This window comes from Canis lupus, chromosome 12 (assembly GCF_011100685.1).
Source record: "Canis lupus familiaris isolate Mischka breed German Shepherd chromosome 12, alternate assembly UU_Cfam_GSD_1.0, whole genome shotgun sequence".
NCBI lineage: Eukaryota > Metazoa > Chordata > Mammalia > Carnivora > Canidae > Canis > Canis lupus.
In genome coordinates this window covers 22,737,816-22,871,755 of record NC_049233.1, presented here as the reverse complement: position 1 = coordinate 22,871,755, position 133,940 = coordinate 22,737,816, and the positions used below count along the sequence as shown (strand labels likewise).

At 35.0% G+C, this 133,940-nt stretch overlaps 1 protein-coding gene across 1 annotated transcript; it reads right to left on the bottom strand.

Annotated features, from left to right (window-relative positions):
- Positions 1 to 18,293: 18,293 nt before the first annotated feature.
- Positions 18,294 to 123,758, bottom strand: HCRTR2 (hypocretin receptor 2). The gene is given in 7 exon segments (NM_001002933.1): positions 18,294 to 18,692; positions 20,778 to 20,899; positions 24,046 to 24,266; positions 37,938 to 38,053; positions 45,538 to 45,781; positions 52,864 to 53,042; positions 123,238 to 123,758. Coding segments are annotated over 7 exon segments (1,335 nt in total). The 5' UTR covers positions 123,461 to 123,758; the 3' UTR covers positions 18,294 to 18,462.
- Between the last annotated feature and the right edge of the window lie 10,182 nt (positions 123,759 to 133,940).

The window sequence follows — 133,940 nt, the reverse complement described above, 5'->3', positions numbered from 1 at the left end:
AAAAATGTTGAAAATATAAAAACATAATAAATCAGTGAAACATCTATATATTAGATATTTATTAGAAGATGCTATTTTTGGAACATAAGTCAACTACTTTCTGTTTAATGACATTTGACTTCACCCCCTCATCACTCTTGCATTTTTCCAATATTTGTCCACTTGATATTTTGTAAGATGTTCATATCTGGAAGAGAGAAATAAAATCTGATCAGCCTCACAGTTAGAGTCAACCTAGAATTGACAGCTCTGGAAAGAATATGTATATCTGGTGAGGAGTTCCTTGATATAAGGCCTATAAATAAGGCTTTAAGACAGTAATAAAGAAACACATTATACAGCATTTTTTTGGGGGGGGGGGGTATGGGGATAAGAGACTCACTGTCTTTTACCAGAAATCCTCACCAGAAAATAAGAATTAAGTCAATATGATGGTTTAGTTAATCACCTTGCCATGAACTGCTCACTGGTCTCCTCACTAACAAACTGATGGGAGATGGCCATGAGGCAGGGCACAGGGCAGCCAGGATGGGAAGAAGAAACTGAGAAACAACACGGAGACAACCCTGAGGTGTGTTTGGAGGACTACAAATAGGCTAATATCTTTGAAACTCACGGCAGGTAAAGAGGAAAAGAGAAATGACCAGATTTGGGCAGCCTTTTATGTCTTACCAAGGAGACTAGAATTTATCCAAAAAGAAAATGGAAGCCGTTGGTGAATTTTAAACAGGAAGCAACCATGCCAACGTGTTTAAAAATTGCTTGGGAAATGCAGTGGAGGATAGTTTGGAAACAAGGACAATTGCCAGTTATGAGGCTATTTCAGTTCCGGAGATACACGGTAAGGGATGAACTAAAGTGACAATGGAAAAGAGATGGTAGATGCAAAATATTGAATGACTTGAAATTTACAGGATCTGGTGAACCTTTGAGATGAAGGAGGGGGTGAGAAGGAAATGTCCAGGATGAGCCACTTACTGACGCACTCCTCTCAGTTAGATGCTCTGTATACAATGTAACTCTATTAATTGAAGAAGTTAAATATTGGGATGGAGCAAGGGTTCTTGTGGTCTATGTACCACTGGGGAAGATAGGCTGGGTATTTCCAAGAGGATCAAAACAACTCTTCCAGACAGCATTGCCTTGGGGGATTTCTGCTGTATATGATCGGTCTCTCAATCTAATAGGATCAAGATTGGATTCATCCTTTAGGAGTTTACTAACATTAGAAAAAAAGGATCATAGAAACATTAATCATACTATTTATCCATAAAAAGAAACCTAGCTCATAGCCAGTATATTTACTTCATGTAGGCATGCTAATAGGGGAAAGTTAGTAGATGAAAAATTTGGGTCAAGGGGATTAGTTCTGAAATGAATTCCATATTACGTAATTATTTAATGGCATCAGGTTAAGATAGTCCCCATATATTGCTCTTTGTAAAAATGAGGTATATGCCATATTCTTGTTTTCTTTGGATAAATTAATCCATTTAATCATAGCAGTGCAATCTGGACATGGTGCTACCTTTCTCAGCGAAATTGGACATCTCTTCATGGTTGTGTTTTGTTATTTTATAGTTTAAGTCTGGGTAGATAATCTCTTCAAGTTCTAAGAAAACATTGCAACTCTAATGTACTAATAATATCCTTTGCTTTGGCACAAATAATTTTAAAATGTTATACTAGAACATCACATATAATTGGGCTAATCATAAGGGTCAAATGTATGCCATGGAAGATTTTTGTCAACGAAGCAACTAATATTGCTAAGTGAAAACAGCAGTTCTATATCTGGCTTTACACTGTTCTATAACTTCTATTAGTGGCATCAGATTTTCAGGAATTTATGATACCTTTAAAAACATAATTAAGATCAACCATTGAAAAATATCTTTAATTTCTTTAAATTTTCTTTTCCTACCTTCATATCTGTTCTCTGCTTCCCATTTCATGTTAATATTAGCATCTATTGTACATTCTTATTATCATGATAGGAAGATGTTATGCAACTCCTGATTTGGCAAATTTATTATTAAATGGAGAGGGACCACTTGTTACCAGATCACCTCAAAGCACCATATATTATTTTTAAATTTAATACAGTTCTTCCTTTTATTATAGGATATAATAATTGAATTGAAATGGGGTCATCCACAGTGCAGTCATGGTCCTCTAGAGAGATAAATGATTGGGGGTAGTCGATGGATGCTTTCTGCTGAATTATAGACTGGATGATTTTTGTAAAAGTAATTCTCCCAGAAAAGTATTGAAGAAAGGCTCTGGACATCCCATGGGAGAGATGTCTGACAATAATATATAAGAACATATTATTTTCAGTATGGTATCAAGCCTACTGGAAACAGATTTATATTGTTTAAATTACCTTCTTTTTCTTCCAAAGGTAATTTTTTTCCATTGTAAAATATTTGGTACTTATGTATAGCGTTTGAAAAATAACAAATGAAAATATTTAAATTTAGGCCACCAAGAGATATCTACTGTTTACCTTTTGCTGTACTTTCTTTAAACTGTTTTACTTATATTTATTTATTATTTTTAAAACATCATTGTTGATTTGTATATATGTTTGTACAATAAAATGTTAATAGCATCTATTATTTTTTCTCATTGCAAATGTCAAGAAAAATCAATGATTTTACCACTTCTGGGTAACTAATGTAAATGTTTGATTATATATCTTAGGTCTTTTTATATATTTATACATCAATATGTACCCAATATATTATTTTCCAAAGCATAGATAGCACAAAATATTAATAACTTATAGGTAGAAATAATATGAAAAAAGCTGGTGAAAGCATCTATTTTAAATGTTCAGCTATTTCCATCAAAACTCTACATTCACTTCTTGTATTTAAAGTAATATTTTTTTAAAAAATCAAGCTTTTCCAGGTATCTGGGTGGTACAGTGGGTTGAGCCTCTCCAACTCTTGGTTTCAGTTCAGGTCGTAATTTCAGCATCATGGGTTTGAGCCATGCAGCAGGCTTGGAGCCCAGCACAGAGTCTGGTTAAAAGACTCTCTCTCTTCTGCCCCTCACACTCCAGTATGCACTCATTCTCGTTTTCTCTCCTCTCTAAAATAAATAAATATTTTTTTAAAACAATCAGGCTTTTCAAACTGTAAATTTTAAAGTAGAAATCCAAATAACTCAAGTTCCACGACTAGCACATTAAATAAATGCTTTGTTATTGTAACGCCTTTTTTTTTTTTTTTTTTTTTTTTTGCATATGGAAACTACTCAGTTGTTTTTGGTAATGATACAAGTAAACTTATAATCATTGGTAAAAATTCAGAAAAAAATTCTAAATAAGAAAATAAAATTAAAGTGTAATTTCATTTCCAGATATAAATTATGTTGAGATTTGATGTGCGACTTTCAAAAAATTGCCAAGCATAATTATAAATATTCACCATATATATTTTAAAATTATACACTATATAATGTTCTAGTTTGGTTTGTTCCATTAACAATGCACCACGAGTAACTTTCCATGTCCATATGTAAATATAAACATGGTTAATTTATGTCTGTGTAGTGTTCCATTAACTTTAGTCTAATATTTTTTTCATTTATTCAACAAATATTCATTTTACAGGTACTATATTCCAAGTACAGCTGTTTCACAGATAAGTAATTAAAGAAACATAGATCCTTCCTTTATGGAGTCTATATTCTAGTTGGGGAATATAAGTATAAACAAATAAATAAGTACCATTTACATCAGGTATTTGTAAGTATAAGAAGAAAACTAGGCAGCAAAAAGGAGATATAAAATGCCAAAGTTGTAGGGAAAGGAAGTACTACTTTATATAGGATAAGTAAGTGAAGGAACAAGACAGCAGAAAAAGTGGAGGGAGATTCCAGGAAGAGGGAGATAGATAATTGCTTGATATGTTCAGCTGTAAGGCCACTGTGGCTGGGGCAGAGTGAACACGGGGAAGAGTGAGAGGACATGGGGTCAGACAGGTTATGGGACTTTGTCGGCTTATGGTTTGGACTTTGATTTTTTTTTTTCACTTGAATAAAATAAGGAGCCATTGGAGAGTATTGAGCAGATTTGTTTGTTTTGTTTAAAAGGATCACAACTACTGCTATGTGGAGGATAGCATATGGGGAGTCAAGGTGAAAGCAGAAAGCTTACTTGGGAGGCTAGTTCTGTGCCCTGGGTGCACTGAACTGTGAGGATGGGAAGATAATGTGTAACTAGGAAGATATAATGAATTAAGTGAAAGGAAATCCATGAGAACAGGGCATCCTTGAAGCCAAGGTAGAAATGTTCCCAGAAGAAGGAAGTAATCCACTACTAATAGCTTCAGTAAAATTAAGACAGAATATTGATTTAGCAATGAGGATATTATTGGCGATGATAATGAGACAAGTATTTGTGGGCTTTAAGAAGCAAAAACCTAGACAGGGTGCATTCAGGATAAAATGGAAGCAGAAAAAATTCTGATAATCCTTTTCCAAGGAAATTTCCTGTAAAAAGAAGCAAAGAATCGGGGAAGTATTTGGAGATGGATGTGTGATCAAGGAAGGGATTGGAAATATTAGATTTTTCTACACCTTAAACACTTTTCCTGATGGCAAATAAAATCAAACGAGTGTTTGAGTCACACCTATAATACTGGTGGTTTCCTCCAGCTCTTCTGTCTCTCACCTGGAAGCACCCACCTGAAGTTTGCTTTCTCCTCCCCTGCTGTGGTATTATTGCTTGTTTTTCCCTTTCTGCATTCTACATCTGCCTGCCGCCTCACTGGAACTGTTAATAAGTTATATCATTTTAAGCAGATTATCATATGTTTACTTCCCTTTAATTCTTTCCTGGAAAGGACTTTGTCTACTTAATGGAATTATCATAAAATGGTTTCCAACAGCTTTTATTTGTTCCATCTCATTATAGATTTCTAAATAAATTCAACTTCTCTGTTGATGTAAAGCTCATTTCCAACTCATATTTTCCTAATAGGTGAATTACTACAAATAGAGCCTGAAAAATGGTATCTGAACCTGAAGCTTTCCATGTAATTTGAGTTTTTGTCCGCTGAGATGCTCAGAACAAACTTTCCTTTTGAGGATCATTCAATTGATGATGATATTATCTTTCCTGCAGAAATTTTATTTCCTACAGAATATTATTTTTCCTCCTTTATTTCTTCTCATTTTCTCTTACTTTGCATCTTTTTCTCCACATTTCCAATGCATCATGTTTTTTTTTTAAATATATGCAATGTAAAAATTACCCCACAATCAGTGTCTTAAAACAACAGTAATTATTTACCATCACTCACTGTTTCCATTGGTCTGAAATTTGGGTGAGGCTTGGCTGCAGAGCTTTGGCTCAGGACCCTCGTGAGTTATTTCAGAAGGAAGATCTTGAAAGCATCTTCATCACTTGTCTGGCACCTGAATTGGGAAGCTTTGAACAGCTGGGACTCCTTGGATATATCCTTATCTTTACGTAGTTTCTCTATGTGGTCACTCCACTATGGCACCTTTAGGATAGCCGAGCTTCCTACATGCCAATTCAGGGCTCCCACAGGGTATGTCTCCAGAGAAAGCAGATGGAAGCCATTAATGCATTTGGTGTATTAGCATCTCTATTTAACCAGCATCCCTTCCACTGCATGCTATTGGTTCAGGCAATTGCAAAGTTCTCCTTAGTCTCCTCCTAATGGGGAAATATCAAGCTAGGTGTTGTAAAAATAGCATGTGGAATAGGATATACACTGGTGCAGCCATCTTCGAAAGATTAGAATCTACACACCTCTCAAGCATACCAATCTCTTTCCTTTTCAAATCTTGTTTCTTTTCCAACACGATTATCTGACATAATCTCCAGTTTTACAGGCTTTATTTTTTTTATTCTCTCATTACTCTCCTGGCTTCACTTCCTTGCCTTCCCTCCTGAAGACTGTTAAGATATTTCTTCACATTCTTTAGTACCATCAGGTGCTTCTACTTATGATCCTTAAATACAACACAGCTGTCCATCCCCAAGTCAAATGAGCTCTGCGTCTGCGCCACTGAATCATACTGGAGAAAACTATATGGCCATGTTTGTTGGAGGCAACATCATAAATTATTATTATCATTACTTTCAGTCCTCAACTAGAATATCTGACAATTGCAGACAGCATTCAGTCAACTACTTAAAATCTTCCCCATTCTCAAAGATGGCTATTGCAAACATTTACTGCATTTATAAAATGTACCCTTTCATAACTTGCCTATCAGCAGAAATTTTTGTCTGCTTCTAACAAAAAATTCTCTTATTTTCTGTTTTAATTCCTCAACATTTACATTTCCCTAATAATTAGCAATGTTGAGCATCTTTTCATGTATCAGTTGGCTATCAGGATAACTCCTTTGGAAAAATTCCATTCACTTCTTCTGCCCCCACCCCTGTTTTTAAATCCAAGTGCTTGGGTTGTTTTGTTTTGTTTTGTTTGTTTGTTTTGAGTTGTAAGAGTTCCTTATATAGTTTGGATATTAACCCCTATCCAATATATGGTTGGCAAATATTTTTCTTCTATTTCATAGATTGCCTCTTCACATTTTTTCATTGTTTCTTTTGTTGCGCAGAAGCTTTTGAGAGTGATATAGTCCCATTGTTGATTTTTTTGGTTTTGTTTGTGCTTTGGTATCATATCCAAAAAATCATTGCCAAGAATAATGTCAAGGAACTTCTTTCCCAGTTTTCCTCTAGAAGTTTTGTAGTATCAAGTCGTATACTTAAGTCTTTAATTCATTTCAAGTTAATTTTTGTGAGTGATGTAATAAAAAAAAACTAATTTCATTTTTCTGCATTTGGTTATCCAATTTCCCAACACTACTTGTTGAAGAGACTATACATTTTCCATTGAGTATTCTTGGCTTCCTGGTTAAATATTAGTTGACCATATATGTGTGAGTTTATTTCTGGACCTCCTACTTTGTTTTGATGATGATCTATGTGTCTTTTTTTGTGCCAGAACCATACTGTTTTGATTACTACAACATTTTAATATAGTTTGACATCAGAAGTATGAGGCCTCCAGCTTTTTACTTCTTTCTCAGGATTTCCTTGCCTCTTCAGGGTCTTTTGTGGTTTTATACAAACTTTAGGGCTTTTTTTCTATTTCTGTGAAAAATGTCAACAGAACATTGATAGGGATTCCATTGAATGTATTAATGTCTTTGAGTAGGTATGGACATTTTAACAATAATTCCGTGAACATCATATCCCATTTATTTGTGTCTTCTTCAACGTTTTTCATTAAAGTCTCATGGTTTTCATGGCACAGAGCTTTCATTTTTTGGTTAAATTTGGTCTTAATATTTTAATTTTTGATGCTATTGTGAATGTGATGGTTTTCTATATTTTTTCCAGATGTTTCATTGTTACAACATAGGAATGCAACTGATTTCTGTATGTTGATTTTATTTCCTGCAACTTTACTGAATTCATTGATTAGTTTCAACATCTTTTTTGTTGATCTTTAAGATTTCCTATATGTAAGATTGTATTATCTGCAATGAACAACAATTGTACTTCTCCATTTTAATTTAGAATCTTTTTATTTATTTGTCTTTCCTTATAGCTCTACCTAGGACTTCCTGTACTATGTTAAATAAGAGGTGAGTGTGGACAGCCTTGTCTTAGTCTTTATCTTAGAGGAAAAGCTTTCAAACTTTTACCCTTGACTATGATGTTAGCTGATTTCTGCTTCTACCTAGGCAAAGAATTCAAGGAGTTCTGAGGGACACTGAAATGGGATTTTCATTTCACAGCAGGTGGCTCCTTGAGAAATAGCAGCCCAAGTATAAGCTGCACCATTAAATAGCCTCTAAGACTTGGACCTGGGACAGGTTTTGATGTGAAACACCCTTAGATATTAATAACACAAGAGGAGAAAATGTAGCTTGCTCTCTTCTGTTTGCAGTAGACACACCCATTCTCACAAACACACACTTACAAGCACACACTCAAAGATCGAGGAGGAGAAAAGAGAATCCTCCATATCTGTGCTTGTATACTAAGGCTGACATAAGGAGGGGAGTAGCTAGCAGAGCATGCTGTGGTGTTCAAGGTGGTGGCAGATTCTTGGCACTAAGATTAGCAAACTGGCTGCAGTGTTTGGGTGCCTAAGGCAACATATGCCGGAAGGAGAGGGTGAGTGTCATTGGTTTGGAGTAAAAGAGAAAGAGGACAGCTCACAGAATGAATGGCTACATAACTTTGCCTCTCCCATAAACACATACAGTCAGAAAAAAAGCTTGTTAACAAGAGGAAGACAAGTTCACAAATGTATTTAAGCACCTCAGCTACAGAACAGCACTCCCTCTGTTAAAGTGGATGGTGGCTTAGATCCATTGTAAATAGAATTAAACATTAATGTGACTTCACTTACTCCCCAAATCTTCATCTAGATATTAAATCTAATGTTTATTTTCCAGCCCTATTGCCACTGCCTTGGCTTAGATCCAGTCGTTATTCTTGAGGATGAATAGTTCTATAAAAACTTATCTGAGATCTAAACTTACAGTGTCCAAGTCTCAAATCCGTCAGCTACAGGGCCATTAATATACTCTCCAGAACCTCAGCCTAATCACATCACTCCTCTAGGTAGAATTCCTAAGTTGTTCTCCATTACATAACTCAAGTTTAAATTTCCATAAATATTATAAAAAAACATTTTACCATCTACCCTCTCCCACCCGTTAATGCCATTTTTGATTAACCACTGGCCCCCATTTTCCTTTAAATTGTGTGCAAATCCTGAAGGGGTCATGCTGTGGGACATGCCTATCACATTGTGGATCTGTCCCTCCTGCTCAGAATGCCTCCCTCATCTCTTCCCTCAAATTCCAGCAAAGCCTTTGGCTTCCAAAGCTACCTTTCTTTAGGCAGAACCAAAATATATCATTTTGTCTGATATCTAGCACCTAACAATTGATTTTTCTTCACTTTGTTTACATTCCTCCTTACAAAAAGTTTAGCTTCATGTGGGCAGGGATTGAGTCTTTTTCAACTGTATGACCATTCCTAGTAATAGTGTTCAAGTGAGTTGTAAACATTCAGTTTTGTTCTTCATGACCAATGGCTCATATTGTTCCTAACACTTTTCAGAATTGAGTGAAATAAAAGTACAACATTGAACCCCCAAGTACAATGGGGGTTCTTCATTGATCGATTTAGTCAACAAAGGTTTATTGAATGCTCATAACTGAGGCACTGTGAGGCACAAGGGCTTATAAATATAGCCTAGTTCACCCCTTTAAATTATTTATGTGCTACCAGGAAAGAAAATCTCTAAATCAAAAGATACAAATTCAATTTATTGAGAAATATTAATATCTTAATATAATGAACTTACTGAACTGGTACTGCAGGATTCTGAAAGGATTTCTAATACATTACTGAATTAATAATTTCTGAGAGGACAGTTGTTAAGACTTTTTAAAAAATGTTTACCTTTTCAGTCTTAAGAACACCAGAACTGAGTTATTCATCAGGATTTGAAACCTACCAGGTGGGAAAGTATTTAAGTGGATTTGACATTTTCAAACAAATATGATAAAATATAGCTGAAAGGGAGGATACATACTTAAAAGAGAAGGGATAGTTTTCTAATAAGAAATATTTAGTTAAGTCAATTCTTAAAAGCCAAAATGCTTGACAGAGAAAGAACCCTCCTCTTAGAGTAGGAAAAATGCAGTATGATTAACTTTATAATCCAAGGAAGGGAGCTCTGCTGCCTTTTCATGATGCCAGAGTGTGGTAAGTTCTACTATTACAGGAGATCTCAACAGAAGGAATAAAGCCATGGGATTTATAAAGTAAAAGGGCCTCATCTGCAGAGATATTCAAAGTGGCTAATTTAATATTTTTATAAGATGAATCAATAGGAAATTATTAATAGCCTGGCAAGAAAAGAAGTGGGATGACCTACTCCTGCCCTCAAACATACACAGTTAAAAGCAAAGACTGGACAGTAAGAAGAGCTGTAGAGGATTTACAAGGTCACATTAAGCAAATTTATATGGTTTTAAGGATAATTGGTAAGTAACGTAATTATTTTCAGAACAATTTCTGATGCAGGATCAAAAACACAAAGGGCCCCTGAAAGCTGAGAGAGTGTAAAGTAAGTCATGTGATTCATGCCAAGGCAGACTCTCCACTTGGAGATGTGAGTCTCTGGTATGCAATCCCAAATAAGGGAAGGGTGACTGGGGCTGATGGCCTGTCAGTCTAACTCAGTAAGTCTCTTATGCATTGCTTGAATTATTTATTTTCAACACTATAGCAGAGCAGGAACTCTTGCATGGAAAATGTCCTGATTTTCATTAAAGCAAACAGAATTTTTTTGAACCAAATAATGTCTAGTAATGAGTTCAGGACTCATTTTTCTTTAGATGGGGAAGAAGGTAAATCCAAGATGTGACTAATAAACTGAGGATAAAATAAAAGGGTAAAGAATCCAATAGTCCGTTTGGGTTTGAAGGAAGGTATGGGAACACAAGCATGAGATTAAAGGATAATAAATTGTCAGCTCGGAATAAACTATCAGAGTTTTGCATTTCAGAGGAGGATATGTTGCCATAGGGGATAATAAGGCACAAAGTGCAATTCATAGACTACGAACTGCACTATGCAAACCTATGAGTGGCTTGGTGAAGAACAGTGGAAATCAAAGTCGTATATATTAAGGTAACCAAGGGAGTGTACAGCTGGATGCTGGGTACATCATCTACATGGACCTGGGGCTGGAGAGTGTGACTTCGATCTAGGAGCTAATGTATGTGAATGAGGGGATGAGAGATAAAAAAAGGCTGACAATGCTGGCAAAGAAAGAGAGAGGTAAATAATGATAAAGCCCTCAGAAAGGCCAGGTTTTACTGATGAATAGAAGAGTAGTCATCTGGGCCTAGGATGAATGACAGGGAGAATGCTGGTGCTACTTCCCAAATCCATGGTGGTTGGAGAAGGGGAATTAGTGTTCCCAATATATGGTTTAATTTAGATTAAAAAAAAAAAGATCCAAACAGTGTAGACTCTGGGAATATAGGGCATTTTGTTCTCAATGCAAAAAGGGTTTCAGAGGGATCCCTGGGTGGCGCAGCGGTTTGGCGCCTGCCTTTGGCCCCAGGAGCGATCCTGGAGACCCGGGATCGAATCCCACATCGGGCTCCTGGTGCATGGAGTCTGCTTCTCCCTCTGCCTATGTCTCTGCCTCTCTCTCTCTCTCTCTCTCTTCTCTCTCTGTGACTAAATAAATAATAAATAAATAATAATAAATAATAAATAAATAAAAATTTAAAAAAAGGGTTTCAGAGAGCACATGGAAAGAATTGAGAAAAAATAAAACAAAAACATGAGTTGGGGAAAGAATTGCCATGTGATTATTATTAATTCATTAATTCAAGAGATACTTATCAAGTGACTTCTATATACCAGGCATCATTCTAGAACCCAGGGATATAGTAGTAAATAACACAGAGAAGGTCTGTGGCACCAAGAATCTTATATTTTTATTTATTATATGGAATTTTGGAGGAATTGGCAGTTATAGACTTTTTTTTTCACTGTCCCAAATTGTTATAACTATATGAATACCAGTCAAATAAACAAATACAGAAAGGAAGAAGAAGAAAGAAAGAAAGAAAGAAAGAAAGAAAGAAAGAAAGAAAGAAAGAAAGAAAGAAAGAAAGAAAGAAAGAAAGAAAGAAAGAAAGAAGAAAGAAAGAAAGAAGATAGGAAGAAGAGAAGAAAGAAAGAAGAAAGAAGAAGAAAGAAAGAAAGAAGAAGACAAGAAAGTGAAAGAAAGAAAGAAAGAAAGAAAGAAAGAAAAGAAAGAAAGAAAGAAAGAAAGAGAAAGATTATTTTTATGGAAAATGCTGTCTAGAATAGAAAAAATATGAAACCTAGATATTTGTATAAGAGAGTAAAACTAGCCACCAAACTAAGAAATATAATTGAAGAGAGGAGTAAACCAGATGAAGAAAGGAAATCTTTAAAAGGCTGAGGCATGAAATTAGCACACATTGGGTACTATTCTCAGACTAAATTATATATATATATATATATATATATATATATATATATATATATATATTCAGGGTTTTTTTTTAAGATTTATTTATTTTAGAGTGAAAGAGAGTGTGTGAGAAGTGGGAGAGTGGGAGGAGATAGAGAAGGAGAGAATCCTCAAGCAGATTCCCTGCAGAGCACAGAGCCCAGATTTAGGGCTCAATCCCAGGACCCTGAGATCATGACTTGAGCAGAAATCAAGAGCTGGCCTCTTAACCGACCTTGACACCCAGGCACCCCTAACTCAGATACACACACACACACACACACACACACACACCATACACATATATATAATCACTCAGACATACATATATATACATGTGTATATGTGTTGGTAATACTCTAAAATGACAATTTTCCCCATTCTTTAGTAAATACTCTTCATGATATAGACATGACTTCATAAGCAAGTTCTCTACTTCATCTATCTATACCATATAAGGAGAACTCTTCAATCTGTGTCCCAGTGAAAAGAGAACATAACTTCTTTCTGGGCATGATCTTTTATCACATCTACAACAAATTAAACTTCATGTTGCCATACAGATTTCCCAGTTCCACAAATACTTTGTCTGTATCCTTTTTTCTTTGGAAATTATCAGTCTAACTCAAACTTTGTGAAATTAATTGGAAATTGATTACATAATAAGCAATAGTTTTTTTTAATTGAATATTATCTTTCTGCTATTGCATTGGGGCTGAACCTGTGAAAAGCAATGGATGAAATAGATATTTTATTTTAAAAGATGAAACAAGTACCACTTTTTTGGCATAAATCCCTAGTGACCTGCCATGGCCTTGGCCTAAGAATCTCAAAGTTGAGATCCCTTCCAAGTTGAAGCAGCAAGCTTAGCTAGGGCTTGGAATGGAAACTGATACAGATCCAATAGACCACTGACCAATAGACCAATAGATATTCAGGAGAGAAAATAAATGGCCTGTTTGGAGAGGATGTAAAATTAAAATTTTTGGCTATAATAATGCAAATATTTTTTTTCCTTTTTCCTTGAGCTCTGCTTCATTTGTTCTTAAATTAACCATGTGTCATGGTTCATTTCAAGAGATAACAAGAGGCACTGAGTCATACCTATTGTTTGGGGCTGGTCTGAAAGGAGACAGGGAACTCCATAGGGAGGTGGGCTGTAGGGAGAGGTCTGCTCATGCTTAGCTTCCGGGGAGGCTGGGGTAAGGACTAAAGCTGGAGAGTAAGGAAATAGTAAAAACAGGGCAAGATCAAAGAGGTGCTTCAAGAAACTTACCTCATTACCCATTTCCCATTCATGGCCACTGGCCTAAATGAAAGCGGAGATGAGTTACATCTCTTCAGGGCTGACTCTGAGAGAAGTAGCCAAGTACCTAGTCTATGATAATAGATTACTCAAAGCAAAACACCTTCACCCCTGAAATAGCTAGTCTTGGGATTTTACTCTGTTTCACTTTGTCTCTAGAAACCATCCCATACTCAAGTCACATTTCCCTAGATGGAGTCAAGTATGTACCTTGCCCAGTTACTTTGACTCCATTTTTGATACAAGCTAGAATAAAGAGTAGTAAATAAAAATGAACTTTTAAATAAAAATCCTTGGCAGTTGATGCTGTCATTTATCAGAATCATTTAAGAAATGAGAAGCAGAAAATATACATTTTAAAATTTATAATTAACTTAAAAGAACCCTAAAAGTTTTATATATAATGACCAAGAAAAAAATTGCTTAATTTTGGAAATGCCATACTTATTAGTCTAATAATAAATTGAAAATCACAAGGTCATAATTTTCTTTAAATACAAATAATATTCAGTCTCTTGAATCTGATAAAAGTTCCAAAATTTAATGATATATGTCAGTGGCTTAACATAATTTTTATGAAATATTTCTGTATTAATCTTAACCATCCTTAGTTTAGTACCTGCTCTTAAAAACAACATTAAAAATCTTTTATATCATGATTATCCCTGGTTATATAAACTTATTGGGAAAAATATTTTTATCATTAAGTACCACACCAGAGGGCTTAATTTAATCCTTAACTGTGAAGATTTGACACTAGTTATGAGTAAATATCCAACGTATCTAATCAACAAAAACAAGATTTTTCATACAATAGAGAGGGCAGTGTAAATGTGATTATCGAATTCTCAATATGGTTTTTACTTAAAAAGTACATGACAAGCATCCTTCACAGTAGTTGGTGTGTAATCCCATTGGATTTGATAAGAAATTTCTTCATGAACACACAGTAAATCAGGCATAAAGAACTTTAAATGTATAACTATTAAACAAGTGACATGATGTTACATACATGGAATACAACAATTATAGAAATACATTTCAGGAACTTAAAAGACATTCTAACCCCAAAGCTTATAAAGAAATTGTAAGAGAATAGAAATACGTGGCAAATGGGAGGGAGTGTTTTGTTTTGCTCCCTCTTTGATTGCAGCAGTATTCTAGAATACAATCCTCTTTGAATCTGGGGAGATAACACTGTTTTCCATACCTTTGCACTTCATTTTCTGAGGTACATGAAGTAGTAGAATAGATATAAGTTAATAATATTTTTTGTTTACATATTATCACTAAAAAATCAATTATTTTACTTCATGACATTTGGAAACTAATTGTATATAACCTAATGGAATTTTCTTTTTCTGACCTGTAACTTGTAGAAAGTAGAAAAGTTGTCTATTGTAAAATTAACTGGAATTGAAAAACTTTCTAAGTTGCAGTAACTAACCAGATTTTTTTTTTTGAAATGCAGTTGATTACTATTATCAAGCATGAAAGATTCTATTATTATACTGGTAATAAAACAATAATAGCCCTCCTCACAATTTGTGTCCATAAGCATGTTTAGGTGTTTTCATTGTGATAGTTCAGGTTTATGTATATTCAGAACTCATTTTACAAGCATATTTACTTCTTTGATAAAAAAAAAAATGCACACTGGGAGTGAAATTCAGTATCACTATGCCTAATACTTTTGCAATTAACTCATCAATGATTTGTAATAGTTATTTGATATCTAAGAATCACTCCAAGTCTTGCAGCACTTAAAAGTCATTTTCCTCAGAAACTGGGAGTCATCTTTTGCCAAGAATGAATGAATTCAAATATCAAAGTGTTCATGGGTTTGTAGAAATTCAGAAATAATGAAGTTCAAATGTATTCTATATTCGATAAAATTATCTCATCCTTATTGATAACAAAATTTCAGTAACATTAATGACATCTTACATTAAATCTTTGAAATACAGCAAAAAAGACAGATGCATATTATATGTATAGCATAAAACCTTTGTAACATAGTCTTTACATAAGAAGTCTCTCTTTTGTGTTATTAGCGCATAATGAGGGGACTAGTTGACCCTTTGTTCCATAAGATTGGCAGGTTTTGGAAACAACACCTTCTCTACCCCTTGTCCTAGGAAGGTAACCATACTTCATCCAGACCTCTTAGTAGGGGGTTCCAGTATTAACATGTTGAAAGCAAGCAACACATACAGTCTGCTACTCCATTACCACTGTTTCTTATAAGTCCTGGTGTTTGTTTTCCTTCCAGGCAATGATCATTCTTAGAAACTGTCTACTTCCACAAGACCGTCTTTCATAAGTGTAAGTAAAACTGGAGATTTAAAAGTTTTAGTTAGAAACTCAAGTCATCCAGGTATCTGTAAAGTACACAAGGGCTTTAAAACCAGTCTTCATTCACATTGCGCTTGTCACTCCGGGGCAATTGGTTCATATCTGTCTCTTTGAGATGACACTGCGTGACATTTAACATTGATATTCAGCCTCTTTTTCCAGACATCCAACCAGGTTGACAGTAGTGATGACGATGGTCCCTGCACAGATACCTGTGCAATAAAATACTTAATTTTGCATGGGCTAATTAGCAGGTGCCAGGTGGTATTATTTGGAGCAGTGGTTCTCAAGTTTTCAGGTGCTTCAGGATAATCTGTAGGGTTTGTTAACAAACAGAGTCCTGGACGCCACCCCCAAAGTTTCTGATTCAGAAGATCCAAGATAGGATGGAAATTTGCATGTCTAATATGTCCTTAGATGAGGCTGATGTAGATGGTTCAGAACCACATTTTGAGAATCACTTATTTAGAGCAAAGGCATCTTAACTTATGAGTCTGTCCTTCACAGGCAATCATACGATGCTGCCTCCTGGATCCTCTCTCTCTCTCTTTCTCTCTCTCTCTCTCTCTCTCTCCTTCTCTCTTGCTCTCCCTCTTTCAATCTCACTCCTTCTTAAACAATAAAAAACAACTAGATATATTACAGTCTTAATAATTTAGCTCTTATTCTGAGATACCACTTAGACATTAAGGCATACTATCAATATTACTTGAAGGATACTCAAACTATTGAAAATGCTAGCTCTCATCACAATCTGAGTATTAAAACACTCCTTTCACACAGCATAAACAAGAAAGTTCCCAAATGTGCAAAGAGAAGGAAGGAGAGAGTTATAATACTTTGCTTTTGTTGTTATCTTTCTGTTAATTAGCAATATAATTTCAATAAACTTTATATGTGAGGGTGGTTTTTGTTTTGAGTAGGAAAAAACACAAGGTAGTCCCATACTCTAAAATAGGAAAACAACTTGTGGACAATTTGCTTGTATTACTTCTTTTGGAAAATGATGAGTTGGAAAATAGCATGCAAATGAATGAGATAATTTTTATCTTCTATAAAAATCTTTCTTAAATATTATTCTCTATATCTTTTGTTTCAATAAAAATAAGGATATCTGCTGCTGTAATATAAGAAGAGCAGAAAGTTTCATGAACATCTCTTTTACTTCAATTTTTAAAAAATATTTTATTTATTCATTCATGAGAGACAGAGAGAGAGAGAGAGAGAGAGGCAGAGACACAGGCAGAGGGAGAAGCAGGCTCCCTGCGGGGAGCTGGATGTGGGACTTGATCCCGCATCTCCAGGATCATACCCTGGGCCGAAGGCAGACGCTCAACCACTGAGCCACCCAGGTGTCCCTTAGTTCAATTTTAAAATGAATATTTGAATTAGAAAAATTTTGCAGAGGGACAAGTTTGAAATATTCAGTGCTTTGGATTGCAGATCTCACATTTGTACAAAACACTCTATGTGGCTACTCATTTGTGTGTGAGTTTGGAGCCAGTACTTCCAGCCTAATCACCTGTAGGCCTATTTGATGACATCAACCATGTCACTGTAAGAATCAGAAACAAAACAGGAAAGCTTTACTGTTCATGTCTCATGTTAGTTGCTTCACTGCCCCACCCACATTTGAATCTGTCCTCAAGAGTGGTTTGCTGTCTGGTGAACTCTATCAGCATGTCTCCCTCAGTAACCTAGAGCTCTTTTGAAGGCACATGTACATCTTCCCTAGATGTACCTCATTCTCCAGCACCTAGCACAGTGGGTGCTCATATTTAATAAATGTTTATGAAATTTAAATAAATGTAAGTATTTACCATCAAATCTCCATGGCAGTAGTAACTGTTCCATAGGGGACCCAGCTCTGACTCAGTAGTCCACTACTCTTTTTCTTTGTAAATTGCATTCTTAATTTAATCCAGCAAGGACGACTACATCATTTTTATTGGTTAGAAGAATCCTATCTTATTTTCAAATGTTGAAGTCTTTTCTTAGAGATGGAGATTGTTATGTATTTGTAGTTACTCCAAAATTATTATTTTAATACAGTCTTACTGGCCATATGTTGTGATGAGAAATGTTAGCAGTGGTAAGGTTACAAACCTGAGAAAATTGTGTAAATGGGTGATAAAATTCAGGGAAAATAAAAGTTTAATAGTATGTATTTTTAAATAGTTTTGAAAGATAGCTTTTGAGTTATCTCATGTAATATACTATTTTGTATATAAATATTCTCTCAGATGTCACATCATAATGACAGTCTTTTGTGATTTTTGAAACTACGAAGTCAACTAACATGTCTGTTGTAAATTCAGAGTTAGTAATTGCTACTTCTTTTAGTAGACAAAAGAAAATCATTGGATAACTCTTGGTAATTTTTTGCAAACAATCTGCAGGTAAGAGATTAAAATAACAATTAGAATTTAAAATATTCAAACATTTAATGGACATAAATCATAATACGTGAAGCTAAAAGTGAAATAGCCTAACGTAAATTCAGTTGAAAGTCAAACTTCTAACATGTTTAAATCCAAAGCTGAGAAATTATTTTAAACTGACTTTTTTTTTATTTCCAAAAAGCAATAGATTAAAAAACAAAAAAGGTCCACAACGTAATTTTAGCTTCAGATCATTAGGGTAATAAAGTTTGTGTACACAGAGATTTTTAGAAAAGAGTAGTTTTCCTCAGATATCCCTGTCATATGAATGAATGTTCTACCAGTTTTGAAGTGGCCCTGCTCCATTGGCTGCTGGGAGTGTGCTTATGCTGGTGAGCACAACTTGCTCTGAGAGTTTTGATACGTTGTCGAAATTGCTGATCTGGGTGGTCAGAGACTTCCGACTCTCTGTACTCGTCCGGCCCCGGGTGAGCCGGTCCTCCTGGCGATGGTGAACTCCAAGGCAACAGCAAGAAAATGCAGCTTTAAATTCCTCTCTAAACTTTCCTGGCAAACCAGGGAGAAAGAAAGGAAAAAGAATTATGTGTAAATATGATTCAACAAATTGTGCATAGGGTACCACCCAGTTGCTCCCTTGAGCCAAACTAGCAATGAGGTGCAGCATTTTGCAAAAAGGGGGAAATGGGAAGAGGAAATGGCATTACGGGAAGCTTGCTAGACTCTTGAAACAATAAGCTATTTCCATAAAGTAATCTGACTGCCTTTCATGTGGGATGTTTGCAGTTTGTTTCACTCTCTCTTAGAGTCCCATCTTCTATATTTGTGATTGGGGGCTATTATAGATAGCTATAATAAAAATGATCATCGGTAGGATGTTCAGAGATACTTAATAATTTCAAAAATGAGGAAACCTGTGTTGGATAGAGCCTGAATATTTTGAAATTACGCCTACATTAGACTCCGAAGAAACTGTTCTACTGGCACACTCAGTTCAACAAGGTTATCTAGAAAAAACATCTTAAAATATATAGAAAATTTCTAAAATTTCATAATCTCTATAAGGCAGTAGAAAAAACAAGGAAAAACTACAAATTTTAGAAGTTATTTCTTATCTTTACATTACTGATGTGAAATTGGAGAAGTATGAAAATAAAAGTCATTCTTTTAAGGATAAATGAACGGTTTTGGTGGTCATCATTTCTCCTCTCTGAGCTTCCATTACCAAACTGGGTGACTGAGTGATTACACAAGAAGAGAATGTTCAAGGGACTTGGACAATCACAGGCACATATCAAGTTCCCAGGGATTCTCAGCCACCTACCCTGCCTCACTCCACCCCACAATAGCACTTTGACTTGGTTCTGTTGCTTTGACTTCAAACACTTCTCTCTATAGACTTCTGTAGGTTTGATCTGCTTAGTGCAAGGCTTGGGGCTGTAGTCATCTCTAACCCCAGTGGCTTCTCCACTGCTTTCCAAGCCACAATTCCACATGGTCCCTTGACCCCTCAAAGGAAGCACATGAGCAGTAAGTGGAATTTGGTTATCTCAGATCTAATGATGTCTTTATTCTGGAGATGGGTTGGATGTGGCAGGGGAAGGCAAGAAAAGGGGCAATCCAAGCCAAAACAAACCCCACATATACACCACCCGAGTCTCTGAAAGATGAAATAAAGCAGCTATATTAAGGGTATATGTCATGATTGAGAAAAAAAAATTGTTAAAAAAAAAAAATCTCACTGACTGGGTAGTTGGTCCTTTTTTTTTTTTTTTTTTAAATAACCCATACAATCTACAAGGCCAAAGATGAAGTTGGAAAATACACATACTTTATTAAGTATGCAATAAAACGAATTGCCTTTTCTTCCATATCAAATTATCATATATTTGGAGATAGCAATGAAACAGAAATAGCCGAGCAGTGAGAGAAGACAGTGTCAAGATGTAGCTAATTAAAACACAACTATAAAGGTCAGTCAGGCAAAATGTTTGTAAATAAAACAACTAGATAAATGATTTTTTACAATTCTGTAGGTTCCATAAACAGAGAAAGATTAAATCGGTTACAGATGTGTGTCTGTGTGTGTCATTTAGCTTGTGTGTTATTTAGAAGTAATATCATTTTTTGTGGTCAGTGAGAAATCTTGAGATAACCCCACGAGATGTTACTCACAAGAGAAATGTAAATACAGAAAAATACCCCAAAGTGGAATGGTTCCAATTCAGTCTCAAGGAGGCAATCTCAATGTTGGCAAAGGAAATAATATAGCAAGCCTGTTCTTTTTTTTCAGACAAAATTATTTTACATTTTGGTAAATCATAAGTTTAATATATGACAAGCAAGATTCTGTGTTCTCCAGTTCCTACAATTTTCACTTTCCTCCTATTCAACATTTCTTTTAAATTTTACAGGCGAATAACTTAGATGATTTTCTCTGATGAGTTAGGTAACATGTGCTCCCTTTCATAAGGGAAAAACCTCAAGATGAATTAGTTCGAGGGAAAAAAATATCTCATTGTATAGCAATTAAGCTCTTCACATATTCCGAGAGCATTCAAAACCTTTTGGTCATCGATCCGTTGCGCTTAGCTGGGATTGTGGCTTATGTTGAAGGAACATTTGAAAACTCACCACTGAGAAAATTATAAATAATTGGGTTCGCAGCACTATTAGCATATACAAGCCAGTGTGAAAATGTAAACCAGGCATATACGGTCTCTCTGTCTTCCGTGTGGGTAAACATCCCAAATACTCTGTGGGAAAAACAAAACAAAACAAAAAACAATGATGGGAAATCCAGGGTGATTCTGAAAAGCATTTTTTAAATAAGAAAATTATGAGTGAACATAGCCCTTGATGGAAGCTGCCTAACCTGTGTCTTCCTCGGCAGCAGGCATTGGTGTATGGCACTGTACTGGGTTTAGAAAAATTTCAGTGCCTGAACAAAATCTCCATCGCACAATTAGTAAATCAAAGGCCAAATGAAGTCAGATAATGATCTTTCGCTCCTATAAACAACAAATGCAATAATACTATTTCTGGTGGGTAAGAGTATAGACGTTGAATACATATGTGTCCCTTCTTTCATTTTGTTTCTAAATACGACTGAACAATTTTTGTTACTATTCCATTTTGTGTGTCATTTATTTATTTTTTAAAAATATTTTATTTACTTATTCATGAGACACACACACACACACACATAGAGAGAGAGAGAGAGAGGCAGAGACACAGGCAGAGGGAGAAGCAGGCTCCATGCAGGGAGCCCGACGCAGGACTCGATCCCGGGTCTCCAGGATCACACCCCGGGCTGCAGGAGGCGCTGAACAGCTGAGCCACCAGGGCTGCCCTTGTGTGTCATTTAAAGAGCACTCCCAAACTGCAGTCTTTGAGAACTACTTCCTACCTGCCTTTGTGCATTGATCAAAGTATAATCTTCCCAGCCTTGTTGTAAGTTGCCTTCTGGGACTTCATTACAGCCAGAGAGAAACTAGTTTTCAGTAGGCAAAATTATGGTAACTTCCTAAAATTCCTGGGTTTTAGTATTTTCATTGATTACTTAAACTCTGAAAAATATTTCATTATTTTAAACTTAAATATCATTTTTAAGGGCAGCCCCAGTAGCTCAGCGGTTTAGCGCCACCTTCAGCCAAAGGCCTGATCCTGGAGACCTGGGATCCAGTCCCACATCAGGCTCCCTGCATGGAGCCTGCTTCTCCCTCTGCCTGTGTCTCTGCCTCTCTCTCTTTCTGTGTGTCTCTCATTAATAAATAAATAAAATCTTTAAGAAGTATATCATTTTAAAGATTTGTTCCATACTCAGAAATATTCCATCTATCAAATTCTATTCACTAGCCAACAGCAGGTCACTTGTAACTACCCAATAAATTTTATAGGCTGAAGATTATGATGCATTTCCTGCCAGAGGCTCCATCACTGATTGTGTAATTCGATTACATGTGATGGTGCCCATGATAGAAATGCATTTCTGGAATAAAGTGATGCTCTGTGGAGTACTGGAGTTTTACAAAAATACAATATGGAGGGAAATAACATGGACAAATGGAATTAATGGTATGTTATGACCCTCTGGCATAATATGTCTTTGAAATCCTAGACAAACTAGAACTGCTTTACAGAGGCTGGTTTTAAGGAGTCAGACAAAAAACTGTTTTAAGGAAAACAGTGTAGGAATGTATTGGTAAGAGACAGGAAACACAAGCATAAGGTACAAGGGCAAGCAAAGGGATAAGCATTTGAAGAAAATGTGTGTGGGAAAGAAAAACAATTTCCAAGGCTATTTAAAGTTTTTCTCAAATTTTGTGGAAAAGAGCAGAATGCTAAAAAAAAAAAAAAAAAAAAAAAAAAAGGAAATAATTTAACATAGACTTTCTTCTTAGCTGTTTATTTTCATTGGAAAGGGAGGTCTTTAAATTAGAAAAATAAGGAAAATATTATGGACAAATAAATATTTGGAACTAATTAAAGAGCAAGTACAAGTGCTGAGATGCAGGGAATCCAAATGAGCAGTGCAGAGAGCAGTGAATCTAACTTTCATTGAATTTAGACAGACTACCATAAAAGTACAAACATTTTTCTAAATGACTACTGAAAGTCATTCAGTAGTATAGCATGTTTACAAGATTCGTAAAAGTAGAAAACAGCATCTAGCCAAAGATCACAATAGATTTGTATGGGATTTCTGTGGTCCAGAAAAATCAGACAGAAACTAGGAAGAGATGTGGAAGGCAGAGGAGCTTTCAGTTTCTCGTGAGCCAGTATGTATCTCAAGGCTTCACGCTGCCGAAAATCTGACGCCTTTAAGGCTATGTCTGTACTAAATAATACTACCAAACAAAGATTCATTTTCCATCAAAAAAGTTATTAAGCAATCAAAAACAAGGGCCAAGAAGAATGAGAAATCTTTGCAGCTGGTTATACCACCTTTACTGTGTGTGACTCCAGCCAAAGCTGCGGCTCTCCAGAGCCTCCAGCTGTGAGGAATATGATATTGACTCTGAATCAGGGAAAAGTGAGAGGAGCAATCCTAGTTTAAGTTCGAAGCCTATTATAAACAAAATTACTATTACCTTGGGGCCAGTCTGTTTGCAACAGTTATGATAATTCCCAATAAAGTTGGCTGGCTGTGAAGTTCATGTGTACCGTGGCCCCTGCATCGCTGTTCGCTGTTCGGTTGGTCAGTTGTTTTAACTGAACAGTGTATCTGTAGCCTAACAAATAACACACTTTCTCACCGAAATGTTTTGTGCTAATTTTTATTAATAGTCACCCTGAGCCCTTGATTCAGTGCCTTCAGGAAATGGATTTTTTTTCCCCTATTTAAACATTCAAAACACAGTTTGAGCTGTGATTCCATTTTTTTGTATGTGCTTACAAATGCACTTTTAAGTATAATTAGAATGCTAACAAAACATCCCTATCTCTTTTTATCTTTCTGTCATAATTCCCTATGTATGAGGACAAAGTTTTGGAAAACCTGTTTGTTCTGATCAAAAAAGAGCCCCAAGCTGTAAATGAGGTTTGTTTTTTGGTTTTTGTTTTTTTTTTTTTTTTTTTTTTTGCATTAGAACTTTTTCTGCAACTAAGGCTCAGCAATTAGCTTGAAGAGGTCAGGGGAACATCTGTTTTTTGTCTGCCATTCAACACAGGAATTTCCAGGACAAGAGCCTATGGAGTCTGAGCATTCTAAAAGGCTCTCTGCCTTACCTGTTGGGAACAACAGCACTTTGAGTTATCTGGCCTAACAAACTATCTGGGCAAAGGGCTAGGGTTTTACTCTGGTTTAAGAAGAAGAAAAAGAAGAAGAACAAGAAAAAGGTATTCATTAAGAACCAAGAAATGACAGTCACTTTATTTTCAAAGAATACATGAACTTTACCTCTTTAGCACGTTGAGGATGCTAATTGGTAAGTAGCAAATTGCAAACACCAAAAGTACAACCATTAGCATCCGGGCTGTTTTCCGTCTGGCTCGGATCTGCTTTATTTCAGCGGCCACAGCGCTAATCCTGGACTTGGTCTGCTGTCCTGGCCCTCGAGGCTGTGAAGCAGGCTGCAGGGGCTTCCATTTTCTCTGAACTACAGATGATGTTCCAGGGATCTAAAAGGAACAGAGACTCTTTATTGCTATCTGACTCAGGGAAGTTCCACTTTGGAAAACTAACTAGAAAATACAGGAAGGAAGAGTGTTCTGGATACTTGTGGTCCAGAGAGCCGTGAGGGCCTGTTTCCCTAGAACGTTTGCTGAGCTGAATATGTTCTGGAGTAATACAGTTGAATATCAAATAGGAGTTTGGTTGGAAAAGAAGCTGAACATCCCATTTTTGTCAAGGTCTAAAGAGAGCTACAAATAGCTCTTTATAAACCGAAAACAAAGTTGTACATCCAGATGATGGAATATTATTCGGTGCCAAAAAGAAATGAAATGCGAAGCCAGGAAAAAACATGGGAAACTTAAATGCATATTACTAAGTAAAAGAAGCCAATCTGAAAAGGCTACAGATCTAAAGGCTACAACCATATGATATCTTAGGAAAAGTGAAATCAGAAAGACAATAAATAAGTCAGTGGTGGCCAGCGGGTGGTGGTGAGGGAGTGTTGGGGGGCAAATGGCAGAGCATAGAGGATTCTTGGGGCAGTGGCTAAATGTCATTATACATTATACAATGTATTTGGATACACTATCCAAACCCATGGAATGTACAACTTTAAGAGTGAACCCTTAGGTAAGCTATGGACTTTGGATGACTCTATGTCACTGTAGGTTCATCAGTTGTAACGAATGTATCACTTTGGGGAGGGATATGGATAATGGGGAGACACTGCATGAGTGGAGGTAGGAGGCATTTGGGAAACTTGCGTATCTTTCACTTGATTTTGCTGTGAACTTACAACTGCTCTTAAAAGGAAAACAAAGCAAGCAAACAACAACCAAGCACAACTCTTAATTAAAAGGAGAGAGAAGTAAAAACTGGCAAAGACCTGTAAAAGGACAACAATATCATCTTGTTAGGAATTCAGGCTCAGCTCAAATACCTCAGTTTAAAGAGAGGGGAAAACCCAACAGGTAATTGCAAAATAACCCGAATGGATTTTTTTTTCATGCATCAATACTGCCATCTGCTGCCAGATGGACAGATAGGACTCAAATACCTAGTGCTTTTTTTTTTTTTTTTTTTTTTTTTTTTTTTTTTTTTTTTTTTTTTTTTTTTTTTTTTCTTTTTTTTTTTTCCTAGTGCTTTTTATTAGATTTTATTTCTCAGGTTTGGCCAAGGCAAACCTTGAATGAGGGAATAAAAAATAAATAAATAAAATACTCTCTGTTGCTTACTATTTCTTGTTATGAAATTGCTTGAAACCAATTTTGTGTTCCAGCCTGGCCTTTAAAACGCATACAAATACAGTGAGAATCCCTTGTGGTCTTACATTAACATTTCAAATAGCTGGAATTTGTAATAACAGTTATACAACTTGTACTTTTCCATTTCTTTTCAAAGTTATTTGATAATAGCAGGGAGTCCTTCCAACTATAATATTTTCTTAATTGCAAGCTCACAAAGATTGATAGGGTTTAGTGAGCAAAACAATAAAATTCAGCACACGTAATTTTTTAAGAGGAAAATGTGCCAACAAGAACACCATAGCCCTGTGTTCATTCTAAGACTCCATGGTCCTCTTTGTTTTGTTAAGATTATTCAATTGTTGCTTTTATCTCTGTGCAGCTAGCCTGCACAGAGCCATGCGCTCCTGTATTCTCTAAGAATGCACATTGGATGGGCTCTGTTGCTTTATACATCACAAGAACCAGGTGTGTTAGATAATCTTTGCAAACAGAATTTTACTTTGATTTCTACACAGACAAATTAATATGGAGCTTCTTTTGACCATAACTATTCTCTCTCAAAAAGAAACAAAGTTAATGAAAATCTGCCCTTAAATAGAAAAACATTTGATAAATTATATCTCTTCTGGATCTATATGTTCTGTCATGTAGACTCATCTTTCCACATAATGGTGATCTTATACATTTTCTTATCTATCTTACTGGTGGCGTATGTGGGGAGGCACCGAGGATCCTTCTTCCTCTGTGAGTCTCTTTTTAAATAGTCATTTAAAAAATAACTAAGAAGAAGCTGCAATGGATGTTGAAAAGTTCCAGTAAAACTCTAACATGAGTAACCCTATAAATATCTGCTAAATGATCTTGAACTGTTTTCTAAATGAAACTTTGGCAAATCTATCACTGAGTGCTCCCCTGAAGGAAAGAAACAAAATTACGCATCTGGTAACTTCCTCAACCTTCAGAAACAGAATCCTCATGAAGGAAAACTGCCAGTGGGAGTATGGCTATGGTCCCTGCACTCAGAAGGAAAAACAAAGAAGCAAAATCAGTCATAATGTCCTCTTTTAGATGATGATGATCTAAATAAAGGATGGAAGATGTTTAATCCTGAACTCATCTTGAGTAGACCTACAAATGTCCCCATTGAGAAGTTGTATATGTCTACAGAAAGTCAGCATGATGATAATAGAAATCACTGATACTAATTGAGCTCCAGGAACACTGTATAGTCTTGAGTAATTACTAATGTGTTCCTAAATGTAGACTATTATAAATCCCACTTAGAGATGATCAAGCAGACAGTGAGAAAGCTTAAACAAAATGTCCATGTCTACGTCTAACAAGTCAGAATTGGCACTCAGGTCTGTCTGATTGCAAAGCTCTTCTTTTCCCATTCTCACTAAGGCTTCCATTTATCAACTTCAACACAATGTATTATGGAAGTCAGTAAATTTTTTAATATATGCTTAGTTACACGAAATAATAGTCATACAAAAGGGCACTGAGAAATCCAACCTGGAAAGCTGTCCATGTAGGAAGGCCTTTCCCTGTCACCTCAGGAAGAGCTCAACAATCCCACCATGGAAAGCATGTGCATGCATGCACGTGCGCACACAGTCACATGCATACATACACACACACTCTCTCTCTCCCCACTTTTATTCCTTCCACTATTATAAACTTTAAAATCATCTTTGATCATCCTGGAAGAGGTATGAATTCCATTCCAATTATGAATTGGAAATATCAAAGCCCATAAATAATGGATTTTGAAACCTGCTCTTTCATAAGAAGTATTTGGACCAGGATTAAGTTATAAGAAAAGGCAAACATGCTGCATTCATTAAAAGAATAGAGAATATTATGAATAATGAATAAATTTCCAAACTTAAGTGAGATGGATAAATATCTTGAAAAACAAAGATTACCGAAAATGACACTAAAGATGACCAAATTTGATGCTATCATACCAAACCTTGCTACATAAAACCTCCAGGCCCAGATAGATCCAGTGATGAATTCAATCAAACAGTACAAAATAAATAATATCCTTCTTATTCAGACTCTTTCTGAAATTCAAAGAAATAATACTTTCCAACTAATTTTATAGGATTACAGTTACCCCAATAATCAAGGACATGGACATGATAACAAAAGAAAGCAATTGACTATCTCTCATGAATGGTGATAAAAAAATTGCTTAAAATATATTATCAAATCATATTTAGAAACATACAGAAAGATTAATAAAATTCACTCAACAAACCGGATTTATTCTAGCAATTCAGTGTTCATTTAACATTCGAAAATTAATGCAATTTATCTTATTAACAGAATAAGAAAAAATATGACTATCTCAATATAAAGGAAAATCATTTGAAAAATTCAACACCTTTTCATGATAAAAATTTCAGTAAACTTGTAAACTTAGTGATAGCAGGAAACTTTATCAACTTGGTAAAAGTCATATATAAATAGCCTTTAGCTATCATCCTACCTAATGGGGAAAGATTAAGACTTTAAGACTGAGAAAAAAGCAATGAAATTTCTCACTGCTTCTACTCAACAATACACTGGAGATCCTAGCCAGGAAAAGAAGACAAGAAAAATAGATAAAAGGCATATAGATTGATTTTATTAAGGAGATACTATTGTTTACAAAGTAAATCCTAAGGAATTTCAAAGAGTCCACTAGAACTAATATGTAAATTGAGCCATAAGCAGAACCCCAGATCAATAAACAATCAGTTGTATTTTTGTGATATAATGATGTTATATATATATATATAACATCATTCAGATGACCAAAATATACTTCCCAGATAGATCTGATCTCCATCTACAATTCTTAAAAATGCTTCAGAGCTGTAAAGGTGTAATGGGTCTCTTGTTTAATGAAGGTAACATAAGGTCCCGAGCTAGTGGCCAGAAGGACCAACTATTAAAGAATGGTAACTTTTAGTCCGATCCTCTGACCCCTGAGGAGGAGAGAGAAGCTGGAGTTGTATCAGCCAATGGCCAATGACTTAGTCAATCATGACTACATAATGAAATCTCTATAAACATCCAAAAGGACAATGGGTTACAGAGAGCCTCCAGGTTGGTAAACATATGGAGATGTATGGCGAATGGCAAACCTGGAGAGGACATGGAAGCTCCTTGCCCTGTGTATCTCTTTATCTGGCTGTTGATTCATATCCTTTATCATATCCTTTAATAAGCTCATATCCTCTGATTTTGAGATTTACATTAAAATCATATACAAAAAAAAAAAAAAAAAACACACAAAAAAAAACACACACACAAAAAAAAACACAAAAAAAAAACAAAAAAAAAAACACAAAAAAAAAACAAAAAAAAAAACACACACAAAAAAATTAAAAAAAAAAATCATATACATAATGTATATGTATGTATATGGGATTGTGTGTATCTCAGAAAAAAAAAAAGAGAACCAGTCTGAGAAATAAAATTTGGGAAATCACCCCATTAAAAAGTGCCTAGAAAATACATCACCTAAAAAATGCTATACAGTTATGAAGGAACCTAGTAAAGAGTCACTTAACAGTCAGAGAAGGGTGTAGAAATATTCAAAACAAAGAGAAGCAGAAAGACAGGAGAGCTATGGGAAGGTAGTATATAATCAGTGAAACCATGAACAGCATTGTTCAATGCTGGTGAATGATCAAGCAAGAAATCCTTAGGGAAATGGGTCAGTTGGTTAAGCATCTGCTTTTGGCTGAGGTCATTATCCTGGAATCCTGAAATCAAGCTCCACATAGGGCTCCCTGCTCAGCAGGGAGTCTTCTCTTCTGCCCCTCCCCCTCCCCCTCCCCACTTCTCTCTCTCTCTCTCTCTCTCTCTCTCTCAAATAAATAAATAAATTTATATGCCATAAATTCACCTTGTATGGGGTAATTAAGTAGGCTTTAGTGTATTCACAGAACTGTGCATTTATCACACCATCACCTGGAAATGAAAATCCAAATCTATTATCAGTTACTTCCCATCACCCCATTCTACTACCCCTTGTAACTATAAATCTTTCTGGCTCTATAAATTTGCTTATTCTCTCCATTTCATGTAAACAGAATCATAAAATATGTAGTCTTTCGTGTCTAGTTTTCATTTAACAATAATTTTAAGATGCATTCATGTTGTAGTATGTATCAATATTTCATTATTTTTTACCACTAAATAATATTTAATTGTATGTATATACCACCTCCATTCATTCATTAATGGACATTTGGTTTATTTCCACTTTTTGGCTACTATGTATAATGCTGTGAACAGTAATGTATGAATTTTTATGTGGACACATTTTCAATTCTCTTGGGTATATACCTAAGTATTAAACTGTTAGGTCACACAGTAATCCTTTAAGATTTTGAGGAATGAAAAAAAAAAAAAAGATTTTGAGGAATGGCCAAACTATTTTCCAAAGTAGCTGCATCATCTTCTACTTTTATATTTTTCCATTTTCCAGCCATATAATGAGAGTACTAATTTCTCCACATTCTCACCAATACTTATCTTTTAAAAAAATATTTTAGTCATCCTATTCAGTATAAAAAAGTATCTCACTGTAGTTTTGATTTTCATTTTCCTAACAATTAATATTGCTGAGCATCTCTTCCTGTGCTTATTGGCCATTTGTATATCTTCTTTGGAGAAATGTTTATTCAAATTTTTACTTACTTTCAATGGGTGATTTCTTTTTATTGTTGAACAATAAGAGTCCTTTATACATTATACAAGTCTTTTATCATATGTGTGATTTGCAAATATTTACTCTCATTCTGTGAGTTGCTTTTTCACTTTCCTCATGGTATACTTTGAAGTACAAATGTTTTATTTCAATAGTATCCAATTTACCCATTTAAATTTTTTTTTTTTTTTTGCTTGTGGTGATGGTGTCATTTAAACCATTAGCCTAAACCAATGTCATAATGATGTTTGACTACCGACATACAATGAATGTGTTTTCTTCTAAGAGTTTCGTAGCACAGATGGTCCCTGATTTATAATGGTTTGACCTTTGATTTTTCAACTTTATGATGGTACAAAAGTAATATATATTCAGTATAAATTGCACTTTGAATTTTGATCTCTTCCTAGATAGTAACTGTAGTGTGATATTCTCTCATGATTCAGGGCAGTGCCAGTGAGTTACAGCTCCCTATCAGCCATGCACTCATGAAGGTAAACAACTGATACATTTACAAACATTATTGTTTACCTTTAGTAAGTATTTAATAGATTAAATGAGATACTCAACACTTTATTATAAAGTAGGCTTTGTGTTAGATGATTTTGCCCAAATGTAGGCTAATATATATGTGCTCTGAGCACATTTAAAGTAGGTTAGTCTAAGCTATGATGTTCTATACAGGTTAGGTACTTTAAATGAATTTTTGACTTAGGTTATTTTCAACTTATGATGGGTTTATTTGTATGTAACCCCACTGTAAGCTTAAGGAGAGCTGTATTAGTTCTTACATTTAAGTCTATAATCTATTCTGAGTTAAAGTTTATGTATGGTGTAAGGTGACATCCAGTTCCATTCTTTTGAGTTTATAGAATTGTCCCAGCATCATTTGCTGACAAGACTATGACTTTCCCCATTGAATTGTGATGACAGTCATGTCAAAAATCAATTAATCATAAATATAAGGGTTTATTTATAGACTTTGAATTCTATTTCATTGATCTATGTGACTGTTTGCAAATACTACACTATTTTGATTATTCTAGCTTTATAATAACATCTGACATTGAGAAGTGAGTTTTCCAACTTTGTTCATCTTTTTGAAGATTATTTTGTCCATTCCTGATTTCGTGCATTTCCGTAATGATTTTAGTAGTTTGCCAATTTGTGCAAAAACAAACAAGACAGCTGGGGGATGGATAGGGATTGTGATGAATCCATTGATCAATTTGAGGAATTTTTCTATTTTAACAATATTAAGTCTTAACAAAATTATGTCATTTCATTTACATAGTCCTTCTTTAATTTTTAAATGATACTGTGTAGTTGTATATGTTATATACTTCTCTTAGACTTATTAAGTGTTTTACTTTTTTGGTGCTCTTTTAAATGAAATTGTTAATTCCATTTTTGGATTGTTCTTTGCTAGTTTATAGAAATGTAATTAATTTTTGTTTACTGAACTATTTTTCTCAAAACTTACTAAACTTGTTTTCAATTTTTTGCATGTGGATTCTTTTTTTTTTTTTAAAGATTTTATTTATTTATTCATGAGAGACACAGAAAGAGGCAGAGACATAGGCAGAGGGAGAAGCAGGCTCCTTGCAGGGAGTGCGATGTGGGACTTGATCCCGGACCCTGGGATCATGCCCTGAGTGGAAGACAGATGCTCAACCACTGAGCCACCCAGGCGACCCTTGCATATGGTTTCTTCAGGATCTACTATATACAAGATCATGTAATCTACCAACAGAGATAGTTTACTTCTTTTCAAGCCTGATGCCTCTTGTTATTGTTCTTAATATTGTTTCTTGAATAATTGACCAGTATAGAATCTATCTCTATTCAATATTAAATAGAACTGATAAGATCAAACATCCTTGTCTTGTTCCTGATCCTCGCAGGGGAATATTAAGTCTGTCACTATTTTTTTAAAGATTTATTTATTTATTTATTTATTTATTTATTTATTTAAGAGAGAGAGACCGAGATCCTGACTGAGATAGTGAGAGAGAGCGTGAATGGAAAGGAGAGGGAGAAGCAGGCTCTCTGCTGAGCCGGGAGTCCAATGCAAGGCTGGATTCCAGGACCCTGGAATCATGACTTGAGCTGAGGGCAGATGCTTAACCGATTAAGCCACCCAGGTGCCCCAGTCTTTCACTATTAAATATGATGTTAGCCAAAGGGTCCTCCAGACCTTTTTATCAAATTGAAGAAGTCTCTGTTATTCCTTATTGGTTAAGTGCTTTAATTTTGAAAGGGTATTGTATTTTGGCAAATGCTTTTGCTGCACGACCACATCATGTGAGTTTTGTCTATTATCTGTTAATGTTGTATTATGCTGATTGATTTTCATATGTTAAACCCTCATTGCACTGCTGAGCTAAATCATACTTGATCATCATATATAACATTTTTTTTTTACATAATAGGTTTGGTTTGCTAGTATTTTGTTGCGTATTTTTATTTTTATTTTATATTTAACCTATTTGTGTCTTTGAATATGAGATGTGTCTTTTGTAGATAGCATAAAGTTGGATTATTTTATGTTTGTTTGTTTGATCTATTCTGCCAATCTGGAGTGTTTTATCCATTTACATTCAATTATTTAATTTAATTATTTAATTAATTAAATATTTGAAAAGGAATGATTTACATCTCTCATTTTGCTTTGTGTATATACATATACATATATAATGTCTATTTTGTTCCTCTATTCCTCTATTGCTGCTTTATTTTGTGTTAAATAGATATTTTCTAGTATACCATCTTTTTTTTTTCCCTTCACTATAGGTTCTTGAGTTATTTTCTTGGTGGTTGCCTTGAGAGTTGTAATTAACAACTTAAACAATATTTGGATTAATGGCAATTTAATTCCAATAGTGTATAAAAATTTTTCTCCAATCTTGCCTCAGTTCCAACTCCTGCTTTTGAATTACATATTTACATTATAAGCTGAATCTCTACAGTTTTATAATTATTGTTTTCTGCTGTTGTCTCTTAAGGCAAATAGGAGAATAAAGAATTACAAACAAAAATACATTTATACTCTCCTTGTTTACCTAAGTAGTTACTTTTATTAGTGCTCTTTATCTCTCTCTGTGGACTTGAGTTATCACCTTTTGATTCTGCCTTTGCAATTACAGTTTGCTATTTCCTCCCACTAGACTGACTTGTCATCACCTAACATTAATTATTTTAATTTTTCTTGGAATAATGTTGAAGAATAAAGAGCAGTAGAAAAGACTGAGAAAAATTGAAACAGGAAAAGTTTTTCAAAGTTATAATCCTTGGTAAATTGAAATTAAGTTCAGACTCAAATATCAATTATGGTTCATCGCCAGTTCCTCCCACAGTACGAGACACATAGTCAGTACTTAATAAATACTTTTGGAATGAGTTAGTATGAGTTCACATGATGATTGAAATTTAAATGTTGAATTATCTGAGGCCTAAACCTGGAAAGAATATTGATAGAGTCACATAAACTAATATTAAGTGGGTCTTAAAACGATTTTTTAGAAAAGAGTCTGTAGAATTTCTAGATTGACTGAGTTCCCTGAATCACATTCTCAAAAAGGAAATTAAGACATTGATTATAGCAAAGCACTGATTAATTCTTTTAACAAAGAATGAAAGCTTTTGAGAAAGTCAGACAAGGTCACACACTTTGCTCACTAATAATCTTACAAATTCCAAAGTATGTAACAGATTCCATGCATCTGTAATTTTAAGCAAATAGGATAGGCCCTCCATTTGATGGCTCACTTGATGTAGCCTATGGCACACAAAATGCCTTGGAACTCTGTTTATAGACATTAACAGTTGGAAATTGAGAGTTGCTCAAGCAGCATTCTACATAATCACCCATTTGGGGTTAATTTACTTTATTGTGGCTGCTAAAATGAGCTAAGCTGAACTTGTCATTTTCCATTCCAATCTGTTTTGTAAATGTTTTTAGTTTCACACCCTAAGCATTTTACTGCAAATCTTCTGGATCATATGGTTTGTGCTAGAACATTTCATCAAATGAATGTGAATTTCTAAACCTGTAATACAATTTTGAAGTTACTTTAGAGTTTGAGAAATTAAGAACTATAAGCTTAAATAAGGGAGAAATAAAGTAGCTGGAGTTTAGTAATTATCTATTCAATATTTTTTGGAATACTTTCTTAGTGCAAGATACCTTGTTATTTGTTGGGAATTCAATGATGAACAAGACAGATTTAGGTACCCACAGAAGTTTAAAGTTATGTCAATTTGTAAATAAGTGAATAAACAAATAAAAATATCTATTATATGTAATGCACACTTACTAGTGAAAGTATGGAAGTAGGGGATGCTTTTAACACTGAACATTTCTGGCCAAAATCTCAATCTCAGTCTAAAATATCTTCATTCCTACATGCTCATTAAATGCTTTTAATATTTCAAGAAATTTTTCAAATTCCAATTTTTCTATGAATTGTTCTCTGAGTAGTTAAGCAATGGATTCCTCAATATTTTCTTCTATTGAAATGTTCCAGAACTTTCTCTTATTCTTCTACTCATTTTTTTTTCTTATAAAGTACTTATTAAGCAACTGATATGCTCTAAGCATACACAAGTTGGAGGGATACAAGATAAAGGCTAGAGTAGACAGGCAAATACAAAAGATCATTGTAATGTTATTTTTAAAATCCTATGAAAATGGGGCGCTTGGGTGTCTCAGTTGGTTAAGCATTTGACTCTTGACTTCAGCTCAAGTCTTGATCTCAGGGTCGTGATATTGAGCCTGACATCAAACTCCATTCTCAGCATGGAGTCTGTTTGAGATTCTTTCTCTCTGTCTCCCTCTGCTCCTTCCCCCTTTTGCACTCTCTCTCTCTCAGTAAATAAATAAAATCTTTTTAAAAAAAAAGTACTATGGAAGAGATCTACTTAAGAAAGTAGTCACAGGGTGATGGGCACTGAGGGGGGCACTTGGCGGGATGAGCACTGGGTGTTATGCTATATGTTGGTAAATTGAACTCCGATAAAAAAATAAAAAAAAAAGAAAGTAGTCACATACATTGATTCAACATATACTTGTTATTTTTAATATATAAGCAGAATTAACTAAAAGGATGAATAATATGTTAGGGTATTTTTTTTTTTAATTTTTTTTTTTAAATTTATTTATGATAGTCACACAGAGAGAGAGAGAGGCAGAGACACAGGCAGAGGGAGAAGCAGGCTCCATGCACCGGGAGCCCGACATGGGATTCGATCCTGGGTCTCCAGGATCGCGCCCCTGGCCAAAGGCAGGCGCTAAACCGCTGCGCCACCCAGGGTTCCCTGTTAGGGTATTTTAATTGATAAGCACTTTCTGTGCTCTAGACATTGAATTAATTCATCAAATAAGTGTAATAATTCTTTGAGGTAGATGTTACACAACCCCACTTTAAAATAATGAAAGAGAGGCAGAGAAATTTAAAGAATTGACAAAATTTATGCATCTATTAAATTGCAGAGTCAGGATTTAAACTCATACAGTCTGGACCTTAAGTCTGTGTTTTTGACTTCTCTGTACTATATCATTTCCTCAGCTTGTAAGAAGATCCTATTGCCCTTTGACTTGTAATGTCTTTCTGTGAGAAAAGTATCCTTTCCTTCTCCATGATCAAGCTTAACCAAAATATACGTGTTTTCCCTAAAGTATTAAGAGACTTAACATATGCCAGTTCAAAGCAAATATCAAAGAGACATCACAAATTTCTTCCCACTTCCTTGCCCTTTCCCTCAGTCACAGAATGGCATGTCCCAAGAATTGCTGTTCCTTTAGACTGAGTTCTGAAATAAGATGATAAGCATCCACAGCCTGTCCTCACTACTGGCATGGAACATGAGTGAGATACACTGTTGTTGTAAGCCACCCACACTGGGGTTGTTTTTTACAGCAGAATAACCTAGCAAAAACTGACTAGTATAGTAATACTTAGCAAGAGGTGGGTGCAATGGTAACAGACACCCTAAAATATGTGATATCATGGCCAGAGTATTGAGAGTATTGAGATAATTATACTAGGATTGAAAAACATAACTCATGTTCTACAATGGTACACATTTGTTACTTTAGTTGAAAAGACTGGGGGTCAGAATGCTAGTAAGTATTGGTACTGGCTACAACTTTAAATAAAAGAAACTGTTTCTTTGCAAAAATAGAGGAAAAGAAAAAAAATTGGAATTATAAGATATACAGTGTTGAAAAATGAAACTGTGGCCTATATTCAACCAGTAAAAGATATCTTGAAAGATGCTTTGACTAACAAAGGTTGAAGGAGACCCAAATTAAGACTCATTCTCAAGGACCAAATACAAAGTTTGTGAAATACTTTTAATGAATTAAGTTAGCCCAATAAATTCTTTCAACTAGGTAAAATATATCAGAGCAAACAGACTAAGGGCACAACTTTTCATGTGCCTGATAAGCTCTAAAATACTTAGAGAAGTACATCTCCAAAAAATGTGGAATTTTATTTTTTTTTAAGATTTTATTTGTTTATTCATGAGAGACACAGGGTGGGGGGTAGAGATGTAGGCAGAGGGAGAAGCAGTCTCCCTGCGGGAAACCCGATGCAGGACTCTATCCCAGGACCCCGGGATCACATCCTGAGGCAAAGGCAGACGCTCAATTGCTGAGCCACCCAGGCATCCCAAAATGCGGAATTTTAAAATAAAATGTATAAATACAAGAGGATGAGCTGTATACTTTGCCTAAACTTTTATAAACCATTACACGGTGTTTGTTGGTGATTTACTTGGAATCATCAATGTTCAGCTTAAATGTTTCCTGCTTTGAATTAGATACCCTTCCAGCAGGTCTTCCTCTGATCCCCTGGCTTATACTTACTAAGATGATTTTCACTCTGCATCTGACTCTTCCTTTCCTCTAGTCTATGAATTCATCAATGAATTCGACAGGAGCTTTTAGCTTTTTATCAGATATATATGGAAAAAATATGATAAATAGTTGATGATTGAATAATAGAGAATGAATACACTCACTGACATAGAAAAAATATCTAACAAACTACAATACTCCCACATCAGCATTATAAACAGTTTCTAAAAGTCTAAATTCTACTGTGCTACAAAAAAATAATAAGATCTTTGATGTCAGAGACGTAACACATAAAATAAAAATGTATCACATAAATCTCATTGAAAAGACAACATTCTTTACATACAGTCCAGGAAACATTAAAGAAATTTTTGTTAGTTTTCATACAAAGTAAGATTTATATCAGTCCTAGCAAAAAAAGTCGATTAATCACAGAGCTTTAAAATTTAAAGTCATTAAGGCAGTTCAAAAAATACATTCCCTAAATACCACCCTAAAAAAATGTCTAGAACAAGAGATATTTCCACGGTTAGTGCCTTATTTTAGAATACACACTCCTTTGGTTACCATATTATATTGGTTCAATCTACTCTTAAATTTTATTATTTTTAAAAATATTTCATTATTTTACAGAAAGAGAAAGAGTACATATTGGGGGAGGAACAGAAGGAGAGAATTTTCAAGCAGATTCCCTTCTGAGCGCAGAGCAGATGAGATTCAGGACCCTGAGGTCATGACCTGAGCCAAAATCAAAAGCCTGCCACCCACCCAACTGAGCTACCTAAGCACTCCTCTTGAATTTTATTTCTGAGTACATCCTAAAGAAAACACAAGGAAATTATTTGAAATTACATACCTGGCGACACCAGAGTTTACGAAATATTTGCAGATAAGCCAATACCATAAGACACAGTGGTGCCATGTATGTCACCAGAAAGAAACAGATGTGATACATCTTGGGGTAAATTTCACCTGGAATGAAAGCCAAAATAATAAAATCTTGTTTTATAAATCACAGAATTTTTTAAAGGTATATCTGTCAATGCTTTGCCTTAAAAGTACACATTAACTTCTATATGATTTGACTGGCATATTATACACACACACACACACAGGACACACACACAAATATTGTAATATAGTATTAATTACTTACGCTTAGTATATACACACTAAATGTGAAATCTTAATTTAACTTAATGTACTCAGAGGAATAACAATTAGCCATTTCTTAATCTGTGTTAACATAGGCTATCCACAGTCAAGCCTTCATTTATCAAAAAGAACTTTTTTTGTCTGATTACCTCTGGCTAATTAATAAAAATTAATTTGGATTGTGCTGTACTTGAATTTGCAATAAGAAACAAGACAATCAAACCTAATTGCTAATCCTTTTGGGAAAAGAATGTAAACTGAGGTGATTCCTCCTCATTAGAATTAGAAGTTTCCTGAGAAATGAGAAGCTATTCCCAGTTGTACCTCCATATACAAACGTGGAATAACTTTGGAAAATTAAACACAGTGAATATTTAATGATTCTTTTTGTGGATTACTAGTACAATATAAAATTCCTCTTTCAGTAATGTTGTGTGTATATATATATATGTATGTATGCATGTACTTTTAATAAAAGTGATATTTTATGGTTTTTTAAAGTTAATTTTTAAACAAATATGGATTTTTTTATATTCATCTCATTTATTTAGTCATAAGCACTCTAGGATTTCAGTAATTTCTTATCATTCAGTCTATGCACACAGGTGATACCTACCACAGATTAGGCCTTTGTTAAAGAGTCAATTATTCAAATAATAAATAATATTGCAGTTTAACACAATTTTTTTGGCTTTTCTAAATGTGTTTATTACTGACTTTTAATTGTTTTTACTAGTCTTTTTAAATATTTTATTTTTAAGTAACCTTTATATCCACTGTGGGGCTCGAATTCACCCTAGGAAGACTGACATGCTCCACTGACTGAGCCAGCGAGTTCCCCTACTAACTTTTTAAATGCTTTCAAGGATATTTTTCCTATACTCAAATTTGAATATATCACAGTAATCCAGCTACTTTTACTTACATGCAAAACAGAAAACAATATATCCTACATGGATTCCATGGATATTAAATGCAACAATTAGATATAATTCTAATTGAATGCTAACAAAACAAAGTTTTTTTCCCCTCTTTTTTCCACTTCTAAAAATTAAGCAACTTAAATCAACTTTGATAGTGGCAAAGAGGTTATTTCCATACTATTTTTGAGGGATAACACTATCACCTCCATGCATTTTATTTTTTTCATTGCTTCAGAAAGGGCATATAAAAGCATGAAGACTCAGTTATGTGATCAAATGTGGTAAGGACGATTTATAGTCAGGATTAGCCAATAATAACTATGAATATGACCTCAATAATTGATAACATTTATCGAACATTCATTTAATAGTCGCAAATGTATTTTACATATATGTATGAGTTGAATATCCTCCACAATCTTGAGTCCATAGCCTTGTCTTCTAGAGTTTGTTGAGTTTGATATTCTCCTAATTCTTCCTTCTAAAACCCTGTCTTCTTTCTCAGGCAGATATTTTTCTTCACTGTTATCCCCAGAGAGGAAGCAGGGTGCCTGTGCTGGCTCAGAGGTCTAAGAGCCCAACTTGGAGCATCAGTTTAGCTCTCAGTTTCTAACTTCTTTCAAGCTTATCCTATAAAGTAGGCCAGTTACAGAAAAAGTGATAGAATCCAAGCAGCCTGGAGGAATGACAGCCTTTCTCTTTGAAATGCTACAGCTTGAGCAGCATTTGGTAAGCAAATTTCTGAGGAGCTAGAGGAGGACATTTAGCACTTCCCAGGCACCTGAGTGGCTCGAACTTTTGTTTTAAAGGTTTCACCTGATCTTCCCACATAAAAATCCACCTTTGAAACTGACACACCTGTGAAGTAAATTGAGTAAGATTTACTTCAGAGTAAATGCCTATTTGATATCCCTACCTCAGAGTAAATTGAGTGAGTTGAGGGTAGATTTGAGAGTTAGTATTCTTCTTTTTTAATTACAGCTATGGATACCATCACTGTGACAACAGTTTGGGTTTTTAACAGCTGGGAGAGAAAGATTATTCTCCAGTCACTATATTTATAAATAGTTGGTAAAATATATAATTGGCTGGTTAATGCATATTATGATAATGAACACCCACACAGAGAAAAGTTGATCAAGTGAAATTGCACATGCAGGCTGGGATTGAATGTTTTAATAAAGAGATTATTTTAGATAATTGGGGAAATATGATAGTTTTAACATTCTTCATTTCATGCTTACAATCTAAGCTAAATGAAAACCCAGAAATGCCATTGGAATTCTATGTTTTATGTGTTGAAATTATCTTTGCAGTCTCTCTCTGCACTTGATGAACAATGTCTTCAATATATTTAAGACATTTATAGAAACCTAAAGTGTAGTGACAGGAAATTTGTTCCACTTAGCAATCGCACTATAAAACTGCATCTTAAAGATTGGCAATCAGGGGATCCCTGGGTGGTTCAGCGGTTTAGCGCCTGCCTTTGGCCCAGGGTGTGATCCTGGAGTCCCAGGATTGAGACCCACGTCAGGCTCCCTGCATGGAGCCTGCTTCTCTCTCTGCCTGTGTCTCTCCCTCTCTCTGTGTCTTTCATGAATAAACAAAAATCTTTAAAAAAAAAAAAAAAGATTGGCAATCATTCAAAATTGGTGTCTTTATTCAATTGATGAATAGACACAATGTGAATCAATTCTTGCATATATATCAAACCAATAGGTAAGAAGAAAATGTGGATATTTAGTCTTTGAAATCAGAGACCAAAGAATAATATATTAATAAGACAAGACTTAGTCTCAGATGAGTTGTTACATTATTGAGCCAACATGTTAATCTCATTATCCAAAATACTACAAACACTTTCTCTTTCATGTTACAACTATCAGGAACTCAATGGGCAAGTAAATTAAATATAATTTCCCATATATTTGATATAGACTATCCTTTACAAAGTTTATAGATCCATTAAAGTTCACCAGAATCCCTAATATATCTTACTATCTTCTAATAAATGTTTTCCATAAGTATATGCATACATATACACATATGTATATATTTTTTCAAAATCTTTTTTTTTTTTTTAAAGATTTTATTTATTTATGATAGTCACAGAGAGAGAGAGAGAGAGAGAGAGAGAGGCAGAGACACAGGCAGAGGGAGAAGCAGGCTCCATGCACCGGGAGCCTGACGTGGGATTCGATCCCACGTCTCCAGGATCGCGCCCTGGGCCAAAGGCAGGCGCCAAACCGCTGCGCCACCCAGGGATCCCATTTTTTCAAAATCTTATAATAGGACAGATGCTATAATTAGTTTGATTGTAAAGAAGAGTTCCATTATTATTTCTTTCAGACCATCAAAGAACAATCCAGCAGTAAACTCTAAGGAAAGAGAGATTATGATTCCTCAGTGTCTAGAAAAATGTTTGACTAACAGTATATGCTTATTAAACATTGGATGACTGGTGAGACAATTGTATCTTTGAGTGCAGAAAATAAATTACTTTCCTTCCAATAGGAGCTATTCCGTGCAACTATCCATTTATGAAGCAAACAAGGACCTTTGGGTAAATTCTAGAATAATTTAAAAATTTTAGAAGCGTGAATTATTTTAACATCTAAAGACATGCTTTAAAGATCATTAAGATAAATATTAACACATATTATTTGTTTTTGAGTATCAAGTGTGTCTGCCAGAAGTTATGGTTTATGGTCATTTTTTTGAACAAGCCATAAGCAATAAAAAATACATGAGTTGCAGAAATAATTTATCCACAAAATATTAAATATTTCTGGTAATATTTTCAGTAAGACTAAGACAGCGTTCTTAGTTATTTTGTACCATGAGATAGCATTTGCAAGACTTTCCTAAAAGTGATTTGATATGAATCAAATGACCACATTGTTCACTGACTCCATCCATGCTAGAATATATTGGTTGTAAGACAATTATGATATCACCGTCTGCTTTTGTAACTACATTATTGATTTAACTTAGGATAAAAATTAGAAACATAATTCATGAATTAGGCTCAAATAGAAGATATTTCACAATAAATTTTTAAAAATTGGGTTAAATGGTTTTGGACTTGAAAGATGTTTGAACTTTAGAAAGCTAACATTGTAAAATATAATTTCCTATGGCCTTTTTAGGTTGTGACTATCACAACATGTCTTAGTTTTAACATTTTAATCTAAACATAGACTTTCAAATAGCCTACATCAACAAAGCTTATGCTATGCAAAAATCATTATAATAAGCAGTCTAATGATCAAAATGATAAGAACCTGCTATCGTTCTTTATATTGTTCTTGAAAGCATTAAGTGATTAACAATTTCATTTAATATTCAAAAAGTCAATTTCGTAAATTTTATTGTTTGATTATGTGGATGATAAATGCAATTTTGATTGCTTAGTTTAAGCCTTTATAATCATGTTAAGTAATTATAGGCTAATATAAAATCATCTCCAAATAGTTTTCTTAATATAAAATCATTTTAAAATAGTTTTCTTAAATTACTTCTGAAGGCTGAGTTTAGATTTTTAAATATTCAACAGTAGAGCCTCCTGGGTGACTCAATCAGTTACGTGACCCATTTTTGTTTTAGGCTCAGGTCATGATCCCTGGGTTCTGACACTGAGCCCAGGTAACAGGTTCTGTGCTCAATGTGAGGTGGGCTTCATATTCTCTCCCTCTCCGTCTGCCCCTGCCCCTGCTTGTGCTTTCTTACCCCCTCTCTCTTTCTCTAAAATAAATAAATAATAAATAAATAAATAAATAAATAAATAAATAAGCAATAGTAGTTGCTGGCTTTTTAAAGAAAATGTCCCTGCTACAGCTAGATTGCAAAATGCTAAAGGTTGAAATGAATTTTATTCATATTTTTTGCTCAAAGCAATTAGAAAATGATGTGGCTATTTATTTCATCAGAATAACTGATAGGATTCCTTAGCTCTGCAATCTTTCTGCTAATGAAGATGAATGCTACTTGATTATTCAGGGCAACATTAAAAAAAAGAAAAAGGAAGAAAGAAAGGAAGAAAAGCTTATAAAAGCAGTCCACAAACTTACAAACCAATTACCAAAATATTTTTGAGAACATACTAATGACACGTGTTAAATAATAGGTAGGTATTTTAATCTAATTAATGTTCATAAACTTAAAGGATCCAACTTTTGAGTTGGAGGCTTAGATCTAAATATACTTCTTTGCTTCATAACCTGCTCAATTCCATCATTAGTTAACTAAAGTATTCTGATCAAGAGATCTTTAGGGTTTTCCAGATAGAACTCATGGCATTAAGAATTGCATTAGGGACTCCTGGGTGGATTAGCTGTTAAATGTCTGCCTTCAGCTCAGCGTGTGATCCTGGAGACCCGGGATCAAGTCCCACATCAGCCTTCCTGCATGGAGCCTGCTTCTCCCTCTGCCTGTGTCTCTGCCTCTCTCTCTTTCTCTCTGTGCCTCTCATGAATAAGTAAATAAAATCTTAAAGAAAAAAAAAAAGAATTTCATTAGGGACAGGTCACAATTGGTCCCCAAACCACCTTCTTTCCAAACATACTTCTTTAGACTGCATATCTCTTTATTGTGGAGACTACAGGTTTGGACTGTCTTCTTTACTTCTTCAAGTGGTGCTGCTCATTGAGTGGATTTTCTTGCTTTCTGGACACCCTTTCCTCTCTTCCCTGTATGGAGAATTTCTCCTTATCTTTAATTCTTTGCTGAAATGTTAGCAGCTCCTTCACAAACTTTGGTCCAAATGGCCAGGAATGAGTTTGTTCTTTCATTTGTGTGCCTAGCACTTTGGATACCAGAATATTAAAATACTAAGCACACTATAAACATTTGTTTATTTACCTTGCAGTCTCACTACATGGAATGTGTTCCCCTAGGCAGAGTCCGTTTCTCTCTAGGTTGGCATCATTCCTGGTATATCCTAAGTACTCAAGATTTTGTTTGAACATTAAATAAATGAGACTTAAGACTCTTAAGGAGTATTCTTACCATTTGAGAATTTTCCATTACTTTTGTTTTTGTCTGCACTGTTACTGGGGAAAATTGGGGAAATATGAAGATAATCCAGAGAAAATATAGCAAGTGAATTATAATGTTAGAAAGGAAGGCGAAAGTCTAAATTTCAAAAAGGGCTAGCTAATTTTTGGGATTAGAGACACAGCAAATTGTGAAGTTTTAGTTAATATAGGTCTTTGGGTAATATATGAAAAATAATCCCAGGGTCTTTTCAATTTTATCCTGTTACAGTGAAAGCATATGCCTAATTTTTCAGTTCCTGACTTTTTCTTTTCAGTGTTGCAAATCAAAGTATCAAGGTAGGAGTTTCATATAAATGCAAAGATTCAAATACCTGAGAATACCAGATCCATAAGAAATCCATAGGATATACTGCTTTTGTTCATAATTTTCTAATAAGCATAAATGTACATCTGCCTAATAAACAAATTCTTTCCTAATGTTTAATTTCCCTAACTATGAGCTATTGTTACATACTTATCCAGAACAGGACAGATCAGTTTCCTCAAATTTAGTGTAATAATTTTGTAACTAGTACATGACATACTAAAATACAGGATTATTTAATTTCTTGTCATTCTTTGCTGTGTCCAGTTTTGTGTCCTGATCACACATTGATAGAAATGTTTACCTTGTTATAGAAAAACCTCAAAGGCTGTCACTGAGAGTTTTGAACCAAAGGAGCATAAGGCCTCCAAACTTCTACTCGTTTAAATTTAACTGTCATACCTATCAGATTGGAAACCAGAAAGGATTCATAATTAATATAATTCTTAAATCAGAAAATAATTATGCTAGTGATAGCTTATCAACTTAATATGTTATGAATAAACATAGCATATGGAGATCATTTGACTCAGAGAAGAGCATAGGTCCACATACTCAACTTCAGTCAGGTTTGCAGGCAGGACATGGGCTTAAAAATAAAATTTCCAGTTGTATCTAAGGAATTTACACTTGAGGCAATATAACCTTGTACTATTTTGTAAAATGTTAATTATTCCAGAATACATATCTGGATTGTAGAAAGGAGCCCTTTTTGTTTTGGAGAACTTAAGAAAAGCTGCCATAATCAATTCTGAATTCTAGAAAAAGCCTTTCCTTTTGTTCCTATCTGAAAAATATGAAAACCAGAAAACTGTGCATTATATTTCCAAAGGACTAAACAGGCAGAGCTATTCAGTGAAATGGTTTTGGGTTTTGACCTTGTTTTCATGCTTTTGCAAAACTGTACTAATAGATGTCAATAAAACAATAAAGTCAGCTTTATAATGGCTTTGCAAATCAAATTTTTAGTTTGCATCTGTAATATAAATGTCAGCTTATGGGCCATAATGTACTTACCACCCCAGCGTTCATCACACACTGTAAAGAGAGTGGTTTTATTGGCTAAGCCAGGGAGCATGGTGCTGCACTCCATGACGATGGCCTGAGGAATCATTATAATGCAGGAGACAATCCAGATGATGACAATGCTGTTCCTGGCCCTCTTGGCTGTGCTCTTAAACATCAAAGGGTGACAGATTGCATACCATCGATCCAAGGCAATGCAGCTCAGTGTGAGGACAGACACGGACACTGACACAGTCTAGGAAGAAAAAGAACATAGGATAAGAGAAGCACTCGGTGTTAAATGGATTGTTCTTAATATACTTACTATATTAAAGAAAGGGTTGCACAGATAATTGGATTCAAAGTTGTGAGAAAATGTTCCATGTAAGGTTTTTCTTACTATCTTACATATTTTTATAAAAATATAATATATAAATATAAAATATTAAAAATATATTATTGAAAAACCTATTTCCTATTAAACATGATAGAGGTGCCATGAAAACTTTGCCAGACTATGAAATAATTTTATGCTAAATCTGTTAATTTGTAATATGCTATTCTTTAAGTAATTATTGCTATCATTTTAACTTGCAACTTTGCATTGACGGGGAAAACAGTCTTCAAAAAATAGAAGATATATATTTATCTTGAACTGGAAAACTTTCACTTACAAAGATAATATGACATATCTTGCTTTTAAAATATCATATAGATATTTGACTGTGATGCATTTAATTAACATTTTTAAACATTTATGGATACCTCAGTCTATTTTCAAATAACAAACACTCTTTGGACATTGGTTTGTTTCCAGCATGTTGCACCCAAAAGCAGAAGTTACGTTAGAAGCGAATTCTGTATGGATTTCCTCACCAGAGTTTGCTCATTGCTGGTGTAAGCAACTTGCCTCTAAAACTCAAATAGATTCACGTAGTCCATATTTCCATAGTTAATGTCAGTTAATTACAATGTGGGGCTCGATTTCATGATTTAGGAGATCATGACCTGAGTCAAAATCACAAATTGGGTTTTATTTTTTTATTTTATTTTTTTTTACAAATTGGGTTTTAAACAGCCACCCAGGCACCCCACACATTTTACAGTTTTAAGCCAAATGTATATGTGTTGTTATCGTTTTCTGTTAAGTGAGTGAAACTGACTGGATACAATTATTGTTACTCTGATTCTTTTGGTTCTCTCTTGAAAACAGTACAGTTGAAATCAATTCTGCAACAAGGTTACCTGGGCATGAACCCCATCTCACTTGATAAATGTATGATCCTGGGTAAGTTCCTTAACCTCTGTATACCTCAGTTTTCTCATCTGTAAAACTGGATGATAATAGGACCCAATCATGGAATAACAGGGAGCGTCAACTGGGATGTGAAATACCTAGCCCTGGCCTGCTGCATAAATGTTGTGTAAGTGGTTGTTATTACTTACTATGATATGGCAATGATAATGATTGTACTTTAGTTTTCTCTTCCATTCTCAAGCTTGGCAGCCTATCTTTTAAGTGGAACAGATTGCTTTTTAGTGAGGAAAAAAGCATAGATTACAAGTAAAGGCCTAAACTATGCTAAATTCTTGGAGGTTAATTGCATTTTGAGGGTAATCTTAAAGGTTGAACTCTATCAGAGATGGTTTAGATTGGTTGGTGACTCTTGAGAATTACTTGGTCTTAGAGCTAATTCAAGTGTCCTTCTTAAACCAACCCCTTGCCTCCCAACTCTCATTCTTTCCCTGCAAATATGCCAAGCATTCAAGGCCCCTCAATGCTATTGGTAATTTAGGAATAGAACAGTGGTAGTCTAGATCTGCACAGCTGACCTTCATAGTTGCTGGGCTGGGGATATATTTATGCAATCTAGCTATCAGAAGTGTAAAATGCTCAACAAGGCTTAGTATTTATCATTCATGAATTGTAATCAACATGGGTGGGTGGGATAGAAGTAGCATGCCTCAAATTCAAAAGTCATTTCTAGCATTTTCCCTTACTATTAAGCAGTAATAATCAATTAAAAAGCAGTTCACTTGAAAGACCATCATCCAGTGTCAGCAGTGAGCCAAGGAGCAGTGGCTTCTCTGTTATGTGGCAATATGATAGAATATGCTGACATGGTTAACCTAACAGTAGAATCTATTTAATGGATGCTTGGCAACCAGTGATTTTACATCCACTGTTTGACTACTGTATTTGCTAGTGCATAATACACACTAGTATTCAATTAACAATATTGTCTTGGGGGTATATAAAATTGCATCTTAGATTAGGTGATTACAAATGACAATTTCTTGCTGCTTTTACTTCTAGGAGTGCACTTCTGGGTGCCTTTTTCATTTAGAGTTTGATATTAGCTTAAATCAACCTGATAGCAAATCATCTGTGAATGAATCCAGTGGAGATTATGAATTTTATAAATGAAGTGGGATAAGATGACGAGAACTTCTTTTGTTAGATGCTTGACCTTTCACCCATATTATGGGCACCCTGTGGTCAGGGCAATGCTGGAGACTTGCTTTGGTAGCCAATGAGTCTGTTCTATGCTAGCATATAGCTATGACAAAAAGACCTCAGAGATCTAAGGCAGGTAAAAATGGAAATTTGGGGGGGCACCTAGCTGGTTCAGTCAGTATAGCATGAGACTCTTGATCTCAGGGTTGTGAGTTTGAGCCCCATATTGGGTATAGAGATTACTTTAAAATTTTAAAAATAAAAAAAAAGAAAAAGAAATTTTGCCATACCACAGATTTGGATATGGGCAGTAATGGATTGGAAGGTGAGAAAGTGTGACTGAGGAGTGAGGGACCCTCCGCTCTCCCCCCACCCCCACCCACCACCTACCACTTCCATTTTATTCAGGTTTTGTTCTTTTCCTGACCTTTGTTGTGTGGAGCTTCTTCTGCAGTTGAAAAAAAAAGTCACCCTGAAACAGTACCTAACTGCTCCTCTAAGTGTGAGAAGAAAAATGAAATATGTTATAATTTTCTAAGAAATTCATGATAATTATTCAGTAAATAGCCCAGTAAATGTTAATGGTCTTGGATTTATAGAATTATTAAAGATACAAAAGGGTCATTTGAATTATTCAGCAAAGCTTTATTACCTTTGTGAGATTTTTATGATTTGGGGGCATTTTCTGAAGTGTTACTGTGTATCAGTCATAAACCTAAAGGTTGTATTTAGAAGAGAAAGGACCTATAAGTCATAGAAAATTAGTACATGTCCAAAGAATCTTAAATATAACCAAACAACCTTAAAATCGGGCTGGATAAATGTTTTTGTAATATGATTTTAAACATTTAATAGGACATGTTTCATATCAGGGACAAAAGCCATCAGTTTCAGAATATCACCAACTAAGGGAAAATATTCAAATTTGAATGAGTGGCTTATTGTCCATTGATACTGTTCATTCCATTTAAAGAAATTCTACGAAAAATGGGCAATCAATGCTGAGAACATTTAGAGATACTAGTTTTACCAGTGCACCAAGTTATTTGTGCCTTTATAACTTTTCATCAAGAAGTAGTGCAGATTGAGGTAATGAATGGATCTAGTCTTTTTCATTGGACTCCGATCTTGTGGCTACTCAGGAGTTTTTTTTTTTTTGGCCTATGGAGGAGAGAATCAATTGAGGTCTTGATTAGACAGGACACTATTTATAGAGAAGCAGACAAAACCTCTCAGGAAATGGAGATGTTTCATCACTGCAGGACTTGCTACTAAGTTGTGCTCAATGAAATAGTACTGTCAGTAACTTTAAGAGAGACCCATGCCCTGTATCACTCACTGGATACATACTATATCCAGTTTGTCTTTGAGTACTCACAGGACAGTCTGGAATACCTGGTCTAAAAAGTTAGAGCAGTTGTATTAGAGCAGGACTATACATATTATAGGATGATACACTCTTCCCTCATCATCCCACAGTTCACTGGAAAATCTTCTGGTTTGTAGAGATAGCATAAAATATTTTTGCTCAGCAAACAGAAGATTCTGGACAAGTGTAGCGAACTTGAAACTTAAGAGGATCTCTCAAATTTTCCCCTGGGTAGTTATTAGAACCAAGAGATGGTGAAATATTAGAATTCTGGGCTATTTGTCATTTTTCCAGTGTCTCCATGCAAAACCATAAGACTCATTTCTTACTGATTCTTTTTAAAGATTCTATCTATCTATCTATCATCTATCTATCTATCTATCTATCTATCTATCTATCTATCTATCTATCATCTATCACCTATCTATCTAATTTATTTATTTGACACAGAGAGAATACAGGAAGAGAGAATATAGGTAGGTGGAGTGGCAGAGGAAGAGGGAGAAGCAGACTCCCCACTGAGCAGAGAGCTGGACTTGGGGTCTTGATCCCAAGACCCGGAGTCATGACCTGAGCTGATGGCAGATGCTTAACCGACTGAGCCACTCAGGCACCCCACTGATTCTTTTTAATAAGGATCATTTTCTCTGTTGCTTAATGTACTATTTATCTCAAAACAAATAAAATTACTGAATTATGTAACACATTCATAATTTTCATCTGACTGATCAAACTAACCTTACAGCTAATATTTGCAATAAAGCTTATAATGTCCATGGCATTTTATACTTGCTATTCTATCAGTGATTTCTAATCTAATCTAAAAAAATCATCACTTCTCTTTATAAAAGGTTATTGAAGAACTTTTTAGCTAAAGATCTCTTCACAACACTTCAGAACAAAAAACTTTATCAGTATAATTTCTAGCAATGGGCTATTTGTGTCTCCCCAAACTTTTTGTTTTATTAAAACTTTATTTTTGGGGTACATGTAAGATCACAGCAAAATTGAGAAGAAGATACAGAGATTTGCCATATGCTTCTTGTCTCTCCCATTATCAACATCCCTCCTCCATCAAAGTGGTACATCTGTTATAATTGATGAACCTACCTTGACACGTAATAGTCACCTAAAGTCCATAACTTATATTGTGGTTCCCTCTTGGTGTTATACATCCTATGTGTTTGGAAAAATGTATAATGACATGTATTTACTATTATATTATCATAATCTATCTCATCCCTTCCCACCTCTGGCAGCCATTTATCTTTTTATTGTCTCTCTAGTTTTACTTTTTCCAGAACATCATATTATTGAAATCATACAATATGTAGCCTTCTCAGCTTGGTAATAAGCATTTAAGTTTTCTCCATGTCTTTTCATGGCTTGATAGTTCATTTCATTTTAGTTCTGAACAATATTCTACTGTCTGGATGTACCACAGTTTATTTATCCATTTGCCTACTGAAGGACATCTTGGTTGCATTCAAGATTTGGTGATTGTGAATAAAGATGCTATAAAACATTTGTATGAAAGGTTTTGTGTAGATGTAAGTTTTCAACTCCTTTGGGTAAATACCAAGGAATGCCACTGCTGGATCATATGAAGAGAGTATGTTTAGTTTTATAAGAAACTCCCAGAGTATGTTTCAAGGTAGCTGTACCATCAGAAATAAATCGGAGCTCCTGTTGCTCCACATCCTCACCCTCATTTGGTTCAGTGTTCAAGAATTTGGCCATACTAATAGGTATACAGTGGTATTTCATTATTGTTTTAATTTGCATTTGGCTGATGATATATGTTGAAGAGCATCTTTTCATATGCTTCTTTGTTATTTGTATATCTTATTTGGTGAAGTCCTGTTAAAGTTTTTTTGCCCCATTTTTAAATAGGGCTATTTGTCTCCTTATTGATGAGTTTTAAGAGTTCTTTGCATCTTTTGGATATCAGTCCTTTATTATATGCATCTTTTGAAAATATTTTTTCCTGGGTCTTTGTCTTCTCATTCTCTTATCTTTCATAGAGAAGTTTTTAATTTTAGTGAAGATGACTTATCAATTATTTCTTTCAAGGATCATGCCTTTGGTGTTATATCTAAAAAGTCATCAACATAATCAAGATTATTTAGGTTTTCTTCTTTGTTATCTTCTATGAGTTTTATAGTTTTACATTTTATACTCAAGTCTATGATCCATTCTGAGTTAATTTCTGTGAAGGGTGAAGGATCGGTGTCTAGATTTTTTTTTTTTTTTTTTGCATGTCCAATTGTTCTACCTGCACCAACTTTTCATTACTGGGAGCCTATTTTCATCCCTTCCAAAGATTGTAATCACCATCTGAGAAATGAGGGAGTAGGGAATGAGGGGAGGAGGATGGTTACAGGAAGACAAGCAGAGAGTGGGCACAATCTCATTCACTGTCCAATTGCTAAAGGGAATCCACCTCTTTGAGGGCTGTGGCTGTGGCCACTAGCTTGAAAATTTTCAAAGATTTTAGAACTATCAGAATATCCATCACAAAATTATTCTCTGAAAGTGTTTGTTCTCAATTTCTTATAGGACAATTCATTGTAGAAAAGCTACTTTCACATAGAATAAAATGTCTAATTATGATGATGACTGATATTTATTGAAAGTATGCTATATTTTCACAAGATTGCCATCTTCCAGAGGGTAATCACTATGACAAGTAATTTATAGAGAAATTAGCTAAGTAAAATGTCATAACAACTATAGGAGTTAGTTATAATTAAAATTATTACCGTTCTCTAATAAGTGAATCACAAAGAGCTTATGTATTTGGCTCAATAGCATATATTAAATAAATAGCAGAACAGAGATTCCAAGCCTGGTAGTCTGATTCAGAACCAACACTAATATCTGATCACTGTATTGCTTTGATGATATAGCTTTAATGTCTTAGTGTGAAACAAAACCACTTATAAAAATAGACAGACTTTGCTTAAAAAAAAAGACTGGAAAAGGCTCAATCATTAATTTGTTCAATTTCCTTATTTTACAATGGAAAAGTTAAAGATCAAAGAAATAATAGGTTTGTTTAGCATCTAATGATGAATTGAGTATCCTATTGCTTTACTTTTTACACAGAACTTATTTACGAAAAAGTATCAAGTGTTATTTTTCTTAAGTTTGCTAATTCCTTAAGCAAGTGTATTTTTCTCTTAACTCACTAATTTACCACATGATTATAACTGAAAATACTTTCAATACTTACTTGAACATACTTTTTCAGGGCAGCCCCCGTGGCGCAGCAGTTTAGCGCTGCCTGCAGCCAAGGGCGTGATCCTGGAGACTCAAGATCGAGTCCCACATCAGGCTCCCTGCATGGTGCCTGCTTCTCCCTCTGCTTGTGTGTCTGCCTCTCTCTCTAGCTGTGTCTCTGCCTCTCTCTCTAGCTGTGTCTCTATGAATAAATAAATTAAAAAAAAAAAGAAAATACTTTTTCAGTAGCTTCTGTGTTTAGATAAGAAGAAGTGTGAAAAACAATTACCTGTAAATAAGGAATAACTTTACAGAGGGATTGTCCAAAGAACCAGGTCTCAGTGATGTCCACAACCAACGTGGCTGGAAGGCAGGTAATGGTCACAAGCACATCAGCTAAAGAAAGGTTGACTATGAAGTAGTTGGTTACCGTCCTCATGTGGTGGTTCTTCCACACAGCCACACAAACTAATTTGGGGGGGGAAGAAAAAAATAGTAACTGTTAAGGATTAAATACTTGCATCCTCACAAAATTCATATGTTGAATTCCTAACACCCTGTGTAATGGTATTAAGAGGTGGGTCTTCATGAAGTGAATAGATTATGGTGCTAGAGCCCTCAAGAATGGGATTGTGCCTTTATAAAAGGGACCCTAGAGAAATCCTTTGACTCTCTCACCATGTGAGGACACAGTGAAAAAACTGCTGTCTATGAACCAGGAAATAAGGCCTTGCCAGACACTGAATCTGCCAGTCTTGATCTTGGACTTCTCAGATTCCTGAACTGTGGGAAATAAATTTATGTGGTTTATAAGCTACCTAATTTATGGTATTCTGTTATAGCAGCCCAAATAGATGAAGACAGTAACTATACAAAGAAAATAAGTAATGATGAGGAAACACAGACAAGCTAATCAATACTCCTACAAAGTCCACAATAAACATTGAAGAAGAAAGATTTTTTTAAGGCTGTACTGTTCTCGTTGAATCAGTTTGTGTAAATCCTGAATCCGTGCATAACATCAGTTCATTTACCTTACAAGACATTTCTCAATGGATCATAAGATTGCCTCCATTTCTACTTGATTTTGAATTGTGATTCCCAGCAGTTAAAGAACAATCTTTGATTCTTCTTTCTATTCTCTCAGTACTCAGCATGTAGTAGAGACTCAAGAAATATTTACTGAAGTGAGATGAATTAGGAGCTAGCTACTTCCAATGAACTGTGGTGTTTGCCTCAACCATGACATTGACTATCTGCTCCTAAACTCTGCATTTGAAACTTCTAATTGATGAAGAGTTTTAAAGCCAAAAGCCAAAAATTATTCAGCTCCTATCATTGGCAAACATTGAGCTATATAGTTCATATACTTAGGTCATTTAATCTTGACAATCCCAAGGGAAGACATTGTTACCATCATTTTATACATGCAGTATTTGAGACACAGGGAATTTGTAGAGCTTGGCTAGGGACAAATGGCTCATAAAGCACAGAATTACACCAACCACTGGGATTCAACACAAAGTAAGGAGCTGATCTTTTCACCATGCTTTTTTCTTTCTTTCTTTCTTTCTTTCTTTCTTTCTTTCTTTCTTTCTTTCTTTCTTTCTTTCTTTCTTTCTTCTTTCTTTCTTTCTTTCTTTCTTTCTTTCTTTCTTTCTTCTTTCTTTCTTTCTTTCTTTTTTTCTCTTTCTTTCTTTCTTCTTTCTTTCTTTCTTTCTTTCTTTCTTCTTTCTTTCTTTCTCTTTTTTTGAGGGGGAAATGAGCAAGTTATAACAAAGCACATATAAACTCTAGAGACTCAATCCTCTTTCCTCTCTATTACTCTTGATGGCCTCTACACATCACCTCAAATCAAACACATTTTTCAATACTTTCAGAGTTGAGCCTTCCTCGTTGCCTTTCAGTTTATCTTCATATTAAAAAGCTGTTCTATCTTATTCAGTTGCTCTTTATGGAAAGAACATCCAGTTCCTCAATTCTCTGTCCTCTGTGTGGTGTATCCAAAGATTACATAGTCAGTGGCTCAAGAATTATATAGGTGTGAGAACTGCTACCCACATCTATTGATGGGTTGCTTCACTGAAAATAACTGTATTTGCCTTGGGGATGATCAACCTGTCAGAGCTGTCACCTATGTACCCAAGTGATGCAGTAATTAGTAACCTTATAGAGTGAAGAAATAAAAGCACACTTTGTTAAATTTAAGTCACTAAATAAAGATTTCTTTTTGACAATCATGTATTATTTGAGAGTTTCATATGTTTAAAAATGCTTTCAGTAGCTTCTGGAACTGAAATTACCTTTCAGTCACCAACAGAGGCTAACTCAATACCTGAATTTCTGAGCATTTAATCTTTAAAAACTTTACATATTTTTCTAATTCCAGCACATTAGTACCCAAAAATTCAGATGAGCTTTATTAGGATAAACTGTAGTCTTTATTATTTGAAAGTAATACTGCTGAATGATTTGCTTCCCAGAAACACTTGAAGACACACACACAGACACACGCACAGGCACACTAGCAGTGACTAACACATTATCATGGCTTGTTATGGGAAAATTGATATAAGTGTCACACCACTGATGGTCAACGAATGGTCCAAATGGTGCAATTTTGGATTTAGGAAAGAAAAAAAGACTTAAAAAAATATAGTTAGTTCCAGAATGACTCCCAATTCTCCATAATTTGGAGGAAAAGCACTGATGGAAATACAGTGTTGATGTATTATGACTAGCCAATATGAGAAAAGTATAATTTCAGGCAACATTTCTATACAACTTACTATGTGTCATGCCCTGTTCTAAGCAATGTAAATTGTTAACTAGTTTAATTCTCATGATAACACTGTAAGTGATTATTATTACTATCCCCACTTAACAGGTGTGAAACAGGCTAGAAAGGTTAAGGAAACTACCTAAGGACAAATAATCTGTAAGTGCTAGAGCTTACATTAAATCTTATCCTCAATGCTATGCCATTTTAATATCTTTTTTGAGTATAGTTGACACACAATGTTACATTAGTTTCAGGTATATCACTTCATGATTCAGCAAATTTATACATTATTCTATATTCACCACAAGTGTGGTGATACCATCTGTCTTGTTACATTACTATTCCAATATCATTAATTGTATTCCTTAGGCTCTGCCTTTTATTCCCATGACTTACTCATTCCATAATTAGGCCTCTAGGGGTTAATATCCTTATAAGAAGTTAATATCCAAAATATATGAAGATCTTATACAACTCAACACCAAAATAATAAACAATCTGAGTAAAAAATGGGCAGAGGATCTGAATAGTCATTTTCCAAGGAAGACATATGATTGTCAACAGACACATGAAAATATACTCAACCTCACTAATTTTCAGGGATATACAAATCAAAACCACAATAAGATATCATCTCATACCTGTTAGAGTGCTAAAACAAAAGATATAAGAGAGGTTGGAAGATGGTGGCAGAGTAGGGTAATCCTAGGCTCAACTTGTCCCACAAATACAAGATAACTATCAAAACATCCTAAGTACCCCAGAATTTGACCTGAAGCCTGGCAGAACAAACTCCAAAATTAAAGTTAGAGAAGAAGCCACATCAAAGAGGGAAGGAAGAAAGAGCAGAGATGCAGTTTGTAGAGAAACAGATCATGGTGTTTGTAGGGAACCACAGTTGCATAGAAGAGCTAGAGACAGACTAGCACACAGGAGAGTGCACAGGAAAAACATATCCCCATGGCAGTTGGGTTGGAAAATAAGAGGGGCCGAATTTTGTGAGTTCTTTCAAATAGCAGGGCTCAAAGCCTGGAGTTTTAAAGGTCAGGGGGTTTGGCCAGGATAGAGCCTGGAGGACGTAGGGCTGCTCTTGGAGAAAAGGAAGGGCAAATAGCTGGCAGACATATAGCATGGACACAGCAATTTGAAGAGCATCTGGGGGACATTAATAAACATACAAAAATTAGAGAGAAAGTAATTCAAATGTATCACTGAAGAAAATAAGCAAACCATGAAAAAGAGAAAGATAAAGAATATCTTCAGAAACAACATGAAACAAGTAATAAAATGACAATAAATAATTGTCTATCAATAATTACTTTGGCTGTAAATGGACTAAATGCTCCAATCAAAAGACACGGGGGTGACAAATTGGATAAAAAAACAAGACCCATATGTATGCAGTCTACAAGAGACTCATTTTAGGCCTAAAGACACCTGCAGATTGAAAGTGAAAGAATGGAGAAATATCTATTGAGCAAATGGTTGTCAAAAGAAAGCCATAGTAGTAATACTTATATCAGACAAAATAGATTTTATAAAAAAGATTGTAATAAGAAACAAAGGACACCACATAATACTAAAGAGGACAACACAACAAGAAGCTACAACAATTGTAAATATGTACCCAACATAGGAGCACAAATACATTAAATAGTTCATAACAAACAAAAGGGAACTAATAAGTAATAATACAATAATAGTAGGGGACTTTAACATCCCACTTATATCAATGAGCAGGTCATCTAAATAGAACATCAACAGGGAAACAATGTCTTTGAATGACACTCTGGAATAGATGGATGCAACAGATATATTTAGAACATCCCATTCTAAAACAGCATAATATACATTCCTTTCAAATGCACATGGAACATCCTCCAGAATAGACCATTGGTTAGTCCACAAAAAACAAGCATCAACAAATTAAAAAAGATTGAAGTCATACCTTTCATCTTTTCTGACCACAATGCTATGAAACTAGGAGTCAATGACAAGAAAAAAGCTGAAAAGATCACAAATAGATGGTTGCTAAATAACATACTACTAAACACTGAATGAATCAACCAGGAAATAATCAACCAGGAAATAAAAAAGTACATGGAAACAAATGAAAATGAAAACACAGGTCCAAAACCTTTGAGATGCAGAAGTAGTTCTAAGAGGGAAGTTTATAGCTATACTGGCCTACCTCAAGAAGCAAGAAAAGAAAAATCTCAACTAAGCAACCTAATCTTATACCTAAAGGAGCTAGAGAAAGAACAACAAACAAAACCTAAAATCATCAGAAGGAAAAAAAAAATAAAGATTAGAACAGAAATAAATGATATACAAACTACAAAAAAAAAAAAAAACAGATTAATGTAATTAGGAGCTGGTTCTTTGAATAAAAAATCCTCAAAGAGTTAAAAATAGATCTGCCCTAGGACCCAGCAATTGCACTACTGAGGATTTACCCCAAAGATACAGATGCAATGAAATGCCTGGACACCTACACCCCGATGTTTGTAGCAGCAATGGCCACAATAGCCAAACTGTGGAAGGAGCCTCAGTGTCCATCGAAAGATGAATGGATAAAGATGTAGTATATGTATACAATGGGCTATTACTCAGCCATTAGAAACGACAAATACCCACCATTTGCTTCGACATGGATGGAACTGGAGGGTGTTATGCTGAGTGAAATAAGTCAATAGGAGAAGGACCAACATTATATGGTCTCATTCATTTGGGGAATATAAAAAATAGTGAAAGGGAATAAAGGGGAAAGGAGAAAAAATGAGTGGAAATATCAGAAAGGGAGACAGAACATGAAAGACTCTTAACTCTGGGAAATGAATGAGGGGTGGTGGAAGGGGAGGTGGCTGGGGGTTGGGGGTGACTGGGTGGCAGGCACTGAGGTGGGCACTTGACGGACTGAGAACTGGGTGTTATTCTATATGTTGGCAAATTGAACACCAATAAAAAATAAATTTATATATATATATATATAAAATTTTAAAAACAAAATGAATAAAGAAGAAATCCTATAGGCATTAAATATCATTTTCCTTCCTTTCAAAGAAGAATATACTCCTCAGCAGTGGCTTGGTAGCAGGGCTACACACAATGCCCCAGCTTTTGGAAGACCTCTAAAGTACAGTCCACTGAAATCTTCCAGAGCATTTCTCTTCTGAATTTGTAATTTGGAGATGTTTAAAAGATTAAGAAAAATTTATGATTCAAAACTCACATTTTTAAGCCAAAACATTAAAACACTTAGGTGATTTTTACATTATAAAAAAATCAATAAAATTGATAGACCTCTAGCCAGAATTACCAAGGGAAAAAAAGGGAAAGGATCAAAATAAACAAATCACAAATGAGAGAAGAGAAATAACAAACAACGCCATAAATACAATTACAAGAGAATATTATGAAAAACTATATGGCAACAAATTGCACAAGAAGAAATGGATAAATTCCTAGAAACATATAAACTACCAAAACTGAAACAGGAAGAAATAGAAAATTTGAACAGACAAATTATCAGCAAAGAAACTGAATAAGTAATCAAAAAACTTCCAAAACACAAAAGTCCAGGACCAGATGATTTGACAGGTGAATTCTATCAAACATTTCAAGAAGAATTATTACCTATTCTTCTCAAACTATTCCAAAAAATAGAAAAGAAAGGAATACTTCCAAATTCATTCTATGAAGGCAGCATTATCCTGATACCAAAACTGGATAAAGACATCACTAAAGAAGAGAACTACAGGCCAATATCCCTGATGTTGCAAAAATCCTCAACAACAAAAAATCCAAAACACTAGCAAACTGAATGCAACCATACATTTAAAAAGTCATTCACCACAATCAAGTGGGATTTATTCCTGGGCTGCTAGGATGATTCAATATTCACAAATCAATCAACATGATACACCGCATCAGTAAGAGAAAGAATAAGAACCATATGATCATTTTAGTAGATGTGGCAAAAGCATTCAACAAAGTACAGCATCCACCCATGAAAACAAACAAACAAACAAACAAAAAAAACTCAACAAAGTAGGTTTAGAGGGAACATATCTTAACATAATGAAGGCCACATATGAAAAACCCACACCTAACATCATCTTAAATGGGGAAAAATTGAGAACCTTTCCTGTATGGTCACTACAAGGATGTTCATTCTCATCAATCTTATTCAACATGTTACTGGAAGTCCTAGCCTCAGCAATCAGACAACAAAAAGAAATAAAAGGTATCCAGATTGGCAAAGAAGAAGTAAAACTTTCACTACTTGCAGATGATATAATACTATATATAGAAAACCCAAAAGACACCACCCAAAAACCTGCTAGAACTGATAAATGTACTCAGTAAAGTTGCCGGATACAAAATCAATGTGCAGAAATCTGTTACATTTCTGTACACTGATAACGAAGCAGCAGAAAGAGAAATTAAGAAAACAATTTCATTTAAAACTGCACACAAAATAATAAGATACCTAGGAATAAACCTAATCAAAGAGGTGAAAGACCTGTACTCTGAAAATATAAAACACTATGAAAGAAATGAAAAACAACACAAAGAAATGGAAAGATATTCCATAGACTGGAATAGCAAATATGATTAAAATGTTTACCCAAAGCAATCCACATATCTAATGCAACCCCCATCAAATGCCAAAAGTGTTTTTCACAAAAGTAGTTCTAAAATTTGTATGAAACCGCATAAGACCCTCAAAGCAACCTTGAAAAACAAAGCTGGAGGCATCGCAATTTCCTGTCCTTAAATTATATTACAAAGTTGTATTAATCAAAAGAGTATGATACTGGCACAAAAACAGACACATATATCAATGGAACAGAATAGAAAACACAGAAATGAGCCCACAACTATATGATCAATTAATCTTTAACAAAGCAGAAAAGAATATCCAATGGAGTTATGCCCATTTGAAGACAGTCTCTTCAACAAATGGTGTTGGGAAAACTGGATAGCTATATGCAAAAGAAAGAAACCGGACAATTTTCTTACACCACACACAAAAATAAATTCAAAATAGATTAAAGACCTAAATGTGAGACCTGAAACCTAAAAATTCTAGAAGAGAATACAGGCAGTAATTTCTTTGACATCAGCTATAACAACTTTTTTCTAAATATGCTCCTGAGGAAAGGAAAAGAAAAGCAAAAATAAACTATTGGGACTTTATCAAAATCAAAATCTTCTGCACAGTAAAGGAAACAATCAACAAAACTACAGGGAAAAAAAAAAAACGCCAACCTACAGAATGAGAGAAGATATATGCAAATGAATGTCTAACAAAGGATTAGTATCCAAAATCTATAAAGAGGTTCTTATAAAATTCAATACCCCAAAAAACAATGCAAGTAATAAATGGGCAGAAGACATGAACAGACATTTCTCCAAAGAAGATATACAGGTAACCAATGGACACATGAAAACATGCCTATTATCACTCATCATCAGGGAAATAGAAATCAAAACTACAATGTGATGTCATCTCACACCTGTCAGAAAGGCTAAAATCAACAACACAAGAAACAACGGGTGTTGGTGAGGATGTGGAGAAAATGATCACTTGGCACTATTGGTAAGCATGCAAACTGGTGCATCCACCGTGGAAAGGAATATAGAGGTTCCTCAAAAAGTTAAAAATAAAACAGCCCTATGATCCAGCAATAATGCTACTGGGTATTTCCCCAAAGAATACAAAAACACTAATTCAAAGGGATACATGTACCCTATGTTTATAGCAGTATTATTTACAATAGCTGAGTTATGGAAGCAGCCCAAGTGTCCACTGATTGATGAATGAGTAAAGAAGACGTAGTACATATATAGAATGGAATATTATTCAGCCATAGAAAGAATGAAATCTTGCCATTTGTAGTGATGTAGATGGAGCTAGAGAGTATAATGCTAACTGAAATAAGTCAGGAAGAGAAAGACAAATGCCATATGATTTCTCTCATCTGTGGAATTCAACGAACTAAACAAATGAGCAAAGGGAAAAATAAAGAGACAAATCAAGAAACAGACTCTTAATTATAGAGAACAGAGGTGATGGGGGGATGGGTGAAATAGGTGATGGAGACTAGAGTACACATGTTGTGATGAGCCCTGGATGTTGTATGGATTTGTTAAATCACTATATTGTACACTTGAATCTAATATAACACTGCATGTTAACTAACTGTAATTAAAGTAAAAACTTAAACAACCAAAAAAAAAAAACCCAAGAAATAAATATTGGGGCAAGGATGCAGAGAAAAAGGAACTCTCATGCACTGTTGGTTAAAATGTAAATTGGTACAGCCACAATTTTTAAAAGTATGCAGGTTCCTCAAAAAACTGAAAATAGAAATACCATATGATCAAATATAATCCCACTACTGGGTATTTCCCCAAATAAAATGAAAACACCAACTGAAAAAGATATACACACCCCATGTTTATTGTAGCATTATTCATAATAGTCAAGATATGGAAGGAACTATCTTAATATATCTTTGAAACAGAAGTTGAAAAGGAAGCTGTCACATCACTGTTTGACAGACCTTTAACACAGGTCCATAGAATTTTCAGTTGGAGATCATTTAGTCTAACTTGACATCTGATGTAGAAATCATCTCTGCAACATTCCTGATCCATTCCATTTGAACATTTTTACTCGTGGGCAATTCATGACTTGCTATAGCCCTTGATTTCTCTTTATGGTGGTTTTAGGTGTAAGGAAGTTCTTGCTCATATGGAGCTAATATCTGCTTTTGTTTAATTTTCATGGGTTCTTAATTCTTTCCTGGAACTCAAGGAATAAACGTTATCTATTTTTTTCTACATTGCACCTGTATTCATTTCCTAAGGCTGCAGTAACAAAGTACTACATATTGTGTCTTAACACAACAGAAATTGGCTGTTTAACAGTTCTGGATACCAAAAGTCCAAAATCAAGGAAGGTATTAGCAGGAGCATGCTCCCTCTGAAATATGAAGGGTAATCCTTCCTTGATGGTTGCCTGACTTGTGGTGTGCTGATAACCTTTGACACTCTGCTTGCAGTTGTATAACTCCAATCCCTGCCTTCATTATTATGTGGTGTTCTCCAGAGTCTGTCTAGCTGTCTTCTTATAAGGAGACCAGTCATGTTTGATTAGGGTCCCCTTATACAAATAATACATACAATTAATAAAAATTAAATATTCATAGAATTGATTTTTTCATAAACTTATAGTATGTTACTGCCATTGGTACAGTACATTTAACTATGAGCTCCCTTAAAAGGGGGGGAGGGACAATAGTAGAACAGAGTATTTATTTTCTTCATTCCTTTGGATTAAAGCCTAGGAGCTTACAGAGAACTTATCTGCTTATCAATTATTCTCTTGACTCTCAATTGTTGATTGACTTTAGTAGGTCCCAAGACATGAACTTGGTACTATTTTTGAATTCAGTTCCCTGAATGATCATGACACACCAATACTAAAGTCCATTATAGCTAGTCTGCACTTATAAGTTAGTCTCCATTACCCAGGATCAATAAGAAAGAGTTGAGCCTAGAGGTGATGAAAGGAATAGCAGAAGGCAAGAATGCAGATTCAGTGAAATCACTCCTAGATAAGAATCTGAGGATATACAACTCCCATTTATTCTCTGCAAGACTGACAGATGGAAAGTGGCTCAAGCTGTATGGGGACATCTGTAGCTTATGATGCAAGATGGAATTTTAAAATAATATATAGAAATAGTCTTTAGAAATAACCTTAGCTATTTGCCTGTTATTATATGGGTCAAAATTTAAACTTATTTTCAAAGGGGAAAATAAGGGATGCCTGGGTAGCTCAGTGGTTGAGCGGCTGCCTTCAGCTCAGGGCATGATCCCAGAGTCCCAGGATCGAGTCCCATATTGGGTTCCTCGTGGGGAGCCTGCTTCTCCCTCTGTCTGTGTCTCTGCCTCTCTCTCTCTGTGTCTCTCATGAATAAATAAAATCTTTAAGAAAAAAAAGGGGGGAAATAAAATATTAGTTTAAGTAAGGACTTTGCCATTTTAAACTGACTTTCAATATCTAGCAGGCCCATGGGAAAGTTACTTTCTCTCTCAATCAATATTTACGCTTGAAAAAATTTAAGCTGAGGTGATTTACTATTCATCTGTTGGTGGTATGACCTGATTAAGAATACATAAACCACGTAAGTGAGATTGTATCCCTTACTGAACATACAGTTGGGCCTTGAAATGCCAACTAAAAGTTAGTCTTATGATATTGACTGTGCATGATATATAATTAGTGTATTTCTGAGTACCTTGAAAAGATCTGTACGGCATATAGCAACTTCATTTTAAGCATTTTCAAATTTATTTAATTTTTGTAACATTAAAATAAGTTATAGAATAGGCACTATGCTAACTGAAATAAGCCAGACACAAAAGGCCAGTAATTGTATGATTCCACTTAATATGAAGTACTTAGAGTAGTCAAATTCATTGAAACAGAGAGTAGAATAGTGATTGCCAGATATTGGGAACAGGGGAGAATAAGGTGTTATTTTAAGGGGAACAGAGTTTCAGTTTTGCAAGATGGAAAAGTTCTGGAGATGATGGCAATGTTTGCAGAAAAAGGTGAATACATTTAATACCACTGAACTGTATACTTAAAAATGGTTAAAATGGTAAATTTTAAGTTGTGTATATTTTATGATAATTTAAATTTTTTTCATGATATAAAGGGCCATAAAATGGAAAATAAATTTTTGAACCATAATGATGTACCTCAAAAATCTTTATTTCTTTTTATACACAGGGCTTGAATTCACAACCCTGAGATACTGTGATCAAGACCAGAGCTGAGATCAAGAGTCAAACACTTAATCAACTGAGTTATCCACATGCCTCAAAAATCTTAAACACAGATCGAAAAGGCCAGGGAACAATCTTAATTACCCATTTTATAAGTTTTTAAAAATTAATATCTAGTGAAACACAATTATTCACAAATATTTTAGTTCTAATATATTAATGGCAGTTTTAAGACAACAATCACGATTTTATATACAATTTTTATTATTTGTAAAACAAAAGTATTATTTATTATTATTTTGTGATGTTATAATTTTGATAGTATCATAATGAAATGTTAATTTCTTGGTTATTTATTTACATATTATGTATATGGATTTGTAAGACGATAATTCCTCATGGGGAGGATTGTGGGGAGGATAATTCCTTGATTATATTACATACATATAAGAGGGCAAACTGGTCAGAAAACTTTTAAAAAATTGTGTAGTTCCACTCTTTGCCACAAAGTGTCAGTGAAAGCCTTTGAAACTGTTTACTCCGTTAATTTCAGGGTTGTTTTAAACATTAAATTATCTGCAAAAATTCTTTATGCAGTCAAATGCTCTGCCTCTGATCTGCAAAATTATTTATAATGTGGATATAAGTACACTTGTTTCATTGGGACTTTCTAGACCAAAAAGATTTTCTGAGAAAGGATAAAATGGCCAATATCTTTTAAACTACATACAAATAAATGAGTTAGGTAAAATAATTTTTTTTTTCTAAATGAAAACAACAATAAAAGGAATTGAATACATAAGGAAGATAGTATATATTTAGCTTCTGTAAGAAATCTATCATGAAAGCAGGTCATAGAACAGGGTCATCCAGAATCATTAAGAGTATAGACTTAAAAAGCAGGGAAGTTGATTATTGGTATAGTCCTAAAAGGGTAAAACTGCATGAAATCCTGAGGTATTTTCCTTTTTCTCACCTTCACTGCACTTCACAACTCAGGTATTGGCCCATCTTCCTTCTGTTAGTTTTGCCTTCTTCTCTTCCTGGGCCAATATACCAATATACCTGGCTCAATCTCCCACTCTCCACCTCCACACCTTGGCACCGTTACCTATAAATCTGTCTGTGCTCAGAAGAACAGTAAGCAAATGTGCTACTTTTTTTTTTCTACAAGTCTGACAGAGGGGACACTGCCAAGAGGCAGTGTATGTGAAATGTGCCACCCAAAAGGTTATCTGATATTAACAGAGAACAAACTTAAAAAATTACTATATATGCATACATAACAATATGTTTAAAATGTATTTCAGTTTTCGTTTCCTCAAGAAAATATAAAAGCCTATAATTTGACAAATGTGTTCTCATTGGCACCTGCTCGTTATGTTAATACAGGCAGGGGAATTCTCATGGAGACTAACGATGTCACTGTGGTGTTGATACCAGTGATGTAATGTGGAGAATAATTAAGGAACCACAGTCAGTAATTTGTCTGGGAAGAGATTTAGAAAGTCAGTATCTTCACAAACACAAATGTGCAGGGAATAACTGTGTATAGAAGAATGTTATAAAACAGAAATACAAAGAAGATAATAATTTACAGGAATCAATTCCAAAAGGAATTCCTCAGAGAGAAAAAATACAGTGAGAAAAGTGGAAAACTAGATTTGATTTTTTGGCTGTCTGTGAATTGCATGATTTCTTTCAGGGAGAGTCTCAACCACAAATTGAAACCAAGACTTTGTATGGGGGCTGCCAGATATCAAAACCCTGCTGCTATTATTAGATATTGCTAAGCCTTTATGGCTGACCTATAGGAAGGTTAGGAGGGTGAAAGACAATATGGTCTTAACATCTACAGTTTTATTAATGACTATATTTGGTAGCTATAACTTCAGTGAATTTCTGTGGAGAGATGTATCAACTTAATGGTTATCTATGTCTTTTTACTCTTTAGGTAAATCACTAAAAGTTGCTGTTCCCAGTACAAGCTTTCAGAATCGCATCTGGATCTCTACCCCATCCTCAAACCTTTTCCAAGACAAAGAGTCAGCTCTCGTCTTTCGTCTCTTTGCACTACTTAACACACAAGCGTTTGCTGATGTTTGACTTATGTTTATCTCAATGCCTACAGTGAACTTACCTTTTGCGTCTTCTTTGTAGAAATGTTTTCCTTCTTTTACATCATATATACCTTCAACCCTCTTGTCCTTTTGTTCTTTCCACTTTGTTATTATTTACTCTCACAAGCTTAATTCTCATTTCTAGGAGATCAATTCACAAAGTTTTAACACTAGTTCTTGGCTCTTTTAAAAAAAAATTTTCATACTAGAATTTGTAACGAGGTGTTTTGTTTTTTTTATCTTCTTGATTTCCATCTTCACACTCAACTCATGGATCAGGAAATATATGTATTTCATGTTAAAGCATTTAGGCATCATCCTGCAGATTATAAAGAATCACTGAAGGATATTAAGCAACAGATTGACCAGATCTGATCTATCTCAAAAATGATTTAGAGAGAATGTAAAAATTATATATGCCTTTAAACTGGAAGCAGAGGGACCAATTTTGAGACTGTTTTAGAATTCTAAGGAAATAAATTGGCAATGAAAGAATCGGGGAGAAATAAATGAATTCAAGAAATTATAATGAGGTTGAAATATAAGGTCTTGGTAAGGGATTAGATATGAGGATGAGGGAGTTGGAAAAACTGAGGATGATAAGCAGGTATTCTGCTTGGTAGGTAGGGATAAGATCACGGTGTTCACTGAGCTATGGAATAAGGGAAAATAAGGTGGACTTATCTGGAAGTAAAGGTAAAAGATGAGGAATTCCTTTTCTCGTGAGTTGGAAACACTTGTGAACTATCCCACTATCAATATCTCTTTTGCATTTGGATGTATGGGTTTATATTTCGGAGATATATTTCAGTTAGAGGTAAATATTTGGGATTGACCAGGATAGAGATAGCAATGAAAGCTAACTGAGTAAATAATATCAACCAAAGGACCTAAGTCATATTTAGAGAGCTGTGCAATTTTAGCCACATATTCTAGGATGGCAAATATCCAAGAAGTGTCCAATTTTCCTCTGAAGTACTAAATATAATACTGAAGGAAACACCAGTTTTATTATTACAAAACAGTTTCCATTTCTGGTAATGGCAAGTAACCTTGCTGCAGACCAAGCTTCCCATCTAAAACAACCAGTATCTTTTTTAAGACCTTGGAACACTACTTTTGCAATGAGTGGAAGGGACAATATCCTGGAAAAAAGAAAAGAAGACAGATGTTCACCTGATATTTAGCCCTTTTTTTTTTTTTTTCTCAAAGCTTTTGGCAATTTGCAAGCTCCAGTTAAGTACAGAAGAAAAAGCAGCAGCCTACAATGTGAGAAGCCGAGCAGGAACTTGACTAGCCTTACTAAACAGAGGGCAATATCGGAGTTCAAATTCCGCCATCGAGGTCAACAACTCTGGCTTTCAGCCACAACCCCAAAGAGCAAACTCTAGTAAGGATAAACTTGAAGAAAACAAGATCTCCTAAGGAATGAAGCCTCACTTCAAATGTCTTCATTTACTGACTGAATAGAAGTTTTCTGTTCCAGCACTAACAGCCTGCCAAAACAAAAGCAAATTCTCTATAGAATATATCATCTATAACCTCAAATAATTTTTACATTTTTCATATAATATGTTACTCATTCAATAAAAATAATCATCAGACATACAAGAAATCAATACCAAGTGATCAAAGTCTATAGAAAAAGAATGAAGTTTTCAGAAATTTGAAAATTAAATAATAAGTTGACAAAATTACATGATATTGTATAGAATGTTAATAAAGAATTGGAAAAATATTCAAAGGGAAACTGCAGAACTTAAAAATGTGTTAACTGGAAACTTGATAATGGATTTAACAGAAGATTAGACAGACAGAACTATCTAATAGGACTATCCAAACTAGATCTAATAGAAAAATATCCAAACTAAAAAATAGAGAAAAATGAAAATACAGGAAAGAATGTGAGCAATTCATGGTACAAATTCTAAAATACATGTAAATGCATTCTCAATATGTGAGAAAAGATGGAGAATGACATATTTTAAAAGAGAGTAGTAGGAAAAGATATTATCCAATAGTTTTGTTAAAACTAATGAAAAGCTGGGACACCCGACTGGCTCAGTTGGTTAAGCATCGATTCTTGATTTCATCTTAGGTTATGTTCTCAAGGTTGTGAGATTGAGCTCCATATCAGGACACCTACTTGACAGGGAACCTGTTTGGATTTCTCTCTCTTCCTCTCCCTCTGCCTCTCCTTCTCTCTCCCTTTCTCTCTCTTAATTAAATAAAGAAATCTTAAAACAAAACAAAACAAAACAAAAAAAAAACAATGAAAACGAATTAAAAGCCAAAGGTAGAGTCCTGGGACACATCACTAGAAATCTCATTCTAGATTAAATTAGTAATTAATTAATACTACATTAACTTATTGTTCAAATATTTTAGTAGTTACTTAAAAGATGTAATAAAAGAGCATATTTGTTAAACTTGAAGATGGAACAAAACTGGGAGAAATGATTAATGTTTTGGATTCCACATGACTCAAAAGCTTGTCAGGGTGGAGCAATGGGAGAAGCTTAATATGAACTATTATGAAATAAATGTAGTACTGCACTTATGTTCAAAAAGACATTTTAGATGTATTATATTTTACCTGAAAAAAAAAAGACTAACAACATCTATCCACAGATATCAAAAGTGCTACAAACTCAAGCAGGGGAAATATAAAACTACAGGAAATTATATTATAGCAAAACTGTTGAAAAACAGTTATAAAGGGGAAAAATCTTAATTCAAGGGAAAAAAATGTGTCATTATCAAAGCATTATAATGAGCTTGACAGCTAAATAAAATTTCAGAAGAAAAAAGATAAGCTAAAGGATAATTTCAGACAAACAAAAGCTGAAATAATTTGTCAACTGCATTCTCAAATGAAAAAAAAATTAAGGAAGTTAGAAAATCATCTAGAGTGTAGGTACAAAATATAGACAGTGATGAAAAATAATGGAAATGATAAATACGTGAATGAACATCAGTAACAATGGACTATATAAAAAATTAATTAATATTAAAATGTACTGCCATTGACACAGTTGTCATCAACAGGGAAATCTCTAAAAGAATAACAAGGTATGCCTGAGTAGCTCAGACAGTTAAGCATCTGACTCTTGAATTTGGCTCAGATCATGATCTCAGTGTTGTGAGAGTCTCTCTCTCCCTCTCCCTTTGCCCCTTCCCGACCTGTCTCTCAATAAATAAATAAATAAATAATAATAATTACAGGTGAATATATAAAAAGCTAAGGGGGAGAAAAATACCTTTTAAAAGGCAGAAGTCAAGAAAAGAAATTGAACATATGGGACAAAGAGAAAAAAAGAGTAGAATGATAAATTTAATCCCAAATAGGCTAGTAATTGCACTAAATATAAAGGGATCTGAAACTTTAATTAAAATACAAGGATTATCAAACAGGACAAAAAGAAAACTCAACCAGATGCTGCTTATAAGGAGCATACTTTTAATAAAGGGAAGCAATGAAACTAAAAATTCAATGGTGGGGAGCATTTACCTTGCAAATACTATTTTAAAGAAGGCTGATGTAACTAAATTAATTTTGAACAAACTATATTTTAAGACAAGAAGAATTACTCAATATAAGGAGGGAAGTTTTATAATAATGAAGGAATCAATCCACCAGAAAGATATAACAATTTCCAATATCATAGCCACAATGATATATATACAAAGCTAAAGATAATACAGCCAAAGTAGGACTCACAGAGAGACATTATAAAATATCTAAGTAAATGATAGCATAAACACAACATACATTTCAGTTTTATTTAAATAACAAAATTGGCTTATATTTGTAAATTTCAATCTCAATCTCAATTCTCTGGAACACTATATCCCAAAATTGAAGAATATACATTATTTTACTGTATGCATTGTATCTGAAACAAAATTCACCATATTTGGGACTATAAAGTGAGTGTCAACAGATTTCAAAGGATGAAAATCATAAATGATATCTTATTTGAATTTAGTAAAATTAACATTCAACAACAAAATATTTGAAAAAAACCATTGATATTTGAATTTTAGATAATGCACTTCTATAAAACTCATGAGACATAAGCTAAAACAAAATAAAAATTAAAATAGTTTGAACTGAATTATAAAGTACAAACTATCAAAATCCATGAAATGGATAAGCTAAAGTTATGCTCAAAAGTATATGAATAGACTTAAATCAATCTATTAAAAACCAAAAGCTGAAAGTCAATGATGTAAGTATCCATTTCGAAATGGTAAAAAATAACAGAAAATTAAACCAAAGACAGTAGAAAAAAAGGATTGAAATAATTATATAGTAAATATTTAAGAACTAGAATCAAAAAGCCAAAAGTTGAAAACAGTAAAATTATTAACTTCATAACAAGATGAATACAAAATGAGTCACAAATATTAAAATCAGAATTTTAAAAATATAATTTTACTATAAATCTTTTGTCTATGAAGTATAGAGAATATAAGAAAAATGTCATTAAATTTCAAATTTTAGATGAGATAATTTCCCTAAAACTATAGTTCATCACAACTGACAAAAGAAGAAATAGAAAATCTGAGATGTCATATCAATTTGAAAAACTGGAAAAAAAAAAAAAAGAAAAACTGGATCTATAATTGGAAAAAAAGAATCTTTCCATATGGAAAATTCCAAGTCTGGTCCAAGTCCCTGCTCCACTGTGTTGGGTATACTTGGACCTAAGCTCGAGCTTGTAAATAAACCCTTGTGTGTTTGCATCGGTGTCAGCTCCTTGGTGGTTTCTCGGATTCACAATCTTGGGCACAACATTTGGGGGCTTGTCTGGGATCCGAGAAACCCCCAGGACCCCATCCAGAGGGTTTCACGCATGGTGAGTGCACTCCACTTTTTCCACCTTTTGTGCACATATATTCTGAGAGCTCTAAATTGTACTTTTATCTGTAGAAATTCCAATCTGTATTGGGTCAACATTGGCTTAGGCGGACACGCTGGTGGACCGATGACCAGGGGTCTTGAGGAGACGTCCCTTGCCCCCGCCTGCAGGACAAGGTCCTCATCTGTAAGGAGGATGGAGGTCCTCGTCTGTAAGGAGGACGGGAGTCCTCCTCTGTAAGGAGGAGGGCCAGCTGCCAGCCCTTCGGGTTACTTTCTGTTTTGTCTCTGTGGCCGCATTGGAACATTTGTCTGTGTTACTATGTCCTTGTTAACTGTGCATTTGTCTGTGTTACTGTGTCTTTGTTAACTGTCATAGCTGTTTACACAAGGAGAGGGAGATTTCAAATTTATTGCATACTAGAATGGCCAACCTTTGACGTGAGATGGCCCCGAGAAGGAACTTTCCACCTACCTATTATCTTACAGGTTAAGGCCGTGATCTTCAGGGACAAACCGGATGGCCACCCTGACCAGGTGCCCTACATCCGGCAGGACACGATCGAGAATTCCCCTCCTTGGCTAAAACCATTTTTACTCCCCAAAGTGCACAACTCGGCTGAAGGTAAGGAGAGACTCTGGGTCCACCGCCAGACTCTAGGGGTAGGTCTCCAGGCTGCCGCGCGCAAGCCTACCAATCTGGCCGAGGTATGGTTATGTAAGACAGGGTAAGGATGAGAGTCCAGCAGCCTTCCTAGAGAGAATACTAGGAGACAAGAGCTTGCAGGACTTATAGTAGCAAAAAGAGTTTAGCAACAAACCAAACTAAGTGACCGGCAGACCTGAAACCTGGCCAAGATCCTGCTGGCCACAACCATGGACGACCCACAGGAAAGACGGAGGCACTTCAAGAAGCTGGCTTCAGGGACAGGTAAGGAGGATGGTCCTGGTCCCCATCAGGAGCACCCTGAGCTGAACAAAAACCAATGTGCTTATTGCAAAGAAGAGAGCCACTGGGTGAAAGACTGTCTTAACAAAAGACCTAAGGCCCCTGCCAAGATCTTGGAGATGGAGAACCTGGACAACTAGGGGAGTTGGGGTTCGGCACTCCTCCCCAAGCCCAGGGTAACTCTGAGTGGAGGGGCAACCTGTTGAATTCCTAGTGGACACTGGGGCACAACATTCAGTTTTATTACAACCGCAAGGGAAATTGGCAAACAAGACTTCATGGGTGCAAGGGGTCATGGGAACCAAATAGTACTCATGGACTACCCGAAGAACTGGGTATCTCGGCATGGGCCGGGTATCCCACTCCTTCATGATCATCCCTGAGTGTCCCTACCTGTTTTTAGTTTGGGATTTGCTCACCAAGATGAGAGCACAAATTTGTTTCCACCCCGAGGGGGCAAAAGTCCTTAAACAAGGAGGGGCACCCTATTCAGGTGCTTCTCCTGAGTTTAGAAGACAGATATTGTCTCCACCAAACGCCCTCAGCCCCAATGACTGACATTGACCGTTGGCTGTGGAATTTCCCCAAGCGTGGGCAGAAACTGGGGGAATTGGGCTGGCCCAGCACAGACTGGCCATATACATAGAACTAAAGCCGGGGGGACACCCTATCAGGGTCCGCCAATACCCCATGCTTCTCATAGCGCGTAGGGGAATCACACCCCACATACGGCGACTACTGGACTCGGGCATATTAAGGCCCTGCCAATCGGCCTGGAACACTCCCTTGCTGCCGGTTCGGAAACCGCACTCTAACGATTACAGGCCAGTCCAGGACTTAAGGGAAGTCAACTGGCGAGTAGAGAATATGCACCCTATGGTCCCAAACCCATACCCCCTCCTCTATTTAAAAGATGTCTTTTTCAGCCTGCCTTTAGCACCCAAGAGCCAAGACCTCTTCGCCTTTGAATGGACAGACCCTGAGAAAGGCATCAATGGTCAGCTCACTTGGACTCGACTACCACAAGGATTCAAAAATTCACCAACCATCTTCGATGAGACCTTACACGAAGACTTGGGTGAGTTCCGTTCTGAGCACCCTCATTTGATATCCTGTTGGTGGTGGAGGACCAGGACACATGCCTGTGAAGCACCAGGGACTTGCTCTGAACCATAGCAGCTCTAGGATACCGGACCTCAGCTAAAAAAGCCCAAATCTGCAGAGCAGATGTGAGCTACCTTGGGTACAAATTAAAGGATGGGCAAAGATGGTGGATGGATGCATGGAAGGAAACCGTCTCCTACAGCTGCAAACTGTCTGCCAGGATGGACAGAGGCATTTCCCACCAAACATGAAACAGCACAGACCATGACCAAGAAACTGTTGGAAGACATCTTACCGAGGTATGGTTTTCCTGTTAAGATTGGGTCAGACAATGGCCCAGGATTCATCTCTAAGGTAACACGGGGAGTGGCACTAGTACTTGGGGCAGATTGGAAATTACATTGTGCAATAGGCCCCAAAGCTCAGGACAGGTAGAGAGGATGAACAGAACATTAAAGGAGACCTTAACTAAATTAGCCCTGGAGACTGGCGGGGACTGGGTGACTCTCCTCCCCTTCGCCCTATATAGGGTGAGGAACTCCCCATATAAGATGGGACTGACTCCCTACGAGATCATGTACGGTTTTCCTCCACCTATTATCACCAATTTAAAACCCGAGGTGCTTGCTGAATTTGATCACCAACTCTTTTTCTCCCTCCAAATGTTAAAACGAACCCATGAGCAGGTGTGGCCTAAGCTGAGGGCCCTCTATGAGACTGGGCCACCCCCAAGCCCCCATCGATACCGGCCAGGTGACTGGGTGTACCTGCAGAGATACCAACACCAGACACTTCAACCTGGCTGGAAGGGACCTTACATCGGGATCCTGACCAGTCCCACCGCTCTCAAGGTCGACAGGATTACTCCCTGGGTCCCCTACACCCATGTCCGGCCAGCTGACCCACACGCTGTTCTCAAGGACTTTGTTCCAGAATGGAAAGGCTAACCAGACAAGGACAATCCCCTAAAGCTAAGACTGTGCCGTTCTCACTTACCCCACTAATGTTGCTTCCTCGTTAGCCATTTAAAAATGTGCACGCAATTCAGCCTTGCTTTTAAAGTCTTTTAAGGGTTAAAAAGATGGGAGCATCTTAACTGTAGAGAGGCTTTTGCAAGTGGGGGGGGGGGGGTATGTGTTGCCCCAAATGAGGAGTGTTGCTTCTTTACTGACCACTCAGGAATAGTCCAGAAATCTATGGCAAAAGTCAGAAAAGGTTTGGCTAGATGTAAACGGGAGCAAGAACAGCAACAAGGTTGGTTTGAATCATGATTTAATCATTCCCCCTGGCTCACTCTGAGACCAACCTGGACCCATGATTGAGTCCTTCCTTAGGTTCCTCTGAGAGGGAGAAATGTGGAGGCTGAGAAAAATCAAGGCCATTCCACCTCAAGTTTAGCATTAGCACAAGTACAGCCATCCCAGGCCCCTGAGAATAAGAGCTGAAATTTACCTTACTTCAGTTACAGGAAGAAAACAGCTTACAGCTTAACGTCCTAGAAAGCCCCATATTAGAATAAGCCAAGGCCAGGAAGCCCCTATTAGAATAAGAACGGAGCTCAATGCCCTTGAAAACCCCGTATCAAAATGTAAACAGAACTTGAGAAATTCCTCCACCCCTTCTGAAAATCCCCTAGACCAGCCTATAAAAAAACCAGCTGTAACCCACTTCCGGGTCCAAGTCCCTGCTCCGCTGTGTCGGGTAGGTATACTTGGACCCAATCTCGAGCTTGTAAATAAACCCTCGTGTGTTTGCACAAAAAAAAAAAAAAAAAAAAAAAAAAAAAAAAAAATTCCAAGTCCTTATGGCTTTATTTATTAATTATTCTAAACACTAAAGGCATAAATTAAATTTTTCAAAATTGAAGGAAAGAGCACATTATTTTCTTAAAGATTTTATTTATTCATGAGAGACAGAGAAAGGCAGAAACACTGGCAGAGAGAAAAGCAGACTCCATGCAGGGAGCCCAATGTGGGACTCAATCCCGGATTCCGGGATCACGCCCTGAGCCAAAGGCAGATGCTTAACTGCTGAGCCACCCAGGCTCCCCAAGAGCACATTTCCCAATCTTATATGAGGCCAATAAAAATCGTGGTACTAAAGACCTGGAAAAGATATTTCAAGAAAGGAAGTCATGATCTCATGAACTCTTTTGAAATAAATTTTAAAATTTTTAACAAAGTCAGCAAAACAAATCTAGTGATTCTTGTAAAGAGAATAATCCATTACTACCAATAAGGGGCTTACTTCAGGAATATAAATTTGAATTAATGCAAGAAAGGCACTCAATGTAATTCACAATATTAATAGAAAAAGTGTACAAGATTTATATGATCGTTCAATAAAGGCAGGACAACCATTTGTTATAGTTCATCATCCACTGATAAACAAATTCTTAGCACTGTAGGAATAGAAGGGCTCTTCCTCAATCTTAAAAATAATGTCAACAACAAAATTTGCTAATTCTCATAGTCTTTCTCCCAAAGATCAAGAATAAGTAAATGATTCCTCCCAATGGCCATATCAACTAAGCATTGTGCTGGAGCTAGCACAATAAAGTAATAAAAAGAAATAAAAGTTTAGAAAGGATGCAATAAAACCTACTATTATCCATAGAATACATAATTTTGCAAGTAAAATTATAGAAGAATCAGCAGGTGAACTATTAATTTTACTAAATGAATTTATCACATTAGGATATGAAGCAATACATAAAATATACTAAATCAATACAAAAATGTGTAATACAGAAACAAATTTTGTTTCTATAAACCATTCACAACTAGAAAATGCAATTTAAAAAGATGACATTACTAATAACATTAAAATACTAAATATCTAGGAAAGATTTAGTGAGAGATTCATACAACTTCTACACAGAAAATTATAAAATATCATGAGAATAACTGAAAAATAATAATAAAAATAATAAATGGGGGTAAAGCCATATTCATAGAGGAATAACTCCTATAAGGATATCATTTTCTCTAAACTTCTATAGATTCAATACACTTCCAATCAAATTTCAGCATTATTTTGGTGAAGACTGAAAAATCTCCTATCATTATGATCTTGGAATAGATAAGCATTTCTTCAAAAGATTCCCTTATAAATATTGAACATAAAGGAAAAGTTTGATCAGCTAAACAATCCTGAAGTTAAGGTGCATCCAAAGAGCATAAAAATATATGCCCCAAAGTGAGAGCAGATATTTCAAATGCATTTATTTGGAAAAGGTCAATCTGCATAATTATCTCTTGCTGTTAATGGGATTTGTTATTGCTTCTGTTTTTGTTGTTGCTTTTAATATATGTTTTACTGAAGAAAAGTGTGAAAATGAACATAACCACAAATATATCACTAGACAAAGCCTTGTAATTACTACCCAGACCAAGAAAGAGAATATGACTAAAATTCTAGCTCTATTCACATTTCCTCTCCACCAGTATGCCCCTGCAACCAAAAGAATCTGTACCTTATTTATAACACCAAAGACTATTTTCACCTATTTTAAGCTTCATTTAAATGGAGTCAAGATGCATGTGCTATATTTTGTCTGACTTTCACTCACCATTATGTTTGCAAGTTCATTCATTAATATGGGTAACTGCAGTTATATAATTTTCATTACTGCATAGTATTCCAATGCATAATTAAATTATCAGTTGTCTACTATTGATGGACATTTTGGTTGGTTCTAATTCAGGACTATTGTAAACAAGGTTTCTATTAATATTCTTGTACATTCCTTTGACAGACATATGTATAGGTTTCTGTCAGTTACATATCTAAGAGTGAAACTGCAATCATAGAGTATGCATATAACCACCATTTCTACATAATTGTCAAAGAGTTTTCCAAAACGCTTGTTGCAGTACCTGTTTTTACTCCCACCAGCAGGTGTGAATGTTCACTTGCTTTATATTTTCACCAGCACTTGGTATTGTGAGTCTTTTCTCATGTTAGGTATTCCATTGGATCAAGTTTAAACATTTTTATATGTTTATTGGCCATTTGAAAATGGAAGAGAAAATTTAAAAAAATAATTCAAAATCATACTACCTACTTATACTTTGGCACTATTTATCTCATTATGGTCACATAAATCCTTGGAAGAGTTAGTGTCTGAAAGTATCTTCGATAAAATCTGAAAACAATAGAATGACCTTTTGGATAATAAGATGGACCACATGAAATGCATTTTCACCTGAGCTAGAGACTGAAAGAAAACCTTTCTACTGGGACATAGGTACATTATAATTATAAAAAGTGCACTCTGCTACAAAGCATACTGTTTGTAATTTATAGTAATTTTTATTTAATGAACATAGTAGATCTGCTGCTTATTACTACATGCTTAACTTTACTAAATAATTAAAAACAATATTTCATTTGCCACCATTGAATATATTTTCAATAACTGAGTAAAGAAGTGGAAAAGGGGATAATAAAATTTGCATCTTTTCCAAGTATTACTAATTTTAGGCTTGTCCTGGATTCTGACATTCACATGAAGTTTGATAACATTGTGTAATAATGCTTTTAAAAACTGATTAATTAGTATCCAAAGATGTATCTTTGTCTCCCACTTGGCTATATAAAATGTGTCTTGCTTTTCTTGGATCATAAGACATTCAATTCTCCAAATCACTGCTAAGAGTTTGGCATGATATAATAATATTGTTTTCTGAATGAGAGTAGCCTAGTTTTTAAATCATCAATCTACTTATATTGAAATTTTTCTCTTCAAAAAAAAAAATAGATGCTGTGGAGGTAAAGGTCACACATTTTGGATTTTAAAAAACCCAATTCAAATCCCAGCTTCAATATCTTTTAACCTTTGGCAAGTTACTTAACTTCTCTCTGCTTCAGTTTTGACATATATAGGATCAAGATGCTTATATCTACCTCATAGAATTGTTTTAATGAACATAGAAGTTCTTAGCACAGAGTTGACAACATAAATGCAAAATAGATGTTCACAAAAATTATATGGTTTCAACAGAGTGAAGCTTAAAATTCTCCCTAAGTTATCTCTCTTATCCAAAAACAAAGACTTTTAGCATTGGATATTTTTTAAAATTTCACTGGAGGGGTGCCTGGGTGGCTCAGTCAGTTAAGCATCTGCCTTGGGCTCAGGTCACGATCTTAGCATCTTGGGATCTTGGGATGGAGCCCAGTGTTGGGCTCCATGCTCAGTGGGGAGTCTGCTCCCTTTCCCTCTGCCCCTCCTCCCTGGAGTGCTCTTTCTCTCTCTCCCTCAAATAAACAAATAAAATCTTTACAAAAATAAAATCAAATAAAATTTTACTGGAGATTCTAATCTTTACTGGATAGATAAAACCTGACCTGTAATCAGTGATCAATAAACATGTTCTAGTTTTAGAACTCGCACTGGGTAAGGTAAGATGACATGCTTTTAGACAGCATGTCAGAGAAAGTGATTTTTTATTTTAACTTAATGCAAGAGGAAAAAAAAAAGAATATCCACCTGGCTCCTCTAGACAAGAGCAATGGCTTAAATGGCTGCAGCTGTTCAAAGCTCACATCCCATAGATTCAGTGAGAATTCCCAAGAAAATAGGAATTGTGTAGTGCATTTTAATAAGTGAATATGTAAAGATTGTATTAATTAATTGTCCATTTGACTAAGTAATATCCATACCCCAGTGAATGGATATGAAAGTGAATTACATGCAAATTAATGTAAATAGTTGCACATTGACAAAGAGAGGATGCTCTTTGAAACAACTATTAGTATTGTTAAGTTTTTAATTATATGCTGACACTGAACGTTTCTGTCAGAATAGATCTTTGAAATTTAAAAAAGGGAAATGATTTGATACACAAAAATATGTTTAGGAAAATGAGTTAGGACACATCTGTTCTGTGGAAGATGGTGGACAATTAACAAAGATGGAGAAAGTAATCACAGTAGGAAAAGAAGGGTGGAGGTGAGAAGCTTATGAGTTTCATTTTGAAAATGTTAAATTTGGTGTGCTTAAGGAATATCCATCAAGAAATGTGTTGTGGTGTAGTTAAATTTAGAGCAACAACAAACAAAAGAATCTTCAATCTATGCTTGAAGAGTCATCTAAGGTGATATAGCATTTATTAAAGGGAAGCCTTGTCAAAATAAGCCCACAATATCTTGTCTCATAATTTTGCAAACCTTGGCAATCTTTTTCCTTTGATGGATAAGTTTATTGCATTTTCTTCTTTTCTTTTTCTCTCTTTTTTTTTCTTTCTTTTTTGGTCATATAATATTTAAAATAGCTGAACCTGTTATATTAGGGTCATACATTTCTAATTTGAAAGGACCTGAAGCAGACATTTGTTGGTACAAATTCTTGCTTCCTTTACTTAAAAAGTGTATGTGCCTTGGTTTCTATGATAAATCAAGAACCTTAACACTATTAGAAGTTAAAGTGGATGTTTCTTTTAATTCTATTCTCCATTAAAACAGAGAGAATGATTCACTGTGTAATTTCATATGGATACTTTGTTATTGTTTCTCTTCCTAATTTTATTACTATACATTTTAATTTTATAGAAAATGAAAAATTTTAAAGGTTAAAGATTAAAAAGTACTCTTTTCAAATATTTATTTATTTGAGAGACAGTGAGAGAGAGAGAGAGAACAAGCAGGGGCAGAAGGAGAGGGAGAAGCAGACTCCCTGCTAAGCAGGGAGCCCAAAGACACAGGGCTCTATCCCACAACCCTAGGATCATGACCTAACTGAAAGCAGATGTTTAACCCACTGAGCCACCTAGAGGCCCCTAAAAAGTACTCTTAATAGAACATGTAAGCGTATGCCTATTTATTAAAAGTGAGTGCTATTTATAATTTTCATAGATTTTTGCTTAGTTTCAAAATGTGTGTATGGATGCTAATGTATACTGATGGGATATGTTTTTCAACAAAATTGCGTCTTTTTCTCAGTGCTTACCGATACACATCTCTGAATGAGACTACAATGTGGAAGCGGTGGGAAAGAGCCTAGGGGGATAGTAGTTATGGGAGATATCAATTACCTGGGCTAACCATGGAAATATGAAATTATCTGATCTTTCTCATTGACTCACCACCCCCTAGCAGAGGGGTGTACAGAACTGCAGCAAATTCTCTGCCATTCCAGACACAAGTTGGGATTAGAGGGGAGTGACAGGTTCTGAATCAGGATATAGAGGCCAATATATGGTATGGGCCTTGGTCTTGTTGGTTAGAAATGAACTAGAAAGGAAGTCTTTGTACTGTTTCCCTGGATAGTAACATTCAGAAGACTGAGCTACACATTAGTTTTTGCCTGAATTCTTATTCATTAATTTGTTATTTCAACACATTTATTAAAGATATTTTGGTTTGAAAAATAACTTAGGCATGTTTTGCCACATGATTTTCATTTTATGCAAAATACAAAACCATTACTGTGCTTTGAGTTATTTTAATCTATTTTCAATATGTGTGTATCCACTTATATTAAGTGGAAATTCATATAATAACTAATATATGTCAGTCATTATGCTGGGTGATGGTGAAAAATGTTCTGATGTCATTCGTTCAATACTTCCCCCTGCACATACTGAAATAGATCAATTCAGGAGAAATAATATAATTTCCCTAACTCATCTCTAAACCATACTGTACATGTGAAATTCATTTTAGTTCATTTAAATGGATCCTCCTTAAACTAATGGATAAACTCTTCTTTAATCCATTTAATACATTTTGAAAAAATTCTTGAAATTTCTGAATTAGGTCATGACTGCTACTGGTCCATGAACTAGACTTTGAGTAATTAAGCTCTAAAGATCCTGTCATTTCAAACTTTTCTTGTTATTACTGTTGTTATTATTATTATTAGAGATACTTGTGCAAATACCATCCATATAAAGCATTTATGAAGTTTATGTTCATTGGTCAAATATGACTCATTTGTTATATTTAGATCTATACTACATAATTTAAAATGGGGTAAAGAGATCTTGAAAAAGATTCAGCTATTTTTTGTTAAAGATGTCATCTTAGAATAGAGATAAATTCAATTGTTTAAAAAGTTTGAGAATACAAGTGAACTTTGTGTGTAAGAAATTTGTTTTCATTTGATACAGCAAGTTGAATTGGACTTCAACAGATAAGGGGAATGTAGATGAGATCTCAGGGCCTTTTTGTTTGCTGCAAAACATTGGGACATGTTGGAAAAAATTTTGTTTTATTCGTAATGTCTATCAACATTATAACTAGTAGTTTACTGAAGAAATCAGTAAATCATTGTGGGTTCAATGAAAACTAATGGGTGTAATCAATATTATAATCTGACTTCTCAATAGTCACAGACTATACAGTGTGGGAAGTCCTACATTTCAATCTATATTTCAAGCTAGTGATGCTTTAAACAATATACCAAAATGAATTCACAAGCTAAGGGTGGTCAAACCCTAAAATATAACATAATAGGATTTTCATATTTTGATTGTTGCTAATTAAACCTTCTGTTTTCTTTCCAAATTGGATGTAAAAAAAAAAAAAAAAAAGTCTGTTTGCCAGGTTTTAACCTCTTTGAACTCATACATACAAATTTCAACCTTTGTCTTTACCCTCATTCTGCTTGTCTTATCTTCCCCTGCTCTATCATTATTCATATAATGCTATATGTCCACATGCTCTTTCTGCTATGATTCTGTTATTCATCACTGCCCTGGGCTCTCACTACTTCAACCATGACTTCTGCATTTGTTCTGAATCTTAACTGACTCCTCCCTCACTGTCTGTTTGTACCACAGTGCCTTAGGCCCAAACAAAACTAACCTATCAAAACATCTTTCTGACTCTAACCAGTGCCTAAATAATCTCTTATCTTCCAACTGTCAAATTATTACTAATTTAGATAGTATTAATTTTTATGTCCACCTTTATATATCTACCTTCTCTAAACTTTCTGTCCCAGGACGTTGATATCTTCATTATATAGTTTAATCCACACTCCTAAATCTCAATTTCATTTTAAGTTTAATTCTGTTTATCTTTCCTTTTTCTCCTTTCCTTCTTCCAATATAAATCGACTCTTCAGTTTTAATTCCTCCCATTTTGTCATCAAGTATACTAAGAGCATCTAATTTAAATCAGGTACTATGCATCATGGAGAAACTGGAGATGTATATGATGTAGTACTTGTCCTTAGGATAGTTTCCATAGGAATAGAAAACAATTATAGGAACATCCAAAGACAACCAATATTCAAATATTTAATTCTGTGTGACTGGCTAGCTATATTGTGCAAGGATAGCTTTCATGCTGTACCAAAGTCCCTGTCCAAACACACATTTTAGAACATTAGTGCTTTTTATATTACAGTAAATTAGGATGGGTTGGGGGGGGGGGCACCAGCACACGCGCGCGCGCGCACACACACACACACACACACACACATTCAAGAAATGAGGGAAAGAAACTGGAATCAGAACTGAATTCCAATTCACTTGCAAATACATAATAGCTCTGTGACTCTGGTCAGCATATTTCAATGATCTAAAACTAATGGGGACACTAATCCAAACCACATGGAATTAATGTAAAAATTAATAGAAATAACACATATTGACTTCTCTATGCCTGACTCCCAGTAAACAGCCGATAAATATTTGCCAACTGAGTAGGTGTCTACCACTTATTACAAGAGTATAACCTTAGAAGACACTTAAATCTCTTAAGCCCTAAAGGTAACCCTGCGATAAATATAGTACTGACCTCATAGATGCTGTCCATAAGGGCTAAGTGAAGAAATCCAAGTAACAGAACAATGCCTGACATATAGAAGAAATACTCAGTAAACATGATTCATAATTATTTTTAGATTATGATAATTTTTCTTTGTTTTACTTCACCCATATTTAAAATTTAAATTCTATCACTTTTATAAAGTAGATGCATTAAATTTGAATTAAGAATAGCTATTTTAATGAAAAAATGCTTCAGTAATATCTATGTCCTGTTTTCATCAGGTCTTTGATACTGCAAACAATTTTCTGGGGTTTGATATCACTCTACAAATTCAAAAAGCTCAGAGATTGGACACTTGTTAAATGAATTTAGGTGTCCTTAAACTTTCCTTATGCATATTGATCTCTCTTTTTTTTCTTTATGACTGCATCCTGAACAAATAGAAAGCACTTTAGAGCACTTTAATTCATCTTATATTTAAAAAGTAATTCATCTTATAATATGAACTTAAAGAAGCTTATAAAGTCACAGAAGAAAAAAAGGAGGAGAATAAGAAAGGAGAAAATTGAGAAGAATGGAGGAGGTGTAAGAATCAGCACACTCTTTAAAAACATATGCATGGTGAAATTTGCTAACTGCTGCTCTTATAGGTCTTCCAAGGATTCCATAACCCAATGTCCCTGAACTTAAAATCATCTTGTTTACCCCTCTCATTATACACTCATGCCCAGTGAAGTAAGGACAAAACAGTCTGGCCTGTCTCTCAATGTCCTAAGGACCGAATGAAAATGTTTTGTCAATGATAAGCATATGAAGTAGGGCTTACCAAGCATTTTAAGTACAAAGACTCTTATATAAGGCAAAGAATGCCAAAAGCATTTAATAGTAGTTATACTTAAAAGAAGTTATTATGCTTAATAGAAATTATATTTTAGTTTCTGTTAAGAAAATAGTTTCAATTTAATTATAATAAAATGTTTAAATGCACTTACAATTTATTAATTACAGCATCATTCTTCATTCATTGGAAAAATGTAAGTATATGTGGAATTATAACATACTGTTGGCATTACCAGGTACTTGAGCATTGTTGAATGAATAGATGTATGTATATGTCACATTTTCCTTATCCATTCATCCATCGATGGACACTTACATGATTTTCCACCTCTTGGCTACTGAGAATAACGCTGAGAATATTGAGAGTAATCCTGCAATAAGCATGGGAGTGCAAATATCTCTTCTAGATCTTGTGCTTTATTCATCATGGTCAGAAAGATACATGGCATGATTTCAGTCTCAAATTTATTAAGATCTGTTTTGCGGTCTTACATGTACTCTCTCCTGGAGAATGTTTCAAATTGCATTTAAGAAGTTTTCTGCTATGTTGAGTGAAATGTTTTGTATATGTCTGTTAGGTGCATTTGGTCTATAATGTTCAAGTTTTCTGTTTTATTATTTGATGTTCTGTACGGATGTTCTATTTGTTATTGAAAGTGAAGCACGGGGTTGCCTGAGTGTCAGTCAATTAAGCATCCAACTCTTGGTTTCAGCTCAGGTCATGATCTCAGAGTCATGGAATTGGGCCCCACATAGGGCTCTGCACTTGATGAGGTATCTGCTTGAGAATTCTCTCTCTCCCTCTCCATCTGCACCCCCCCCCACACATGTTCACACACTCTTTCAATTAAATAAAATCTTTGAAAAAAAGTGAGATACTTAAATACCCTATTGTCATGTTGCTATCTATTTCTCCTTTTATTTCTGTCAATGTTTGCTTCATATAGTTTTGTTTTTAATGTTGAGTGTATATATAATTGTTATATGTTCCTGGTGAGTTCACCCTTTTACCATTATGTAATGTCCTTTGTCTTTTGTGATAATTTTTGACTTAAAGTCTTCTGTCTGATATAAATACAGCCACACAGGCTCTCTTGGTTAATATTTGTGTGTAGTATCTTTTCCCATCCTTTCACTTTCAGCCCATGAGTGTCTGTGAATCTTTTGTACACATCATATAAATGGATCTTGTTTGTTTTTCTTTTCTTAATCCTTTCAGCTGTTTTTTAATTAGTTTAGTTCATTTATATTTAAAGTAATTGCTATAGGAAAGGACTTACTATTGCTATTTTGCAATATGATTATTCCTCTGTCTTATAGGGTTTGTTTGCTTTTGTCCTTTTTCTCTCTTGTTGATTTCCTTTTTGATTTGTTCATTTCTCTTTTTGTAGTGATATGCTTTGATTCCTTTGTTTTCCTTGGTGTATTTTCTTTAGGTATTTTCTTTGTAATGACTATGAGGCTTACATAACAGCTTAGGGTGATAAAAATCCATTTGAAGCCAATAACTTTAACTTCAATTGCATGCAAAAAACTCTACACTTTTAATTTTCCCCCAAACCCATATTTTATATTGTTGATATGACAGTTTCCATCTTTTTACATTATGTATCCATTAATATATCTTATACTTTTGTCTTTCAATTCATAATAGAATTAAAATTGTTTACAAACTACCATTGTAGTATTGTATTATTCATTTTTTGTCTATTAACCTTTACTAATGAGTTTGATATTTTCATATGCTTTTGTGTTATTTAGTCTTCTTCTTTTTTTTTTTTTTTTTAAGACTTTAATGATCTCCCTCAGTCTGTTATTCTAGGTAAGTCTTTATCTCTCTTTCATTTTTGAAGGACAGTTTTGCCAAGTATAGTATTCTTTCTTGATAGTTTCCTTCTGTCTATACTTTACAAACTCTTCTGTTCTGCAAGATTTCTCCTGAAAAATCCACTGATGGTCTTACAGGGCTTTCTTGTACATGATGAGTTACTTTTTTCTTGATCCTTTTGAAATTCTTTGTTTTTGTCTTTTGACAATTTAGTGTTTCTCAGTGTTGTCTCCTTTGGGTTCTTCTATTGAGAATCTTTTAGGCATCATGAATATGGATGTTCATTTTCCTCTGAGATTTGGGAAATGTTAGTCAATTCTTTAAATTAGCTTTCTGATCATTTCTCTCTCTACTCCCTCCGGGACTTCCATTTTCATTTATTGGTCATTTGATGGTACCGTATAAATCTCTCAGGCTTTCCTTATTCTTTTTCATTATTCATTCTTTTTGCTTTTCTGATTGTATAACTTCAAATGACCTGTCTTCAAGTTTACTGACTTTTTCTTTTCTTGATCAAGTTCATTATTGAACACCTCTAACAATTTTTAAAATTAAATTATTGTATTTTGGGGGATCCCTGGGTGGCTCAGTGGTTTAGGGCCTGCCTTCGGCCTAAAGGAGTGATCCTGGAGTCCTGGAATTGAGTCCCACATCAGGCTCCCTGCATGGAGCTTGCTTCTCCCTCTGCCTGTGTCTCTGCCTCTCTCTCTCTTTCTCTCTCTCTCTCTCTCTGTCTCTCATGAATACATAAATAAAATCTTTTTTAAAAATAAATAAATAAATTATTGTATTCTTCATTTCAGAATTTCTGTTTGGTTCTTTTAAAAATTTTATATTTTTAAAAAAAAAATAAATAAAAAAATAAAAATAAATAAAAATAAAAATTTTATATTTTTTTATATTCTCATTTTTTTTCATGCTTGGTTTTCCTGAGCTATTGAACATTTTTGTGATGGTTATTTTGAGTCTTTGATAAAATCATATACCTGTTTCTCTAGAGTCAGCTTCTGGATTAATTTAATATACTTGATTGGGCCAATGTTCCCTGTTCTTCATGTGTCTTGTAACTTTATGCTGGCATCTGCATGTTAAAACAAACCAACATACAAAACAAGACACACACAAAAACAAAAACAAGCAATCTCACTCAATCTTTACATACTGGCTCTGTTCAAGGAATGGCCTTCACCAATCAGTCCAGAGATTCTGGGGACTTCTCATACCTTGTCTATGGAAGATCTTCTAGACTTGTGTGTGTAAATACCTAATTGCTTCCTCCCCTTTTCCCCAGAATATTGTAATCTCTTATTCCTTCTAGCCCCTATGTATCAGACTGTGGGTCTTTTGGTATAAGCAGTACCAAGCTGCCAAGCTCTCTTTTGTTCTCAGTTTTCCTTAGGCATCTAGAACACATGGGGATTCTATCAGTGCTCTGGGACAGGTGAGGCAAAAACTAGTACCTCTAGCAGTCACCAAAGAAGCTGGGACTTTACATATATATTCCAATTTTTTCCTTCCTCAGAGAGAAACTGAGTGTTTGAATTTTCTCATGCCCCTTCCCTACCAAACCAGGGGGAGGGGCTCTAGTGAGTAAATGCATCCTAGTCTGAACATTGCCTCTTTTTTCAGTGGCCCCCAACCTGGTGTCATTCCCTATCAGTGCTTAGATTTAGGCAAGACAGAAACAAGTCCCATTGGCCGGCCCCTGAAGTCTGAATATTAGACATACAGTTCAGTCTTCTTTTCTTTCTGGGAAGATATTTGTTTCCAATTGGTCTGTGGCATGCTGTGAAGATGGGCTATGGTGAAGGAGTGCCACAAATTTTCCTACCAGTTTTGATATGGCTAATTTCATGTTTGCCTGGGATGTGGGAACCTCTTAACAGGTTTCTGAATTTGTCACAAAGGGAATTGGTCCATGTGTTGTCCAGTTGGTATGTCTGTTGGGTGAAGAAGGAAGATCTGGGGCTTTCTATTATACAATAGAAAGCTGATGTCACTGTGCAGTTACTTATTCATTTTAAATTCTCCCCAAATTTTTAATGTGGCAAAACCCATGGCAAATAATTTAAATAATTGTTGTATGTTTTATGTGTTAAAAATCTTAAGATACCATAACCTTGTTACCTTATTGAAACATGACTTTTAATAAACAGCAGCAAATTCTGTACCCACCAAGACTCTAAGGTTGCTATTTCATGTTCTTTCTTCTTTATTCTACTCTACCTTCCCAAGTTCTCTAATACCTCAGGGCTTTATGCTCTGTAATGACACTTTCTTGTTCCTACCAAGGCTTTGAACTTGTTCTGCTGTTCTTTTCTTGTCTGCCCTATATTCTCCTACCTCTCTTTCATTTCATGTTCTTTAATTTTCTTTTCTTCCCTGAGAGTCACCCAGACATAATCTGATCCACACTGGAATGAAAACCAAGATTCACAGTTACAATGTCAATGAAACATCATAGCAAGCTATCCACATTCAACAAATGAGCACTTTTGTAGTATCTCTTTGAGGCACTGACATTATTTAGAACGCCTAAATAGCTGGACTTTTAAACTAGGCAATCCCATATCAGGTACATTTTTATTAGACCAAGGAAATATTGCATCAATTATGATATGTTTGTTAGTAGAGAACAGCTTAAACCACAAGGACACTTATTATTTAACAAGAACCCAGACAAATTCTGTCTTGAGGTTGGGTCAACATTTTGTGAAATAAAAAGAACCCAATCTCTATTCTTCAAATCTGCCATTTCAGCATATGGCTTTTATCCTAAACTTAGTCATCAGATAATTATAAAATATCTACCTCAAATCTTCATATCATACTTTCTTATAACTGCATCCAAGTCAGGAAGAAAAGACCTTTTCTTTTTTATCGTTTCTTTAAGATATTTATTTATTTATTTATTTATTTGAGAGAGAGCAATAGAGTGCACAAGTAAGGGGGAGGGGCAGAGGGAATGAGAGAAGGAGAAGCAGACTTCCCACTGAACAGAGATCATGATCTGAGCCAAAGGCAGACACTTAACCAATGGAGCCACTCAGTGCCTGAGAAGAGTCTGAGGCTCTTCTCCTGGTGCTTTTGTTTTCTGTTACACAGCAAAACCTTTATTAGAATCTCCAAAATTTAAATCCAATTCGCCAAGTTATTGGCATGTCCATCTCCATAGCGATCATTGAGAAAGGGAAACAGGATTGATACGGTTGCTTTAGAGAAATCATAATTCATCACTGAAGCTGAGCGTATTGCTACTTGAAGAAACTTAGGATGATATACTAGGAAAAGTGAGGAATAACATTAGTAGTTATCTACCCATGTCCACCCTAGTATCATTTCCAAAGATGTATAGTCTTGAGGGGTCAAAATTCCTCCACTCGCACTAAAACAAACCTCATACTCAGAACTGTAGCCATCCAGGACTTCTTAGGACATATCATATTCATCTTGCATCTTCAATACTGGCATGGGAATTGCTGGACATTCAGCATACAGCTATCTGTAAAGACAGGTATTTCCTCTGTGTGTAGGGGAGGAATTTAACATTTGTTGTTGTTCAGCACTTATAGAGAGAGTGGGTGCTAAACAAGGATAATATAGCCATGGTTTCTACTCTCACAACACATCATGGGTCAGGTGATATCATTGAACAAATAACAATAAAATAAGGTAAGTGTTGTAAATATCCAGCACACTGTGAGAGTACTTGGAAATTATTAAAAGCTTCCCAGAGGAAGTGATAACTCAAGTTGAGACCTAAAGGAGAAGTAAGCATTGGCAAGCAGCTCCAAAGCAAGATCACTGTATGTTCAAAGGTCAGGGAAGAATGGTTTATTCAAGGAAATGAGGGAAATTCAATAAGGTTGGATGGCAGAGTTTGGAAAGAAAGTCATGAAAGATGGGACTAGATAATGAAGGCTTTTTAAAAAAAAACAACAAGGCATTTGTAATTCGTCCCCACCTACAACAGAAAGGGACAGGCAACACATAGAGCCTGAATTAAATGTAATACTGAGCAAAATGGAGATTGCAGGAATAGGAAAAAAAAGAGCCCATCTTTTCCTGTCAATATTTAGGCCATGTCTTTTCCAGAACCAAACAGAGTATTACTTGCAGGCATTTTAGTAGCAAGATGAATTATAATCATTTGCAAGATACTTATAAGATTGAATGAAGGTCCAGGACATTCATAGTTTGAAATTTACTGTACCTTTAAAATTTTTATTTTTTATGACCTCATGATCAAATTCTATAAAATACATTTGATCTCAGCCAAAAAGCAGAGAAGCAATAAAATTCTATAAAATAAAATAGACTTGATAATACTCTTAAGAAGTGAAAACAATGTCAATTGATGTCTGAAAGGGTTCTACAGTTCAGAAGAATGTGACAAAGTCAAGTTGTACTAGTCAAGATCTTTCTGTTGTAAGTTAAAGAAAACAACTCTTCTATGAAAAGAAGTAGAAATGTGCTTGTAAGGATACAAGCATGTCTTACACAGCCCAGAGACACGTTCATATCTGGCCACCAAAAGGGACTATAATCAGGAAATAGAAAGCTATCAAGGCCATTTGTGTGTGTGTGGTTTTTTTCTCTCTCCTTTCCTTGCTTAACTATTTTATTTTTCTCTTTGTTTTCTCTGTGACCTGGGTTTCTCAGATACCCTTGCAACAGTGGAATTTGAGTATTTGTCTCATTCTAATGTAAGTGATGTCAGAGATGAGCTACAACTTCTCAGTTCATATGTAAATTTTAAGAAGAAAACATCTGAGTGTCCCCAGGGCAGATGTCCACCCCTGGTCTATTCAGTGAAGATCAAAACTACAGGGCCACAGAGTTGGTATCTGCTGGCCACCCAGTCTTACAGTTTTGGAGAAAGGTCTCCCCAAAAAGATGTTCTTTTGAGCTAAGGAAAAACCCCAAAATTCTTTTACAGTACTAACAAACTAAAGACTTCTCCTATTCTAATAATTGTTATTAATTATATTAATTATTTAAATTATGTAGCCATACTTATATCTATGATTATGCTAGCTTAATAAATCATACATTTCTAATAATCCTCTGTGTCTATGTATTTTAGTAGTTAAAATAAAAGAAGCTATACTGAGTTAGATAGTTTTGAATGGTGCCATGCTGAAAATTAAACCAAAGGACATTTGCAGAACTGTTCCATTCGATGAAGTATTCTATAATCTCTCTCTAAGCCAATTTTCTCATTCAATAAACCTTTTTCACTGACACTTAAATAGCATGATTAAACCTTCTTTATTATCTGACTCATTAGTACATGAATTCAGGTGGCTTAGAGATTAAATCACTACCTCATGAAGCATGCCAATAACATATGGAAGGATATAATTGTCTAGAATTCCCTTAGGGGGCTCTACTTTAATGGATTTAGCAAACAGTCTGATTTGCATTATTATTCTGTTAATGTAGCACAAAACTTAATACCAAAGAGTTAACTTCGAAAATATATCTATAATAAAATAATCACAGTAAGTAAAATAAAAATAATTTTTCAATTTGCAAACTTTTTTCAGCACTTCACATCTTCCTGACAGATGCTTCAGCAGCAGTAAACATATTTGTGCCTTGAGTTAAGGCCCAAAAGACATGATTAAAATGACAATGTAATTCAACATAGTCCTTATATTCTAAGTACTCTGCTTAGCTCATTGAGAACTCTAGTAACTAATGCTTTTGCACAAATGACGATTTAATGCATGATTCTATCATTTACATAGTTCATCTAAGCCTAATGTTGATTAAAACATAGCTCATCATTGAGTCCATCTAAATATACCTATACATATTTATCATTACGGATTTCATCTGGAGGTTCTGAACTGCACATCCCAGCAGAAAATGGCAAGAATGATACCAGCTTAAAATGTGAGATGCAACTTGATCCATATGAATCAGAGTAGAAATCATTAGATGACATGGATAACACCCTGGAATAACCTCTTGCTCCCATCAGAATATATATCTCTTCAGGATTAGATCTAATCAGCAAGGAGGCAAATTTATGAATAATGCATTCTTAAGTGGTGGTTTCCAGATAGAATTAGAATTCTGCTTCTTTTGTTAAAAAAAAAACGCAGCTCTTGTTAAAAAGATTAAATGTTGTTTAAGGTAGCAATCTATAGTTGTTCACAGGTCTTACATATATAAATCTCAAGCCATATCCCATGATGATGACATTAAAGTTCAGCTAGATCCAAGGAAGATATATTAAAACAAGAAAGGTTGCATGATTTTAAAAGCTAAATTTGTTCTAGGATCACACAGATTACAAACCATTTCTTTTAATATCTGGACTTGTATCATATTTTTTAAATGACTACAGACAGATATCTAGCAACAGTTTATTGCATGACTTCTCTTGATATTAGATTATTTTCGAAGATAGAGAAAAAGCGAGTTGTGCTATTTTACTCTTAAAAGAAATTTTACAGGTCATCTGGTCTGAATTCCCATTCAAGGTAAAAATCTTTAGTACAATAACCCTATTACAGTGGATTGTTAAAACATTTAAAGTGTTTATGAGCTGATGTCATCATTCCTGTCCATTCTATCATTTAATTCTTATATGTTCTCTGTTGTAAGCTACAATTTTCTCCCTGCTGTTTCCACCCTTTTGCCCTAATGCAACTTCACAGAAAATGAATTTGGTTTTTGTTTCCTACATCTCATAATCAAATAGGACTTCTAGGTTTATTCCAAATGGTAAGTTTAAAAGAAATCACATGGATATTTTTCAGGCTTGATATGGGAACCATTGTAAAGAGAAGTAATCATTAAATTTATGGAAAATTAAAATCTTTAACTTATTAATTTCTATATTTAAATGAGCCCAAGGCAAAGAAAACATTCTGTTTTACATATTACATATTTCATTTGGAATGCCAACAAACATTTTGATAATTGAGTGTTTTAGTTTTATAAGATAGGAACACACACATCTATAAAATAAGCTGTCTTTATCTTATTAGTAAAATGTATTTATTGATGAATATAAATTGGAGAGAATTTAGAATTAATTTTTTACCCTGCGATAAAGTATGGTAAGAGGACTTAACCTCAGCAATCTACAAATTTCTGTATTTAAATACCAGGGTTATTTGACTTATGAGATATTTTGGAAGTTATCTTCAGTTCTCCCATTTTGTAGAAAAGCAGATCAGGGCGGCCCTGATGGCCCAACAGTTTGGTGCTGCCTTCAGCCTGGGGTATGATCCTGGAGACCCAGGCTCCACATCAGGCTCCCTGCATGGAGCCTGCTTCTCCCTCCGCCTGTGTCTCTTATTTTAAAATAAAACAAATACTTACTAAATTCTTAAGTCTTACACAGTTTCTACTACCTCCAGTTTCTGTGTGAAAATCTATCTTTTCAAAAAGGAAAATCGATATCTTTTCTCACACTTTACCTTAGCTCATCTTTTCAACACATAGCTAGTTTCATAAAAGAAATATAAATAGGAGATTAAATATTTTTCTTTCAAAGGCGACGAAGAAAATTTCCAAGTGTACCCTCAGTCATGAGATCATTTTTTGTGTATAGGTGTCTTTCAACTTCACATTTTTATAATTATTCACAGCAATTCTCTAATTTTCAAATTGTTTCAAATATGAACTCAAATAAAAGTTTTAATTTTTATAAGAATTAATTTGTAAACTACACCCACACGTATATTAAAATTGTTTTAGTCTTTCCTTTCTACTTTCAAAATACCTGAAATTTTCTTCAACCAATACTTGGCCTTCTTTTAGTCTTATTAAATACTTCTCAAAGTTTTAATAAATATTTATTTAGAAAAAAAATTATTTAGGCCCCAGTCTTCAAAAAAATGAGAGAATGCTTTCAATAAGTGAAAAGGTTAGTAAACATTAATTAATAAATGTAAAAAGTTCATAATTTAAAAAAAAAATGGAAGTGCAAATATAATAATAAGTGTATGAGAAAATTCAAGCTAAGTAAACTATAATAGATAAACAATAGAGATGTGTTATACCAGGCAACCAGAGTAAGGATAAAAACATGGATAAGAATACAATTGATGAGAGTGCCTGGGTGGTACAGTCAGTTAAGTGTCTGCCTTGGGTTCAGGTCATGATCCCAGGGTCCTGGGATTGAGCCCCACAATGGGCTCCCTGCTCAGTGGGGAGCCTGCTTCTCCCTCTGCCTGTTGTTTCCTCTGCTTGTGCTCTCTCTTTCTCTCTTCGTTAAATAAATAAGTAAATAGTTTTAAAAAAGAATACAAGTGATTATATGTCTCTACCTAAAAATAAAATATATGGGCCAACCAACAAACAAAAACCTCAAGAAATCATTCTTGAGGGTGTTCTGCCTTCCAAGTACTTCCTATTTCTTATTTTATTTTCTTTAATCGTAAAACTCATTGAAGGAATTTTCTATATCAATGTGTCTAATATCTCTTCTATTCTCTCTTGAATTCATTCTACCTGTCTTCTTCCTACCACATAATGCACCAAAACATTCTCCCAAAGATCATCAGTGATGCTCACAGTCCTAAATCTCATGGTGCTTTCTCCCCTCCCATCTCTATTGATTTTTTAGTAGCGCTTGACAGAGCTGATTACTCTCTCCTTAAAACAGTTAAATACCTAGGCTTCCTTAGATTTCTTCTTCACTAACCATTCTTCTCAGTCTCCTCTCATTTTTTATTGTTTTCCTAAGATTTTTTAGAGCACATCCCATCTTACTCCTTAGGTGTTTTCTTTTCTGCATATTCACCTACTTAGTGATTTCATCCAGGCTCACCACTTTAAATACCAAATACAGGGGCAGCACAGGTGGCTTAGCAGTTTAGTGCCTGCCTTCAGCCCAGAGTATGATCCTGGAGTCCCGGGATCGAGGCCCACATCAGGCTCTCTGCATGGAGCCTGCTTCTCCCTCTGCCTGTGTCTCTGCCCCTGTCTCACTCTGTGTCTCTCATGAATAAATAAATAAAATCTTTTTAAAAAATTATAAATAAATAAATAAATAAATAAATAAATAAATAAATAAATACCAAGTACATTCTAATATTTCCCTAAAGATATCTTCAAATTGTGCTTCTCTATCAAACTCTATTCCCATATATTTAGGTGCCTCTTTGGCTTCTCTACTTGGATAGCTAATAGACATATCCAACTCAAATATCTGAAAATAAAGTTTTTGTATTTTTAATTTGAACTTGACCAAATCCAAGCTTCTGCTTCCTTAGGACAGCAACTTTAGTAACATCCTTAAGTTCTTTCTCTTTCTTTCTTTTTAAATCATTTTCCACAATTCACTTGTCAACAAATATTGGTGGCTCTACTTTCAAAATATGATCAGAGTATGATAGTTCTCACTATCTCCACCTCCATTGCTTCCACTTTCACCTAAGCTAATATGTTCTTTCTGAAAGCATTGTAATAGCCTATGAAGTAATTCTCTGCTTCTAGTATTGGCTCTAGTCATAGCCCAGGTTCCCCTAGAAGAAGATTTTTTTTATATATATTGAAGAAGATTCTAAGAAAAGAATTCAAGTAAATGTTGTTTATTAGGGAAATGTTCCTCAGAAACACTGTTGAGAAATAGATAAGTGGGGTCAGAAGGAGGAAAACTAATAAAAATTATGTCATGGAGCAAGATACCAGTGACCTCAGCTTACCTAAGAGTATTACTCTCATGGTAATACTGTAGAACACACAACTCAGAGTTATCCCACCCAAGGAGTGAGAGAGAGCAGTGTTATTTACCTACTAACTGCCTTGACTTACAGGTTGAGAGTGCTTCTGGTCTGTGCTGTGTGGCACTTTCAGTTGGCTGGACATGTGGACAGATTAGGCTCTTTCAGCACTTATAAGAGAATACAGAAAAAACCTTAAGTTGCCAAATTAAGCATTGAGTGGATACAAGTAGAGTCAATATAGCATCTGATATGTTCTTACAGTATATTTTCAACCCAGCCACAGAGATCCTATGAAATGTGTTTTACTGCTCAAACCCTTCTAATGGAATCCCATTTCACCTGAAGAAACAAAAAAAAAAAAAAAAATCTTAGGTCTTTATAAATTCTTATCAGATATTCCATCTTTTCCCCAACTACATCTCTTTTCCCCACCACTAATTCCTTACTCTTCCTCATATAACCTAGATATGATTCTACATCAGAGCTTTTACACTAGCTGTTTCCCTTTTTGGGAATGTTCTTTCCTAGGATACCTTCATGAGTTCTCACCCCCCCCCCAAAAAAAATCTTTGTTCAAATGTTACTTTTCAGGGAGAACTTCTCTGACCATCCAATTTTAAGGTAAACCCATGCCTCCCTAGTCATTCCTTAACTCCTCTTCCATTTTATTTTTTTTCCATAGCACCTAACCTCATCTAAAATTTTAATGTACGTATTTTAGTTATCACTTTTGTTGACTGTCTCAACTCTCAGTAGAAATGAGCTCCATAAGGTCAGTCACTTTTTCTTTCTAGTTTATTTCTTTACTCCTGTACTTCTAACACAACTAAGCACATAATAGCTCCACCAGAGAATAAATAAAAACAAAAACAAAAAGCCTAAACCATGACTACAGTATTGAATTTCATTGAATATCATTATTTAATAAGAGAGATAACCAATAATCAAGAAAAATTAAATATTTTTCAAGCTTGAGCTTTGCAGGCTATCAAATAAGGTTTTATATATAGGTCAAATGAAAATAATCCATCCTTGAGAAAGATTTTATTTTATATACTCATATAGAGATAGTCTCTTTATAAAGGTTAGGGCACATAGTTTATCTCTTCATAGAGGCAATTTTAGAGGATAATTTAATTATGCTGTTCTCAGTTCTGATTTTGACATATCAATAAAATCTGGAGAACTCTAAATAATAAAAATTAACTATTCCTTCTCAAGCAGTTGTTTTCACATTTTAAATCAATTTAAATATATATTTAAACAACTCTTGATGTTCAACCAAATACTACATAGATAAAATGAGAACTGCCAAGGCTCAAGGGGCATGAGTGTGTGTGTGTGTGTGTGTGTGTGTGTGTGTGTATAAGGGTGTTGCCCCCCATACTGTTTGTCCTTTCCATGCTTTCAACAGGGCCATATCCAGAAAGAAGCCATGCTTATGAAGACAGATCTGCTCCTGAAGTTAGGCATTTATAAGGCAAAGATCACCAAGTCTAGGATTCAGATTGACTGTTCCTTTAATGAGGTCTATCACCTCCACAAAAAGGAGATATCTTGCTTATGAATATTCAGTACATATTTCCAGTGATATTAAATTTTATAAATGGGCAAAAAGGAATAAACAAGAATAAGTAGTAGAAAGAAAAGGAACAGATCTGTACATCTAGTAGTCATCATATCTTGCTTGAAAAACAAAGATAGAAATAAAAAAAATAAATTATCCTGATTATCAAAGCTTTTCCTTAAAATTTAATTAACATATTATTTGACTTGAAAAATTTTCTCACTCTTTTTCCCAGATTTTAGAGCCTATGGGCTTTCATATAACCTTGAACTTCTCCCTACTGTGAGTGCAGGGATAGTCTTTTTAATTTTTCTCAAGTTTTTTTCTAATATTAGATTCTTAAAATTGCTTCTTCAAAAAATGTATTATTTAAATCTATGGTCAAGAAACATTTTGAAACCAATAAAACCAGTAACCATATCATAAATTTGAACAAATATAAATAGGTGTTAGTAGACATTTTTATCCTAATTTTCTAATACTTGTTATAAAATTTGTGTGTGGTATGTGGATCTAAATAGTCTGGAAAAAAACTAGGTGCATCCAAATTTTCCTGAAGTATAGAATATTCAATTAATCTCTAGTTAGGTAGAAGGTGGAATACAACTCTTAGATTTATGTAAATTCTTCCTAAGCATTGTATGTGTCATATATGAGTTCATTTATTCTCTTGAAAAATTACTTTTCCATGGCTTTTTTGCTACTGATAAATCAGTGCAGCTAAAAAATAAAAAGGATAATTTATGCATTATGTCTAGAATTTAATAATATATTCATAAATGCACCAAAAATCACCAAAAATCTCATTTTTCCATAGTAAATTAGAATTGTATCATTGGAATTTACTTTTAAAATTTCACACAAATATATTTTGGAAATGAACATATGTGTATTTTTTTTAACATATGTGTATTTTGATGCAGTTTCTCTAAGCTTTTCCGTTCAGGATTTCCAGAATAATTAGCATGACCTAAACAGAAACAAAGAAAAATGAACAGCAAAGGTCTAAGTCTAAACACAATTTTACTAATTGCATTGTTGATACAGTTCGATGGAAATTCTTGGGCTAGTACTTCTCTCCCTAAAGCAGAATAGGACAAATGGCACCAAGGAAGAAAGTCTGATACATCTGCTCTGCCTATACCTAATTCCAAGATATGAGGTACTTCAGTGATCAAGAAAGAAAAAAAAAAAAAAAAGATGGTCATCTTCTAAAATTTGGGAAAATTTACCAACATCTATCTTAATTTCTACTCTCATCAGCTCAATTCTTTCTATATCCATGCAAGCATTCCACATGGAAGCAAGCAGAAGGAAGATAGGAGTCTTATTTATGCAAGCAAAAAGTTGCAAATAGGTAGAGAGCAAAGAGTAAGGTAGAATCAATGTTTGCTTGGTGATTTAATAATCTCTTTTATCTTTTAGGTTCAACTTTATTTCAAGAATTAAAAACTGCAGAATTAGTTGAGTTAGATTTTAACATACTTTTTACTATACAAATACTTTAATACTAGCTCCCCAAAGTCTGCCTTATGTATTTCACACCTTTAGATAGGTACTGGACCCATAAACTTGACCCTGTAGAATGAATCTGAGAAAGAAAAACTGCCAGCAACCAAGTGGACAGGAAGGGGGGTGGCACTTGGGGGACGTATTACTCCTCAAATTTAAAAATGAATGTTAATGGTAGGGTAAGGAAAAATATATGAGTAAAGAATAAAAGAATTTGGACTGAAGACTCAAAAACAGGGCATAATTTAAAATTATTCTAAAAGCAGGTGAAAATCTTGAGAAACATTTTGCTTGAGTTTTTCCAAAAATGGAAGAGTATGGTGGCCTCTTTGGAAGAAGAGTAAGGACTCATTAACAAAGCAGAGCTGAACAAAAAGTAGATAATTCAAAATAAAACTGTACAATGAGACTTGAAATTCAATGCAAGAATTTAAAAGCTACAGGTACTGGAAACTAGAACTGACACTGCAGAGAAACATCTCAGAATTCAGAAGAGAAAGAGAAAAAATACGTAAGAGAAGATAATAAATAGAACAAATATACAGTTTAAGAATTATATGTACTATTGAAGAAAATTCAAGAATAAGCAAATAGAATTTATGAAATAATACAAATGTTTTCTAGATATAAAATTCAAATCAAGTGATATATGTTCATATAACATCAGATATAAGTGATTCCCAAGGAGGGAGGAAAATATATCTCAAAAAGAAAAATGGCTAAAATTATTTCTTCACAGTCCTGACTTGCAAAAACCTTTGAAAAAATGTATATACAATTAGATTTTTAAACTTTATTACTGAAGAATTTTATGTCCAGTCAATCTTATGTTCATTTGCAAACTAGTGAAATTGTACTCTCGGTAGGGAAAGGAGAATTTGGATTCACAAAAACAATACATTTATCAAAATCAAGACATCAACACTGGAAAAAAAAAGGTATGAATAACTATAGGTGAATATTGAAAACCAATTATATCATAGAATAACAAAAAATAATTTGAAAAATGTATATAGAATTCAAAGTAAATAGCTATTGTATAAAATAAGCTTTATGGAATATATAATAATATTGTGTAAAATATAGTGAGCAGACAGGAGGAGTCAAATACTGCCCAGATAAGAAGAGTCAAAATTGTATGTAATGTCTTGTTATAAATGGCAAAAATCAGAAATTACTCTGTAGATTTTAATTTTGAGACTAGGATCAAGGAAATTGTAAAGAAGCATATGGAATCATAAAAAGTAAAAGCAGGGAAGAGGGAGAAAAGGCAGTTAATGCCTTTATTTATTAAGCAATTGGTAGACTTAAAAACAACCATTGTAAATCAAGCTTGTGAAACCCACTTTCAAAATCACTAAAAAAAAATTTAAAAAGCAGATAAGAAAATAAATAAGCACAAAAACATATATAGTAAAATTAAGGGGAAAAAAGACATTTTAATTATAGAGAAAATATATAGTAAAAGAACTCCTAAAAGTGCCTGGGTGGCTCAGAGGGTTAAGTTTCTGACTCTTGGTTTTGGCTCAGGTCATAATCTCAGGGCTGTGAGAGGGACCTAGTGCTCTGTGCTCAGTGGGGAGTCTGCTTGAGATTCTCTTCCTCTCCCTTTCTCTCTCTCTCTCTGCCCCCACATCCCCCACTGCATTTCTTACTCTCTCACAAATAAATAAATCTTTAAAAAAAACACCTAGATTAAGCTAAAATTCTTTATAAAAGTATCTTGAATTATCTGCATTTTCATCCTGATTGCTGTAATCAAGGGATCTTCCAGGTGGAAAAATCAGATGGAAATATTCACCTGGGGCAGTAAGTGGCAAAGCTCAGGTTTTTCAAGCACCAAAGACCAACCTTAACCACTATGCTCTGCTCATTCACATTCATGACACAGGATGTAGATTTTTAAAATGTATTCATTCAAGTCCTGAGCACATTCAGAGTATGCAGCAAATAATGTTTTGATGGTTTTAGATTTTTGATTGACTGATTAAATCCTTCCCTTATGAATTTTTCATTTCATTCACACAAATGGGAGAAACCTGGAATTCTAATATAATATTTTCTCTCATCATCAATTATAGTGAATGTTTTTTCCCCTAGCTTTAAATTATACCCAAATTACATGTTCTTGCTATTTTTTTCAAAATAAAACAAATTTAATTATTTTAAAGTACACATAAGAGGCATTTAACACTATTATCCTTAAATGTATAATTGCATTTTGTAGTATTCTGTCCATTGCCTTTTTTCTTGATAGATATATTACTAAAAAAATCAATAAAATACATTAATCTGCATATGTGTATCTGGAGTAGATACATTAGAAGGAGAAAGGAGATAATTTGACAGACAAAAACAACAACAACAACAAAAAAGCTAGTATTAAAGAATCGAAAGGAAACAGTCATGACTCAGTTTTTCCTAGAAGGAACCTACACTGCCCAAGAAAGAGGTCACTGTTCACATTCCTGAAAGTATTCAGTGCTTCTCTTTCTAAACATCTTTAGTTAGTAGTCTTTACTTTTTCAGAATGCTGACCTATCCCTAATTTTGTGACATGTTACATTTAAAAATGATAAAACACACAATATCCTCATTTTTAAGATTAGAAATTTAGAGGCACCTGGGTGGCTCAGTGGTTGAGAGTCTGCCTTCAGCTCAGGTCGGGATCCCCACAGAGAGCCTCCTTCTCCCTTCTGCCTATGTCTCTGCCTCTCTGTGTGTCTCATGAATAAATAAACAAAATATTGTTTTAAAAAATTAGATTTGGGCTGGATGATATTGAAGGGAAATTCTTTTTCAAAATTTGCAGTGGATATTTATGCTTTTTGCCATCCAGCATCCATTTCTCTCTCTCCTGTGAACATGACCTGATTTTTCTTTTGAGGGGACCCCTCAAGCATCTCACTCTTCAGATAAATGCATCCAGTGGCCTTGCTTTGCTCTGTTCCACTCTCTGGACACATGATGTAGAGCTGGCCAATTAGAGCCTCATTTCAAATTAGTATTCATAAGTTAAGGATGTTATGTTGGCCCAAGCAAAGTCAACTGGGTTCAATCTAAATCAATCCTAGAATTTAGGTATGAGCAACCAAAAGAAGGGGAAGATTTTTTTTCCACTGGGGTTGAATCTCGTGTGTTATAGGCCTGGAGTTCTTGGCAGCATCTTGTCACAGGGAACTAGAAAACGAAGCCAAAAGAGAAGAGAGGAGTCGGGAGTTGGAGACAGATTAGATCCTAATGGCAGCATTGGGACCTCTGAATCTAGCTATCTGTGAAATGCAGTGCTGGATTTTATGGTTCTTTGAGCCAATAAGTAACATTGGAATTTGAGTGATCAATGTTAAATTTGATGTTAGGATTGTGATTAGGATTAGGGCTTGTGTTAGGTATGTTTGGGGTTAATATAAGGGTTACAGTTAGTGGTAGGATTAGAGATAGATCTAGGGTTAGCTTTAGGATTTTGGTGAGAGGTATGGTTGGACCAGTTTTGTGAGTAGGTACAGAGACAGAATTGTGGTTCTTTTCAGGCTTGGTTTAGAGGTAAAGTTGGGTTTAGTTTTATAGGTGGTTTTTGGGTCACAGTTAGGATGGGGTTATGGCTATAGGCAAAATCAGAGTTAGTTTGTGGGTTAACATTAGGTTATGCTTAGAGGTAGGATTGTTGATGTTATGATACAGGTAGGTATATAGGAAGGATCAGGTTACTTGTTAGTGTTACATTATGGTTAGGCTTAAAGGTAGATTTGAGGTTCCTGAGGAAACAACACACTCCTTGACACATTCAGTCAGGGCTCCTTAGAAGACCACCCAGCTGTGAGTACATATATCATCTTTGTCCTTCTACAGAAACAGAGAAGGACAATCTCTGAGGCATAAACAATGTTAGAGAACAAAGATGATCATAGGGCTCACTTTCCTTCTTCATTTTTTCCTTTTTTTCTTCTCACTTGTATAATGCAGGTTGGTTGCTGTTTTAATTCATACTTTTCAGTACTGACTATCCAAATCTAATGAGTATAAACAAAATAAAGCTCAACTAACTGGAAAGGAGTAGTCTCACTGGATCTAGAAATTCCAGCATCATTAGGGTTCCCTCCATCTCTTGGTCTGTATCTCTGGAAGTGCGCCTAACTCTCCCACTATAGATGATTTTCTTCTACATGGCAAAAGGAAAGATCTTAGCATCTATAGATCTAATCATGCTAAGCAGCAAAATCTTAGGTAAAAAAAAAAAAGTTCATTTATCTCCCTTAAGTCACATGGAAAATCCAACAGACAAACTTTGATTGTTTCCATTTGGGTCAAATTATCATCCTTTTGCCAAGCACTATGGCTGAGGGATGGAAAATGATGAGCTCTTTCTGACTCTGATTTTGAGGGTGAGGTAGTACTTTGACGATTTCTTCTCCCTTCCACTACATTTACATGAAATGAGTTTCCAAAAGGAAGGGGTAATACTGATTTGCAAAAAAAGTCAAATGTGGTTACTGGAAAGACAAAAAGTAGGTATCTATTACAGATCTCTATGTAATAGTGATGTTTAAAATTGTTGCCATTTTAGGCATTTTTGAGATATATAGAAATTACTTTCTTTTTTATTCATTCATTCATTTACATTTTTAAAGATTTTATTTACTTATTTGTGAGAGACAGAGAAAGGCAGAGACATAGGCAGAAGGAGAGGCAGGCTGCTCACTGGGAGCCTGTTGTGGAACTCAATCCCAGGACCCCGGGATAATGACCTGAGCTGAAGGCAGATGCTCAATCACTGAGGGACCCAGGCATCTCTCTTTTTTAACTTCTATATTCTTTCTATGCTTGCTTCCACTACTCTTACTCTTTCTGATTTTAATTTAAGCCATTTCCTCTGGTTTCATATTCAGTGGGCACCTGGAAGAACTTGATACAACATTTTTCTCAAAATACCTCTATCTAAATACATTTTAAAAGTTTTAAGCTAGTCTTCAAATCATTTTGGTACATTTTCCCTTTCATTTTATTATTGTGTATATGTGTGTGTGTGCCCGTGTGTGTAATGTTTTCCTCCCTGAGGTGTTTTATATTGTGGTATTTCTGTATTTTTTTAAAATCAATATCGTATAGATTTTTTTGTTTCTTTCATTTACCCTTTCTCTTCTCTATTATTAGTGGGTATCTTCTTCATTCTTTTCCTGTCCTTTATTCTGAAAGTTAATGTCTTCAAAATTATCATTTTCACCATGTTTTGGTGATTGTTTTACTGGAAAACAAGACTAGTAGAAACAAAGTGTCTCTACATTATTAAATTTTTAAATATTTTATTTTGAATCACTCTATGTTTGCTTTTAATCTAATTTTGTCGTCCCAAATGATTGTATTTTCATTAAAAGCAATAAAATTTTTAGTTTTATAGAAACTCAAGAGGCCAAAATCTCTTTCTTTTAAAAAGTGCCAGAATCGATGATAAAGAACTATCATTAATATCTCATTGTTTTGGTGTCTCCATAGTCATATTTCCAGCCCACTCAGTGACAAAGACACAAAATTAAATACCAAACTTGCAGAAACTGAATATTAGGGAGCTGAACAGAATCTCCCATGGTAAATCTCAAATTTATTTCTGTGACTTTGTTCATCATGCTTATTATAAAATTAGGTTCTAATATTAGTATTTTAAGGTTTATAGTATCGATAGTAAAATTGGAATAACATAACTAGAGTTAGCATCTCAGGTATATTTTCTACGTTGAAACATGAAAATGAATATCTATATTTAATTATATATTGAATTGTTTTCAAAATTCCACTACATGAGGAGGTTCTCCATATGACATACTTATTTTTTAAACAGAATGGGCTAGCATATAAAAGTATATCTTTAAGATAAATTCTACTTCCTTTATTAGTGTTGTTTAAAAATAAAGCATTATTTTCTTACAGAGAGAAGTCATATAATGACTTAAAAATGCAAAATAAAATAATATTACAACTTTAATTAAATGAACTTGCAAATGACCAATGTCCCCAATAATATATGATTCCTAAAGTTACTGCAAATAAGGAAAACCCAATTGTCTAAACTAGCTATATAGACTTTATTTTAAGATATGCGAGATTTTATTCCACTTTCCTAATGTTAAGCTACTAATACAAATGTAAAAGATATTGTCCTTTTAATTCAATTCTCTATGGCCATGAAAATAAAGGGAATTTAAACAAGTGAATCAAAAACCTTGTTTAGGACACTATTTTAAAATGTGAGGGCAGCCCAGGTGGCACAGCAGTTTAGCGCCACCTTCTGCTCAGGTTGTGATCCTGGAGACCGAGGATCAAGTCCCACATCAGGCTCCCTGCATGGAGCTTGCTTCTCCCTCTGCCTGTGTCTCTGCCTCTCTCTCTCTCTTGTGCTCTGTGTCTCTCATGAATAAATAAATAAAATCTTTAAAAAAATAAAATAAAAGGTTGTGAAAAAAGTAAAACTTTACCTAGCATTACAGGGGCAGACAATGAATTTGAGATTTATTCATTTCTGTTCCATTGCTGAGGTGCTAACAAGCTGAGAACCAGTATTAAGACAGCAATAGAGAAAGAAAGGACATGCAAAAGTCAGAAAGCAAGTGGTATTAACATAGCCATTAAAGGAATTAATATTGTAGTATTGTAGTCCTACATTGATAAAATGAGCAATGCTAGCTCTAATAACTTTTTAAAAATCGATTTTAAAAAAGTAATAATAAAACAGCCAAACTATTAAATTTGATGATATTTCAGTCAAGTCTCATAGGTAAACAGGAAGATAGGATAAACTGGTTTGCCAGGGAGGTGATTAAACCCTAGGGGAGAAAAATATTCGGAGTGGAAGGGAGAAAAATATTCTAAAGGACAAGACATTTTATGAAAAACTAAAGATTGTGAAAGTTTAGCTTGTTTGGACTGTGTCTCTACAGCACTGTTTGCTCCATTTCTGTCCCTCCTGTCATTCACTTCCTGATGTCCCATCTTTTGTGTTACTGTTTCCTTCCCATCCATTAAGCTAATTTTGTACAGATGTTCAGATGTTCATATATTTCAGTATGCTGTTCATATCTGTTTAATAGGAGATAACACATTGTGGTTTTATGTAATATATTGCATTTTTGTCCTTTCCAGGAGATCATTAACTCTGAGGAAAATAATGATATCTCTTTGATCTTTGTTTGTTCTAGTATCAAGGAGAATGACTGGCAATAAAAAGATGTTCAATAATTATTTCGTGAATGAATGAATGAACGTTCTCTCATTATTCAGATTTAATTACACTCATTCAACAGTAGCATACCACCCAGATTAGATCTCTGGAGAACATCAGTATCCGGGCTGCAGGATACTGACATTTTCTCTTGAGAAAATGGTATTCCATGATCTTCTAAAGGAATCAATGCCTATGAATTTGCAATTATTACCCAAAAATCTTCAGTAAATCTCTTCACTTCTTAAATATGAGCACAGACCATGTTTTCTTATACTCACACTATTCTAAAAATAGAAATTTAAGCACTTAATTATAATGCTTAATAGAAAAATGAGCATAAAAACTATAACATATATACTGTTCCTGTGTTATATACAGAGTATATAGATTAATATATAATACTTAGAGATTGCCTGCAAAAGAGGAGGACAGCTAGATTTTGTATAGAATGAATTAAAACTGTGTTATTAATCTATACTTATCTTACTTATCAATACTCTAAGTAAACACAAAATCATACTTGGAATCCAGTTACAGGGAAGTTGAAGATAATGTTTTATTTCTTTTTTGTTCTTTTTTTCTTTCTTTTTTTGGATAATGCCTTTATTAATAAAAGCCAAGGTAGTTAAGAAACAAAAAGATGCTAAATATTTATCTAGAAATGAAAATAGAAGCTTTACATTTGAGTTGCTTGAGCTGAATATAAAAGAGAATCGAATTATCTGTAACTAATGACACTAATAACTTCTTAAAGTACATGTTAGTATACATAAGTTCTTATGTACAAGAGTATCAAACATCTACTAGTCTTATTGTGTGTGTATATATATATATAATTTACATGAAAAAATTTAGACTTACATGTTCCAAATCTGAGCGATTGTAGTCCAAAATAAAAATGTTTCTTCTCTAAGCTACTATAGCCAAATATGTCTCAAGCCTTATAAACTTTTTACAATACTCTTGTAACACCTACTCTTTGGAGGTGAAATATTTGTAAACTCCAATATATTGAAGAGAAAGGTAAGTAACCATTTGTCTGCAGTGGATTACATAGAGCATGCTAAAGAGTCTTATGTTTCCTCCTTGTCTCCATATAGGGGATTAAGGATATCTCAGTGAAAAATTGCATTTCTAAAGTCACAGATATAGACTTGTAGACAAGTCCTTGGAGGAGAGTTTTTATTCCTTGTCTTAATCCATATCTACCCACTATTTCCATATCTTCAATATCATTGCCAAAAAGTGTTTGATGTTTTTAGAATTTCATGTAATCCCACTATCTCTTCTGTGACCAGCAATTCCTAATATTTATTATAATATTTCTGCTTAAAATGTTACATAACTAAATATTACTTTGATGGGAAGCAGAATATGTGACCCCAAAATATACCACTTAGCATTTGGATTATTTTGAGCTGATGATAATCAAGATGTAGAGGACTCAAGAAAAACTTGAGAACTTGTATCTCTTCAGTAACTATTTAAAAGAATTTGGATAGGGGGCCTGGCCCAGAAAGAGATCTATCACTAGAGATAAATTTTTATTTGAAAGGCCTATCTCTGTGGAAGCACAAGCATCTAATTATCAGACATCTGCTCTTCTTATTGCCCTGTGAGTCACCCTTTTCCCCTTTGAAGTCCCAGGCTATTATCCCATTCCTTAGTTCAGGATAGCATGCAAGCCTCAATTGCCCAACTTGGCCTTGGGTTACATATCTTTGGAGCTCTCATACCTATGAAATTAAATTTGTTTTTCTCTTATAATCTGCTTTATGAGAATTTGATTATTAGACCAGCCAAAGAACTTGGAAAGGAAGAAGGGAAATTTTTTCCATCCCTACAACTTCAAAGTTATCACTGCAAGAATTGGGCATTTAGCCTTTCCTTTTTCTTCTCTAACTCCTCCTATTGGCCATCATGCTACATTTTCTTGTTTTCTCTGCCTAATCCCATTGCAAAGCATGTCTTTTAATCTTCTTTCCTCTGATATCTCTTTATTAACACAACTGAATTTGGGTCAGATGCACAAGCACCTGACTTTCAAGTTGGCTTCCAAAAATAGGAGGCCTCAAATAATAGGGGGTTTACCTTTACATTTTCCTATGGCAAGGATTTTCATATTCAGTGTATTAGAACCTTTTTTATTTACTATTTGATTTAAATTGTTTATTTAAATGCAATATTTAAATTTAATAAATTTTAAAATTTATTTAAATTTAATAAATTTAAATTTAATACATTGTATTTATTTAAATTTAGTTAAACTATTCGAGGGTAGAGTTTAGTGATTCATCAGTTGCATATAACACCTATGCTCATTACATCAAGTTCCCTCCTTCATGCCCTGGCTTGACTTTTTACTTAACCTCCTGATTTCACATTCAAATGCTCATCATACACTTAGCTTTACTATCTCAAATTTAGAATGTATAGCACCAAACTTTTGATTCTCCTTCCCTGATTCACATCTGCCCCATTCTCCAGGGTCCTATAGCTCAATAAACAGTACCACTATCCATCTTAAAATGAAAATTGACTCCTTTCTTTCTCTTACAACCATATGCAATCCCTCAACAATCCTGTTGGTTCTATTGTCAATATATGTCCTAAATATCACCATTAGAATATAAGTTTCCTAAGAGAAGAAGCTTTATCTATTTTGTTTGCTGCTGTAAGCACATAATAAATGTTTTTGAACAAATGAATTCAATTAGTGTTGCAACAAATGCCTTGCCCATCAAGAAATTTACATTCTGTGTAGCTTTAAATTATTCCAAAAGACATTGCCTTAGAAATTCTCACATAAACTGTATGCATTGCTTGCAAAGAAAGACATCACTCAGAGTAATTGTGAATGGCATGTGAGGGAGCAAGGCTACTGGACAGCTCTACATGTATATTCATCTAGCAATTCAAACTTAAACCTGCCTTGGCCAAATTCATAATGATTTCTCTACTAATGACACTTGATTTTCTTTCTATATGTTCTTATGTTACGAAAAAGACAAATAAGATAATCGATGTACTTGCTTTATCTAAAAATTTCTGTTAATCAGAAGATTTTCACTCTTCCTATCAATCTCTACATCTGATGAGTCGCTAATTTCTATATCCATAACGTCTTTCATATTTGTTTCCTTTTTTCCCCATATTCAATACTACTGCTTTGGTTTTGTCTTCAAAATCACTTTCTTGGATAGTCTCAACAGATTTACAACTATCTTCCCAGTATCTGTTCTCTCATAACTTCAATCCATTGTTACAATTGTCTCAGGTCAATTTTACTTTGGGAAGCTCTGATATATTAGAACTCATTTTCAAATAACTCCAAGATTTCAAACTTTAAAATCCAATCCACCATGATGTAACACTACTGGTAAGACTGGGGCAGATACCAACAAATAAAAAGACCATGGGAGTAAAGCAAAGCATCAAGGGAGATGATTTAAAGTCATTTTTTGAAACCACTCAGAAAAGTCCATGAAATGCTGTGTTTTAATGGAATTCCCTGGATGGTATTTCAACATAGCTGACATATATATATATGTATATTTTTTTTTCAGTCTTTAGAACTTTTCAAAATTATACTCTCATATCAAAAATACCTCAAATGGTAACTCCTCAGTGAAGAAGTACCTCCTACCCTAAGTAAGATCCAACTTTTATGCTTTTGATTTCTAACTAACATATGCCTCTTCAATAACCCTCATACTATAGTCTATTGTTTCCATGTTAGTCTCTCCTACAAGATTAGAAATTCCTTGTAGGTAAGGACCATGCCTCATTCACTTCTGTATTTCCTCCACACAATGTAATAGAACAGATTACACATTGTGAGTGTTCAATAAATATTTGCTGAATGAAATAAGAAAAGGAAATAGCTTCAAATTAGATAAGCCCTAGAAAACCAGTGTGTTGGTGCAGGCTGCTTTATTTTTTGGTGCATGTGCCTTTTGCTGCTACAGTTGGACTGAGACCACTGATTCTCTATGTTACTTTTACCTCCATTTGGATCATAAAAATATATTTGAATAACTTCAGACTAATAATCTGTAGATACTGCCATTGTAGCTGATGGTGACTCATCACTTAGAGAGGCTTAATGAATTCCTATTTACCAGGAGAGAAAATCTATGTCAGGCTTGACTTGCTACTGCTCTTCTCCTCTAATCTCTGTGGCCAGGTACCAACAATGACTTATAGATCACTAAGGCTCTGGTGATTAGAACCAGAAACTTCAGCTGAGTTTACCAAAAAATGTGCATGAGAAGTTGTATTTTCCTTACATTGTGGACATCATATTTTTCAACTTGCTATGCATACTAGCATAGCTGCCCTATCAAAAGAGGAATGGAAATGGAGAACAGAGATTATATTTACCTACTGTTCAGAAATGGGGAAGCTAAGTGATAATATGTAAAACTATTCAAACAACTAACATGATAAGAACTCTCTAATATTAAATTTCACTACGTGGGAAAAGGAGAAAATAACAGCCGTATCACACAGGTGGTTGTAGGATTAACTAAGACAACAGATGGTAAATGTTTTTGTTGAAGAGTTATATAATTAGGACAATGTAACAATTTTTTTAAAAACCTAACATGTAAATTCTAACCTAATTAAACCTAACATGTAATTCACTTGATTCATAATATGAGAAATATTAATACAGTTGGTTCAATAGGTCAATGGTTTGGTAGAATTACAATACTTTCCATCCCTGGTAAGAGTGTACATTTGTACAGTTTTTTTCTGAAGATTTATATATTTATTTGGGAGAGTGTACTCACATGCCTGTATGAGTGGTGGGAAGGGGCAGAGAAGAAAGAGAGAGAATCTCAATCAGACTCCACTGAGCATGGAACCCAATATGGGGCTCCATCTCATGATCCTGAGATCATGAACTGAGCCAAAATCCAGAGTCAGATGCCTAACCAACTGAGCCATCCAGATACCCCAAGACTGCATTTCAATTTTTTTTAAAGATTCTATTTATTTATTCATGAGAGACACACACACACACAGAGAAAGAGAGAGAGAGAGAGAGAGACAGGCAGAGAGACTGGCAGAGGGAGAAGCAGGCTCCATGCAAGGAACACAATGTGGGACTTGATCCCGGGTCTCCAGGATCACACCCCGGGCTGAAGGCAGTGCTAAACCACTGAGCCACTCGGGCTGCCCCTGCATTTCAATTTTTAAAAATTTATAATATGATGGATATTTCAGGAACCTGAAGATTGAAATTAGTCAAAAGGGCTTATTGTCCCCTTACCCTCCATTAAATGAAGTGTCTAGAATGATCCAGCTCTGACCAATATTACCTTTACATTTCACCTGAACTTAGAAATTTTTTTTCAATTGTCTGGACAGTCTAGTGTATCAGAGTTGGCATGTCACTGGCAATGGGAAAGAATGACAAAGAATTCCTAAATCTGAGATTCTGTGGGCACTTCTGAAACATCCTGGGTTAAGAGGGAGATATGCTTAGTCCTTTTAATTGCAGGAAGTAGGGAATCACCATAATATTCAGTCTCAGCTCTCTTACTTAATCTGAAACATCAAGGGTCAAAAGTTTCCTTAGACTTTTATTAAACATAAAAGACAACTAAAAGTTAATTTGAAACAAACACAGCTTAAGTAAGGATTTTGTATATTACACGTTCTTCTCAGTTATTGCAGAAATATGGCATGTTATTTGGAAGGATCTGGGTGTAACTTGCTTGAGAAAAAATGAAGAAACTTGCCACGGTTTACAAATCCCATTTACTTTTCACAGGGAGAGCAAAATAGTTTCATAGTAATATCAAGGGGATCTCAGTGCTGGAGAGGATTTTTACAGTTGGTCTTTCATAGTTATTAATCTCATAATCATATATTATTTTAATGCATGTGTTCCTTAAGATATTTGAAAACTCAAATTATTAAGGTTTTATTTTTAATTTTTATGTAAAAGAAATGTAAAGCCTGCAATGTTTGATTTTAATATACATAAAATAAATAAATATATTAAATATATATATATTTATATTATTATATTATTATATTATTATATTTATTATATTATTATATAATATATTAAATATATTTAAAATATATATATTTAAATTTACATATATAAATTTAAAAATTATATATAATATATATTATATAATATATATTAATATATGATATATTAATATATTTATATATATTTAAAATATATAAATTTAAATATTTAAATTTATTTATTTATTTATTCACACTTATTCCTAAGGAATTCCTCCTGGTAGAAAACCAGTATTTTATTTGGTAGTTACAAATTGTTGTATGCCTGGCATTGTTCTAGACACTGAGGATGCACCTGCAAAAAGAAAATAAAGAAACTGGTTTAACAGAAGCTACATATTACCTGAGGGAGACAATAGAAAAATTGACAAACCAACAATATAATTTCAAACAGTAATAAGTTCTATGACAAAAAAAGGGATGGTATCATAAGACATGAAGAGGGATTCAGAGTGATCCAGAGCAGGCCTTCTTAGAGACTTTCTTTGAGGATGTGACAAGTGAGCTAAGTAGGAGCTAGCTATAGGGGGTCAGAGGAGGTTAGACATTGTGAAGACTCTAAAGCTAGAATACATGCACTCAGTTCAAGGAAAATACATGTTGCTACAATGATAGATCGTCCAAAGGATACTCCTTATACAGATGCTTATCCAAGGACTTATCTCTGATGTATACATTCTTTTTGCTTCCCTAAAGGCTAGTTCATTTACTCAGGGAATAGTAGAAAGTATCTCTTAAGTTTATCAAAGTCAAGGGATATACAGAGTTTTTAGAATTTTTCAAATTTGGAAGGTAGCTTCTTAATCCTGCAAGAAAAAAACTAGTGTGCATTAAAATCATATTGTCATATAATGCAAATACCTGTGTGTGGATACACATGTTTTTATTTTTATGTTCTTATTTATGTTTTTATTTTTATGTGTTTTTAAGTTTTTAAATTCTTATTTTCCCCTTTCCCACTGAGACAGTTTTGCCTCCCAACAGTGACCAGTTGCAAAATTCACCATGCCTGGGGGAAAAACACATAGATTTATAAACTAGGTAATCTTATTGACTTTCAGGAATCTATGAGTCACCATCACCATCTCTGATGACTTCAAAGAACAAGGTCTTTCTAGGCTTTCCTGAGTCTAAAATATAAATCAAGTCCAAGCCCATAAATGTCCTAATAATTATGAAGACTTTTTCCTGCACCAGCTGGTGAAATTTGTTAATGAATTTCTTTTTGAGCTTTCTAGGATTGGGGAACTTTTATAGTAAATATTTTCATTGGCGAGATTAAGTTTTTAGCCATTCTTTTATAACCAAATTTGACTCAGTTTCACCTAATCACAGAATTGTTTCATAAGCACTTAACCATACCTCTCTACTTCTGTCTCTGAAAGACCAGTATAATCTGCACATTTTAAGAAAGACAAATTGGCTTCAAAATGGCATTTATCAGGAATATAGTCCTCTACCAAACTGGATGACTCATCAAATTCATTCTAAATTGATAAAATAAATTATTATAGACAATGGCTTTCTGACCCCATTTCTAGCAATGTAGTGATAACATCAAAGGCATGGTTGTAAACCATGTATCTTATAAATTCATTTTATAGTCACTGAGTAGGAATAAGAAGTCACTGAAAATCTAGAAAAGGATGCTGCAATTTTTAATAACTTGTATTCCCATTATGAGCTAGAATAGCAAATAAAGGGTTTTAAACTAACAACAGCTTTAGAAATTTTTAAGTGTTACCATGTCAATTTGTGAAGAAACGTTCCCTGTAATTCCCTAATGGTTGCCCTGGGGTCAATACAGTATCATCTTCGATTATTTGAATGATAAAATACCTACTTAAGATAAAATATCAAAGGAACATATTTAGAAAGTTACAAATAATTTGGAGTAAAAATTTTGGGGCTTTAGTTGGAAAATATGAAAAACTTTCATTAGATCTCAAATTTTTATCTTTGTATCTCAGTATGAGGTCAAAAATAATTTAAAGGCCAAAAAAATGGATAGTTAGGAATATAGTGACCCATCAAAACCTCAAAAATAAGTTATTACGAAAATCATTTCAGTGAAAAACTATACAGAATTTGGAAAATGTTAATAGAGCTATGGCATGTAAGAGTCTTCAGGAAAGATGTATGAAAATTATTTTAAAGATAAATTACTTCTTGAAGAACCTGTCTGGGTGGCAGAGTTGGTTGAGTGTCTGACCCTTGGTTGGGGCTTGGTCATGATCTCAGGATTGTGAGATTGAGCTCCACATTGGGCTCCATGCTCAGTGTGGCATCTGCTTTGATTCTTGCTCTCCCTCTGCCCCTCCCCCCTGCTCTCTTTCTTTATAAAATAAATAAATAAATATTTTTTAAAAAAAGCTTTAAAAAATGAGAAATTACTTCTCAAATTGAAATAGTCTACAAAGTAAACATAGCAATAGTTTTTGCTTTTAGTCATCTCCCTCTTCCCTTCCTTTGTTTCCTCTTCATTTCTCACTCTCTGCTTTTCTCTTTTCCTTCCTTATGCAACATAATCACTAGAAATCCAAGAGTAAGAACGAAAGTGGGAGCTTCAGGGCAAAGCTGTAACGTTTTGTAATGAGATCTGAAAAGTGATATTTCTAGTATCCTACAGGTGATTATCTAGAAAATATTGATTATGTCCTGTATTATCAATTTTTGTTTTCATTGAAGCAGGCTTGATTAAATGAGCCCCAAACAAAACACAAATCCCAGTGAAAACTTTTATAAATATCTTTTACAAATATTATTCACAAATAGGTTTATTCTTTACATTATACCTACAATGCTCTATGAAAAATGCAAACTAACGACAGCGCTATCTTTTAAGTCTTCAGAGCCTCCTCTAAACTGCAATGTCAAAGCTAGATGAGGTCTCCAGTATGATACACAAGGTCATTAATAACCCAGTCCTCAGATACTGCTCCAGCTTCATTCCTAGACTCTCCTCATCTGCACTTACTTACACTGGAGTTACCCAATTGCTTAGCATTCTCTTCATAGCCCATTCTATTTCACGCCTCTTTGATTTTGCTCATGTTGTTTCCTCTGCTTAGAACATCCTTACCCAATTTTTTTCACCTGTGTAACTTGAATTCATGCATTAATACGCAGCATGGGTGTCATTTCCTTCTGAATCTTTCTCTAATCCCCCAAATGGAACTAAGTGTCCTTCTTATATGCTTCCACTGCATCCTGTTACCCATCTATCAGAGCACTTGTCACAATTTACTGAGATTATCTGTTAACATGTATATCTCTTCAACCAAAGTACAGGCTCCTTGGTTTCTATTATCTTTTTACACCCTTGTTTCTTAGCACAATAACTGGCACAAAGTCTCCCAATATTTATGTTATTTCCATTGGCAGAGATCCAAAATGTGAAATGGATATATCTTATCAGCTTCTTTTAGGCTTATGCCATTAGGTACTTGATTCCTCTAACTCCCCTTGTTCAGATTCCATGCATGTTAAAAAGACTTTTAAAAATACTTTTAACTATTGCATAGTTAGACAGAGACAGTGTTCCCTCATGCTTTCTGTAACAGAGACAGTGTTCCCTTATACTTTCCAGTCCTGCTTGCAGTTAGGTTGGTAGAATATGATTGGTTTTGACCAAATGATTATGGGCATGACTGACATTGTCAACACTTGACAAAGGTAGTTTAGAGCCAGTATATTTTCCCAGTTTACTATTCTACTATGAGGCTGCTTGATACTTTATAGGCCTAATAACTCATCCCTGAATTTAAAAATTTAAAATAAGAAACTTTATTATCTAACAGTTTCTAAAGTGCCTATGAGAAATGTAGTGAGATAATTCGGTCTCAGAGTATGTTATTAAGTTTCAGTCAAGCTAGGGGTTGGCGACATGATGATGTTATGTTCTCTCAGACTGGCTGAAGGATTTGTCTCCAAGATATGGAGTTGTTTGCAGGCCACATTTCCTATATGGTTGTTGGCTGGATATTTCAATTCTTTACTCTGTGAGTTGCTTACAAAGCAGAGCAATTACTTTCTCCAGATCAAGAAATCCAAGAGCGAGAGAGAAAATGGGAACTCAAGGCAAAAGCTGTAACCTTTTATAATGTAATATTGAAAGTGACACACTATCACTTTTGACGTGCATTACTGGTCACTCAGACCAATTCTGGCACAGTGTGAAAGGGAACTACACAGGGTGTAACTATGAGTTGACGGGGGAACGTTGGTAGCCAGTTTGCAGGCTAGTTATGATGGAGGCCACATATTGAGGTGGTACATAAATCATGAAGGACTCTTCACCCATGAGTCATTGTATGAAACAGACTCTCCAACCCACATTAAATGTTAAGCGGACAAGAAATAAACTTCTGTGACATAAAGCCAATGAAAATTCAGGCTTACTTGCTACTGTGGCATAGTCTAGCAATTCCAACCATTAAAGCTCTTCATGTAGATATGACTATTATGGAAGAGACTATGATGATTGAAAGAACTTCAAATATTCTAAGATTTGTAAAAATAACTCCTTATTTTAAGTCAAAACACTGGAATTATTACCTTTTCTTTTTTGCCAGGTTTGTGAATTTGGTTAATGTGCACCTATACTCAGAACATTAACAAAATCAGGTATTAAAGACATAGCTAAAGGCCAAACAAAAGTGGTTAGCATCCCTTACCATAGTTTCCTGGAATACAAGAAACTGACAACCTTTTCTCAAGCTGACACACAACGCTTTGATATTTCCAGTTGCTCAAACTTTTAAAATAATTTTTAAATCATTTCAAGTATTTGATTCATGAAATAAGACCTACTTCATAATATTGTTGTGAAGAGTAAGTGATACAATATAAATGTACTAATGTCTTCTGAAGGATAAGATGCTATGTAATCATTAAACATTGTTCATATATATTTGATATTGAAATAAAAATACTGGAGAGAAAAATACTCAGTGATGATAATCCCAAAATATTTTTAAAGAATTAAGTACATATTTATTCTGAGCAGTTTGCTTTGTTTAGGATAAAATAGTTCTGTTGGAAACAAATTTAATGCTATTCAAAATATATATCCTATATTCATTTACTTGGTTAAAAGATAATCCTTCATTGAGAACAAAAGTATAATGAATAAATTCAGCCCAAAGAGTCAGCAATTCAAAAGACTGATCATATATGTCATGTACTTCATCCAATAGCATCTCAAAGTGTTCCACTGTCTGCATTTAAAGGTCATTTCATGTCTGGTGTGATGGGCAATGCTCTTTGGACATACATAACACCATTATGCTCCAGGAACACCATAATGTGATATAAAGATTGACTATTTAATCACATCAATAGAAACTTATGATTTTTTGAAAAGTTAACAGTCATTATAAAAGAAAAAAAATGAAATACGTGAGTAGGTGGTTTGAAGACCAAAAACGAAGAAAAAAAGAGATCTTTAGATTATTTGACATGTTAAATGTTTAGTTTCTCAGTCTTAAGCTGTATCTAAAGACAGCACATTCAATAATAAAATAATCCTTGGCCACAATTATCTAACATTTACCAGTGAGTCACTCCACCCCCATCCCAAACAGGCAAAAGTGTATTATTTTGGCAGCACCTATTTTACCTTGAAATTTTCTCTTGTAAAGTAACCCTAGCCTGACCTTGATTAGCTTATCAAATGAGCTCATCCACATAGCTGAAGAACTGTAGTCTATCAGAGATATAGCATGGCAACATGCCAGAACAACTCTGTAAATTGTCTAAAGGGCACATCTAAGCATCACTTCCACTCTTTTTTCTTCTGTATTTCTGAGTCAAGATTAGAAACAAGACAGGCAGGATGAAGTAATGGAACACAGCTGGATCATGGGAACTGATCAATCCATATTTGAAACTTAGTTCTGCTCCTAACTGATCAAACTTTGGAACAAGTTAAAATAGCTTTTGAATTTCATTTTCCTCATTTGTAAAACAAAGCTATTACTCTCTTTCTTATAAGTTTGCTATGAGGCATCAATTATAGATATATTCTGAATAAATGAATATATATATTCATTGTGGAGCTTAGCATTCAGGACTTAGCATATAGTACTCAATAAATATTTGCCTTTCAGTGAGAAAGGGAACTAGAGATGAATCCTTGCTTCCCCTATCACAGGTCACTGACTGACTCCTATTAGTGAGCCAGTAGTTAACAGAACCTATATACCTACAATTTTGGTCTATGTCATAATGCTCTAAGAAGAAAGATAGAAAAATCCTCTTTCACTTGTAAAAGAACACCAGCAGTGTATACTCCTGAAATATGGGGAGCTGAGAGAGAATTTAGGAGCTTTGGAATGCTAACACAGCTGTAGTACATGAGGATTTGCAAATATATTCTAGAATATAGAAGGATGAAAATGAATGTAAATGCATATGTATATCCTAATGAAATCAATAAAAATTTTAAAGACTGGAATATTGTATTTGTATTTGAGTGTTGAATTTGGCCTCTTTTGAAAATTGGTATTATTTTCATTATTTCATTTTCCTCATTTTTTCCAAATATAGGAAAAATTCATTACATTTAAATTATCCGTAGCACATATTATCTCATTATTGTCTGTACATGATAAATGTTGCCATGATCTATGCAGTAGCCACTTAAAAAGTTATCACTGAGATTCTGTTCAAATAAAAAACATGGTTTATTTTACTCAGGAAAACTAGGTGGGTATACTGTTTTGGTAAGATTTTATTTATTCATTTGAGAGAGAACTCGAGCTAGAGAGAGAGCTCAAACACGCTCAGAGGGAGAAGGAGTGAGAGAAGCAGACGCACCGCTGAGCAGGGAGCCCTAAGGGGCTGAAGCGACTAGATCCCAGAACCCTGAGATCATGACCCGAGCTGAAGGCAAACGCTTAACCTACTGAGCCACCCAGGCACCCACAGTAGTTACGGTTTTAGTAAAAGTGTGACAGCATCAGTTTAATTCTTATTCAGATAAGCATATGTTACATTCTGTTGCCAAAAACACACAAATTTAAAGCTCGGTGGCTAACGTTACCTTTTACAGTCATTATTCATGTTTCCGTCAGGTCGTGACAGAAATGAGTAATGTATTATCTTTAACCTCTTTCTGTCTCCTGTGTAGGAAAGGGTGGGTTTAGAAACACCCACAGATGTGAATTGGGCATTAGGAGAAACAGGAAATAAATGTTTCTTAGGCTTAGAAGTAGTGGGAACTTGTAACTCTGCCAGTTCCATATCTGGGATATATGATTAGCTCCATAAGAAGCAACCCATTACAGATATTCCTCATCCACTCCATTTAGTTTAAATGTTATCAGGTAAAGTTCTTAATAGGCAGTGTGCTTCAGCTGAGTTAAATCAACACATTACCTGTGTACGTGTGTGTACATATGCTATTTAAAACATTAATAGTGATAGACCTAACAACAGCCCAACAACCACCCAAAACTCTGAATAAATGGGACATTGTACAGGCAAATTTAAGCTGACAGAGAATTTTATACTGATGGTTAGCAAAGGCTTTTTACTGACAGTCAGGAAAGCAGTAGTATGAACGCACTAAACACCTGTTATGGGATGAGTGGGTGGAGCTGGTATGGAAAAAGCGAGCAACATCTGCCAACTCCATTTTACTAATAGTTTTTAGGAAGCCTCTCAACTGAGAGAAAGCCTAGAACAGAGGCCACAAAGAGTTGCAGAGCTACAGAGCCGCAGACTGGCCATGGAAGCAGAAGATGGTTGCAAACTACATCACGGAGAGATTTCATCTCTGGGAATGAAGGGATAGAAATTGGCATTCAGTGTCTACTAGGTGTCAATAAAACTACACACACACAGATGTGTGTGTGTATACCTCTGTGTATTTGATATTCTTATAAGATTTCTACAAGGCCTGCATTATCAACCTTAATTTTCAAATAGAAAAAACAGACTTAAAGAGTTCAATAGCTTGCTAATGGTTACACAAGAAGCAAGAAGCACAGCTGGATTGATGTCATTTGTTGAATGTTCTCCTAATTTTTAATATGGAGACAACAACAGGGAATATAGAAGTATTCCAGGTAAAAAATCATGATATCTTTGAATGCAGAAGTAAGAGAGGCATAGACTTACTCATTTCCTCCAGCTGTTTAATGTTTGAATTGAATAGAACCCATCATTCTATCCAGTTTTAACTCAAGGAAAAATAAGTAGAAATAACATCAAATATATTCCTATGAGTGTCCTGAAGAGCTCTCCCCCCAGTACACAATTTTAAAAACATAATATTGCTCAAAATGTACTGGTCAAATAATTGAATGCATCTATTTGGCTATAGTACAAGACATACTTAGGAATAGGTTATATGTATCATAATTTTGAAGATACTGGAAAAACACTCTGTCCAAAAAGAACTGTGTCCTATCATCTTTTCTATGACCCAAAATTCTATAAGTAGACATGCATATGTCTTTTATTAGAATACATACACTCAAGACATTTAATGTAGAGTAACTTTTGTCTTATTTTTAATGACTTGTGTTGCACTTTTTTTCAAAGAAAACTGCTTTCCATCACTGGGAAGAAATATCTGATACAAATAGGAGAAGGGACACAATGAGAGAGATGAACTGTGGAGAGAAGAAAAAGAGATGGAGATGATCAAGACTTTGTCATTCTGCTCAGGGCATATCCTGTTACATCACTTTACAAAAGGACATTGTGGGGGAAATGACTTCTAATTGATCATATTGTATTTGAAAGTTCAACAAGGTTGAGATTTTCCAAGTAGTCAGTTACATGAAAGTACAAATGGTGAATGGACCCAAAGGGTCAGGGATTACATCTACTGCCTACACTGTGGTCTTTCACCTTCATATCTAATGTTGCCTCTTTATCTTGCATGAATAATGTGATTCCTTGTCCTGCCACTTTATGCATAAGATTACTTTTACCAAAGGGGCAAAAAGGCAATTCTCAATCTAATCCGTTTTGCAAATTTGACAGTGATATCAAAGAGCAGGAAGTTGTCTGTGAGTAATGACACACTGATCATTTGTTTAAATGTCAAACTTAAACTTCATCAACTTTCAGGGAATATGTCAGTAAAGAAAGGGTTTCAGTTCACCCAGAGAGGATTTCACTGAGATTTAGTCCTGAAGAAAATAGCTGTCAGTATTTTGAGAGCACAGTTCTTTGTGTAAATTTTTCTTTTTAAGCTGAATGAATTGGCCATTTCAGCACTTGGGGCTGTGGACAGTGCTCTCTTCCTTGACCTTGTGAAACAGGTAGAAGTGTTTCCTTCTTGAGACGAAAACACTCCTCAGGCTAACAAACATGTACCCCTAAACTATGTAATTAGAAGGTGAAGACTATGCATCAACATTCTGTGTAAAACCAGAATAAAGTAAAAGCGAAGGGAAACAAATTTTATCACATTATTTAAGCCTGAAAAACAAATCAGGGAAGGGAAATAGTTATCATTTGCAGTTACTCCTGCAAAACAGGTCAAATTTTTACTGCAATGCAATAACATTCCTCTCTGGATAGCATTTTGTTGGAGACAATGACAGAGCTATTAACCCTTCATGGTAACTTATTAACAGTAGACATAGATGCGAGAGAGAACAGGAAGTACATTTTCTATGCTTGCAGACAACAGGAGCAAATTCATTCTCTCTATACTTTCTAGCTCTAGAGTGGAGTATCCATGGAGAATTCTGGATCTAAAGTCAGAAGAAATGGAGTTGAATGTGAATCATGTTCTTTAATGAGCCATTTCATTTCTCTAAGTCTTGTTTCTTCTGTCAAATGTGGGTTACTTTGAGGATTCTGTGAGGGTTTATGTGAAGGGGTCTGGCACATGGTAGGTATTCATTGGATGTTAAATTTAGATCACTTACTTATCATTAAGTGTTGGCATAGTACAGTGATATGTTTCTATGCTGATGGTCATATGTTTTAATAGCTCTAACTCTAAAAGCGGATGCCAGGAAGGGAAGCAAGAAAGGCATGATTATTAACAAACTTATCCTTATAGCAAAGGACCTTAAGCATGTGTACATTCACCTTCATTCACCTTGTTTGCATCACCCAGAGAGAGATTCCCTTATGTTTATTTTTAAAACATGAGCAAAACAGAAGTAGCTTGAAAATAATGCAGTATTATTGAAAAACAAAAGTTTTCAGAGGATTCATATCTCTCTTGAAAAATAAGATTCTACTAACTCTCCGCAGAATGCTTCTCAGTCACATACTACCAACTACTCTGCCTGCTGAATTGGTGAGAGACTGCTTTGAATGCTTCCTACCCAGACTGACACACTTGGGCAGAGAAGGTAAAAATCAGATCAGTGCTGAAACCCAGTAAGTTCTTATCATCCTCCAGTGCAGCTACAAATTCTTTGCTTTGGACTTCAAAGCCACCCAGCCTATCTCCCCTCACTCATCTTCCCTTTTTATAACTGAAAATCAAGAGCCTCTTCTTCTAGCTTCCCCCATCTCCTCCTGTCATTTTCAGCAGAGATTGCCTCCACACTGCCCTCTGCATCTGAAACACCTCCCACTTTCCATTCATCAAGGTACACTCTCCTTCCATTCACAATTCATGTTAAGTCCTCCCTCCCTTCCAAAGCTTTTTTTTTTTTAAGTGGATTCCCCAGCAGCTCTAATAAACTCCATCATTACAGCCCTGTACCCTTCTGTAACCCCTCCCCAACACTCAGAAATTGTGCTGAGGTGGGAAACGGACTGGAATATCTATCTTTGCATAGGAACTCAGACAGGGGCAGACAGGGAGTCCAGCGTTAAGCTTTTCTCGTCTTTGGGGGGAAAAGACCCATTACAAAATTTCCCCAAGCCTGGCAACAAGCAGGCTCTCTCTCTCTCTCTCTCTCTCTCTCTCTCTATATATATATATATATGTTGAGCGGATGAATGAATGAATGGATAGGCAGATGAATGATTGAGATCTCTTTGGTACTTTTCTCAGATGCCCCTCCTTCTTGCTGGCTCCTAGCATGGTTCCTGTTTAATTCAGCTTCTGTGCGTGAGTGCCCCTCCGTGCTTTGCTTCTGTCTCCACTCCCTGCCGTTCCATTACCACCTCTAGACAGAGCCTAAACCTCCAAAGGGCACTCTACCCAGCTCACAAATCCTTTGTGACTTCAATGGCCACAGAGAGCTTGCTCCTTAGGAGCCCAGCTTTGCATTTTGTCGGCTTTACCTCTCCAGAAAGCCCCCCCCCCCCCGTGAAACATGAAACACCGGGCTACGTTACACAAAAGGATGACTAATTTCCCCACATCCAACCCCATCCACCTGGAGACCCTGTCGCGTTGCCCCTGTCTGGGCGCTCTGTAACCGAGGTGATGGCAAAGGAGAACGCGCTTCCCCGCTTCCCCCTGCACAGAAAGGGATGACCATTCCAGGGCTCGCTCCTGGTTCCTAAAATCAGAAAACTTTTTTTTTTTTTTTTTTTTTTTTAATGGAAAACCCCACCCCGAGAGCAGCGACCTCTTTGTTTGCCTCCCAGGGGGAGGGAGGGTCTTCAGAGCCCCGGCAGCCCCGCCCGCGCAGAGGGGCCGTGACAGCCCTCGGGAGGGCTGCCCGGGGCCAGACTCACCCAGGACGTTGCCCACGAGAGCCACCACGAACACGATGATGTAGCCAGCGATCAGGACCCACTCATATTCTTTCGGGTGTAGGTATTCCCTCCACAGGTACCGCAGGAATTCCTCGTCGTCATAGTCGGTGGGGTTTAAAAAGGGCTCTTGAGTTTCATTCAGCTCCGGAGCAGATGACCAGTTGCGACAAGGGGGGGAGTCCTCCAGTTTGGTGCCGGACATCACGGGCTCGAGTCCGGCTCCGCTCAGCGCCGCGAGCCGCTCTCCGCCTGCCCCATGAGCACTGTGATTTGCGGTGCGAAAGGCGGCGCGGAGGCGCGAGAGGCTCCAGAGCAGAAAATGACGTGAAAAGTTCCTGAGCCAATGCCTCCGGAGTCTTGCGCCGGGCAACTTCTGCGGCGGCGGCTTCTCGGTCTTTGCAGACGATTTTGCACCGGGAAGACAGGCGGCTGGGGAACTAGGGACCCGGCCCTGGAGGCTGCAGCAGGGACACCGGCAGGGGAAAGCCACCTCGGGCTCAGCTCAGGCTCAGTTCCTCCTCATGCCAGCGCTGAATCTGCAGCCCACAGCCTCCGCCCGCGCCGAGGGAGAGCAGAAGCCCACGGGGGTGGATGGGGAGGTGAGGGGGTGGATGGGGGGGGGGCATGAACATTATTTGAACCTATTTCTCCGTGGGTTAAACCTCCCTCTCTTCTACTTTTCTCCTCCATCGCTCACGTGCGGTCTCCATAACCCATACATGGACAGGTGTAGGTCCGTGGACCGGGCAAACACGTCCACACATGGTTAATACAGGCTCTGTTGATGCGTTTGTCTCTTTAATGTAAACATAAAAGTAATGAAGTAATAAACATAAAAGCGCGCTGCCCCTCAAGCAGGACTTATGCAAAAGTGTCATTTCAGGCGAACGTTTTCATATTTGTTTGGCTTTGCCGACTTAGCACTTGCTGAATCTCAGAGATGTCGCCTCCGCTCCCCACCCCCCCGCCCCCCACCCTTCTCCAAACTGGGGAATGAGACCATTTTTGAATTGAAGGATATATTTAGCTGGAATTTGCACTTGCAACATTAAGTGTAATAAGAAACACAGCAGCAAAAGCTTGAAGGGCACTAGGGTCATAAATGTTCTCATAGTTAATGTTATCAAGCAAAGGAGACACCTACATGTTAAACAGATTCTTAGGAGGATACAGTGGTGGAAGCACAAGTGCTCTCCAGTGAACATCACACCTCACACCCCACTGATCTTTCTCCTTCTTGACTCAGGACTGATGTCATCTGCCACTGGAATGAAATTGATTTCATGTCTAAGAAGAATATTTTGGGATTCCTGATAGTGTGAGTCCAGGATCCTTTCATTCTCAATATTCATGATAGGACATGGAAGGGACTTGGACATCACCTAACTTGAACTTAGGTTAATATTAGAAAACTTCTAATAACATTGCTGATGTTCCCCCACTTAGTTTGGATGGAGCACCTCAGTTTACATTAAAATAAGGTCTTAAACTGACATATAACTTTCTTAGTCTTCTACCTAAAATCCCAGTTTGCCTCTTGGTGCAACATGGAATAAATGTTCCACGTGACAATTCGTCACATATTTAAAATAAGTATCATACCCCCCTTCCCTTTCCTCTGCTTTCTGCCTGATTATTTCCACTGTTTTTCAAATGACACTATCCCCAAGACCTCCACTCATTTGGTCTTCCTTTAGACAGTGGTCAATGTCTTACATAATATAAAACTAGGAAGCGATGCAGGAAGTTGGCTTGGGTCTTATTGATACCAAATGTACATGATCTTGTGGATGCACCCAATATCTATATCTAATTATTTTTTTCAAATGTCACAAGACACTGTTGGCTCATACTGACTGTTAAGTCATCCCCCCTAGCCCTATCCTAGTCATAATTCTTTACAGTTGTTTTGTACTTTATAGGTAGCAAAATTCTTTCATACATGTTATTTTAAAACTTCTGAGGGACTGACATGATTAGCCTGTTTTACGGGTGAGGAAACTGTTCTGGAGAAATTAAATGATTTACCAAAGGTCAAGTGACTAATCTGTGGCAAGGCCATTCAGTTCTTCTGATCCCAGCTTGGGGTTTCTAGGATTCTAGAGATGTCATATTTCATAAGAAATGCTATTGTTATATATATTTTTAATCCACACTCTTCATTTTTTAAGAGAAGAAAATAAATAGGCATTTGATTTCTTTGACAAATATTTACTCAGTATTTCTATTTCACTCTCAGTGATACAAATTAAACAATGTTACCACTTTCATATAGTTTACTTTCCAAGGAAGTTAGAAAGTGAACAAATCAACTAATAAATACCTAAGAAAATAATAGGAAGGCATAACTGTTATGAAAACAAGATAGGGTGAAGTGATGGTGAGTGGAGAATCCCAAAGGCCATGTTAGAAACAGATGGTCAAAAAGGCCTGTGTGAAGAGGTGACAGCTAAGTAGGATACCCACATGATGTATGCATATATTAATTTCATTTTGTTAATTTGAAGTTTAACCAGATCTTAAATGCTGCTGCTATTACCCAAAGCATTAGCCATTTCACCAGACCTCTTGTCATCAGTAAATTTGACAAGCAGGCCTTCTGTGGCTTTGTTCAAGTTCACTGATAAAAATCTGCTAACTTGTGGTATAATGTGTCCCTCTGATTTATTAATGTCTGTGTTTTCCTCTTCCACGTACAATTCTTTTAAAAATGGGAAAGATTGTTGCTACTTTAGTTGCAGTCTATAATCATTACTGTCTTCAAATTTCTTGTCATTGACAATCCACAATATGGACCCAGTGTGCTATTTTTTTAAGTACTCATAGCCATTGGGGGGGTGTGTGTGTGGCACTTCAACTTGTTTATACTTCAGTCTATTCTTGTTACATCTTCTACCTGCAATTAATCATCACTCTTTACTAAAAGTAGAAATAAGGAGAAATGAGAATAGTTTCAAAATTTTATTCTAATAACTGCTTTATATTGTGACAAGCCTCATCTTGAAAAGTATTCTATTTCTCTCTGTCCATAATTTATCAGGTGTTTTATTTTAAATACATGGTACTCTACTGCCGTACAAAAATTCACTCAAATCCTTGAATTATTATTTTATTGTTTGTAAGCACGTCAGAAATTATAAATATTACAGTATTCATTTCGATGTGATATCCATCTTTAGATCTTTTGATACCTCTTAGGGCACTTGAAAATAATTTTTATCTCTCTAGGTATTGTTTTCTTCAATTCAAAATCTTTCTATCTTTCTGTTGGGTGTATGGAAAAGGAGTCAGTCCAATATCACAAGATAGTAAGGGACCAAATTTGTCTAGGGATGACCTCTTAAGATTGTTATCAGAATTAAATCAATTGATATTTTTAAAACAGTGTCTGTTTTATAGAAGGGATCTGAAAATGTTTGTTGAATAAAATTTAAAACTATGTGATCTGATGGTGTGAATATTATTTGCTTTACATATCAATTTATCTAAGTGTTTATATTTTTAAAAAAGAGAAACATAGCTCACAATAGTCTGAATAATTCTGCTTAACTATCCATCTTAAATTTTTTATGTCACTTTTAACTCTTGGACTAACCTGAATATATTAAAAATAAGAAAGAAGAGGAAAATAAAACTCAAAACCAGATTCTTTTTTCCCTTCAGTGGTTGTAGTTATGTTGCTTAGAGATCTCAGATTACATGGGCTGTCCCAGATTTTATATTCTTACTCCTGATGTCAGACTATACTTTTTGCAGCATATAATAACTTTATGAATCCATTTCATGAAATATTTCTGAATCTTCCCTATGTGCCCCGGAGATTAGTTAAGAGCTGGAGGCATAAAGATCAATAAGACATAGTCTAGCCTCAATGATCTCACAGCGCACCAGAGAATTAGAAGTGTTATGATTATAGAATCACTCTGAGTTTCTAGGGTAGAAGGATGCAGAGAGTGTCATGAAAAAACACCTAATTCAGCCTAGAGAAAACCAAAATGGATGGCTCCCCTACAGGGAAAGTCACTCTTGAGCTTTACTCCTTGAAATGAAAGAGAAGATTACTAGTTGGTTAGGGATGGGAGGTGTGCAGGTCAGGAAGGCAGCATTTCCAGAAGACTTGGAAGCAGGAGAAAACATGGAGTGTATAGACAAAAGCAAGGTGAAGTGAACAAAGTCAGGCTTTCTCAATGTCTCTGGCAATGATGTGGAAAATGGATTATAGAACGGTTAGACTGATGACAGGGTACTAGGTAGGAGACTAGTATAATGATCCTGCTGTCACAAGGAAGATTGTGGTTCTGGGGATTGAGAAGAGATGGGTGTCATTAAAATAATAACAATAATAATGGTTTGAACAGACATCATCCAGAATGCAGCCATCTTGTTTTATTACTTTATTGAAGAGGGCTGACTACATGGTAATAGTATGTTTGAGGCTTATTTCTCTGTTTCACTGTGTATTTTGAAGAATAAATTGAAGAAAGAGACAGAGAGGATCCCCATGTTGACTTTCAAGTATTTGAAAAGAAAATAAAATCAACCTGAGCACTATCCATAATGACTCTACTGAGCTTACATATACCTCAAATAAATGCATTGATTTTGCAGGAAGTTGTCTGACATCTCTAGGCTCCAAACACCACATTATCTTATAATAAGGCCTTCCTAAATCTTTCTGGAAAAGTCTCTGTTTCATGGGGTGGGGGCTAGAAATCTGTTTTTCTGGAGAAACTGGGGAAAGAGATCTCTGATCACTTGTTCCTCTTAGGAGAAACACTTGAGTGGGTTGCTGAGAATGAAATACCCATGTTCTAGGAGACTCAGACATAAATAATCAAAATCGCATTTTACAGATTACTACAAACTATTGCTGTCTCTTTCTCTTCCCATCTTTCTTTTACTCCCTCCCGTATTTACTTGTATCTTATTTCAGACTAGATTCTCTCTGTTCCTTCTTGCCTCCTATCCTGCATGATCATATCTGACATGTTCCCTTTACGGTTCTTTTATTCAACAATCTATGGAAGTCATGCTCTATCCATATCTCTTGTTGAAAACAGACAAACACTGTTTTGCTCTTAATCAGTTTTTGTCTCATGAGAAGCATAGAGGAGTAAGCAAGTAATTTAATTCAGTAGAACAAAAGTCCTTATGTGTACACCTAAACAGGTCTAAAAGTACAGGAAGAGACATTTACTCTGTCAGAGTGGGGTCAAGATGACTATTAGAGGAGATGTTATCTAAGCCCAGAACTGAAGAATGGAGAGTGGCAGCCTCTGGTGGGAAGGTTGGGAAAGATAGATGGTAACAGAATGGAAGCAAGTGACTCTTTTGTGAAACATGAACAGCCAGCTTTTGGTGAGTGCTTATGTGGACTAAGCCCTGTGCCAAGCACATTAATTGTGTTAACACAATTGATCTTCACAACTCCATGCCGTAGATCTTATTAGTTATTGCATCAATTTTATAGACGAAGAAGGGAGGCATGAAGAAGTTAAGTAGCTTTCCCAAGGTCACACAGCTAGTAAATGGACCTTGAGCAGAGTGGTCATGATCCAATTCCAGAAATATTTTTTAGGTTTTTGAGCTTTGTCATTACTCTGTTCTGTTCCCACAGCAAAGAACCAAAAACTTTTCAGTGTGATCAGCTGTTTCCTTTAATAGTATTAATAATACTATAAAATTTTGATTCTTTAAGGACACATTTGTAAAATCACATACACTTCATATAATTTTAAATGTCCAGTTGTATTTTAAGTAATGTTGAGGAGCAGAGTTGCAGGGGAAATTGTTATGCCCTTCAAGGTGATGTCTCCGTGGAGCAAATAAGTATCTTTCTTTGCGCTCTTAGATATAAATGCTTTTGTGCACACTATACAGTCAAGGGCCTACGTGTTGTCTAATTCATCTTTTTTTTGTACCAAGAACCTAGCACAGCACCTTGAATATAGCTACTGGAAATCACTACTTGGTGGTCAGGACTGAACTGAGGAAGAGATTCCTTTACAAAAAGTGATTTTTATGAAAAATTATACATTTGTGTCATGTTGGTTTATGAGAGACCATGGGAATTCCTGAATATGTAAGTATATCATTGACTCTTACTAAATCTTTAGCTTAGAAAGGACTTAATCTTTTTATCTATTGTCCTACTCTATTAATTCACTCCTTTCCATAAACTAAAGGTCCTTTTTATTTTTAACAATGGCAAATGGTTAAAAATAAGAGAATAATAATAGGCAGTAGAGAAAGATAATGAGTTTCAATGCAATCTTACAGTAATTGAAAGGAAGGTACACAACTTTCCCATATGCTCCCTGCCCTGACACATGCACATCCTCTACCATTATTAACATCCTGCCCCAGAATGGTACATTAGTTTCAATGGAGAAACCTACACTGATACATCATAATTACTCAAAATCCATAGTTTACATTAGAGTTTATTTTAAACTCTATGAATTTGGACAAATATATAATGACATGTACCTATCATGTAGAGTATTTTCACTGCCCTAAAAATCCTCTGGGCCTTACTTATTCATCCTTTCCTCTCCCTTAATTCCTGGAAACCACTGATCTTTAATTCATAATTTCTTTCTTCATAGCTTTTTGGTTTTCAGAATGACATATAGTTGGAATAATAAACTATGTAGCCTCTTCAAATTGACTTTTTTCATTTACGGATATGCATTTAAGGTTCTTCCATGTCTTTTCATGCCTCGATAATTTCTTTCTTTCATTCTTTTTTTTAGCACTGAATGTTCCATTGTTTGAATATATCACAGTTTATTTACCCATCTGCCTATTAAAGGACATCTTGGTTGCCTTTCAAGTTTGGGCAATTTTGAACAAAGTTGCTACAAATATCTGTGTGCAGGTGTTTCTGTAAGCATAAGTTTCCAAGTTCTTTGGGTAAGAACCAAGCAGCAAAATTGATGGATCATATAGTAGGACTATAAGAAATCACTAAAGTGTCTTCCAGAGTGGCTGTACCATTTTGTATTCCCACTAGCAAGAATGAGAGTTCCTGTTGTTCCATACCCTCACCAGCATTAGGTGTTACCAGCGTTCTAGGATTTGGCCATCCTAATGGGTATATAGTGGTTTCATTATTTTAATATGCATTTTACTGGTAATATATGATGAGGAGCAGCTTTTCCTTTTTTTTTTTTTTTTTTTGCTATTTGTATATTTTCTTTGGCATGGTGTCTGCCAACGTGTTTGGCCCATTAATCAGGTTATATGTTCCTTTGTTGACTTTTGTTTTTTCTTTCCTGCAAATACCCCAACCCCCACTAGGTTTATGTGTTTATTTTTTTAATTGTATTTTTGAAGTATAGTTGGCATACAATGTTATATTAGTTTCAGGTGTACAACATAATAATTTGACAATTCTATACATTAGCCAATGCTCACCACAATAAATGTAGTCACCATCTGTCATATAATGTTATTACATCTTGTTGAGTTTTAGGAATTCTTTGTATATTTTGGATAACAGTCCTTTATCAGATGTGTCTTTTGCAGTTTTTCCTGTCTGTGGCTTGTCTTCTCATTCTTTTGACATTGTCTTCACAGAGTAGAAGTAATAGATTTTATTAAATTTTTTAAGATTTATTTATTATACAGAAAGGGAGAGAGAGAGCACAAGCAGGGGAAGTAGCAGAGGGAGAACGAGAGGGGGAGGGAGAAGAGAGGGAAAAAAAGTCCCCTTGCTGCGAAGAGAGGGAAAAAAAGTCCCCTTGCCACTGGGAGCCCAGTGTGGGTCTGGATCCCAGGACTCCGGGATCATGACCTGTGCTAAAGGCAGAAGCTTAACCAGCTGAGCCACCCAGGTGCCCAGATATAACTGATTTTAACAAAATCCAGTCTATCAATTATTTCTTCCATGGATCATGCCTTTGGTACTGTGTCTAAAAAATCACAGACATGCTGAAAGTCATTAGGTTTTCTGCTATGTTATGTTTTAGAAGTTTTATGGTTCTAAATTTTGTATTTAAGTATGTGATAGACTTATGAGTTAATTTTAATGAATGGTATACGGCCTGTGTCTAGATCCATTTTTTGTTTTGTTTTATATATGAATGTCCAGTTGTTCCAGCATCATTCATTGAAGCGGCTCTTTGCTTCATTGTTTCATCTTTGCTCCTTTGTCAAAGATCAGTTGATTATATTTACAAGGGTGTTTCTGGGCTTTCTATTTTGTTCCATGCCTCTGTCTATTATTTCAATATCATGCAGTCTTGATTACTGTAACTTTAGAGTAATTCTTGAGCTCAGGTAGTGTCCAACTTTGTTCTTTATTCAATATTGTGAGGGCTATATCTCCCCTTATGTGTCTCCACATAAATCTTAGAATCAATATTTTGAAATCCATAAAATAATTTGCTAGGATTTTAATTGGGATTGCTTTGAACCTATAGATCAAATTAGGCAGAACTCACATCTTGACAGGACTGGGTTTTCCTATCCATGAACATGGAATGTGTATTTAGTTCTTTGATTCCATTTATCAGAGTCTTGTAGTTTATTTATATAAATCCTATATAAATTTTGTTATATTTATATCTAAGTATTTCATTTTTTTTGAGTGCTAATGTAAATGTTATTGTGTTTTTAATTTCAAATTCCATTTATTTGTTGCTGGCATGAAAAAGGAAAACAATTCCTTTTGTATATTAAACTCATATACTGCAGCTGTGCTGTAAATGCTTATTAGTTCCAGAAGTTTTTTGTTGATTCTTTTGCCTTTTCTACATAGACAAAGTCATCTATGAATATTAGTGACCAATAACAATTTCTTCCTTCCCAATCTGTGTACATTCTATTTTCTTGCCTTGTCTAATTACATTAGCAAAGACTTATATTGCAACACTGAAAAGGAGTGGTGAGAGGGGACATCTTTGCCTTGTGTCTGATTGTAGAGAAAAATCTTCAAGTGTCTTACAATTTAGTATGATGTTAACTGTTAAGTTTTTGTAGACATACTTTAAGTTGAAGAATTTTCTCTGTGTTCATAGTTTACTGAGTTTTTATTATGAATGGGTATTGAACTTTATCAAATGCTTTTTCTGCATCAATTGATATGATGTGATTTTTTGTTTTGTTTTGTTTTTAGCTTGTTAATGTGATGGATTACATTAATTTAATTTTGAATGTTGAACCAGCCTTGCATACTTGGGACAAATCCCACTTATTTGTGGCATATAATTCTTTTTTATACTTTTTAGATTTAATTTGCTATTTTATTTTTTAGTATGTTTGCACTAAGTTCATGAGAAATATTAGTCTGTTATTTTCTTTTCTAATGATGTCTTTGGTTTTATAACTTGGTTAATGCTGGCCTCATAGGATGAGTTAGGAAGTATTTTCTATGCTTTTTATTCTATTTTGTAAAAAGTGCTACCTCAACAAATATACATGGTATGCACTCTATATTATGGTGAAAGATATTCATATACTGAATTCTAATGTTAAAAATAACTCTACAGGGGATCCCTGGGTGGCTCAGCGGTTTAGTGCCTGCCTTCAGCCCAGGGCGTGATCCTGGAGTCCCAGGATTGAGTTCTGCATCTAGCTCCCTGCATGGAGTCTGCTTCTCCCTCTGCCTGTGTCTCTGCCTCTCTCTCTCTCTGTCTCTCTCTCTCTCTGTCTCTCATGAATAAATAAATAAAATCTTTTAAAAATAAAAATAAATAAAAATAACTCTACAAGCTTTTAATCAGGTAAAAATGCAATTATTGAAAGGCATAGTGCCATTGTGAAAACTGGCATCTCCTTTTGTTATTATTTTCTAATTGAGATAAAATTAACATAACAAAAAGGTCACCATTTTAATAATTTTACAGTACACATCTCAGTGGTTTTAAATATACTTATAATGCACAGCCATCCCCACTACCTAATTTCAGAATGTTTGCATCACTGCATAGAAAACCCCAAACCTTTCCATTCATCTATCCTCCCATATACTGGAAACTGGATTTAACTATTCTGGAAATTTCCTATAAATGGAATTATAGGCTATGTGAGCTTTGTTTCTGGTTTATTTTGTTTAGCATAATATTGTCAAGGTTCATTAACATCATAGCACATACCAGTATTTTTATGGCTGAATAATATTCTATTGTATGGCTATATCACTTTTACTTACCTATTCAAAAGCTGATAGACTTTGGAGTTTTTTTCAACTTTTTGGCTGGTATAAATAATAGTCTTAAAAACAACCATGTACAAGTTTTTGTGTGAACTTATGTTTTCCATTCTATTAACTATATAACTATGAGTAGAATTACTATTTCATATGGTAATTCTATTTTTTTTAAGGAATTGCCAAACTGCTTTCCAGTGTCCATACTCTTGTACATTACCACTGACAATGTATACATTTTCCAATATCTCACCATTTTTGCCAATATTTGTTATTTTCATTTTTTATTATCATTGTAGGTATCTTCATGGATATTAAGTGGTGTTTCACTGTGAGTTTAATTTTCACTCCCCTATTGACTAATGATACTAAACATCCTTTCATGTTCTTCTTGACCACTGTGTATCTTCTTTAGAGAAATAGCTATTCAAATTGTTTACCTATATTTTTTTAGTATTTTTTGTCGACTTATAGGCATTTAAAAAAATATATTCTGGTTACTAGACTTTTTTTAGACATGATTTGCAAC